The sequence below is a fragment of the Lampetra fluviatilis genome, chromosome 69 (assembly GCF_964198595.1).
Source record: "Lampetra fluviatilis chromosome 69, kcLamFluv1.1, whole genome shotgun sequence".
NCBI lineage: Eukaryota > Metazoa > Chordata > Hyperoartia > Petromyzontiformes > Petromyzontidae > Lampetra > Lampetra fluviatilis.
In genome coordinates this window covers 3,156,794-3,290,933 of record NC_136343.1, presented here as the reverse complement: position 1 = coordinate 3,290,933, position 134,140 = coordinate 3,156,794, and the positions used below count along the sequence as shown (strand labels likewise).

The 134,140-nt window shown below is 47.9% G+C and overlaps 5 protein-coding genes and 1 pseudogene across 14 annotated transcripts; all 6 read right to left on the bottom strand.

The window, feature by feature from the left end:
• Positions 1 to 3,231: 3,231 nt before the first annotated feature.
• LOC144952714 (uncharacterized) lies at positions 3,232 to 11,198 on the bottom strand. Its single transcript, XM_078883206.1, has 2 exons — positions 8,313 to 11,198; positions 3,232 to 4,517 (listed from the first exon to the last, which is right to left on the bottom strand). The coding sequence occupies exons 1-2, from the start codon at positions 9,558 to 9,560 to the stop codon at positions 4,389 to 4,391; spliced, it is 1,377 nt and encodes a 458-aa protein (XP_078739332.1). The 5' UTR covers positions 9,561 to 11,198; the 3' UTR covers positions 3,232 to 4,388.
• A 2,003-nt stretch (positions 11,199 to 13,201) lies between these two features.
• On the bottom strand, positions 13,202 to 48,610 carry LOC144952711 (uncharacterized). Of its 7 annotated transcripts, none has more exons than XR_013640674.1 (3): positions 34,869 to 35,201; positions 14,443 to 16,410; positions 13,202 to 14,405 (listed from the first exon to the last, which is right to left on the bottom strand). XR_013640674.1 is itself a non-coding variant. In XM_078883199.1 (3 exons), the coding sequence occupies exon 3, from the start codon at positions 16,369 to 16,371 to the stop codon at positions 14,956 to 14,958; it is 1,416 nt and encodes a 471-aa protein (XP_078739325.1). In that variant the 5' UTR covers positions 16,372 to 16,410; positions 18,262 to 18,342; positions 48,500 to 48,534; the 3' UTR covers positions 13,202 to 14,955. The 7 variants fall into 7 exon arrangements, 6 of the variants coding, with proteins under 6 accessions (XP_078739325.1, XP_078739327.1, XP_078739328.1 ...); XM_078883199.1 differs by lacking the exon at positions 34,869 to 35,201 and adding exons at positions 18,262 to 18,342; positions 48,500 to 48,534 and having other exon boundaries at positions 13,202 to 16,410; XM_078883201.1 differs by lacking the exon at positions 34,869 to 35,201 and adding an exon at positions 48,500 to 48,610 and having other exon boundaries at positions 13,202 to 16,410.
• A 4,302-nt stretch (positions 48,611 to 52,912) lies between these two features.
• LOC144952720 (uncharacterized) lies at positions 52,913 to 73,555 on the bottom strand (annotated as a pseudogene). The gene is made up of 3 exons (XR_013640675.1): positions 73,470 to 73,555; positions 66,772 to 66,861; positions 52,913 to 54,971 (listed from the first exon to the last, which is right to left on the bottom strand). The product of XR_013640675.1 is annotated as an uncharacterized LOC144952720 (transcript).
• LOC144952717 (uncharacterized) lies at positions 58,999 to 66,759 on the bottom strand. The gene is given in 2 exon segments (XM_078883209.1): positions 58,999 to 63,123; positions 63,126 to 66,759. Coding segments are annotated over 2 exon segments (1,101 nt in total). The 5' UTR covers positions 63,373 to 66,759; the 3' UTR covers positions 58,999 to 62,269.
• Positions 73,556 to 76,139: 2,584 nt separating the features above from the next.
• On the bottom strand, positions 76,140 to 98,726 carry LOC144952707 (uncharacterized). 3 transcript variants are annotated; one of them, XM_078883189.1, is made up of 2 exons: positions 98,682 to 98,726; positions 76,140 to 80,885 (listed from the first exon to the last, which is right to left on the bottom strand). In XM_078883189.1, exon 2 carries the CDS (start codon positions 80,842 to 80,844, stop codon positions 79,228 to 79,230), a length of 1,617 nt encoding a protein of 538 aa, XP_078739315.1. In that variant the 5' UTR covers positions 80,845 to 80,885; positions 98,682 to 98,726; the 3' UTR covers positions 76,140 to 79,227. The 3 variants fall into 3 exon arrangements, with proteins under 3 accessions (XP_078739315.1, XP_078739316.1, XP_078739317.1); XM_078883190.1 differs by lacking the exon at positions 98,682 to 98,726 and adding an exon at positions 94,683 to 96,005; XM_078883191.1 differs by lacking the exon at positions 98,682 to 98,726 and adding an exon at positions 85,303 to 85,512.
• On the bottom strand, positions 87,789 to 94,672 carry LOC144952716 (uncharacterized). The gene is made up of 2 exons (XM_078883208.1): positions 92,598 to 94,672; positions 87,789 to 88,783 (listed from the first exon to the last, which is right to left on the bottom strand). Exons 1-2 carry the CDS (start codon positions 93,870 to 93,872, stop codon positions 88,769 to 88,771), a joined length of 1,290 nt encoding a protein of 429 aa, XP_078739334.1. The 5' UTR covers positions 93,873 to 94,672; the 3' UTR covers positions 87,789 to 88,768.
• Positions 98,727 to 134,140: the final 35,414 nt, after the last annotated feature.

Genomic DNA, 134,140 nt, shown 5'->3' with positions numbered 1-134,140 from the left:
ACAATGACAACTGAGTGAGTTAAATAAAAATACCTTTGACCCTGTATCACAAGAACAACAGCAGTCACGTAAATGTTCCGCACAGGTTACGGTCAAAACAAACGCTCGTCTAGTTAGGAGATTAAATTTGTCACCATTTTATAACAAATGGTACTTACAGCTAAATTTTTGCCATCACGTACTTTACCATCCGGAATGCTCTATTAACCGGCATCTGTCAAATGACAATATAAACACGTTCCTTCGGAGTGGGCAGGTAGGAACTTGGTTGGACAGTGCATTCGTGCGATCCGTGTTGGATACCGTAGTCATGTTAGAAGTTGTAGCTGTTACTATTGCATCAGATGATGATTGTTGATTTATTGGTGTAGGTCTTTAAGTTCATGTAGCTGTTGCAGCAGGTCGCGCCTGTGCTGTGACGCCGCCTCCTGCGTGTACCACGCGCGCCAATCCACCTGACCTGGTCCTTGAACGGCCATGATGTTGTCGTAATGGCACACCAGGTGCATGATGTTGAGCAGGGCGTAGATGCCGCAGTCGTAGCCATACGGTTGCTGCGGCACAAGCACCGTGGTGATTGCCACGGTGGTGATCGCCACCGGCGTGCTCACCGATTCGGCGCGCACGACCCGGTCCACCACCGTGCTGGCGAAGGCCGCGATGTTTTTGGCGTTGCGCGACTGCCCGCACGCAGCCATTGAGTCTAACAGCATGGCAGTCGACCTTGGTGGGCACGTGGCGTTGACGATGACCAAGATCTGCCAGTGCGACTGGTCGTGAATCGGTATGATCCACACCGGCCTGGAAGACACGCCATCGAAGACGCAATTCAAGTCGTCGAGATGGCCCGCCAAGAACTTTGTGTACAGGAACGTGTTGAACAGATGGACGTATGCCGCTCGCGGCAGGCAGTAGAACTGCCAGAACAGGTTGATGATGGTGTCGTTCAACCACTGGCCAGGTTGTAAGCAGCGGAAGTAGTTCGGGAACAGCCTTCCGTACCCCGGAACGAAGACAACGTGTTCGAGACAGGGGGCGGACAACGTGGAGTGACGCCGGGCGGAGGCGGGCTTGGTCGCCGCTTCACCGCCACAGCAGACTCTTGCGGCGTCAGAGCTGGCTCCTCTGGCCGCGACCGTTTTCCGCGCAGGATGAGCGGATCGGGCGGAGGCGGGCTTGGTTTGGACCTCCGCCGCTTCACCGCCACAGTAGACTCTTGCGGCTTTGGCTCCTCCGGCCGCGACCGTTTCCCACGCGGGACAAGTGGCTTGCGAGCCTGTGGTCCCCACGTGGTTGCCACATGCCGTTTTTGGCAATGTCCATTCGCCATTTCGTCGAATGTATATTTGGCCGCAACGTCTTGAGGTGCGCCTTCCGGAACGAGAGCGCCAAAGGAAAACAACGAAATCGACACGCCTGCCATACGCGGCTGAACATCACGTACAGCAACTCGAATGACAGATTCGGGCTGGCGCGACTTGGATCCAGCAGGGCGATGATGTACGCAAACGTCGCGCCCTGGCATTTCCATGTGGTAATTGCGAATGACAGGTCGACCGCGTGCATGTCGTAGGCGACCATGACCTTGCCGTTCCGGATCGTCTTCGGCTTGCGTTTGATCAGTCCGATAGGGATGTGGACCGCGCCTACACCACCGTCAGCATCGCGCGGGGCGACGTTGAGATGACGCGGCCATGCGGCCACATCGACCCCATGCACGGAGACGATGATGTGGTCAGGCGGCATCGGCACGTCAATGACACGGTGGACGCCATCGTCGCCGCTGTCGCTTTGAGCACGTATGGCGGCGATGGTGGCGCGGCGTTCGTCCGCATTGTCCCACGCGACGGATACCAGCGTGCAGGGCGTGCCATTCGCGACATTGTAGACGACGTTGCCATTGCCATTGTCGAGGATCTGGGCAGGGCAGCCAGCGACGAAGTACCCGAACAGCTCGGGATTGTCTTTCTCCTGGTAGAGCAGTGACTGCAGCGAGACAGGAATGTCGCGCTTCAGGCGCCGACGCCACCGCAGAACGTGTCGACCCGTGGCGACGGCGACGTGTACAGCACGTGCATCATTGATGACGGCCCGATCGCGATTGCTTGTCATCAGGCACATGGATTCCGTGAGCCAGGCCGGATCTGCGGCGATCTCGGTCTTGGTAATCGGTGCCATCAGGCCATCGATTATGTCGTCGGTGATGGGGCGGAAGGCGCAGTCGGCATCCGTCCAGCTGGTCCCCATCGGGTAATGCCGCAGTAGCGCCCGCATCCCCTGGAGGCGCCGGCAATGATCCGGACAGCCAGCGGCCCGGAGCTGCTCAGTCATCTCGAATACATGGAATCGCTCGAATAGGGAGCGCGCCATCAGGTCTTCCGACGACATGGCGTCGTACATGACGCGATATAAATCGCGCCCGCATGTAACCGGCAGCTGTATGAAGTCGCCCACCAGGAGGATGGAGATGCCCCCGAAAACCACCGTGGATTGTACATTGAGCGCAGATGCTGGTCCAACAGCACGAGGAAGGCAGCCGGCAGCATGCTGACCTCGTTGATGACGACGAGGCGCAAACTGTCGCCGCCGATGACGTTGAAAATCAAGTCCACCAGCTGGCCGGCGTTCAGGTCCTTGACGAACGACTTCCACATGGTGGCAAAAGTCTGCCCCTGGGGCAGAGGGCAGGCGTCGCGGGTCCGTTAGGCCCACGCAGGCTCTCATCGTTGAAGACAAAGGCGTCAGGATGGTTTGCGCACAGGTGGAAGTACAGCAGCGCCAGACGCAGATCCTTCGCAAAATTTTGCGACTTCGCCAGGAACCTGACAGTCTCCTCACTAGGGTCCTGCTCAGCCAGAGCGATCTCGGCCAGAGACGCCAGCATGGTGTCCTCAGTATCGACGCTGACGCGTCGCTTCTCAGCCTTCGCGACGCGTGCGCGCTCCAGTCGGACAGCACGCTCTTCGGGCGTCTGGGGCGCGGCACGTCGGGCAGCCAACGAGACGCGCGCGCATCAGTCGGGCAGCACGCTCTTCGGGCGTCTCGTCCTTTATTGTGCGCCCGCCGCTGTACTGTGGCCAGACGTCGCCGATGGATGCGAACATCCCCACTATCTCCACACCGCCGATGGTTGCACTGAACGTCGGCGATCGCGCCAGAAAACTTTTGCAGTCAGGCAAACTGCAATATGCCAAGACAGTCACAGTCACTGAACTGCACAGAGTGCATGACAGACAAATATGCACGACAGACAGCCAAATAATCCCTGGTGGGCAGTGTGGAACCTGTTGTTCCTCCCTGTATAATATTCAAATACTGTCAATTATACCTGTGTAATAAAAGACTTGACCACGATCTCTGGCTCAGTGTCCTTTATTTGGTCCGTACTGTATTACCCACACGGCTGTCTCCTCTTTGCTCAGTCCCCACAGTGCTGACTCCGATGTCTCTCTCTTCTCCACCAGCAGCCCCTCTGTTGGCCTCTGTCGCTCCTGTAGCCCCCACAGCAGCTCCGCTGCTGTTACTCACTCTCAGCCCCCCTGGCTGTACCCGCTGCTGCTCTTCTCCCTCTTGCTTACTCCGCAGCGCTGACAGCCTCGTGCTGTCTCTCTCTCTCTCTCTTCGTCGCTCCTGCGACTCTCTGCAGCCACACCGCTGCCTCCGACACACAGCCTTCCTGCTCCTGCGACTCTCTGCAGCCACACCGCTGCCTCTAACACACAGCCTTCCTGCTCCTGCGACTCTCTGCAGCCACACCGCTGCCTCTAACACACAGCCTTCCTGGCTGTACTCTCCACAGCTTCTCACCACCCTTTAGCTCCCTGCTATTCTCCGGGGTTGGCTCCCGCTGGCCAACGGTGCCCCCTCCTCACGTTCGCCCGCGCGGCCCCACTCTTTTCCATTCACACCCCGACTGACTTCTCTTTCCGGTTTACCCACTTAAGGACCCCAACCTTTCACCCACGTCACCTGGCTCCGCCTCCCCGTGACGTCACATCCGGAAGGTCGCTCACGCCCGCATTACACCACCCTCCCCCGTAGAAAAAACCCAGCCGACCTCGGCTGAACAATACCAAAGCGTAATGCGGTGAACCGACCTTCCGCGCTAAAGGACACCAAGCATGCAATATAACAACAGAACAATAACAACAAGTAACATCACGGACGTACAGAAAGCATGCAATAAATACAAGGGTAAGAACAAGAACAACAACACAACATACAATCAACGAAACGTAAGTGATTTAGAGCGTGTGCGGGTCGCCGGCCCGTCCTGGATGGTCGGCGGCCCGCTCGCAGAACGGGAACGCGATGGAACTCGATGAATGACAGGGGGTAATTCTCCTGTTGCGGTTGGAAGTCCACCAACGTCCCGTGTTCCCGAAGAATCAGTCTTGGCCGTGTCCTTTGAATGTGCCTGCGGCGGGGTCGGAAGGGCTGCAGGGCTCGAAGGTCCCGCAGACCTGGCAGGCGCCCTCCGAGCAGGGCCCCTCGTCCCCCTCGGTGTCACGGCCGACCTGTCTGGCAGAGGTACGACAGGCGCTCGAGCAAGATCAGTGGACGCAGGCAGGGGAGAGTCGGCAGCAACAGACCCCGGCAAGGCAACATTGGGAGATGACGCATCACGTAGGGGAGCAACATATGGTTTCAACCGCGACGTATGAACAAACCAACGGCGAGAACCAATCTGAACGCGCGCCGACTGTGGATTGGGAACCTCAATGAGGCGCACAGGACCATGCCAAGGTTTGTGCAATTTAGGAGAGGTCCCCGGCCGCACCTGCGGGCAATGGAGCCAGGCCAGGTCACCAACCTTCCAGGGGCACTCCCCCTCGGACCGCCGAGCATACCGCTCGTTCCGGGCCTGGGCTTTGGCCGTAGCCACGCGGGCATTTTCCCGCGCCTCCGTGACCCGGCGAACCGTGTCCTGAATGTATTCAGGGAGTGGTTTACGAGGTCCCTTCACCCCAGTACCCAATTGCACATCCACCGGAGGCACGTTTTCCCGACCATACATAAGGTAAAACGGCGAATACCCTGTAGCCGCATGAGGCGTCATCCTGTACGCCGAAAGCACTCCGGGGATGTGCAGATCCCAATCTGATTGCTGTTCACTCACAGTATGGCAAAGCATGGCAGACAATGTCCTGTTCAGCCGCTCAACCATACCATCCGTCTGCGGATGGTATGGGGATGTCCGTATTTTCTTAGTCCCAAGGCCCGCGCACACTTCCGCCAATAATTTAGAAGAGAAATTTCGGCCCTGGTCCGTGAGGAGTCTCTCAGGCGCCCCCTTGTCCATAATATACCCAAACAAAAAGGCGTCGGTGATGGCTGCGGCCGACTGATCGGGCAACGGCCAGGCCATCGGCCAACGGGAGAGATACTCAACCCCTACCAGCAAATATTTATTTCCCCTCGCCGATGGTGGGAAGGGTCCTAATATGTCCAGTGCCACCAATTCATTGACTCGAGACACCTGAATCGACTGGAGAGGCGGCACGTAAGGATGTTTAGGCGGCTTACGTCGGGCGCACTCAGGGCACGCGCGCACGTGCCCTACGACATCTGTCGCCATGCCGTGCCAAAAATAATGACGTTGCAACGTCAACAAAGTCTTCTGCACCCCTAAATGTAAGAGTGTCTCACAATGGAGAGTCCTAATCAACTCGAATCGCAAGGACGTCGGTACCACCACACGCCAGCTTTCCTGGACCCCTTCTCGCCACATAAGCAGACCATCTCGGAGAGCGGTTCGCGGCCCCACAGCCGAACTCGGACTCCCATTGTCCCTCGTAGACCGCTTCCGCATGGACAACAACGACTCATCCATCATCTGTTCCCGAATCCAGACAGACCGCGGCAGATTCAAAACCCCGTCAGTCGGTCCCGGTTCCATCGGAGTATCCGACTTCTCGACGGCCAACGTAAGCGGCTGAGGGGGGTTCAGAATCGGCGAACACCTATGCGTCCCCGACTCACATTTGCAAGGGGCTCGCCGCGGTAATCTGGAAAGTGCGTCAGCGTTCGCATGGCGCACCCCCTTCCGATGTTGAATTTGGAAGGAAAATTCCTGTAGCGTGTCCAACCAACGTGCCCACTGTCCGGATGGCTGGTCCATTTTAAGTGCATATTGCAAGGCCGCATGATCCGTTCGCACAACAAAGGAACGACCGTAAAGGTACGGTCGAAATTGCCGTAGGAAAAAAACAACCGCCAAAAGTTCTCTACGAGTGACACAGTAGCGAGTTTCCGCAGGAGACAAGACTCGGCTACCATACGCCACGACGCGCTCTACACCCCCTTTAGACTGTGATAACACCGCCCCAATAGCTGTGTCACTCGCGTCCGTATCAAGAATGAATGGGCGATCAAAATCGGGATAATCCAATGTTGGGGCCGTTGCCAATAGATCACGCAGACTCCGAAAGGCCGCCTCTTCCGGCTGTCCCCAAACAAACTTCCGTCCTTTACCCGTAAGGAGATGCAAGGGCCTCGCAATCATCGCAAACCCCGGCACAAATCTTCGGTAATGAGGCAAATCCCAAAAACCGCCGAACATCCCCCACGGTGGCCGGAGTCGGCCAATCCCGGACACACGCCGTCTTTTCCGGATCCGTGGACACCCCCTCAGCACTCACAATGTGCCCCAGATAACGGACGGACCGTTGCAGTAGGTGGCATTTCTTTGGTTTAAATTTTAAATTCGCAGAGCGCATCCTCGTGAACACTGTCTCCAGCCGTGTTAAATGTTCGTCAAATGTGCGGCTGAAGACAATGATATCGTCCAAATATATAAGACACGTCTCCCACTGCAACCCCGTCAAAACGAGCTCCATCAATCTTTGAAATGTGGCAGGGGCCGCATTCAATCCCATCGGGAGGCAGTTAAATTGAAATAACCCCTGCGGCGTACGGAAAGCGGTTTTCTCCCGTGAGGACTCGTCAAGGGGAAGCTGCCAAAATCCCGAAGAGAGGTCCAGTGTGGAAAAGAACTTAGCCCCCGACAATGCGTCAAGGGAGTCGTCCATACGCGGCAGGGGGTACGCATCTGCCACCAATATCTTATTCAATTTCCGGAAATCAACACAAAATCGCAAGTTGCCATCCTTTTTCTTAACCAAGACCACAGGAGCGCCCCATGGGCTGTTAGATGGCGATATGATGTCCGCAGCCAACATGCCTTCTACTGCCCCCCGAATGTGTTCTCGCTCCGCAGGACTCATCCGATGCGAATTTAATCGAATAGGGGCAGCGTCGCCCGTCTCAATGTGATGGGAAAGCAACGATGTGCGGCCCAGATCCAAATCATCGGAGCTGAACACATCCGAATACATCAACAACAATTTACGCAGCGCATCACGTTGCTCCACGGACAGGGAAGAATTTTCGTCACATAAGTTAGCAATCCAACGATTATCGGAACCCCTCGGCTCGGAAACACCAGCGACCACTCCCCGGCTATGCGGACAATTGTGCGTCGCAAACGCCGTAGTGGCATGTGCCACAACCGTACCGGCCGGAACACGGATGTTTTCCACCCCCGCGTTAAGCACCTGTAAAAACGGTAATTGATCCGGCCGGACAATGGTCTGTGCCCCAACTAACGCCAATCCTGTTGTTATCGTGGCGGATGGCGACAACAAGACCCCTACTGCTCCCAGACGATTAGGCAGGGGCTTCCGATACCGCAAGGGTATAAACATCTGTGAACCAGGTGGGATGTCCACAGATGCTACGGACAGCGCCTGCACCTGTACGGCCGAAGCAGGTCGCCCCCAGGGCGACGGCAGAAACGATATTTGACGGCCACCCGGCAATTCAATACAATTCTCATTGATTTTGATCAAAATGGGCATTTTAGCCAAAAAATCGGTGCCTAATAAGCAAGGAACCGCCAAAGATCTTGATATTAACACAACACCCGAAGCCGACACATCCCCAATAGAAATCTTAGCATCCACCTGGCCCACGATACCCATGCTACCCCCGTTCGCAGCGACGCACGACCCATAAACTGGGCGCACAGCCCCCGGCGGGATGCCCAACAGATGGAAAATGACATCCGATATAATAGTCGCAGACGCTCCGGAGTCGACCAAAATGCGCACGTCCACCCCTTGTATAGACCCCGGTACAGTGGACGAACCCGTAGCGGCCGCGACAACTCTCCGTGCCAATTTGCGCCACTGCGTCACCGAGCGACAAGGCCCCGTCGATGGCCTATCATGAATAACAACAATAGGGTCGCGCAACGAAGGTGATGGGTGAGGTGCAAAGCCTTGCCGGGTGTCTGGTGTGTGCCGACATGCCTGTTTCGGAGGGTCTTTGGGCGGCTTGTCCGGTACTGAAACCTCCCACTGCGGCGGACCCGGGAAGCGGGCCCAGCAATCCTTGGCGTAATGGCCCCTACGGCCGCAGCGGAAGCAATCGGCATCGTTGCGCCGAAGCGCAGGCCTTGCATCCCGACGGCCCCGTTCCGATGGCGTAGCGCGCGGCCCCGGGCCTCCGCGTCCCGACCATGGAGAGGAGGCGGCCGTCAGCTCCCGAGGACCCCGCTCATCCGGCACATAGACCGCCTTTGTGGGGTCCCACCCCATCGCGCCTCCTTCCTTGACGGGCCCACCCGTCCATGCCGCCACTTGCTTCCAGCGACGGAGATTAAACTGCACATCCAGACACTTTGCTGCCGCCCGGGAAGTGAGCTTCTCATGCCCACACACAGGCATGGGGATCCCCAGATCCCGAGACAGCTCCAGCATTTTGCCTAATATGAGAGGCTCGAGCAGGTCCTGTGGCGTCTCGGGCGATTCCTCGGGTGCTCGTTGTCGTTGAGCGAATCGCCGATGCGCATCGTCAGGTGGCTCATAAGCGTCGGCCATTTCTTCAAAAACTCCGCATAAAGTCTTCTTCTTATCGGCCGTTATGGAACGGAAAAATCGAACCGATTCGTCGTCCAGTAGAGTCGGCAACACTTCCAAGGCCTCAGCATCGGTCCATCTTGCTGAACGTACCGCCGCCAAGAATCGGCAGGCGAAAGCGCTCCAATCGCCCCCGATGGAGAATTCCTTAACTGTGGTGAGGTGGCGACTCCGACTCCTCTTCACGTTCTCTTCAATTGTTGGTTGTTCTGGAGGCAAATTCAAAAAGGCGTCGGCCCGCGGCGTGTCCAAGATGGCGGTTTGGCGCCGCGGGACGCGCAAGATGGCGGCTTCTTGCCGCGTGGCTAATGGCGGCGGCAGGGCAGGCAACGTGGCGGCCCGTGGAGCACCTTCAGCTTCCTCCGTCGTCCTCGGCGTGACGAGTTGACATAGCTGCGCCAGGACGTCCTTGAGTGCCTCCAGTTGCACCGCCATCTGTTGCCATCTCTGATCAGCGTCCGATGATGTTGACGGCCCCGCCATCGCGCCGACATCTTCCACACCCGTCCCCATGCTCGCTTCAGCAGAGCTCTCCTCCACCACCCCAGCAGGATCCATGGTTGGAGGGAATTCGTCGTCGTCGGACGATGAAGCTGATGCTGGCGGCGGAGTAATCTTCTTCCTCACTTGCTTCGACATGCCGTTTCACTTCTGGCACCAGTGTAATAAAAGACTTGACCACGATCTCTGGCTCAGTGTCCTTTATTTGGTCCGTACTGTATTACCCACACGGCTGTCTCCTCTTTGCTCAGTCCCCACAGTGCTGACTCCGATGTCTCTCTCTTCTCCACCAGCAGCCCCTCTGTTGGCCTCTGTCGCTCCTGTAGCCCCCACAGCAGCTCCGCTGCTGTTACTCACTCTCAGCCCCCCTGGCTGTACCCGCTGCTGCTCTTCTCCCTCTTGCTTACTCCGCAGCGCTGACAGCCTCGTGCTGTCTCTCTCTCTCTCTCTTCGTCGCTCTTGCGACTCTCTGCAGCCACACCGCTGCCTCCGACACACAGCCTTCCTGCTCCTGCGACTCTCTGCAGCCACACCGCTGCCTCTAACACACAGCCTTCCTGCTCCTGCGACTCTCTGCAGCCACACCGCTGCCTCTAACACACAGCCTTCCTGGCTGTACTCTCCGCAGCTTCTCACCACCCTTTAGCTCCCTGCTATTCTCCGGGGTTGGCTCCCGCTGGCCAACGGTGCCCCCTCCTCACGTTCGCCCGCGCGGCCCCACTCTTTTCCATTCACACCCCGACTGACTTCTCTTTCCGGTTTACCCACTTAAGGACCCCAACCTTTCACCCACGTCACCTGGCTCCGCCTCCCCGTGACGTCACATCCGGAAGGTCGCTCACGCCCGCATTACACCTGTATAATAATCAAATACTGTCAATTATCCTTTTTCACACTCACGATGTATGTGTCATGTCAGAATTATTGATAATTAATAAATGCCAAACCTATTTTTTTCAAATTAATAAATGGCAACCTCGTGTCTTACCCACAAATCTAGCAACTACCCAAAGCGTTGAGTAGGCACGTAAAATATATTCATCAACTGAAATTTATTTTGCTCTTGACAAATAAACAATGCACGTCAGATTTGATTATTTACAATGCATGTACATTACATGCCAATGTTCAGCATCATCATCAGACATGCTCAATCGACTGCTGGGAGAAAAGGTTCCCCAATATTTTCCCCAATATTGTCACCATTACTCATGCGCATGAGATGATCTCATTGCTTCATCTCTGTGGTGGTTATTCTCTCAGGCGTGTTTTCTCCTTCGGTTGACATTCCATCCCAAGTTCTGTCCACTTGCTATTATCCCTTTTAGCCACGACGTGTCTTGCCCAAGCCTAATGAAAACTCAAATTGCATTTTCGCAATGTTGCATTGAGGATAAAGTAAAGTAACCAAAAATTCATATTCTCAGGTTTTTTCGGTAAAGTCACGTAGGTAAAAACATTAAAATTAATGAAAGTAAAATAAAACAAAACAAAATAAAATTCACGACGTTTCGGAGGCAACACAAGTCTCCGTCATCAGGTGGGACCGTCACAGCCGAATTAGCTGCATCAAGTGAAGCAATGATTCAAGATGTAATCCCTTATAAGCAAGTTGAAGGGAGGTGGAGAGGGGGGGGGGAGAGCTTATCAGGCTGTGGTAGCCAATGAATGGAAACGTATCGGGAGGGAGGAGGAGCGGTGATCAAAGACTGCACGCAGTGCTCAACACAATGAATGGAGACGTGTCGGGACGGAGGGCGAGCGGCGATCAAAGACTGCACGCAGTGCTCAACACAATGAATGGAGACGCGCCGGGACGGAGGGCGAGCGGTGATCAAAGACATCACGTAGTGCTCAACACAATGAATGGAAACGTGGCGAGCGGTGATCAAAGAACAATGAAGAGATTACTGTTAAACACTGTGGATGTTAACACTCGGTGAAGTAAATTAAAATAGTGCCTGTCAGATAAGATGGTCCAAAAAGTGTAATTAAGTCTTTTTTGCGTGGTTAATAACATCTTTCCAAAAAAAAAAGACTTAATTACACTTTTTGGACCATCTTATCTGACAGGCACTATTTTAATTTACTTCACCGAGTGTTAACATCCACAGTGTTTAACAGTAATCTCTTCATTGTTCTTTGATCACCGCTCGCCACGTTTCCATTCATTGTGTTGAGCACTACGTGATGTCTTTGATCACCGCTCGCCCTCCGTCCCGGCGCGTCTCCATTCATTGTGTTGAGCACTGCGTGCAGTCTTTGATCGCCGCTCGCCCTCCGTCCCGACACGTCTCCATTCATTGTGTTGAGCACTGCGTGCAGTCTTTGATCACCGCTCCTCCTCCCTCCCGATACGTTTCCATTCATTGGCTACCACAGCCTGATAAGCTCTCCCCCCCCCCTCTCCACCTCCCTTCAACTTGCTTATAAGGGATTACATCTTGAATCATTGCTTCACTTGATGCAGCTAATTCGGCTGTGACGGTCCCACCTGATGACGGAGACTTGTGTTGCCCCTGAAACGTCGTGAATTTTATTTTGTTTTATTTTACTTTCATTAATTTTAATGTTTTTACCTACGTGACTTTACCGAAAAAACCTGAGAATATGAATCATTGCAGTCACGAAAGCTTCAAATCTAGAATTAACCAAAAATTACTGTATGAATTAAAATAGAGATGGTCAAAATGAAATAAAAATAATGAAATCATGACTGTAAATCAATCACAATTAATGTAATCACTGGAAAGTGTGCTGGGAGTGGGGGGGGGACTCCAGTTTAATCGTAAACATGGCCACAGGCAGCCATTGCCAGCATGCACACATGCCCAGTTAGGGATGTTCATTGAATTTTTTAGGGTTTTACGATAATTGCATGCACAAAAGCCTATTAAAAAACCCATTACCAATGTTCACCACACCAACAATGACCGGAGTGAAGTATGGTCAAAACAAGCTCAATGACTGACATGGCGTGGTTAGGCCTTCATCTAGCAGTGGCTTGACAAAGTGGTGTACGTTTATTATATTGTTTATATTGTATCTATAATGATCTGAACAATGACATTGCAACATGCGTCTGTAAAAATGCGTCCCATGAGCCAAGTAGTTTGATCAAACACTCAAAAAGTAGAAAATTATAGATTCGATGACTTAGGAATCAATACAATATTCCATAAGCAAACGGTAGAAATCGATAATAAAAGTGCAGGAGATACAAAACACTGAGTACGCTTCGCCAGTACCCTAACTTACAATAAGATATTATATGTGCATAGGCAGCTTACTCTGCGTCAAGAGATACGAGAGAAAAGCTGATCAATATACTCATGGTGCTTTTAGTGATAAAGCAAATATCTGTGGAGTCACATACCGCCTTGAAGACTCTTAATAGAAGACTCTTAATATTTACGTTTAAGCCTATTCGCCATTGTTTGAAGCAGCATCGGCGGGGGAGGGAGAGAGCACAGAGGTGGTGGGGTGGGAAAGGACTGGCACCAAGATGCCCTCGAGTGGCATGGGAGAGTTAACGCAACGAATAATATGCACGACAGACAGACAAAAAATCCCTGTTGGGCAGTGTGGAACCTGTTGTTCCTACCTGTATAAAAGATAACTTGACTTTAGGTAGCCAGGCAGACAGCCCCCTTAACTATCGCCCCCCCTCCCTTAGGCCCCTCCCCTGACCCCCCTTCCCTTAGGCCCCTCCCCTGAGCACCCCCCCCCCCCATATCCTTAGGCCCCTCCCCTGACCCTCCTCCCTTAGGCACCTCCCCTCTCCGTACCTGGAAGTAGGTCTCCACCAATCAAAGAGCTGTTAATGTTATATATTTATTTATGTACGACAGACAGACAGCCAAATAATCCCTGGTGGGCAGTGTGGAACATTGTTCCTATCTGTAATATTCCTTCACGTATTGAGAAATATCCTGGCATCTTTCAACGTGCTTTGGAACGTTGCTGAGTGGTGGCACGAATGCAGTCACAATTGCAATCTGCAATCCGCCATTATCGTGTTGTGGGCTGCCAAACCTGTTTCACTGTACTTGTACATACTGCTTCTCTACAATCAACTTAGAATGCTATACAAATGACTGGTGAGTACCTCTGTAAAATAATTATTTCGAATATCACAGTTAAAATGTTTGCTTAATTTCTTCGTTGAAAAATGTTTTTATACTTGAGAAATTTGCTGACACATAAAGTATACCTCAGATAACTGGCACATTTGATGAACTGACACCCTCGATTCCCATGGATGCTGGATAAGAGCTTTTGCTGTATATGCTCAAAATCAGATCATACGCGTTAAAATTATAACTCTAAATAATCACACATCGCCAACATTGAATTATTGCATTGAAATATACTGCAACACATTACATGACATTTACTGTACACTGATCTCTGAATGTATGCCTACACCTGCATGCATGCTTAGAATGAGAGAAGCCAAGTGATAGCATGGTTGATGTTTGTTAAAAGAGGTTCACATCTGTCCGGCCGCCCACGTGATTACTGCAGCAATATTGACCAAAAATACGCACCATCTGCTTAACAGTGGGTGTTCAACATTCATGGTGTCAGGGTCAAAATTGGCCAAATTCGAAAGATTAGCCACAAACGACCAGACTGGGGTTACACATCAATCATCGCTCGACCCTACTGGCAGACTCATGTCCACGTGCAGGTCAGTATGAGTCACCTTGTACCACAAAGGGACAGCTGCCACTTGGGCTAGCTGTCGAACGATTGAGATGAAATATGATGCAAGCCGCTTTTAGTTGAAGCATTAGCAAGATTGGCTACATACAGTGAGAAAGAAATAAAATATTTATGCAAACTCCAATATTAATCTAAATATTATTATAACACGTCGAATGCTGTGGAGCTTGGCTCCAGCTCCTGCTTGCAGATCTACCCAACCTCCAAGTCCACACATGCTGGCCGTGCCTACTCTGCATCTTCCAACAAGTCCACCTCGACAAACTGATTGGTTTCATTTCACTCAGTCCACAGCCCCCTCCAGCTTCACGCTGCCTCTATTGACTACTTGGAGGTTAAACACTTTTAATGGGAAAGGCACAAATCTGGCTGTCACCTGATGAAGCTAGTTGTAATGACTGGTGAAACGTCGTACTCAAGATTATCAATGTTGTGGCTTGGCTCTCCAACACACCGATGTGCTGTACTAGTGACGAATTGGCATGGTTTGTTTACGTGACAACCCTTACTAGTTGGCTGTGTCGGGTGGTGGCAGGCTTTAACGACAAATCTATATTTACGCGATCTGACTAAAAAAACCTCTATTATGGGAAAGGCCTGTGAATGAAATGGAACTTACTAATAGGAGTTTTCCCCTTTTTTCTGGCAACAAAACTGACACCTTTTGCAAGGAATCATGTTAACATTAACCACAATACTTGCAGTCAAATGCAAACAAAAAACAATACTCTGGTAACTTCTATTAGTATATTTTGGTACTGGCAAAAGAGGCCCCATGATGAAATGGAACTTGTTTATTCTAAGCTCAATGATACACATCTACTTGGTCTCCATTTGAATCAGTTTTGCCTAAAAAATCCACCCACACCTCCACATCCACAAATTGCTGGGAGTTGCCTTGCTCTGCCTCAGAGTCCACAGTTTCCTCCAGCTTCACGCTGCCTCCATTGATGTGAAGGTCGGATTTTGGAGTTGAATCTTCATCCTCACATTTCACTATCACTTCTTCACTCTTTACCATCACTTCTTCGCTCTTCACCTTCACCGATTCAAATTTAATTTTCACTTCTTGACATTTTGCCGTCACTCCTGGCCATGTTTCATATCTCAAATGATTTTCTGTTTCTTGTTTCATGAGTGATGGACTCATTGCAGCACTTTGACTTTCACAAGCCGATTTGAGATTAATTCCCTGATGAATGGTTTGATGCTTGTTTCGATCCCCTAACTGTCGAAAACCCTTCCCATACACAGTGCACTTTAAGGGTTTGTCTCCTGTGTGTGTTCTCTGGTGTGTTTTAAGATGTGATGACTGTGCAAATGCCTTGTCACATAAAGCACACTTGAAGGGTTTCTCTCCCGTGTGTGTTCTCTGGTGGCCCTGAAGAGTTGATGACCGTGCAAATGCCTTGCCACACAAAGTGCACTTGAAGGATTTTTCTCCTGTATGTTTTCTCTGGTGTCTTTTAAGTTGTGATGAATGTGCAAACGCCTTTTCACACACAGTGCACTTGAAGGGTGCTTCTCCTGTGTGTATTCTCTGGTGTGTTTTAAGATGCGATGACATTGCAAACGCCTTCCCACACACAGTGCACTTGAAGGGTGTTTCTCCTGTGTGTATTCTCTGGTGTCTTTTAAGATGTGATGAATATACAAACGCCACCCCACACACGGTGCACTTGAAGGGTGTTTCTCCTGTGTGTATTCTCTGGTGTGTTTTAAGATTTGATGACTGTGCAAAGGCCTTCTGACACATAGTGCACTTGAAGGGTGTCTCTCCTGTGTGTGTTCTCCGGTGTCTTTTAAGATGTGATGAATGTCCAAACGCCTTCCCACACACAGTGCACTTGAAGGGTGTTTCTCCTGTGTGTATTCTCTGGTGTGTTTTAAGATGTGATGACATTGCAAATGCCTTCCCACACACAGTGCACTTGAAGGGTGTTTCTCCTGTATGTTTTCTCTGGTGTCTTTTAAGTTGTGATGAATGTGCAAACGCCTTTTCACACACAGTGCACTTGAAGGGTGCTTCTCCTGTGTGTATTCTCTGGTGTGTTTTAAGATGTGATGACATTGAAAATGCCTTCCCACACGCAGTACACTTGAAGGGTTTCTCTCCCGTGTGTGTTCTCTGGTGGACCTGAAGAATTGAAGAATGTGCAAACGCCTTCCCACACACAGTGCACTTGAATGGTTTCTCTTCCGCTGATTGTCTTCGCTCCATTTGACCAATTCTGTACAGCAGTGGCAGAGGAACTGGCAGCTGCAGACAGAAAACAGTAAAATCCACGCAATGTATGTCAGCATAGAGGCATATAAATGCATATATATACAGTCACACGTGGTATTCACGTATTACATAGACAAGAACACTCAATCATTAACGAGAAATAAAAAAAAAATTTCACCCCCAATTCATCACACAGGCTTGTTTTATGGCACTTGCAACTATTGACGATCAGCTCTTGGATTGGCATAGCAGGCAAGTGGTCAAATAATGCCTGGAGGCCCAAGTATACTTCATATCAATGACAACCCATAACTCTATGTACAGAATTTCGGTTGTATCTGGCTACTGAAGAAATGCTAACTATTGAAAAAGTGTCATAAAAATAGCAAATGGTGTTTAAAATAAAACTCTTCGCATTGGGGAGAAATATTATCAAATGGGCAAATGAATGTTCAATCGCAACTTGGAAGTCCGAAGCCAGGCTCAGATTTGCTTGAATGCTCGGATGGACAGATTTTATTTCAGCTTTATGTGCTGTGTTTTCCATGCTTATGAAACGTTCCATGTGTCGGGGACTGTACAAGAGAAGGTTCTAGAAGGCGCGCGTTGTGATGATTTGAAACAGGTGACCGGAAGGCACTGTAAGCATTATTCAATTAAGGACACACATCTTCTTGGTTCTTTCGCTAAAGTCACGTTGAAGGGCGATAATAAAACATAATAAATTAAACTTCTCACGACGTTTCGGCCACAACACAAGCAGCCATCCTCAGGTGAACACAGCTGTCTGAAAGACAGCGCTCAAATGAACACTGCTAAGCTTGGCAGCGTATTTTAAGCTGGGTGGGAGAAGAGCACCTTGACAAAGGAGTTTACATATCAACAGAAGAATTTAGCATTGAATAAGCTGTGTTAATGTGAGAGAATTAGCAGGATGTTAAAGTCAGAAATTAGCATGTAACTGGGAGATTACCATGATGATAATGTGAGGAATTAGCATGTAACTGGTCACCAAAGTCACTATGTTAAAGTCAGAGTTTACATATCAACAGAGGCATTTAGTATATTGACGCTAAATAACTGCAACCACCCACTATCATACAATAAACCGATGTTATAGTAAAGTGGGGGGGGGGGGGGCGGGGCCAAGTGAGTATATAAGGGGGAGCGAGTATATAAGGGGGAGCGAGTATATAAGGGGGAGCGAGGCCCATGGTCGGGGCGCTTACTCGGGGACTAATTGACGACCAGAGATGGACGACAATGGGGCCGACCGTGGAAACCATCGGGGTTGACTGTTTAGGTATCAACTTGGTGGAAACCATCGGGGCTGAAGATAGCCATAGCAATTACGAGTGTGGCAGTCATTACACTTGGACTGTATATACGTTCAGAGAAACACATCTCTACTACCCTGAAAATTGATGTCTCAAGGAGCTTCATTACACGTGTAATAGAAAAAAAACTATTGCTTTGATTAAACCTAGGTGTTTAAAATGGCTAGAACCATGCCTGGTTGCCTTCATCTGCTCAGTACAGATGCTTATACTCTTCACCAAGTACTTAACCTAGGAACAATCAACCAAGCAGAGGCCTACAATAAGTCAATCTATCACTTGTCAATCTTGTCTGCTGTCTTACCTATTGTCATTTTTTGTGTTTGTGTGTCTGTGTGTGTGTGGCCGAAACTTGCGAAGGATTTGGCTCGCGAACCATGGGGTTTACTTTTTTAAAAGTACCCAGGTAACACGCCATAAGCCTCGTGCTGAGCCAGCGCTATTCCGATTTCGCGTGCGTCACCTTTAAAGTAGTTTAATTAGCGATTTAGTGCTATTTTGGGTTATTTATTTCTTACATTGTGCATGCTCGACCATACCAACTCACACACGTTCGGTGGGGGGAGAGGGCCCCTACCAAGTCACACGCGTTCGATGGGGGTGAGGGGGCAATTCTCTTGTGTGGACACTGCACAAAGAAATACACACAGATTTACAGCTCCCTTCAAACATTTATTACCATTACTTTTTACTCATTACAAATTGCCTTTTATAGTTTAGATTTCATGACAGGGATTAACCAATGTTTCATGACAGTTACCATAAGTAACACGATTTTTCTCCCTGACTACTAAGTGCTACTTTTAAATTGTTATATACAAAATGGCTATTATTCCCCACTATCTTTGCTTTAGCAACCACGTCTTTACGTGAGGGCATGACACATATGCACACGTTTTCTCTTTGAAAATAGGTACATTTCTAAATATCACTGTCCTGCTCACAAAAACAGGTTTGAGGGGAAAAATAGCCTTTTTCTGTACTCTTGAGGCATAAGCAGCCATATCACTTACTGCACAGGGGAAAATCAATAAATATACTCATTGCTATTACATCTTCATACCTACTATAATCACCCAGGAATGTCCTTAATGCTTGTGACGTCACTTCACATCGACACTTGCCCCCTCAGTACGGGGGTTGAGCAGTGACGTTATGTCAATTACGCTTGATTGGTGTGCATCTGCTCATAGTTACAGGTAGGTTAGGTCCATTTTGTATTCGTTGACTTTCATACATTTTCCGCTCTTGCTCGTGGCAAATTTTGCAGCCAAAATGGCAGAACACCCTCGTAGTCGCTCCAAATTACTTATACACGCGTGCATTTCCCCTCTTCCTTGCTTCTTTCACTAAAGTCACGTACAAAGAAAACTATTATTTACAAACTTATTTAGTCTATATAAAAGTGTGTACGTCCATGTGTGCATGTGAGTACATATATGTGTGTGCGTTGTGTCTGTGCGAGTCCATGTGTGTGTGCGTCAATGTGTGTGTGAGTCAATGTGTGTGACAGTCGCTGTGTTTGTGTATGTCCACGTGTATGTGCGGTGTGTGTTTGAGTCGATGTCTGTGTATCAGTCGATATATGTGTGTGTAAGTCCATATGTGTGTGCATTGTTCCATGTGCATGTGAGTCTAAGGATGTGTAATAAACCCACTCCGGACGATATCGTATCTCTTGTCTTGTCTTTATTCATTCTTCATATATTCAGCTTTCTCCCACCGCTGGGTTCCTTTTTCTCGTTACTCCCATTACTCGAGCGTGGCGTTCGCTCGCTTTCCTCGCTCCCTTACACCGCTGGCTAACGGCGTCCGGGAGACAGCCTCCGGCCTGCCACGTGGCCGCTGGCATGCTGGAGGCGCAGACGTGGTCTCTCCTCGAAACTCTCCACACTGACCACGAGCTGTCTCTCTCCACCCCTTATATCACCTGGCTCACGTGATGCCACGCAGCCAATCATAAGCCTCACCCCTGGAACCTTCGAGATGTTGCTATACAGTCCCAGGGTTACGCCCCTGGCTCGACGCCCCATTGGCTGCGGGCTGAGGCCGGCAGAGCCTATCACCATCGCCCAATTACCCGCGGGTGCATCCTCATATTACATCACCGCCCCGCTCACGGTGTGAAAAGTTAGCCGTCTCGGCTGGGAAAAGGGCGATGCACAGTAACAAACCACCGAGATGTGTAAGCCCACGAATGAACATTAGGGCGCCGAACAATGCACGACTTAAGAGAACATAAGGAACACCAATGCAGCATTGGAAAGGAAGGCTCAACGTGACAACAACATTAATGGAACAGAAGTGATTTAGAGGGCGTGCGCGACGCTGGTTCGTCCTCCGCGGCAGAACGGGGTCATCTTGATGACTGCCAAGCAGGAGGCGGCAGCGGTGTCGGGGCAGGCCCAGCATCCTTCGTGGAAGGAACAGGTCCGGCTGGAGGGCGCTCGTCAGGAGGTGCGGTGTCCTTCAAGGCCTATGTGTCTGTGGGAGGCAGAACAGGTCTCCCCTGGGGATCAACCGGCAAGCCAGGTAGCACGTCGGGCATATCAGACCCTGGAAAGTCAGCAAGTGGGGATGAAGGGCTAGTGCATGGTGCGAAATAAGGTTTCAACCGTGGCGAGTGTACATACCAGCTAACGCATTGGGGATTACGAACCTCTATCAATTTAACGGGCCCTGGCCAAGGCCTGTGCAGTTTAGGAGATGTTCTCACAGGTACCTGCGAATAATGTAGCCAAGCCGCGTCACCCACAGTCCATGGCATGTCGCAACGCGACCAACGAGCATATCGCTCGTTCCGGGCCTGCGTCCGGGCCGTAGCGAGCCTGGCGGCCTCCCGTGCCTCCGTGATGCGGCGAAGCGACTCGCGGACGTGTTCCGGCAAGGACAGGGGAAGTTCCTTCGCGGCCGTAGCCAGTTGCACTTAAATTGGAGGCACGTTCTCCCGCCCGTACATAAGGAAAAATGGCGAGTATCCCGTAGAAGCGTGCGGGACCATGCAGTAGGCAGACAGAACGCCAGGAATATGCAAGTCCCAGTCGGTTTGCTTTTCACTCACAATGTGACAAAGCATGGCCGATAGGGTACGGTTAAACCGTTCCACCATTCCATCCGTCTGCGGGTGGTAAGGGGAAGTACGCATTTTCTTTGTGCCCAAAGCTGCGCACACATCCCGGAGCAATTTAGAGGAGAAGTTACGGCCCTGGTCCGTGAGTAACCTCTCCGGAGCACCTTTGTCCATCAAGTAACCATTGAGGAATGCTTCGGTGATGGACGAAGCCGATTGTTCGGGCGGGGGCCAGGCCATCGGCCAGCGAAATAAATATTTAACTCGAACCAAGAGGAATTTGTTACCCCTAGCGGAAGGGGGGAACGGCCCAAGGATATCCAGAGCAACTAGCTCATTTATCCGCGACACTTCAATCGATTTCAAGGGCGGAATATATTTATCACGCGGCGGTTTCCGCCTCGCACATTCCTGGCATGCCTGGATAGCCTTGACGACATCCGCCGTCATGCCAGGCCAAAATAAATCCCTCTGCATTGTGAGCAAGGTTTTCTGCACACAGAGATGCATCAACTTGTCGGCATGCAGCGCGCGGATAAGATCATGACGGAGTGATGTCGGCACGACAAGCCGCGATCGGCCTAACAAGCCTTTTCTGCACATAAGCAACCCATCCTGGGTAGTAATCAGCTGCGAGTTCCCGCAGGACGTGTGAGACCCTGACCCTTCTGCCCGATCTCGCAGAGGAGCCAACGATGCGTCGGCCATCTGCTCACACTGCCACACCGACCGCGACAGGTGCAGCATGCTGTCGGCCACAACCGGCGCGGCCTGTTCGTCAACCTCCGGCACCGCGCTCATAATAGGGCGGGGTGGGGAAGGCGGTGCCGTGCAGCTATGTGTGCCCGACGAACAGGCACAGGGAGGGCCATGAGGCAACCTGGAAAGCGCGTCTGCATTCCCATGGCGGGTACCCTTACGGTAGGTTATGTCAAAACAAAATTCCTGCAACATCTCCAACCATCGTGACAGCTGTCCAGATGGTTGCTCCAATTTCAATGAGTATTGCAGGGATGCATGGTCAGTGCGCATGAGGAATTTTCTACCGTAAAGATAGGGCCGGTATTGGCGAACGAAATGAACAATTGGCAGCAACTCCCGGCGAGTGACACAATAACGCGTTTCAGCCGGGGATAAAACCCTGCTGCCGTACGCCACAACTCGTTCAATGCCGTTTTTTCGTTGAGACAGAACAGTACCGATGCCGGTGTCGCTAGCGTCTGCGTCAAGGATGAAAGGCTGCGAAAAATCCGGGTAGTCAAGCGTCGGTGCGGTAGCCAATCGATCCCGGAGGGACTGGAAGGCCAGTTCCTCCTCCGATCCCCATTTGAACCTCTGATTCTTGCCCATCAAGACATGCAGAGGCCATGCCAGCGTGGCGAAATGTCGCACGTCACCTACGGAAGTGGGCGTCGGCCATTCATGGACACAAGAAGTCTTGTCCAGGTCAGTGGAGACACCGCCAGAGCTGATGATATGGCCGAGGTAACGAACAAAATGCTGTAATAAATGACACTTCTTGGGCTTAAATTTGAGATCGGTGGAACGCATTCTTTGAAAAACAGCCTTCAACCATTCAAGGTGTTCTTCGAAAGTGCGACTAAAGACGATAACGTCGTCCAAGTATATGAGGCACGTGCCCCACTGCAGTTCTGCCAATACCAACTCCATCAAACGTTGGAACGTTGCGGACGCTGCATTCAGGCCCATGGGGAGGCGGTTAAATTCGAACAAGCCTAGAGGCGTGCAAAACGCCGTTTTTGGCTTCGACGTATCATCGAAGGGAAGCTGCCAAAATCCCGACAAGAGGTCCAGGGTAGAGAAGAATTTAGCCCCTGACAAGGCGTCTAGAGAATCTCGTCCATCCGCGGCAGAGGGTAAGCATCTGCCACGGATATTTTGTTCAATCGGCGAAAGTCAACGCAGAACCGAAGTACGCCGTCCTTTTTAAATAACACAACCAGGGCGCCCCAAGGGCTGTTGGACTGTGAGATAATGTTAGCCGCGAGCATGTCATCTACTGCGCCACGCACATGCTCCCTTTCCGCAGGACTCATGCGGTGTAGGTTCATACGTATCGGGCTTGCCGCACCAGTGTCAATGTGGTGTGACAAGAGCGAGGTACGACCCAAATCAAAATCATCTTTGCTGAAGACGTCCGAGTATTGCGACAACAGCAAACGCAGCGCGTCACGCTGCTGAAAGGACAAGGCCGAATTCTCCTGGCACAATCTGGCGATCCATCTATCGTCCGAATCAGCGGTACGAGATACGCTAGTAACCAACCCACATGGGCAGCCCCCATCGAGGCCAGTAAAGGCAGTAGTGGCATGGGCCAAAACCACACCTGCCGGAACGACTACCTGTTCCAGGCCCCCATTCAAGGCTTGCAAGAATGGGGCTTGTCCGGCCCGAACAATGGTTTGAGCCGCGACAAGACAAAGCCTTAGCCAAGGAGTTTGACGGGGATAGCAAAACACCTGCCACCGCATCCACAACCTCCAACCGTTTACGGTGACGCAATAGGATGAGCATCTGCGTACCAGGAGGGATCTCTACCGCGACATCGGCAAGTGCGTGAACAGCGTGTTCTGGAGGTAGGCAGCCCAACAAGAACGGTAGCAAAAACAGTTTACGTCCTTCAGGCATTTCCAAACAGCCCTGATCCACAAGGATCTTAACAGGCATCCGACGAAGAAAATCGGTGCCCAACAGACAGGGACCCGCCAATGACCGCGAGATAAGGACCGAACCTGATGTGGCAACGTTCCCTATGGCAATATGGACCTCCACCAGTCCGATGATACCCATGCTACCCCCATTAGCGGCAATACATGCGCCAAAAGTCGGCTGAACCCGCGAAGCAGGGATGGACAGCAGGTGAAATATAACATCGGAAATGATGGTGGCCGACGCTCCGGTATCCATCAAAATACGGACGTCCACCCCTTGAATGGTGCCTGGCACCGTAGAAGACCCGCGGTGCCAAATCTACGTGTCCACAATTTTCATCAGATGGACCCCCCCGGGGTGTGAAGGGAACCATGAGGTGTCGGATTATGCCGGGTGTCTGATGCATGCCGACTTGCCCGAGCAGAATGGCGATCCGTCTCCGGGGGAGAGGATGATTGGAGAGTCGACGGAGGCGGCGGAGGACGGGGATGGCGCCGATAATCTTGAGAGAAGTGGCCCAAGCGGCCACACTTGAAGCACGTTGCTGCCGCCCAACGGCCGGCTGCCTCGGCACCGGCCCGCGGCATCCCGGCCCCATTGCGTCGCATCCCCGGCCGGCACTGCGGCATGTCAGCGGTCCATGGCCGTACACGGGCATCGAGGTGCCAATTTCTTTCGACAGTTTGACCATCCTCGTAAGAATGAGAGGATGAGAGGATCGAGAAGGTCGGCGGAGGAATCGGGGTAGGCGGCCACCGCGAGCGCCAACAGCGCGCCGCGATACGCAAGAGGCGTTTCGTCGAGGTCCCGACGATGCTGCATGAATTTCCTGTGAGCGGCCGATGGCGGCTCGTAAACCTCCGCCATCTCAGCGAACGCGTCCTTCAGCGTCTTCTTTTTGTCGGCAGGGATGGAGCGGAACACTGCCAACGACACATCGTCCAGCAGTTTAGGCAAAGCGTCCAACGCCTCGGCCTCCGTCCACCGTACGGATCGAAAAGCAGACTTGAACCGCCAAGTAAAAGTGCTCCAGTCACCACCGGCGACAAATTCCTTGATGTTGGGGAGGCGATGGCTGCGGCCACCGTTGTCGCCTTTGGGCGCGGCCGCTCCCACCAACCCCGCAGCACGCGGCTCCACCAAAATGGCGTCCACAGGCGATGCGGCCGCGACCGCGCCCAAGATGGCGGGTCCGCTCCACGTGGCAGGTGTAATTGCGGCCGTCTCCTCCGAGACCCCCCGAAGGAGGCCCTGGTCATCCGTGCTTGGCATCACATCTTGAGGCCATACCGGGGCTGCAGACAATGCGACCAACGTGATGAGGCTCAGCAGCACCGCGCGGAGAGATTCAATCTGCTCTGCCACCCGCCACCAACCCTCGTCCGCAGCCGGAGTCGCATCTACGCCGGCATCTCCGCGCAGCGTGGCGCCTGGCGCAGCAGTGGTCGCCGCAAGCGGGGCCAACGCCCCCTGATGCAGCAAGCTCTGGTCGAGGGAGTCGTCGTCGTCATCCGAAGGCGGGTCCGGTGGGTTATTTTTCTTGAGGTGCCTGAACATCGTTGTTCTCGGCCCAAGCGGTCTCAAAAGTCACTTCTGACACCAGTGTAAAAAAAACCCACTCCGGACGATATCGTATCTCTTGTCTTGTCTTTATTTGTTCTTCATTTACACAGCTCTCTCACACCGCTGGGTTCCTTTTTCCCGTTACTCCCATTACTCGAGCGTGGCGTTCGCTCTCTTTTCTCGCTCCCTCACACCGCTGGCTAATGGCGTACGGGAGACAGCCTCCAGCCTGCCACGTGGCCGCTGGCATGCCGGAGACGCAGACGTGGTCTCTCCTCGAAACTCTCCACACTGACCACGAGCTGTCTTTCTCCACCCCTTATATCACCTGGCTCACGTGATGCCACGCAGTCAATCATAAGCCTCACCCCTGGAACCTTCTAGATGTTGCTATATAGCCCCAGAGCTACGCCCCTAGCTCGACGTCCCATTGGCTGCGGGCTGAGGCCGGCAGAGCCTATCACCATCAGCCAGTTACCCCTGGGTGCATCTTTATATTACACTTGTGTGTAAGTCGATGTGTGTGTTAGACAATGTGTGTGTACGTCGAAGTGTCTGTCTGCGTGAGTCCATGTGCATTTGAAAGTAAACGTGTGTGTAAGTCGATGTGTTTGTGTGTGGGTCGATGTGTCAGTCGATATGTGAGTGTGTGTACATTCATGTGTGTGTGGGAGTCCATGTGTGTTAGTCGATATGTATTCTTGTGTAAGTCCATGTGTGTGTCGGTCAATGTGTGTTACTTTATGTGTGTTTAAGTCCATGTCTGTGTGTGAGTCGCTGTGTCTGTGCGTCGATATGTGCATGTGTCAGTCGATGTGTGTCTGTCAATGTGTGTCTTTGAGTCCATATGCGTGTCTGAGTCGATGTGTGTGTGTACGTCCATGTCTGTGTGTGTGAGTCCATGTGTGTGTAAGTCCATATGTTTGTGTGTGTAGTTCCATGTGTGTGTGAGTCTATGTGTGTGTATGTGTCGATATGTAAGTCGATGTGTGTGTGAGTTGATAAGTCAATGTGTCTGTGTACGTTTATGTGTGTGTATGCGAAAGTCGATGTGTTTGTGTGCGTCGATATATGTGTGTGGGTCGATATGTGTGTGTTAGTCAATGTCCATGTGTGTATGTTATGTGTGTGTCTTTTTCGCCCGGGCAACGCCGGGTACTTTCCGCTAGTCAGCAATAATACAACTCTGAATGTTTGCTTTATAATGCAGTGGATGAACAAATGTTCCTCAGCTCCCCATGAAGATACACTCTTACATACATATATGTTTCACATGGATCATTAACATACATAAAGAAAACTGCCACCATTCACCACTAATTAGTAGTAACATCATCGGTGGTCATGCTATGATAGGTGTGAATTGAGGCCATTTAAGTGTGGAGCACTTGCCAGTAGGTCATAGGAATGATCCAGGTGTCAAGGGATGACTGAGATGACTGGCAGATGCACCACCTGTGCTACCCACTGTGCCAACTTGCTGCATTTTAGCCACCCAGCGCTCCACCCATTGATGTGAGTGTCGCTCCTCTGACCTCGTTGTTGCAGGACGAATGCCTCCAACTACCACTCTCACATTGACATATTTCGTTGCTTCCTCTTAATATCTTTCACGCGACGGTCAATGGTATAGTGTATAACAGATTGTATAAATAGTATAAAATTGTAATGTTTAATACAATGTATAAGGTATTATACAGTATCGTAATTGTATAGTGAATATACAGCAGTGTGGTATACATTAGGGTGGGTAGAATAATACTTAGGGTAATATTATAGTCGAAGGTATAGAGTGGTGTATAGTAATACAGTAAATAATTTAATGTTGGGTTTGTCTATAGTAGTATATAGTACGGGGTAGACCCATGTGATGTAAGAGAAAAAAGTTGAGCTGGAAGCATATTATATTTTTTGCGACATAGAATTGGAATGTATTACTTACTGTTCGTAGCTCAGCTTATTGGAGAGTATATTTAGTATACTGATGATACTATGTAGTTTATACTTTAGTTTTTTACGTGGTTGTTTAGTAACTGCAGCTACATACTATTAACATTCCTTCCCTTTGTTAATGCTACCCCCATCCCCCTCCCTTTGATGCTGCTAATCCTGCATAATGCACGGGCATAATATGACTTTGAAACCCCCCCCCGCCCACCTCCTACGCATTTCCCATAAATATGCAAAATTCCTCTTGATATGCAAATTATTTTGTCAAGGCGCTCTTCTTCCCACCTCCCCCCCTCCAAACCAGCTTAAATATACGCTTCAAGCTTGGTGGTGTTTCATTCTTCACCTGAGGACGGCTGCTTGCGTTGTGGCCGAAACGTCGTGAGAATTATTTTATTATGTTTGATTTTTATTATTTTATTACTTCCCTTCTAAGTGACTTTACCGAAAGAACCAAGAACATTCAAAACATGGTTGACCAGTAGGAAACGATCCTTTAACTATAACCAGCCATCGATTAGCCTCTCATTGTAACTGTACCAAATGCACTTTTGTAGGGCCATTGTAAAGTTCTCAAAACTACGTAACTATTGAAGATACTATATTAATGTACAGACAGTCCTCGGGTTATGGAAGGGTTAGGTTCCCGGGAACGATCCGTAACCCGAATATCTCATGTCGGAAACTGAACACTTTTCCCCCGAAATCAAGATGAAATCCCATAGCTGGAAATAGTTGTGCTGCCCCTACCCAATTACTCGTTCATTTTCTCTCAGTACTGTATCGCGCTATAGTCCGTTTTATATCGCGACCTGTATCATATTGCTATACAGATGTAATGCGAGCGTAAGCGAGGTTTCACCGCTCAGCTCTGGGCCAATCGGACGGCCTGGAGTACTGGGGGCAGGGCCCAGTAAGGTGGGCGTATGGGGAGGTCCGCCGCCCACCTCCGGTCCAATCGGATGCCCGGATGATCAGGGGCGGAGCCTAGGGGCGGAGCCTAGGGGCGGAGCCTAGGGGCGGAGCCGGGGGGGGGGCGCTAAGTGAAGGGAGTGATCTGGAAGGTTCGGAAAGGGCGTGGTGGAAGGTAGAAACGGGATGATGAGAGAGGGGAATATAAAGGAGATCCTTAAGAGGCTCGAGGCAGTTGGGATAGACTCGGAGTGGGACCACTTCGAGCCGTGGGAGGTCTCCAGCGCCATCGGCCACGTGGCTGGAGACGGCTACAAGTACACCGTCAGCCAGCGGTGTGTGGGAATGCAACTGACGGAAAGAGTGCGCAGGGCGCGCCAGTGGAACAGCCAGTCCAGTCAGGACTGGCAGAGTGTGAGCGGCATAAGAATAAAGACAGAGACGGAGACCAAGCTGTGCACTTCCTTTGATTCTTTCATTTAATCGAATATCAACCTAACACTACCCATAATTAAACTAATGGAATATGTAATTATCTAATAATTATTGAACACCACACTTCCGAATATTAGTTTACCAGGAAATAGGCAAGGCCTAGAACTCTCAGATCGCTGTTGGCTGAGACCATAAGCAATCGAAGTGTAATTGTGTTAAAGTACATAACGTAAATAACTTATTAAATAAGTTATTTACGTTAACACTGAAAGTTACGAGACGATGTGGCGGGTAGAGTATACGCACGGAACAATGTAACAGCATGACTGAGAGTGCAGAGCGGCTATACACCACCGCCTTGGGGAAGATGCTGCCTGTCTTATGCCTCGCTCTTCGGTATTCATCTACAACCTCACTGTGCTGGACTACTTGTGATTAAGTAACTAAAGCAAACATTTCCACATTTTGTTTCTTTACTTGCATAACTTATGGGAGCATTTCCGTAAGGCTGGATTTCCATAAGTCGGGTCTTTCGCTACCCGGAGACTAACCGTAATGTATGTGGGCCAGAGTGAATTCCTGTCACATGCCAAATGTGAGCAGAGGGGCACCAATATCGAAAACAAAGAACAACCAAACGCCGAAGCCTCTTCCTGGTACTTAGGCTTTGATTAAATCAAGAAAGCAGAGATCTAGTTTCTGATTTAAAAAAAAATCGATACATCTGTGCTGTAGCACATGAACAAAAAATACAGGAGACCTTTGAATATCACGGGGGTTACATTCTTGAAACATGCCAAGAAAGACAAAACGGCGATATTCAATACATAAGCCTTACCTAAACAATGGTGTTAGTTAAACGGCAACCAAAAATACGCATCACAATTTAAATAAGTACTGTACAGCATGCCAACTAAACTAAAAACAAAACAATTGAAATAAACAAGTAGCAACTCTATAGAAAAAATATTCCAAGACAATAAATAGGATTATAAATACTGAATACTCAACTTACAATGATGACGATGTGTGTGCGTGAGTGGAGAGTGGTAGTGCTTCGGTTAGCGTGCTGCAATATGAACCCAGCAATCCGAGTTAAATTTCCGCTCACGCCCAAAACCATGACGATTATCTGAATTGGCCCTGGGCCTTCCCAGGTCGACTCAGCCTCAAATAAGTACCTGGTGTGTTGTGTAAACATCGCCACTGGGGAGACAAAGGCGGCCAGGAATAGTGCTGGTAACCTACCTCTTTGCGTGCCGTGCCGACCTTTATAGGTGCTACTTGCGAACAGCACTTGTCCTAACAGTCTGTTAAGGCTAAATGCTTGCATGGCAAAGGTTGAGGTGCCACTGATTTTCTCGCGTTCCTCGCCCTCCTTCCCAGAACAGTATACTCACGAAAGTGTTAATTGGTATGCAAAGAGGTTGCCCGTGATAGGTCAAAACCGCAAAAAATAAACCGCAAAAAATATTCAAGGGTCTACTGTATGGCATTTGTGCAGAACTGCCCTGGCCTGAAACCACAAAGGATCTTTGCAAGCTTCTTCTCTGAAGGTATGGCAAGCTGACTATTCATTATCTGGCAATCAGTGTGGTCGAACGTGAGATCTTTGTCCAATCTAGCAGAGATCATCGCTTAGTCCATGTTGTTGTAATAATGTTCTGTATTGCAACCTGTGTAAAATCACCACACTCCCTCAGCACCTTCCTTTGGATGTCCATTATACCTCACCACTAAAACTGTTCTTAGAACTCTGGGTTAACCAAGCCGTGCAAATGTCACCAATCACAATATTCTGGATTCACACTTTGTCACCAGATGGTGCACCAGCCAACTACTAACAGATTGTGGTTACTTCCTGGAATTTTTAAGGCACAGCAAAAGCAACAAGTACATATACACGAACACACATTAAAATACACAAACCTGTGTTAGCTACCCAGCACGTTAACACACTCCCAAAACACTCTCTACAAAACCAGTAATACAGAGGCTACAAATAAAAAAAACAAGGCAAAGTGTTAACTTACACTCGCAGTCAAATAAAATACATTAACACACATGAGCATATTACAATGCACATACACACAGTGACCTGCAACAAAGAACCCCAATATAACCTTAACAATAAGTCAGGAGTGGATGTACGGCCAGCACCACACCTGACCGCTTTTGTTTCCCGAGTGGGGACGTTTACACACTGCACCAGGCACTAATTTGAGGCTGAGTCGATCTAGGGAGGCATATTATACACGCCAACATGCACCATATGCTTCTATATAGATGTTCAAGTAATTTTTTGTCACGTTATTTTTCATGAGTAGGCAATTGTGTACTGGAGTCATGGTTGAAATGTATCTAACCTATATAATTCATTTTTTGTCCGTCCGTCCGTCCATCCGTCTGCGTACGCTCCCTACCGGGGGATTTAGCTCTCGGACCGTGGGGTTCGGCGAGATTAAATTTTGCAGGTGGGCACGCCCCCGCCCCGCGGTAAACTTAGGCATTTCCGATTTTTCGTCTCTAAACTTTAAATCGGACCGATTATCGATTTAGTGCGATTTATCTTTATTTATTTATTTAACGCTTTATTTATTTATTTACTCTCGCCGGCCGGCGCGGACCACGGCGGTTGCCCCTGGCAACGGGTAGCAACGCGTTCGCTGCGGGGTGGACGCCATTTTGAATTCCCGTTAAAAATATGCGCACGCATTAACACGCGATTCTGAGGTAAATTCATCAAAGTTTCACGTCCTCTTCACTCCCCCCCCACCCCAATGTGTGCAATTACTATTATAGGGTCGGAAGATAATAAAATTATAGCGATTAGACAGTATTATTGTAGCGCGGGGGGGGGGGGGGTTAACGGCCCCAGTACCCAGCCTCAGCCGGGTGGGCAATCTAGGCGAGGCCGGAGGCTCTGCACGGTACTAGGCCTCGACACGCAACTCTGTCAGGCGACGACTTTGTGCTATAAACTCGATATACCCAGCATTGCCCGGGGGGAAAATACATTTAAAATCTTCTGAAAACTTTAAAACATAACATACCAATGAAAATACAACTGTGTAAATAAAAACTCTAAACCCGACCGCGCCAAGAATCGATTCTCTGAATTGCGAAAAGGAATCGAAGGTTGTAGATTCATTTAGAATCGCCTTATTTCCGTTTAATATTAGTTGGTTATAGAGTTGATATAAACTGCTACGAATGGGAAATATCCGGCGTTGACCGGGGCTAAAATATAATTAAAAACTCCTGAAAACTTTAAAACATAACATACGAATGCAAATAAAACTCTGTTATTAAAAATAGAAACCTCCTATGCGCCAGGAATCGATTCTTTGAATCGCGCAAAGGAATCATCGAAGGTTGTAGATTCCTTTAGGATTGCCCTTAACATGTGGTGAGGGGGAGAGTGGTGAGTGAGGGAGAGTGGTGAGTGAGGGAGAGTGGTGAGTGAGGGAGAGTGGTGAGTGAGGGAGAGTTGTGAGTGAGGGAGAGTGGTGAGTGAGGGAGAGTGGTGAGTGAGGGAGAGTGGTGAGTGAGGGAGAGTGGTGAGTGAGGGAGAGTGGTGAGTGAGGGAGAGTGGTGAGTGAGGGAGAGTGGTGAGTGAGGGAGAGTGGTGAGTGAGGGAGAGTGGTGAGTGAGGGAGAGTGGTGAGGGGGAGAGTGGTGAGGGGGAGAGTGGTGAGGGAGAGCAGTTATAAAAGAAATAGCAACAAAAATCTAACCAGAAAACTATAGACATACATTTGGTAAAAAATGTTTTTAATATTTACATTTTTGATATTTGACACACACACTCTCAGACTCACTCTCACACTCTCAGACTCACACACACACATACACTCACTCTCTCACACACACATACACTCACTCTCACACTCACACACAAACTCACTCTCGCACTCTCAGACTCACACACACAGACTCACACACACAGACTCACTCTAACACTCAGACTCACACATACACTCGCTCTCACACTTTCAGACTCACACACACTCAGACAGACTCACACTGTCAGACTCGCACACACTCGCGGCGTTGCTCGGTGTTCGGTGGGGGGGATGTCATAAGTGGGTGTGTTTACCTTCCCCCCACCCTCCCCGATATCTTCAAACAATCGCAGAGATTCTTATCTCCGTCGAAAAGCTATGAGGTTAGTCACGCAACTTCACAGCTCAGTTAAAACATTTAAATATGTATGTTTACTATTTTGTATCACTCTTACATATTAAAAGATTACTATTTTGTATCACTCTTATATATTTAAAGATGTTAGGGATTAAGTTATGTTTGATGATAGTAAATATACACTATGCACCACGATTTTTCCCTGGGTAAAAAGTGTTATTTTTATATTGCTTATAAGCCTCCTAAGTATATAAGATGGCTATTATTCCCCATACATGTTGCTTTTGTGACCAGAACTTCATATAAAGGAAAGAATTACACAAATGCACACGTTTTCTCCTAGCAAAATAGGTCCATTTGTAAATATCACTGTCCGTGTCAAAAAAAAAAGTTTGAGGGGTAGTTTTCTCCCATTTGTAACTTTTGAGATGTCACCGTATAGAAAATAACACTTACTACCCAGGGACTAACACATGTGTAGTTTTTGGTAATATATACACAGAGACAATTTTAACCGAGAAGATGGATTCTGGCTTAGCAATCACTGGAAGGACGTAATAAACCATTTCGATACACATTAGGGTGGGTAGAATAATACATAGTGTTATATTAAAATGTATAAGGTATAGGGTGGTTTATAGCAATACAGTATGTAATTTAATGTTGGGTTTGTCTATGGCAGTATATAGTACGGTATAGACGCGTGTGATGTAAGAGAATAAAGTTTAGATGGAAGCATATTATATAATTTTTTACAACGTAGAATTTTTTATGTATTACTTACTGTTAGTAACTCAGCTTATTGTAGAGTATAGTAAGTATACTGATGATGCTATGTAGTTAATACTTTAGTTTGTTATGCAGTTTATACTTTAGTTTTTTTTTACGTGGTTGTTTAGTAACTGCAGCTACATACTATTAACATTCCTTTCCTTTGTTAATGCTACCCCCCTCCCCCCCCCCCTTTGATGCTGCTAATCCTGCATAATGCACGGGCATAGTATTGATTTGGAACCCCCCCCCGCCCACCTCCTACGCATTTTCCATATGCTGAATTCCTCTTGATATGCAAATTATTTTGTCTAGGCGCTCTTCTTCCCACCTCCCCCCCTCTAACCCAGCTTAAATATACGCTCCAAGCTTGGTGGTGTTTCATTCTTCGCCTGAGGACGGCTGCTTGCGTTGTGGCCGAAACGTCGTGAGAATTGTTTTATTATGTTTTATTTTTATTATTTTATTACTTCCCTTCTACGTGACTTTACCGAAAGAACCAAGAAGATGAATCCCTGCAGTCACGAAAGCTTTAAATCGAAATTTAACCGCCTCTACGGGGAGGGTTTCCACGTAACTTTGAGATCCTTCAACAAGCTCCGTGATAAGAAGGCTCAGCTAATCGAGTCTCTCACCTTTCTGAAGAGATGCCGCGACTCTAAGGTAATACCAAACGCATTTACACTAACATCTGCTGCTGTAACTTCTTCTAATGCGAAACGAATTCTGTCTAGAACTAGCTTAGCTCTTATCTCAGAGAAAATCAGACTTACGCGCACCGAACTAGATCAGTTAGACAAGACACTCTACAAATCACACTTATCTTTGAGTGCAACAATGTCCACATCGGATTGGGAACATGTGGAAAAAATGACTGCCTCTTCAGCTGCCGCTATGTCGACTAAATGTAAGGACAACTTGATTTCCAAATTCAACCGCCTCTCAAACAAGAAACCGGACCCACACATTGAAAAGCTAGATGTTAACAAAGTCGTAATTAATCGCAGTAACAGTCCTATTTCTGAAGGTCTGAAATCCGTTTTAGCTAAAGGACTAAACTTTGCAGTCACACCTAGACACATACCAGTTAATGATATAATTGCTCGAGTAGATGTAGCTCTCAAGGGCTTGAGTCAAATCGCTGCAGACGTAGCAAGATCTGAAATCTCTGCAACCCTCAAAAACGCTAAGATGCCAGCTAGCAACATCAGCAAAGATGAGCGTTTTGAATTAGCTCAATTAAAAAAGAGGGATGACATTGTCATCCTCTCAGCCGACAAAGGCAATGCCACTGTCATCATGGACAAAATAGAATACAACAAAATTCAAGAACTACTCAACGATGGCAGCTATACAAAAATAAAAAGAGACCCCACCAACAGCCTCGTATCCAAAACCAACAACATCATTGCTGCTTCAACCGCATTAATTGATCAGACCAAACAGTTCTCGTTGAAACCTTCTGCAGCCAGGCCACCAAGATTGTACGGCTTGCCAAAGATACATAAAGAAGATACACCTCTTCGTCCCATTGTCTCTACTATCAACTCCCCCACTTACAAACTGGCTCGTTTTTTGTCCGAAATCCTACGGCCTTTCACTGGAAAAAACACCTCTGCAGTACTAAACTCTACTGACCTGGTATCGACAATCAAGGGGATTGCCCTGTCCCCAGACGACTTGCTTGTCAGTTTTGATGTGGTTTCCTTGTTCACCAAGGTGCCTGTGCCTGACACCATCGCAATCATTGAAGACTTGGTTCATCAAGGACTGAATGCTGGGATACCCCCCCTGGTGAGACACTGCTTAACCAATACATACTTCACCTGGAATGGAACCTTCTACAAGCAAATTGAGGGCACCCCAATGGGCTCCCCCCTATCTCCGGTTGTAGCCAACATCTTCATGGAGAAATTTGAGACGGACGCCATCCAGACTGCCACTCTACGCCCGACCTTATGGAAGAGGTACGTAGACGACACTTTTGTCATCTGGCCACATGGCCGGCCTATTTCTCGACCACATCAATTCCATACACCCAGCCATCAGATTCACCATGGAAGTCGAAAATGATGGCAAGCTACCCTTTTTGGATGTCCTAATCAAAAGGAGACCTGATGGTTCAATGAGCCACTCTGTCTACAGGAAAGCCACCCATACGGATGCTTATCTAAAACCGGATTCCCACCACCATCCATCCCAGAAGAATTCCCTCATCAAGACTCTATATCATAGAGCCCAATGCATCTCCGACCATGAACACATTTCCAGTGAACTCAAACACGTACGCCAAGCTCTTAAGGCTAATGGTTACTCCGACTACACAATCCGCAAAGCCATCACTCCAACCATCAAGAAGGATCCTGTTGAGGAGCCTTTCAAGACCATCACCTTACCCTACATTGCTGGGGTCACAAAAAAGATCTCCAAAATCCTGATTAAACACAAGATCCAGGTCCGATTCAACACAGTACATAAAATCCGTGATCTGGTACCATCTGTAAAAGATGTGGTTCCAGACATACAGTACCCTGGTGTCTACAAACTAAGTTGCCTCTGTGGTAGCAGTTACATTGGGGAAACCAAACGACATGTCTCGGACCGCATCCGTGAACATAAAGCTGACCTGAAACACGGTAGGACAAACACCTCAGCCGTGGCAGATCACTGTTACAACTCAGTGGGCTCACATGACATTGACTTCTCCAAGACAGAGGTTCTCTGCAAGCCATCTGGCTATCATGAGAGATTCGTTCATGAGGCGATCCACATATACAAACACAGAGACAATTTTAACCGAGAAGATGGATTCTGGCTTAGCAATCACTGGAAGGACGTAATAAACCATTTCGATACACATTAGGGTGGGTAGAATAATACATAGTGTTATATTAAAATGTATAAGGTATAGGGTGGTTTATAGCAATACAGTATGTAATTTAATGTTGGGTTTGTCTATGGCAGTATATAGTACGGTATAGACACGTGTGATGTAAGAGAATAAAGTTTAGATGGAAGCATATTATATAATTTTTTACAACGTAGAATTTTTTATGTATTACTTACTGTTAGTAACTCAGCTTATTGTAGAGTATAGTAAGTATACTGATGATGCTATGTAGTTTATACTTTAGTTTGTTATGCAGTTTATACTTTAATTTTTTTACGTGGTTGTTTAGTAACTGCAGCTACATACTATTAACATTCCTTTCCTTTGTTAATGCTACCCCCCTCCCCCCCCCCCTTTGATGCTGCTAATCCTGCATAATGCACGGGCATAGTATTGATTTGGAACCCCCCCCGCCCACCTCCTACGCATTTTCCATATGCTGAATTCCTCTTGATATGCAAATTATTTTGTCTAGGCGCTCTTCTTCCCACCTCCCCCCCTCTAACCCAGCTTAAATATACGCTCCAAGCTTGGTGGTGTTTCATTCTTCGCCTGAGGACGGCTGCTTGCGTTGTGGCCGAAACGTCGTGAGAATTGTTTTATTATGTTTTATTTTTATTATTTTATTACTTCCCTTCTACGTGACTTTACCGAAAGAACCAAGAAGAAAAAATATATTTTTACGATTAAAATTTTGGTCACTGTCTGTGTCTCAAAAACTAAGTTTGAGGGGAATTTTCTCCCATTTGTAACTTTTGAGATGTCTGCGTATAGAAAATAACACTTACTACCCAGAGACTAACACATATGTAGTTTTGGTAAAAAAAAATGTTTACGATTAAAAGTGGTGAGTGAGGGAGAGTGGTGAGTGAGGGAGAGTGGTGAGTGAGGGAGAGTGGTGAGTGAGGGAGAGTGGTGAGTGAGGGAGAGTGGTGAGTGAGGGAGAGAGTGAGTGGTGAGAGTGAGTGGTGAGGGTGAGTGGTGAGTGGTGAGGGTGAGTGGTGAGGGTGAGTGGTGAGGGTGAGGTTGAGTGGTGAGGGTGAGTGGCGGTTGTTAGTGGTGATTAGTGAGGGGTGAGTGGTGAGGGTGAGCGTGAGTGGTGAGGGTGAGGTTGAGTGGTGAGCAGTGAGGGTGAGTGGTGATTGGTGAGGGTGTAATTGGTGAGGATGAGTGGTGAGGGTGAGTAGTGAGGGTGAGTGGTTGTTGTGAGGGTGAGTGGTTGTTGTGAGGGTGAGTGGTGAGGGTGAGTGGTAAGAGTGAGTGGTGAGGGTGAGTGACGGTTGTGAGAGGTGATTAGTGAGTGGTGAGGGTGAGTGGTGAGGGTTAGTGGTGAGCATGAGTGGTGAGGGTGAGTGTTGAGCGTGAGTGGTGAGGGTGAGTGGTGATTGTTGAGGGTGTGATTGGTGAGGATGAGTGGTGAGTAGTGAGGGTGAGTGGTGAGGGTGAGTGGTGAGTGGTGAGGGTGAGTGGCGGTTGTGAGTGGTGATTAGTGAGAGGTGAGTGGTGAGGGTGAGCGTGAGTGGTTAGGGTGAGTGGTGAGGGTGAGCGGTGAGGGTGAGCAGTGAGGGTGAGTGGTGATTGGTGAGGGTGTGATTGGTGAGGATGATTGGTGAGTGGTCAGGGTGAGTGGTGAGGGTGAGTGGTGAGCGGTGAGGGTGAGTGTTGAGGGTGAGTGGTGAGTGGTTAGGGTGAGTAGTGAGGGTGAGTGGTGAGCGTGAGTGGTGAGTGGTGAGGGAGAGTGGTGAGGGAGAGTGGTGAGGGAGAGTGGTGAGGGAGAGTAGTGAGTGGTGAGGGTGAGTGGTGAGGGTGAGTGGTGATTGGTGAGGGAGAGTGGTGAGGGAGAGTGGTGAGGGAGAGTAGTGAGGGAGAGTGGTGAGGGAGAGTGGTGAGGGAGAGTGGTGAGGGTGAGTAGCGAGTGGTGAGGGTGAGTGGTAAGTGGTGAGGGTGAGTGGTAATTGGTGAGGGTGAGTGGTGAGGGTGAGTGGGGAGGGTGAGTGGCGGTTGTTAGTGGTGATTAGTGAGGGGTGAGTGGTGAGGGTGAGCGTGAGTGGTGAGGTTGAGTGGTGAGCAGTGAGGGTGAGTGGTGATTGGTGAGGATGAGTGGTGAGGGTGAGTAGTGAGGGTGAGTGGTTGTTGTGAGGGTGAGTGGTTGTTGTGAGGGTGCGTGGTGAGGGTGAGTGGTAAGAGTGAGTGGTGAGGGTGAGTGACGGTTGTGAGAGGTGATTAGTGAGTGGTGAGGGTTAGTGGTGAGCATGAGTGGTGAGGGTGAGTGTTGAGCGTGAGTGGTGAGGGTGAGTGGTGATTGTTGAGGGTGTGATTGGTGAGGATGAGTGGTGAGTAGTGAGGGTGAGGGTGAGTGGTGAGTGGTGAGGGTGAGTGGCGGTTGTGAGTGGTGATTAGTGAGGGGTGAGTGGTGAGGGTGAGCGTGAGTGGTTAGGGTGAGTGGTGAGGGTGAGCGGTGAGGGTGAGCAGTGAGGGTGAGTGGTGATTGGTGAGGGTGTGATTGGTGAGGATGATTGATGAGTGGTCAGGGTGAGTGGTGAGGGTGAGTGGTGAGCGGTGAGAGTGAGTGTTGAGGGTGAGTGGTGAGTGGTTAGGGTGAGTAGTGAGGGTGAGTGGTGAGCGTGAGTGGTGAGTGGTGAGGGAGAGTGGTGAGGGAGAGTGGTGAGGGAGAGTGGTGAGGGAGAGTAGTGAGTGGTGAGGGGTGAGGGTGAGTGGTGATTGGTGAGGGAGAGTGGTGAGGGAGAGTGGTGAGGGAGAGTAGTGAGGGAGAGTGGTGAGGGAGAGTGGTGAGGGAGAGTGGTGAGGGTGAGTAGCGAGTGGTGAGGGTGAGTGGTAAGTGGTGAGGGTGAGTGGTAATTGGTGAGGGTGAGTGGTGAGGGTGAGTGGGGAGGGTGAGTGGCGGTTGTTAGTGGTGATTAGTGAGGGGTGAGTGGTGAGGGTGAGCGTGAGTGGTGAGGTTGAGTGGTGAGCAGTGAGGGTGAGTGGTGATTGGTGAGGATGAGTGGTGAGGGTGAGTAGTGAGGGTGAGTGGTTGTTGTGAGGGTGAGTGGTTGTTGTGAGGGTGCGTGGTGAGGGTGAGTGGTAAGAGTGAGTGGTGAGGGTGAGTGACGGTTGTGAGAGGTGATTAGTGAGTGGTGAGGGTGAGTGGTGAGGGTTAGTGGTGAGGGTTAGTGGTGAGGGTGAGTGGCGGTTGTGAGTGGTGATTAGTGAGGGGTGAGTGGTGAGGGTGAGCGTGAGTGGTGAGGGTGAGTGGTGAGGGTGAGCGGTGAGGGTGAGCAGTGAGTGTGGGTGGTGATTGGTGAGGATGTGATTGGTGATGAGTGGTGAGTGGTCAGGGTGAGTGGTGAGCGGTGAGGGTGAGTGTTGAGGGTGAGTGGTGAGCGGTGAGGGTGAGTGTTGAGGGTGAGTGGTGAGTGGTGAGGGTGAGTGGTGAGCATGAGTGGTGAGGGTGAGTGTTGAGCGTGAGTGGTGAGGGTGAGTGGTGATTGTTGAGGGTGTGAATGGTGAGGATGAGTGGTGAGTGGTCAGGGTGAGTGGTGAGGGTGAGTGGTGAGGGTGAGTGGTGAGAGGTGAGTGTTGAGGGTGAGTGGTGAGTAGTGAGTGTGAGTGGTGAGCGTGACTGGTGAGTGGTGAGGGAGAGTGGTGAGGGAGAGTGGTGAGGGTGAATGGTGAGGGTGAGTGGTGAGTGGTGAGGGTGAGTGGCAAGTGGTGAGGGTGAGTGGTGATTGGTGAGGGTGTGATTGGTGAGGATTAGTGGTGAGGGTGAGTAGTGAGGGTGAGTGCTGAGCGGTGAGTGTGAGTGGTTGTTGTGAGGGTGAGTGGTGAGAGTGAGTGGTGAGGGTGAGTGGTGAGGGTGAGTGGTGATTGTTGAGGGTGTGATTGGTGAGGATGAGTGGTGAGTAGTGAGGGTGAGTGGTGACGGTGAGTGGTGAGGGTGAGTGTTGAGGGTGAGTGGTGAGTGGTGAGGGTGAGTTGAGTTGCGGTTGTGAGTGGTGATGGGTGAGTGGTGAGCGGTGAGGGGTGAGTGGTGAGGCTGAGTGGTGAGGGTGAGTGGTGAGGGTGAGTGGTGAGAGAGTGGTTAGTTTTGAGGGTGAGTGGTGAGGTTGAGTGGTGAGGGTTAGTGGAGAGTGGTGAGTGGTGATTGGTCAGTGGTGATTGGTGAGGATGAATGGTGAGTAGTGAGGGTGAAGTTGAGTGGTGAGGGTGAGTGGTGGTTGTGACGGTGAGTGGTGAGGGTGAGTGGTGAGGGTGAGTGGTGAGGCTGAATGGTGAGGGTGAATGGTGAGAGTGAGTGGTGAGTGGTGAGGGAGAGTGGTGAGTGAGAGTGGTGAGGGTTAGTGGTGAGGGTTAGTGGTGAGAGTGAGTGGTGAGGGTGAGTGGTGATTGGTGAGTGGTGAGGGTGAGTGGTGAGGGTGAGTGGTGAGGGTTAGTGGTGAGGGAGATTGGTGAGGGAGGTTGGTGAGTGGTGAGTTGTGAGGGTGAATGGTCAATAGTGAGTGGGAGTGGTGAGTAGTGAGGATGAGTGGTAAGGGTGAGTTGTGAGTGGTGAATGGTGAGGGTGAATGATGAGTACAGTCAATATGCACTGCTGTTATCATACCAGGTACCACCACCACAATATGTACTCCTCTCATCATAGCAGATACCATCACAGCAGTATGCACTGCTGTAATCATAGCAGGTTCCACCACAATATGCACTGCTGTCATCATAACAGGTACCAACACAGCAGTATGCACTGCTGTAGTGATAGCAGGTACGACCTCAGTCGGTATACACTGCTGTAGCGATAGTAGATACTACTATCGAGTTGGTAGATACCGCTATAGTAAATACTAAAACAGTCGGTATATACCGCTACAGTCAGTCAATACTGCTACAGTCAGTATATACTACTATACAGTCAGTACATACTACCACGGTGAGTAGCTACTAGAGTCAGTAGATACTATTATAGAGTGAGTAGATACTGCTATAGATTTTGTAGTTACTACTATAGTCAGTGGATACAACTATAGAGTCAGCAGATACTATACAGTTAGTCGTTACGAGTATATAGTCGGTAGATACTACTGTAGGCCCAGTAAATACTACTATGGTCAGTAGTTATTACAGTCACTAAATACTACTACACAGTCAGTAGCTACTACTGGCTCAGTAGATACTACGGTACAGTCAGTAGATACTACTACAGAGTCAATAGATACCACTTCCTCTGTTGTATGTAAGGTGTTGTTAGTATATATACCTACGAGGGGTAAAGATATGTTTTGAGGGGAGGGGGGGAGACCGCAATTTTCGGAAACCTTTTGACATCAACTATTTACCCCACACTTTCTACAACTTTTTGGACTTGTGAAAGCCTCTTATATATTTGTTGGTGGAGAAATGTACAAACAGCCAACCGGGCTTTGACAATACCTTAGTATCTGTGTATATATATGTAAGGTTTTTAAGAAATATATTTTTCACCCGGGCAAAGCCGGGTACTTCCGCTAGTCTTATATATAAAAGTCTCCGCGTGCTTGCTATTGCGGGGGATTTGGCTCTCGGACGGTGGGGTTTAAGACCGAAATAATTTGGCAGCCGGCATGCCCTAAGCCCCATGGTGGGAATAGGCTATTCCGTTTTCACGTCCGTAAATTTAAAAGTCGTTTAATTAACGAATTAGTGCCATTCTGATTTTAATTATTTACTTATTGCGCGACATCGACCGTACCAACTCACAATTGCGTGGGGGGGGGGGGCGGACCCTGCCAAGTGAAGCGCGTTCGCTCCAGCTCACGGGGACATTTTATTTTACGTGTTTAACATGGAATAAATATACAAATCACGCTGCCCATTTCTCTTCACAGTGTGATGTCCTCTTCCCTACCCCACCCCAATGCGTGCAGTCACTACTATAAAGTCCTTAGATATGAATTTAATATTATTAAAGCGCATACATAGTATTATTCTGGCGAGGGCGGGGGGATGGTGGGGGGGGGCGGGAGTAGCGGCCCAGCCCGCAGCCTGGCAATGTCTCACCTCCTCCGGCTTGCCAATCTAGGCGAGGCCGCGGGCTCTGCACGGGACGACGCGTCACCACGCCAATGTCAAGTACAATTTTATTGCATCTTTCGCTAAGAACTGAAGGTTTATTGTTTACTATTATTAAACAAATACGTTTACAAATATTACAATGATAATGTTTGTGTGCATGTGAGTCGATGGGTTTCTATGTGTGTGGCTCCATGTCTGTGTGTAAGTCCATGTGTGTCTGTCTTTTTCAAACGGACAACGCCCCATGTGTGCGTACGTACAAGTGTTTGTGTGTGTGTGTGTCAGTCCATTTGTGCGCGTATCAGTCACTGTGTGTGTCTAAGTGAATCCGTGTGCATGAGTCGATGTGCGTGCAAGTCAATGTGCGTTTTTGTGGCTGTGTGTCAGTCGATGTGTGTGTTAATCCACGTGTGTGTATCTAAAGTAGATGTCTGTGTGTCACAGTCCATATGTCTGTGTGTGTGTAGGGCAATGTGTGTGTCAGTCCACGTATGTCTGTGTGTGAGTCGATGTGTGTGTGTGAGTCGCTGTATGTGTGTACATCGATATATGTGTATGCAACTCCATGTGTGTGTATCTAAAGTGCATGTCTATGCGTGTGTGAGTCCATATGTGTGTGTGTAAGTCCATGTGTGTGTGGCTCCATGTCAGTCAGTGTAAGTCCATTTATTTGCATGTCTGTAGGTCCATGTGTGCGTGTGACTGAATGTGCTTTATTGACCTGCTCAAGGCCTATGATACCATCAGTAGGCTTGGCCTCTGGGTTGTTCTTCATGCTTTCGGAGTCCCTGACCAGCTGCGCATGATCATCAAAGATCTTCATGATGGTGAACGGACACGGGTAAAACTACCTGCCTAGGAGTCAAGAGCCATTCCCTGTACACCTTGGGGTGTGACAGGGATGTTCTCTGGCTCCCTCATTATTTAACATATCACGTAGTTCGTCAAGCCTTCAATGGCTGTACCTGAGGAATTACCATATGGTACAGAAACAATGGGAGGCTGATCAATGCCCGGGTGCGGTCAAGGGATGACTCCCTATTGCTCAACCATGTTAGGTATGCCGATTCTCTGGTCATTGCTGCTCACTCAGAAGAGGAGTTGGAGGCACTGCTGCTGAACTTGGAGCTTGCCACTAAGAGGTGGGGCCTTACCATCAGCCCCACCAAAACTAAGCACCTGCCTGGGTATTTTGTACCATCGAACAATCCACCCCCACAACTCACAATTGGTGATGCGGCAGTTGTGGAGAGATTGCCGGGATTCCCATACCTGCCCAGTGTGCTCATGACTGGCTCCGGTTTAACAGCAGAGGTCTCACTCCAAATCAGTCGAGCACCATTATCTTTTCATCGGTTGCGTTACGCTGTGTGGAACATACCTGGTCTGTTACTCCGCACGAAGCTTTAGGTCTTCTCGGCCACGGTAATTCCCTCCCTTCTCTACGCTTGCAAAACGTGCACCCCCCTAATGGAACATCTTCGCCGGTTAGAAACATTTAGGCTGGCCTGCTAACGATCCATCTTGGGTTTAACCTTATATGTGTGTATGTCTAAGTCAATGTGTTTCTATGTGTGTGGGTCAATGTCTGTGTGTAAGTCCATGTGTGTGTCTGCCTTTTTCGCCCGAGCAACGCCGGGTACTTACCGCTAGTCTTGTATATAAAAGTCTCCGCGCGCTTGCGATTGCGGGGGATTTGGCTCTCGGACGGTGGGGTTTAAGACCGAAATAATTTGGCAGCCGGCACGCCCTAAGCCCCATGGTGGGAATAGGCTATTCCGTTTTCACGTCCGTAAATTTAAAAGTCGTTTAATTAACGAATTAGTGCCATTCTTATTTTAATTATTTACTTATTGCGCGACATCGACCGTACCAACTCACAATTGCGTGGGGGGGGGGGGGCGGACCCTGCCAAGTGAAGCGCGTTCGCTCCAGCTCACGGGGACATTTTATTTTACGTGTTTAACATGGAATAAATATACAAATCACGCTGCCCATTTCTCTTCACAGTGTGATGTCCTCTTCCCTACCCCACCCCAATGCGTGCAGTCACTACTATAAAGTCCTTAGATATGAATTTAATATTATTAAAGCGCATACATAGTATTATTCTGGCGAGGGCGGGGGGATGGTAGGGGGGGGGGCGGGAGTAGCGGCCCAGCCCGCAGCCTGGCAATGTCTCACCTCCTCCGGCTTGCCAATCTAGGCGAGGCAGCGGGCTCTGCACAGGACGACGCGTCACCACGCCAATGTCAAGTACAATTTTATTGCATCTTTCGCTAAGAACTGAAGGTTTATTGTTTACTATTATTAAACAAATAAGTTTACAAATATTACAATGATAATGTTTGTGTGCATGTGAGTCGATGGGTTTCTATGTGTGTGGCTCCATGTCTGTGTGTAAGTCCATGTGTGTGTCTGTCTTTTTCAAACGGACAACGCCCCATGTGTGCGTACGTACAAGTGTTTGTGTGTGTGTGTGTCAGTCCATTTGTGCGCGTATCAGTCGCTGTGTGTGTGTGTGTCTAAGTGAATCCGTGTGTATGAGTCGATGTGCGTGCAAGTCAATGTGCGTTTGTGTGGCTGTGTGTCAGTCGATGTGTGTGTGTTAATCCACGTGTGTGTATCTAAAGTAGATGTCTGTGTGTCACAGTCCATATGTCTATGTGTGTGTAGGGCAATGTGTGTGTCAGTCCACGTATGTCTGTGTGTGAGTCGCTGTGTGTGTGTGTGAGTCGCTGTGTGTGTGTGTGAGTCGCTGTATGTGTGTACATCGATATATGTGTATGTAACTCCATGTGTGTGTATCTAAAGTGCATGTCTATGCGTGTGTGAGTCCATATGTGTGTGTGTAAGTCCATGTGTGTGTGGCTCCATGTCAGTCAGTGTTAAGTCCATTTATTTGCGTGTCTGTAGGTCCATGTGTGCGTGTGACTGAATGTGCTTTATTGACCTGCTCAAGGCCTATGATACCATCAGTAGGAGTGGCCTCTGGGTTGTTCTTCATGCTTTCGGAGTCCCTGACCAGCTGCTCATGATCATCAAAGATCTTCATGATGGTGAACGGACACAGGTAAAACTACCTGCCTAGGAGTCAGAGCCATTCCCTGTACACCTTGGGGTGTGACAGGGATGTTCTCTGGCTCCCTCATTATTTAGCATATCTTTTGACCACGTAGTTCGTCAAGCCTTCAATGGCTGTACCTGAGGAATTACCATATGGTACAGAAACAATGGGAGGCTGATCAATGCCCGGGTGCGGTCAAGGGATGACTCCCTATTGCTCAACCATGTTAGGTATGCCGATTCTCTGGTCATTGCTGCTCACTCAGAAGAGGAGTTGGAGGCACTGCTGCTGAACTTGGAGCTTGCCACTAAGAGGTGGGGCCTTACCATCAGCCCCACCAAAACTAAGCACCTGCCTGGGTATTTTGTACCATCGAACAATCCACCCCCACAACTCACAATTGGTGATGCGGCAGTTGTGGAGAGATTGCCGAGATTCCCATACCTGCCCAGTGTGCTCATGACTGGCTCCGGTTTAACAGCAGAGGTCTCACTCCAAATCAGTCGAGCACCATTATCTTTTCATCGGTTGCGTTACGCTGTGTGGAACATACCTGGTCTGTTACTCCGCACGAAGCTTTAGGTCTTCTCGGCCACGGTAATTCCCTCCCTTCTCTACGCTTGCAAAACGTGCACCCCCCTAATGGAACATCTTCGCCGGTTAGAAACATTTAGGCTGGCCTGCTAACGATCCATCTTGGGATTAACCATATATGTGTGTATGTCTAAGTCAATGTGTTTCTATGTGTGTGGGTCAATGTCTGTGTGTAAGTCCATGTGTGTGTCTGCCTTTTTCGCCCGAGCAACGCCGGGTACTTACCTCTAGTATGATAATAAAACTATTTTGATTAAAGAAGAAAAGACTTCGGCAATAAGACAGGTGTTAAGATCAGAATCTTTAAAATTAGTCTGCTGGAGGAATGTCACAGATGTCCAGTCGAAGCGGGTCAGAAAAAACAAACATGGTTGGCTACGTACAGTGTGAAAAAAGTTCAACTAACATACAAAAAATCATAGGAGTGCAAAATAGATGAAAGGTAAGCAATTCACAAAAAATGTATAGAAATGAATAAATAACATAGTCCAATTTTCAAAGAGATACAATTGCAAGGCAGAATTAAGTCTCATGATATTGTCTTTTCTGACATCAAGGTACTCTGCAAACCTTCTGGCTACCTTTTTTTCTTCTTCTTGGTTCTTTCGGTAAAGTCACGTAGAAGGGAAATAATTAAATAATAAAAATACAACATAATAAAATCATTCTCACGACGTTTCGGCCACAACGCAAGCAGCCGTCCTCTGCCTACCATCAAAGGTTTGTACACGAAGCCATCTAGATATACAAACACAGACATAACTTCAACCGTGATGATGGGTACAAACTGAGTAATCATTGGAAAGATGTTATTAACCACGTAAAAATATTCAACTACACATATTTGTACCATGTTATTTGACAGGTACTTTTCTACTTTACCGAGTGTTGACATCCCCAGCGTTTAACAGTACTGCTTTTTTGTATTTGGATTCTCAACCAACACCGGTTTAGGTCAAGGTACACCGATTGTTCTCTTGCACAGGACGACGTTCGCCAATTTCTCTTGTAACCCCGCCCACCACCCCCACGCTCCACCACCCCCACGCTCAATTCCCTGGTTACCACATTCAGATAAGCCCCTCCCCCCTTAACTTACATTTAAAAGGCTGGTCCTTTGGAATTTTGACTCACTTGATGCAGTAAATTTAGCTGTGACGGTCCCACCTGATGGCGGAGACTTGTGTTGCCTCCGAAACGTCGTTATTTATTATTTATTTCTATTATTTCTTCTATTAATTTTATTTTTTTATCTACGTGACTTTACCGAAAAAGCCTAAGAGTATAGCATTAAGTCTGCATTAACCACACATTCTTGTGGTATATTTTAACTCAAACATAAAGTCTGTATCATCCACATGATATTTTTATTTACAAGGACATTTTGTACGTATATTTGCTCTTTATTTGACTTGTTATTAAACCATTGGACAATCCGAAAAATCTGCGACGTTCAGCTGATTGTCGATGTGAGTATGTGGGTCTCTGTGCGAGTCTAGGGGTTTCCGAGATGTCACTGCCCAAAGGTTTGGAACCACGTATCGTCTTTTGGCATCTCAATGCTGCCATTTGTAACCTCATTTAAACTGGCTATTATTAAAACTACTAAAGTTTGAGTGGGAATGTAATTTTACAAAAGAATTGCTATTAAGTTTGTTTTGTAAACCTGTAATTTTGGAATGCGTTGATGTATGCCCGCCAAGTCGCCCTTAAAAAATGCGTCTAAGCTCAATGGGTGTTACTCGTGAAATTAACTTCTGATTGTGAGTGGGCCAGTGAGTGTGGGTGAGTGGGAAGGCGAGTGAGCGGGCGAGTGAGTGTGTGAAGAGGTGTGTGAGGAGGTGAGTGTGCTTGTGTGGGCGAATGGATGGATGAGTGAGTGGGAGAGTGGATGGATGAGTAGATGAGTGGACAGATAAGTGAGTGGGCCAGTGAGTGAGCTTAATTATTATTACGGTAAATCATTTTATGTCTGTCGGCTCAGTCGCACTTGAAAATAAGCTACTTAGTTCAATGGACTTCACTTGGGAAATACACTTCTGGACTGGTATCGTTCAAATATTGCAATGCTGAACAAATGCCTTCCAGTTTACTCAATACGCAAATAAGCTTCGCCCCTCCCCCCGAGACTGCCAAACCAACTCGGCAGGACGCTCCTGAACTGAAGTATAGAGACTCAGTGTGATAAAGCACTCGAGTGTGCACCACCCTGGCGAGATTTTCACTACATCGCCCGGTATACAAGAGGTCGTGGGTTGGATCCCGACGCTTGTTTATTTGGAGTCTGCTTGTCTCTCTTTCTGCGTGGTCGCATTTAGAGCATTTGGCTGCTGTAAATTTCCACACAAGCCACTTCGATGTGGGCAGGTCACTTCTGAAAGAGATATATAGCTCAAAATAGTAGAAATATATTTTTTAAGAACATGGTTTTAAAGTAGTCAGCCAGGTGAGGACAAATACAAATAAACAAAACTTAAAGCAAATACAATCAGGCGATGGCAGGAGGCAAGGCCAGCATGGCTAGGCCGCACTCTGTAACGTTCCAACCTGGACATCGATCTCATACTCGCTGCTACACTCAGTGATATCCCGAGAACAATAGAAGCGAGGCTGTACCTACATAGACAACACCACCATCAAAAGACCACGACCACCACGACGTGAGCGTCTCACCTCAGATCTCAGTTGAGTTGCGAGTAGCTTTGCGGGATTTTGTGACGTCACGCGGAATCACGCGGCGGTGGAGATGACATGACGTCACTTAGCAAGTTAACCACCTCCCACTGAATCAGTTATGTTAATGAGCCAGGCCCTGACATTGAGTGATTGGGCGTGGCTACTTAACCGGACACAATGGATATATGCCATTTATTAAGCAGGCCCTTATGGGGAGTGATTGCGCGTGGCTTTGCTTGATTTTTATTTTACTGGTGACATGACGTTGATAGCGAGGTACACACCCCTTGGCGTCTCGCGATGATGACGTCACGTGGAGTGGTAAAGTGAGAGGGCGAGCACGGTGAGGAGTGGGATTAGAGTTTAAGTTTATTTAGATTCCTTTTAAATGTCTTCCTCTGTTGCACAGGTATCCCTTGGGTGGGTAAGATCAGCTACAACAAGAACGTGAGCATTATTGCGTGTGTGTACACTGTGTGTGACACCACTATCCTCATAAGCATCAACATCGGAGCCATCATCATCCTAAGTGTAGGGCTTGAGTTAGCGCGCCACGCATCCCCCGCCTCTGTTGCTATGTAGGAAAGCACAGTACAGTGGGGTGAAGTGAGGTAATGCTTGTTGTTGTGGTCTTGGGCGAAGTGGGTCGTTGGGTGTTGAGACACTCACCCTTACTATTCACCACTCACCCTCACCACTCACCCTCAACATCAACACTCACCATCACCACAAATCCTAACCACTCACCCTCACTACTCACCACTCATCCTCACCAATCACACCCTCAACAATCACCACTCACCCTCACCACTCACCATCACTACTCATCCTCACCACTCATCCTCACCAATCACACCCTCACCAATCACCACTCACCCTCACTGCTCACCCTCAACACTCACCCTCACCACTCAACCTCACTAATCACCACTCACAACCGCCACGCACCCTCCCCACTCACTACTCACCACTCATCCTCACCAATCACACCCTCACCAATCACCACTCACCCTCACCACTCACTACTCACCCTCACCACTCACCCTCACCACTCTCCCTCACCATTCTCCCTCACCACTCTCCCTCACCACTCACCACTCACGCTCACTACTCACCCTAACCACTCACCCTCAATACTCACCCTCACCGCTCACCACTCACCATCACCATCACCCTGACCACTCACCACTCATCCTCACCAATCACCACTCACTGCTCACCCTCACCACTCACGCTCACCCTCACCACTCACCCTCACCACTCACTACTCACCCTCACCACTCTCCCTCACCATTCATCAGTCACGCTCACCACTCACGCTCACTACTCACCCTAACCACTCACCCTCACTACTCACCCTCACCACTCACCCTCATCATTCACCCTCAAAACTAACCACTCTCACCACTCACCACTCATGCTCACCACTCACCCCTCACCGCTCACCACTCACCCATCACAACTGCCACTCACCCTCACCACTCACCCTCACCGCTCACCACTCACCCTGACCACTCACCACTCATCCTCACCAATCACACCCTCACTGCTCACCCTCATCACTTATGCTCACCCTCACCACTCACCCCTCACTAATCACCACTCACCCACCCCACTCACCCTTACTACTCACCACTCACCCTCACCATCTCCACTCACCCTCACCACTCACCGTCACAACCACCCCTCACCACTCAACCTCACTACTCACCATTCATCTTGACCAATCACCACTGACCAATCACCACTCTCCACTAACCCTCACCACTCAACCTCACCACTCACCCTCAAAACTAACCACTCTCTCACCACTCAGCACTCACCCTCACCACTCATGCTCACCACTCACCCCTCACCGCTCACCACTCACCCATCACAACTCACAACTGCCACTCACCCTCACCACTCACCACTCACGCTCACCACTCAGCACTCACCGCTCACAACTGCCACTCACCCTCACCACTCACCCTTACAACAACCACTCACCTTCACCGCTCACCACTCACCCTGACCACTCACCACTCATCCTCACCAATCACACCCTTACCCTCACTGCTTACCCTCACCACTCACGATCACCACTCACCCCTCTCTAATCACCACTCACAACCGCCACTCACCCTCACCACTCACCCTCAACACTCACCCTCACGACTCACCCTCACTACTCACCACTCATCCTCACCAATCACCACTCACCACTTTCCACTCACCCTCACCACTCACTACTCACCCTCACCCTCACCATTCACCCTCACCACTCTCCCTCACCATTCACCAGTCACGCTCACCACTCACCCTAACCACTCACCCTCACTACTCACCCTCATCACTCACCCTCATCATTCACCCTCAAAACTAACCACTCTCACCACTCAGCACTCACCCTCACCACTCACCCCTCACCGCTCACCACTCACCCATCACAACTCACAACTGCCACTCACTCTCACCACTCACCCTCACCACTCACCCTTACAACAACCACTCGCCCTCACCGCTCACCACTCACCCTGACCACTCACCACTCATCCTCACCAATCACACCCTCACTGCTCACCCTCATCACTTATGCTCACCCTCATCACTCACCCCTCACTAATCACCACTCACAACCGCCACTCACCCTCACCACTCACCCTCACCACTCACCCTCACCACAAACCTTAACCACTCACCCTCACCACTAACCCTCACCACTCACCCTTACTACTCACCCTCACCACTAACCCTCACCACTACTACTCACCACTCTTCCTCACCACTCACCTCTCACCACTCACCCTCACTACTGACCACTCACCCTCACCACTAACCCTGACCCCTCCCCAATGACTACTCACCCTCCCCACTCACCACTCACCCTTCCTACTCACCACTCAACCTCACCACTCACCCTCACCATTCACCCTCACCACTCTCCCTCACCATTCACGCTCACTACTCACCCTAACCACTCACCCTCACTACTCACCCTCACCACTCACCCTCAAAACTAACCACTCTCTCACCACTCAGCACTCACCCTCACCACTCATGCTCACCACTCACCCCTCACCGCTCACCACTCACCCATCACAACTGCCACTCACCCTCACCACTCAACCTCACCACTCACCCTTACAACAACCACTCACCCTCACCGCTCATCCTCACCAATCACACCCTCACTGCTCACCCTCATCACTTACGCTCACCCTCACCACTCACCCCTCACTAATCACCACTCACAACCGCCACTCACCCACCCCACTCACCCTCACTACTCACCACTCATCCTCACGCTGACTACTCACCACTCATCCTCACCAATCACCACTCACCCTCACTGCTCACCCTCACCACTCACTACTCACCCTCACCACTCACGCTCACCCCTCACCACTCACAACCGCCACTCACCCTCACAACCGCCACTCACCCTCACCACTCACCCTCACCACTCACTACTCACCCTCACCACTCACCATCACCACAAACCCTAACCACTCACCCTCACCACTCACCCTCACCGCTAACCCTCACCACTACTACTCACCACTCTTCCTCACCACTCACCCTTACCACTCACCACTCACCCCTCACCCTCACTACTGACCACTCACCCTCACCATCACCACTCACCCTCACCACTAACCCTGACCCCTCACCAATGACTACTCACCCTCCCCACTCACCCTTCCTACTCACCACTGACCCTTACCCTCACCACTCACCCCTAACCACTCACCCTCACTACTCACCATCACCACTTACCCTCACCACTCACCCTACCTACTAAGCCTCACCACTCACCCTTACTATTCACCACTCACCCTCACCACTCACCCTCAACATCAACACTCACCACTCACGCTCACCAGAGAATCGATTCTTGGCGCGGTCGGGTTTAAACTTAATTACACAGTTGTATTTTAAATGTATTTTTCCCCCGGGCAACGCTGGGTATATCGAGTTTATAGCTCAAAGTCCTCGCCTGACACGTGAGGGGTGTCGAGGCCTAGTACCATGCAGAGCCTCCGGCCTCGCCTAGATTGCCCACCCGGCCGAGGCTGGGTGCTGGGCCCGCTACCCCCCCCCTCCGCGCTAGAATACTGTCTAATCGCTATAATTTTATTATCTACCGACCCTATAATAGTAATTGCGCACACTGGAGTGGGGGGGGAGTGAAGAGGACGTGAAACTTTGATTAATTTACCTCAGCGTTGCGTGTTAACGCGTGTGCATATTTTTAACGGGAATTAAAAATTGCGTCCACCCCGCAGCGACGGCGTTGCTGCCCGTTGTACGGGACGTGCCTCCCGGCAAATTTTTTTCGTCCTAAACCCCACGGCCCGAGCGCCAAATCCCTTGCAAGCGAGCGTACGCAGACAGACGGACAGACAAAAAGTGACGTTTATAGGTAAGATGGCACGTACAGCAAAATCTCTATCGCGTACTTTACCATCCGGAATGCTCTATTAACCGGCATCTGTAATACGGGAATATAAATATTCCTTCAAGTATAAAGAAAAATGCTGGCATCTTGCCAGCATTGTGATCGTGTTGTGGGCTGCCTAATTGTTGCACTGTTCTTGGAAGACAGTACTGCACTACTGTATACTGTAATCTAAACAGCACCATTGCTTCTCTACAATTAACTTAGAATGCTATACAAATGACTGGTGAGTACCTCTATAAAAGAGTTAATTATTTTGAATATCATAGTTAAAATGTATGCTTAATTTCTTCGTTGAAAAATGTTTTTATACTTGAAATAATTTGCTAAAACATTAAGTATACCTTTCAGATAACCGGTAAATTTGATGAACTGGCATCCTCGATTCCCCATAGATGGTGGATAAGAGCTTTTGCTGTATATGCTCTAAATCAGATCATACGTGTTAAAAATTATCACTAAATTATCAAGAGACACATTGCCAACATTGCACTATTGCATTAAAATATACTGCATCACATTACAGCAGATTTACTGTACTCTGTTCTCTGAATGGATGCCTACATCTGCATGCATTCGTAGAATGAGAGAATCCAAGTGATAGCACGGTTGATATTTGTTTAAAGAGGTTCACAGTTCGTGGTGGGTTTTAACGACAAATTTATATATTTATGCGATCTAACTAAAAAAAACTTTATCATGCGAAAGGCCCATGAATGAAATGGAACTTTTTTTATCCTAAGCTCAATGATAAACATCTACTTGGTCTCCATTTGACTCAGTATTGCCTAAAAAATCCACCCACACCTCCACATCCACAAATTGCTGGGAGTTGCCTCGCTCTGCCTCAGAGTCCACAGTCTCCTCCAGCTTAAAGCTGCCTCGATCGACGTGAAGGTCGGATTTTGGAGTTGAATCTTCATCCTCACATTTTACTAACACTTCTTCACTCTTGACCGTTACTTCACTTTTCACCTTCGCCAATTCAAATTTCATTTTCACTTCTTGACATTTCACCTTCACTCCTGGCCACGTTTCGTATCTCAAATGTTTTTCTGATTCTTGTTTCATGAGGGATGAACTCATTGCAACACTTTGACTTCCACAAGCCGATTTCAGATTAATTTCCTGATTAATGGTTTGATGCTTGTTTCGATCCCCTAACTGTCGAAAACCCTTCCCATACACAGTGCACTTGAAGGGTTATTCTCCTGTGTGTGTTTGCTGGTGTTTTTTAAGATACGATAACCGTGAAAATTCCTTCTCACATGCAGTGCACTTGAATGGCTTCTCTCCTGTGTGTATTCTCTGGTGTCTTTTAAGATGTGATGAATGTGCAAATGCCTTCCTACACACAGTGCATTTGAAGGGTCTTTCTCCTGTGTGTGTTCTATGGTGTGTTTTAAGATGTGATGAACGTGCAAACACCTTCCCACACATAGTGCACTTGAAGGGTGTTTCTCCTGTGTGTATTCTCTGGTGTATTTTAAGAAGTGGTGACTCTGCAAATGCCTTCCCACACACTGCACTTTAAGGGTTCTTCTCTTGTGTGTGTTTGCTGGTGTTTTTTAAGACATGATGACCATGAAAATTCCTTCTCACATGCAGTGCACTTGAATGGTTTCTCTCCTGTGTGTGTTCTCTGGTGTATTTTAAGATATGATGAATATGCAAACGCCTTCCCACACACAGTGCACTTGAAGGGTCTTTCTCCTGTGTGTATTCTCTGGTGTGTTTTAAGATGCGATGCACGTGCAAACACATTCCCACACACAGTGCACTTGAAGGGTGTTTCTCCTGTGTGTATTCTCTGGTGAGTTTTAAGATTTGGTGAATGTGCAAATGCCTTCCCACACACAGTGCACTTGAAGGGTGTTTCTCCTGTGTGTATTCTCTGGCGTCTTTTAAGATTTGATGATTGTGCAAAGACCTTCACACACACAGTGCACTTGAATGGTTTCTCTCCTGCTGATTGTCTTCGCTCCATCTGACCAATTCTGTACAGCAAAGTGGCAGAGGAACTGGCAGCTGCAGACAGAAAACAGTAATATCCACACATTGTATGTCAGCATAGAAGCATAGAAATGTATATATATAGTCACATGTGATTTTTTTTACTTAACTTTCGTGACTGCAGGAATTCATATTCTTTGGTTCTTTCGGTAAAGTCACGTAGATATAACAATATAAATAAAGTGAATAAAAATATCACGATGTTTCGATCGCAACTCAAGCGGTTGTCATCAGGCAGAGGAGTTAGCCTCTAAAAGCAAAATGTTTAAAGGTTTGGGGATATTGCATATATATAAACAGTCACACATGATATTCACGTATTACATAGACAAGAACACTCAAACATGAACGAGAAATAAAAAAAATCACCCCCAATGCAACACACAGGCTGTTTTAAGGCACTATCTACAATTGACGATCAGCTCTTGGCCTAGCATAGCAAGCAAGTGGTCAGTATAATGCCTGGAGGCGCTAGTACAGTAAAACCTTGGATTGCGAGTAACTTGGTCTGCAAGTGTTTTGCAAGATGAGCAAAAATTTTAAATAAAAATTAAGTTTATAAACGAGCGAGGTCTTGCAATACGAGTAGTATGTATACGCTTTGTCTGCCGAGCGTCACGTGATCACAACTGATATACGAGTGGTTTGATATACGAGTGCTTTGGATTACAAACACGTTTCCGGAACGAATTATGCTCGCAATCCAAGGTTTTACTGTATATTTAATATCAATGATAACCGTAAGTCTACCTACAGAATTTCGGTTGTATCTGGCTACTGAAGAAATGTTAACTATTGAAAAGTCTGATAAAAAGAGCAAATGGTGTTAAAAATAAAACTATTCGCATTGGGCAGAAATATTATAAAATGGACAAATTAATGTTCAATTGCAACTTGGAAGTCCGAAGCCAGGCTCAAATTTGCTTGAATACTCGGATGGACAGATGTAATTTCAGGTTCATGTGCTATGTTTTCCATGTTTATGAAACGTTCCATGTGTCGGGGCCTGTACAAAGGAAGGTTCTAAAAGGCGTGCATTGTGATGATTGGAAACAGGTGACCAGTAGGCACTGTAAGAATTATTCAATTCAGGACACACATGTTATAGTAAAGTGGGGGGGGCATTGTCTGATAGGGGCGGGGCCGAGCGAGTATATAAAGTGGAGTGAGGCCCGCGGTCGGGGAGCTTACTAATTGACGACCAGAGGTGGATGACATTGGGGCCGACTGTGGAAACCATCGGGGTTGACTGTTCAGGTATCAACTTGGTGGAAACCATCGGGGCTGAAGATAGCCATAGAAATTACGAGTGTGAAAGTCGTTACACTTGGGACCTCCTTTGCCAGTACCAAAATATAAGAATAGGTTTTTCATATTCTCAGGTTTTTTCGGTAAAGTCACGTAGGCAAAACATTAAAAGCAATGAAAGCAAAACAAAACAAAACAAAAATAAAAATAAAATTCACGACGTTTCGGAGGCAACACAAGTCTCCGTCATCAGGTGGGACCGTCACAGCCAGATTAGCTGCATCAAGTGAAGCAATGATTCAAAATGTAATCCCTTATAAGCAAGTTGAAGGGGGGGAGGAGAGGGGGGGGGAGTTCATCAGAATGTGGTAGCCAATGAATGGAACGTATCGGGAGGGAGGGGGGTGGGAGGGGGAGGGAGCCAACAAAACATTTGGCGACGGCTTGGACGCGGCTGCTGCGCACGCCAACACAATGGGCAGAAAGGGGGGAGGGGAGGTCTGATACACATGATAGAACAAAGGAACGAAAATGCCCATGTTTATACCAATGCAGGCTGAAAAATGAAGAGAGTACTGTTAAAAATAACTGGGGATGTTAACACTCGGTGAAGTAAATTAAAATAGTGCCTGTCAGATAAGATGGTCCAAAAAGTGTAATTAAGTCCACGCAAAAAAGACTTAATTACACTTTTTGGACCATCTTATCTGACAGGCACTATTTTAATTTACTTCACCGAGTGTTAACATCCCCAGTTATTTTTAACAGTACTCTCTTCATTTTTCAGCCTGCATTGGTATAAACATGGGCATTTTCGTTCCTTTGTTCTATCATGTGTATCAGACCTCCCCTCCCCCCTTTCTGCCCATTGTGTTGGCGTGCGCAGCAGCCGCGTCCAAGCCGTCGCCAAATGTTTTGTTGGCTCCCTCCCCCTCCCACCCCCCTCCCACCCGATACGTTCCATTCATTGGCTACCACATTCTGATGAACTCCCCCCCCCTCTCCTCCCCCCCTTCAACTTGCTTATAAGGGATTACATTTTGAATCATTGCTTCACTTGATGCAGCTAATCTGGCTGTGACGGTCCCACCTGATGACGGAGACTTGTGTTGCCTCCGAAACGTCGTGAATTTTATTTTTATTTTTGTTTTGTTTTGTTTTGCTTTCATTGCTTTTAATGTTTTGCCTACGTGACTTTACCGAAAAAACCTGAGAATATGAATCATTGCAGTCACGAAAGCTTCAAATCTAGAATAGGTTTTTCCCCTTTTTTTTGGCAACAAAATTGAAACCTTTTTCTGAGGTCATAGCTGTGGACAAGAGCAACGGTCCAGGCAGCTTCCTCACCATGTTAGACAGTCTAATTAAAGAATTCTGCTCGACTAATTTGAATTGTGACTTTAGCTGCTAAACCAGACCTGTTCGTGAACACATTAACCAAATATGGGAGCTCCTCCACCACCTGTAGAACTGCCTGGTTACTCAATAAGAGGCGAGCAGGTGGAATCTTGGATGACATGAATACACAGGCAGGTGCTTTATTTTTTTGGAACATATGTAAGGCTCCCCCTCATGATGAAATTATCCAGGTACAGAACAAAAGTCCCAAACTCCATCGCATTTAGTAGCCATGATCAGATCATGAGCATACATAACATGCTTGACCAGCAGGAAACGATCCCTTAAATATAACCAGCCATCGATTAGCCTCTCATTGTAACTGTACCAAATGCATTTTTGTAGGGCCATTGTGAGGTTCTCAAAACTATGTAAGTATTGAAGATGCTATCTTAATGTACAGACAGTCCCCGGGTTATCGAAGGGTTAGGTTCCCAGGAACGCTCCGTAACCAAAAATCAAGACGAAATCCCATAGCAGGAAATAGTTGTGCCGCCTTGTTGTATATATAGGCCTTTTTCCAAAATTTATATTAAGAATACAGTGATACCTCGGTTCACGAACGCTTCTGTTCACGAACAACTCGGTTCACGAACAGAAAAGTTCATAAAAATATGCTCCGGTTCACGAACTCCGCTTCGGTTCACGAACAGGAGCCGCGGCCATTTTAATGCTATTTCCAGGCTGTCACATGGTCGTGACTTCCTATAGGAAGATCGTGGAGAGAAGAAGAGACACAGAAAGAAGTACTGCGAGTACTGTGAAGACACTTTCAGTGACTTTTTGCTTTTTTGGTGTGCTTTTTAGCACATACAGTACTGTACTGTAGTACTGTACTGTACAATACTGTACTTACTGTATTGTACAGTTCACCCGTTTGAGTGCTTACTGAAGTCATCTCAAGCAAGGTTAGTGTTCTCTCTTTATACATTACTATACTGTACAGTACTAATGTGTATTGTAATTTGTTTCATATTTTTGTGCTTCAAAAACCAAAAAAAAAGGTCAGAATGGATTAACCGGATTTACATTGAACCTTATGGGAAAATGTGCCTCGGTTCACGACCAATTCGGTTCGCGACCAGAGTCAGTTCACGAATTAAGTTCGTGAACCGAGGTATCACTGTAATTCTGCCAATATTTTTTGTAATAATAATCGATAAAAAATGAAACAAACACCCTCAACCCCACTACCTCCCACAAGCCACACCAAGCATCTGGAGGTCATAAAGAGCCATTCAATAATAAACTCCAGGGCAAAGAGAGGGGTTAACGGCGATCTGGGAAATCTCCACATTGTCAAAGGACCGCATGACATGACCTCCACGGACGTTTTGGACAGTTCACAAACAAATATCCAGATTCACTGGCACAGACGCAGAGCACAGGGCAAACGGACATTACAAGTAGAGTTTTTTTTTAATACGGTAAAAGTTTGAAGCTTGGCTATAACAATAAGTCGACATTATAGACTGCAGTATTACTTATTTTATTTCTTATTGTATCTTTCTATCTACATGACTTTACCAAGAGAACCAAGTAATATGAATTCCTGTAGTCAAGAAAGCGTTTGTGGAAACTTAGATACATCTCCAACCTCAGGATATCAAAATATAACTCAAGAATAAAAAGCACGTATCCCTGGATACAGACAGGGAGCAAAGGTTAATAAAACCCTTGAAATACCGGAGATGACAACTAATGGTACATTAGAAATCTTTCGATTTAAAGCTTTCGTGACTGCAGGGATTCATCTTCTTGGTTCTTTCGGTAAAGTCACGTAGAAGGGAAGTAATAAAATAATAAAAATAAAACATAATAAAATCAAATAATTCTCACGACGTTTCGGCTACAACGCAAGCAGCCGTCTTCAGGTGAAGAATGAGACTGCCAAGCTAGGAGCTTATATATAAGCTGAGTTGGAGGTGGAAGAAGAAGAGAGCCTTAACAAAAGAATGTGCATATCAAGAGGAATTTAGCATATTCATGGGAAATGCGTAGGAGGTGGGCGGGGGGGTTTCAAAGTCATATTATGCCCATGCATTATGCAGGATCAGCAGCACCAAAGGGAGGGGGGTAGCATTAACAAAGGGAGGGCATGTTAATAGTATGTAGAAGCAATGAAACATGTGAATGGGAAAACGGTGGCAGGAGATCCGCCAGGTTACGATCAAAACAAAAGTTCGTCTATTTAGGACTTTCCATTTTTGACCGTTAAATACCAAATGGTACTTACAGCAAAATCTCTGCTATCACGTACTTTACCATCCGGAATGCTCTATCAACCGGCATCTGTCAAGCTGCAAAATAAATATTACTTCACGTATCGAGAAAAATTCTGCAATCTTGCAGCGTGCTTTATGACGTTGCCGAGTGGTAGCACTAAATGGAATCGCAAATGCAATCTGCAATCGGCCATTGTGATCGTGTTGTGGGCTGCCTAACCTAATTGTTTCACTGGACTTGTACATACAATACTGCACTACTGTACACTGTAATCTAAACAGCACCACTGCTTCTCTAGAATAAAATAAAAATGCTGTACAAATGACTGGTGAGTACCTCTGTAAAATAGTAAATTATTTTCAATATCATAATACAAATGTATGCTTCCTTATTTTTTTTTACATTTGAGAATTTTGCTGAACCATAAAGTATACCTCAGATAACCGGCACATTTGATGAACTGGCACCCTTGATTCCCCATGGATGCTGGATAAGAGTTGTTGCTGTATATGCTCAGAATCAGATGTGTTAAAATTATAACTCTAAATTATCAAGTGACACATCGCCAACATTTAATTATTGCATTGAAATATACTGCATCACGTTACATCGCACTTATTGTACAATGATCTCTGAAATGATGCCTACACCTGCATGCATTCTTAGAATGCGAGAAGCCAAGGGATAGCACGGTTGATTTGTTTAAAGAGGTTCACAGTTCACATCTGTCCGGCAGCCCTCATGATTACTGCAGCAATATTGACCAAAAATACGCACCATCTGCTGAACAGTGGATGTTCAACATTCATCGTGTCAGGGTAAAAATTTGCCAGATTCGAAATAGGAGCCACGAACGACCCGACTGGGGTTACACATCAATCATCGCTCCACCCTACTGGCAGACTCATGTCCACGTGCAGGTCCGTACTGAATCACCTTGTACCACAAAGGGACAGCTGCCACTTGGGCTAGTTGTCGAACGATTGAGATGAAATATGATACAAGCTGCTTGTAGTTGCTGAAGCATTTCACCTTTGATTAGCAAGATTGGCTACGTACAGTGAGAAAGAAATAAAACATTTATGCAATCGCCAATATTAATGTAAATATTATTATAACACGTTGAATGCTATGGAGCTTTTTTGTCTCCCGCTCCTGCTTAGGGGCCATCCATTTAGTACGTACGCATGAAGGGGGAGGGTTAACCCAAATGCGTACGCTTGCGTATGGGGGGTCTACTGACAATGTACGTACGCATAGGAAACGGAGGGTGGGAGGTGGAGCCTTGATGTCTACATTGTCCTTCAAATGAGTTAGATAGTCCAGCGGTGGACTTTGCTTAAACACGTTAATATTATTAATCCTTGATCATTACTGCGTGGATTAAATATCGGCCGTTCTATAGGATTTTGGGGGGTCGGGGGGGGGGGTGCGTCAAGCGTACGTACACAAGTAGGGGGGGTGTAAAAAGTATGCGTGCGTACAGGGAGGGGTCAAGTTGACAGATTTTTGTGTACGTACTAAATGGATGGCCCCTTACAGATCTACCCAACCTCCAAATCCACACATGCTGGCTGCTCCTACTCTGCATCCTCCAACAAGCCCACCTCCACAAACTGCTGGGTTTCATTTCACTCTCAGTCCGCAGCCTCCTCCCGCTTCATGCTGCCTCTATTGACTACGTGGAGGTTAAACACTTGTAATGGGAAAGGCACAAATCTGGATATCGCCTGATGAAGCTAGTTGTATTGACTGGCAAAACGTCGTACTCAGATTATAAATGTTGTGGCTTGGCTCTCCAACACACCGGTGTGCTGTAGTAGTGACGAATTGGCATGTTCGGTCTAAATTTGAGGTTTTCGTGACTGCAGGGATCCATACTCTTCGGTTCTTAAGTTAAAGTCATGTAGGTATAAAATAAAATACGTTTCGATTGCAACACAATCATCACCTGATGATTGTGTTGCAATCATCACCGGATGATGCTTGCTTGTGTTGCAATCGAAACGTCGTGATTTAATTCATTTTATACCTATGTGACTTTACCGAAAGAACCAGAGAATGGCATGTTCTGTTTATGTGACAACCCTTACTAGTCAGCTGTGTCATGTGGTGGTGGGTTTTATCGACAAATTTATATATTTGCGCGATCTAACCCAAAAAGCATCTATTATGGGAAATGCCTGTGAATGAAATGGAACTTCTTTATCCTAAGCTCAATGATACACATCTACTTGGTCTCCATTTGAATCAGCATTGCCTAAAAAATCCACCCACACCTCCACATCCACAAATTGCTGGGCATTGCCTCGCTCTGCCTCAGAGTTGACAGTCTCCTCCAGTTTCACGCTGCCTCCATCAACGTGAAGGTCGGATTTTGGATTTGAATGTTCATCCTCACATTTCACGATAACTTCACTCTTTACCATCACTTCTTCGTTCTATACCTTCACTGATTCAAATTTTATTTTCACTTCTTGACATTTCGACTTCACGCCTGGCCACGTTTCATATCTCAAATGTTTTTCTGGTTCTTGTTTCATGATGGATGGACTCATTACAGCGCTTTGACTTTCACAAGCCGACTTCCGATTAATTGCCTGATGAATGTTTTGATGTTTGTTTCGATCCCCTAACTGTTGAAAACCCTTCCCATACACAGTGCACTTTAAGGGTTTGACTCCTTTATGTGTTCTCTGGTGTTTTTTAAGAGATGATGAATGTGCAAACGCCTTCCCACACACAGTGCACTTGAAGGGTGTCTCTCCTGTGTGTATTCTCTGGTGTCTTTTAAGATGTGATGACCATGCAAATGCCTTCCCACACACAGTGCAATTGAAGGGTGTTTCTCCTGTGTGTATTCTCTGGTGTGTTTTAAGATGTGATGAATGTGCAAACGCCTTCCCACACACAGTGCACTTGAAGGATGTTTCTCCTGTGTGTATTCTCTGGTGTGTTTTAAGATGTGATGACCATGCAAATGCCTTCCCACATACAGTGCACTTGAAGGGTGTTTCTCCTGTGTGTATTCTCTGGTGAGCCTGAAGAATTGATGAATGTGCAAATGCCTTCCCACACACAGTGCACTTGAAGGGTCTTTCTCCTGTGTGTATTCTCTGGTGTGTTTTAAGATACGATGCACGTGCAAACACATTCCCACACACAGTGCACTTGAAGGGTGTTTCTCCTGTGTGTATTCTCTGGTGAGTTTTAAGACTTGGTGAATGTGCAAATGCCTTCCCACACACAGTGCACTTGAAGGGTGTTTCTCCTGTGTGTATTCTCTGGTGTCTTTAAGATTTGATGAGTGTGTAAAGGCTTTCCCACACACAGTGCACATGAAGAGTGTTTCTCCTGTGTGACTTCTCTGGTGTATTATAAGATGTGATGACATTGCAAATGCCTTCCCACACACAGTGCACTTGAAGGGTGTTTCCCCTGTGTGTATTCTCTGGTGTCTTTTAAGATTTGATGACTGTGTAAAGACCTTCCCACACACAGCGCACTTGAATGGTTTCTCTCCTGCTGATTGTCTTCGCTCCATCTGACCAATTCTGTACAGCAAAGTGGCAGAGGAACTAGCAGCTGCAGACAGAAAACAGTAATATCCACACAATGTAAATCAGCATAGAAATATATATACAGTCACACGTGAAATTCACATATTACAAAGACAAGAACACTCAAACATTCATGAGAAATATAAAAAAATTCAACCCCAATGCAACACACAGGCTGTTTTAAGGCACTTGCTACTATTGACAATCAGCTCTTGGATTGGCATAGCAGGCAAGTGGTCAGTATAATGCCTGGAGGCCCTAGTATATTTAATATCAATGATAACCCATAACTCTACATACAGAATTCAGTTGTATCTGTCTATTGAAGAAATGTTAACTATTGCAAAAGTGTGATAAAGATAGCAAATGGTGTTAAAAATATAAATATTCGCATTGGGCAGATATATGATAAAATGGACAAATTAATATTCAATCGCAACTTGTAAGTCCTAAGCCAGGTTCAGATTTGCTTGAATGCTCGGAGGGACAGATGTAATTTCAGCTTCATGTGCTGTGTTTTCCATGCTTATGAAATGTTCCATGTGTCGGAGACTGTACAAGAGAAGGTTCTAAAAGGCGTGCATTGTGATGATTGGAAACAGGTGACCAGAAGGCACTGTAAGAATTATTCAATTAAGGACACACATGTTATACTAAAGTAGGGGGGGGGGGCGGGGCCGAGTGAGCTTACTCGGGGACTTATTGACAACCAGAGGTGGACGACATTGAGGCCGACTGTGGAAACCATCGGGGTTGACTGTTCAGGTATCAACATGGTGGAAACAATCGGGGCCTGAAGATAGCCATAGCAATTACGAGTGTGGAAGTCGTTACACTTGGACTGTATATACGTTCGGAGAAATAAAGCTCTACTCCCCTGAAAATGGATGTCTGCGAGGAGCTTCTTTACACCTGTAATAAAAAAACCCAATTGCTTTGATTAAACTTAGGTGTTTAATATGGTCAATATACTTTACAGCAAAAATAAAAACTTTACACTCTCACGCATTGGAACGGCGAAGAAAGTGGTTTTGTGGCTAGAACCATGCCTGGCTAGATGCTTACACTCTTCGCCAAGTACTTAACCAATGAACAATCAACCCAGCAGAGGCCGACAATAAGTTAAGCTATCACTTGTCAATCATGTCTGCTGTCAGCAATAATACAACTCTGAATATTGGCTCCAGAATGCAGTGGACGAACAAATGTGCCTCCGCTCCCCATATAGATACACTCTTACGTACAGATATGTTTCACATGGATCATTAACAGATTATATCAAGAAAACAGCCACCATTCACCACAAATTGGCAGTAACATCATGACAGTGTTCATGCCATGATTGGTGCAAATTGAGGCCATGTAAGTGTGGAGCACTTGCCAGTAGGTCATGGAAATGATCCAGGTGTCAAGGGATGACTGAGATGACTGGCAGATGCACCACCTGTGCTACCCACTGTGCCAACTTGCTGCATTTTAGCCACCCAGCGCTCCACCCATTGATGTGTCACTCCTCTGACCTCGTTGTTGTAGGACGAATGCCTCCAACTACCCTGCAGCATCCTTCAAGGGGCTCCACCACAGAGGCCAATCTTCACACTCCTGGTACCAGTCATTAGCAAGTCCGATCACCTCCACATCTTCCAATATCTTCTCTAGCCCATGCCATACCCGTTTATTCCTCGTATCCGAACTAACTTACGCTGCTTGAGCATGTGGGATTCGTGACCAACGAATGCAGCCTCGCCTGCCAAATAGGCTCATTGATTATATTCTGTATGGATATCTCAGGGATTTGTAAGCTTTTAAAACTATAAAATCTGGCTAAATAAAGGATGAATCATAGGCAGGCCAGCCTTAATTGTATAAGTCAGCACAGATGGTTCTTTAAAGGAGTCCATATTTCACATCCAAAGAGAAAGGGGTCATAGCTGTGGGCAAGAAGATTCAGTGATTTGTATGGAGTAACGGTCCAGGCAGCTTCCTCACCATGTTAGACAGTCTAATTAAAGAATGCTGCTCGACTAATTTGAATTGAGACTTAGCTGCCAAACCAGAGCTGGCCGTGAACACATTAACAAAGTATGGGAGCTCCTCCACCACCTGTAGAACTGCCTGATTACTCATTAAGAGGCTAACAGGCGGAATGTTGGATGACATGAAATACCCAAGCAGGTGCTTTATTTTTTTGGAACATATGTAAGGCTCCTCCTCATGATGAAATTCTCCAGGTACCCTAACTAAATCGCATTGAGTAGCCATTACCAGATCATCAGCATACATAACATGGTTGAACAGCAGGAAACAATCCCTTAACTATAACCAGCCATCGATGAGCCTCTCATTGTAACTGTAACAAATGCATTTTTGTAGGGCCATTGTGAGGTTATCAAAACTATGTAAATATTGAATATGCTATCTTAATGTACACAGTCCACGGGTCATGGAAGGGTTAGGTTCCCGAGAACGATCCGTAACCAAAATTTCCCATGTCGGAAACTGAACAATATTCCACCAAAATCAAGACAAAATCCCATAGCCGGAAATAGTTGTGCCGCCCGTACCCAATTACTCGGTCATTTTCTCTCAGTACTGTATCGCGCTATAGTCCGTTTTCTATTGTGGCCTGTATCATATTGCTGTACATACGTTCTGCACTTCCTATGATTTTTTCATTTCATCGAATATCTACCCTAACACTACCCATAATTAAACTAATGGAAGAAAAACGTATCCAAATATTTATGAACACCATAAAACATTCTAATAGTAATTGTTAAAAGAAAACAGTCACTTCCGAATATTAATTTACCGGGCATAGACTAGGCCGAGACCTCTCCAATCGCTGTTGGCCGAGACCATAAGCAATCGAAGTGTAATTGTGTTAAATAAAGTACATAACGTAAATAACTAATGAAACAAACTTCAAATCAAAACTATAAAGAGAAACATGGGAAAAACAAGATAGTTCTAAGCACAGAAAACCAAAATTACATAATGCTACAAAAGAAAAATAATTAGGCAATGCTACAAAACAATTTCATTGACTTTATTCTTTTCCAGCCATTATTGCAATGCAATTAAGGGTGATATTACACTGAAAGTTACGAGACGATGTGACAGATCCAGTATACGCACGGGAACAATGTAACAGCATGACTGAGAGTGCAGAGCGGCTATACACCACCGCCTTGGGGAAGATGCTGCCTGCCTGCCTTATGCCTTGCTCCGCGGTATTCATCCACCTCACTGCGCTGGACTACTTGCGCTTAAGTAACTAAAGCAAACATTTCGGCATGTTGATTATTTTTACATGATTTATGGGAGCATGTCCATAAGGTTGGATTTCCGTAAGTCGGGTCTTCCGCTACCCGGGAACTTACCGTAATGTATGTGGCCAGAGGGAATTCCTGTCACACGCCAACTTGAACAGGCAACGGCCCTGAATCCTTGTCACGCAGCATTTGCCGGGCCTGCCCAAAATCATAAAAATCCTTAACGAATGTGAGCAGAGGGGCAGGGATATCGAAAACAAGAAACAACCAAAAGCTGAAGCCTCTTCATGGTATATAGGCCTTGATAACATCAAGAAACGTGCCAAGAAAGTCAAAACAGTGATATTCAATACTTAAGCCTTACCGAAACAAAGGGGTTAGATAAACGGCAACCAAAAATACGCATCACAATTGAAATAAGTACTGTACAGCATGCCAACTAGACTAAAAACAAAACAATTGAAATAAACAAAGATAAACTCTATAGAAAAAAAACATTCCAAGAGAATAAATAGGATTCTAAATACTGACTACTCTGCTAACAATGATGACGATGTGTGTGCGCGAGTGGAGAGTGGTAGTGCTTCGGTTAGCGTGCTGCGCTATGAACCCAGCGACCCGAGTACAATTTCCGCTCAAGCCCCGCTATGGCTGTTACTACGCCCAGTAAGCGGGCTACACATAATGCCAACACATTATCCGCCGTGGCTTCGTAAGCCCGGCCCCACACTGACATTCAGTCACTACAAATACTTAAGCCTTACCTAAACAATGGGGTTAGGTAAACGGCAACCAAAAAAACACATCACAATTGAAGTACAGTATTGCATGCCAACTAAACTAAAAGCAAAACAATTGAAATAAACACGTAGAAACTCAATCGAAAAAACATTCGAAGACAATAAATAAGATTATAAATACTCTACCTACAATGATGACGATGTGTGTGCGTGAGTGGAGAGTGGTAGTGCTTCGGTTAGCGTGCTGAGCTATGAACACAGCAACCCGAGTTCAATTTCCGCTCACGCCCAAAACCATGACGATTATCTGAATTGGCCCTGGGCCTTCCCAGGTCGACTCGGCCTCAAATAAGTAGCTGGTGTGTTGTGTAAACATCGCCACTGGGGAGACAAAGGCGGCCGGGAATGGTGCTGGTAACCTACCCCTTTGTGTGCCGTGCCGAACTTTATAGGTGCTACTTGCCCTAACAGTCTGTTAAGGCTAAATGCCTGCATGGCAAAGGTTGAGGTGCCACCGATTTCCTCGCGTTCCTCACCCACCCCGCCCTCCTTCCCAGAACAGGCTTCCCAGGAAAGTGTAAAATGGTATTTTTTGTAATTTTCTTTGAACCTATCTACGTGACTTTACCGAAAGACCTAATAATATGTAAATTGGTATGCAAAGAGGTTGCCCGTGATAGGTTGAAACCGCAAAAAATAAACCCGTGATATACAAGGGTCTACTGTATAACATTTGCACAGAACTGCCCTGGACTGAAACTACAATTGGGCTTTGCAAGCTTATCTGGCAATCAGTGTGGTCGAACGTTAGATCTTCGTCCAATCCAGCAGAGATCATCGTTTTGTCCATGTTGTTGTAATAATGTTCTGTATTGCAACTTGTATAAAATCACCACCCTCCGTCAGGACGTTCCTTTGGAAGTCCATAATACCCGGCACTAAAACTGCTCTTAGACTCTGGGTTGCCCAAGCCGTACAAATGCCACCAATCACAATATTCTGGGTTCACACTTAGTCACCAGATGGTGCACCAGCCAACCACTGACTGTGTGGTTACTTCCTGGAATATTTAGCGCATAGCAAAAAGCAACAAGTACATATCTACAAACACACACATTAAAATACACAAACCCGTGTGTTAGCTCCCCAGCACGTTAACACTCCCAAAACACGCTCTACAAAACCAGTAATACGAGGCTAAAAATACAATTAAAAAAACAAGGTTAAGTGTTAACTTACACTCGCATCATGGGACCTCCTTTGCCAGTACCAAAATATGAGAATAGGCAACAAAACATGTGTTAAGACGATGTTAAAACAGAAAACTGAAACCTTTTACAAGGAATCATGTCTGCATTAACCACAATACTTGTGGTCAGAATGCAAACAAAAAACATACTCTGAAAATATATGCACTGTCTTTGAAACTGTTTGGTCCACACCAGAGACAGCTTTCTTTTGAGCCTAGTCTCAAAACGGTGTTAGACCAGAAGACGCCAAAAGGCGCAAAAAGGCGTACGGTGAGTGGGAATTGAACTCATGTTGCCTGGTTCGTAGCGCAGCACGCTGTAGGTTACATTACCGCACACAACAACAGCCGCCATTCGCCACTAAGTGAGCTCTACCAGTATGAGTGCAAAGGAACAAACACCGACTGACTGCAGAAGCTACCGGTCTAACTGTCTCCTCTCCCAGTTCCAGAGAAGGTTTTGCCCCCGCATTGCAAATGTCACCAATCACAATATTCCGGGTCCACCACTCTGGTAAAATGAAGCGGCCACTCTGATTAGTAAGACAATCAGATATATATATTTAAGTCTATCTTTAAAACTCACCTCTGTAAATTAGTCTTCATCCCCTGCCTAGCTTTGCCGTTTAACTGAACGAGTGGGTGAGTGATTGGGTCACGAAATGGGTGAGTAGTTGACTGATTGAGTAGGGATTGAGTGGGTCATCCAGTGAGTGAGTGATTGAGTTAGTGGGTAAATGAAGCTTTGCCTGCCCTTGAGTTCTGGCTGTTTACCCTGCAGAATGTGTATATTTCGTACTTTTTATACACGGCACGGATTGGTGAGATCCACGGATGAAATGCAGCACTTCACAAATGTTAATAATTGTATTATGAATATTGCAAGCATATTATACACACCAGCATGTACCATATGCTTCCATATAGATGCTGAAGTAATTATTTATCGCGTTATTTTTCATGAGTAGGCCATTTTGTACTGGTGTCATGGTTAAAATGTATGATGATAGAACTATTTTGATGAAAGAAGAACCTTTTCGGCAATAAGACTGGTGTTAAGATCAGAATCTTTAAAATCAGAATCTATCTTCTGGAGGAATGTCACAGATGTCCAGTCGAGGCGGGTCAGAAAGTTACAAAAACAAACATGGTTGGCTATGTACGGTGTGAAAGAAGTTCAACTAACATACAATAAACGATAGGAGTGCAAAATAGATGAAAGGTAAGCAATTCACGAAAAATAAATAGAAATGGATAAAGTACATCGTCCAATTTGCAAACAGATACCTATTGCAAGGCAGAATTAAGTCTGCATTAACCACACATTCTTGTGGTATATTTTACCACAAACATCAAGTCTGTATTAACCACATGATATTTTTTATTGTTTTATTTACAAGGCTATTATTTCTATATATTTGCTCTTTATTTGACTTGTTATTAAACCATTGGACAATCCGAAAAATCTGCGACGTGCATCCAATTGTCTATGTGAGTCTCTGTGCGAGTGTGTGGGTCTCTGTGCGAGTCTGTGGGTCTCTGTGCGAGTCTGTAAGTCTCTGTGCGAGTCTGTAGGTCTCTGTGCGAGTATGTGGGCTTCTGTGCGAGTCTGTGGTCTCTGTGCAAGTCTAGGGGTTCCTGTATGACTGATTGTCTGTTAACAGTTTCCCAGATGTCACTGCCCAAAGGTTGGGAACCACGTATCGTCCTTTGGCATCTCAATTCTGCAATCTACAACCTCATTTAAACTGACTCTATTATTATAATCATTAAAGTTTGAGTGGCAATGAATTTTTACAACAGAATTGCTATTAAGTTTGTTTTGTCAACCTCTAATTTTGTAATGCGTTGATGTCTGCCCGCTATGTCGCCCTTTAAAAGGTCAATAGGTTTTAGACGCTATAAGCGGAAAACCGCTTGGTTGGTTCGATCAAAGATGTCGAATCAGTGATTATATTGTTGGTTCGACATCTTTGATAGAACCAACCAAGCAGTTTTCCTTAAACCCTCTGCTGCTAGACCACCCAGATTGTATGGCTGACCAAAAATCCATAAAGTAGAGATATCCCTTCGTCCTATTGTCTCCATCATTGACTCACCCTCTTACAAACTGTCCTGATTTCTGTCTGAGACCTTACAACCATTCACTGGTAAGACCACTTCAGCTGTACTCAACTCAGCTCACTTGGTATTGTTAATTAAGGACATCTCACCATCTCCAGGTGATTGACTCGTTCGTTTCGATGTAGTCTTTTTGTTAACCAACGTTCCTGCGCTTGACACCATTACAATCATTGAAGATTTGGTCCAACAAGGACTGAATGTTGATGTACTGGCCCTGGTGAGACACTGCCTCACCAACACTTACTTCACCTGGAATGGAACATTCTACAAACAAGTTGAAGGTACTCCAATGGGTTCTCCCTCATCATCTCCGGTTGTAGCCAATGTTTTCATGGAAAATTTTGAGACAGATGCCATCCAGGAAACCACTCTACCGTCCGTCCTTGTGGAAGAGGTACGTCGATGACACGTTCATCATCTGGCCACATGGCTGACCAGCTCTCAACCAATGCCTCAACCACATCAGTTCCATACACCCAGCCATCAAATTCACCATGGAGGTGGAAAAGGATGGCAAGTTACCATTCTTGGATATTTTAATTGAAAAGAGACCAGATGGCTCAATGGGACAGTCTACAGGAAAGCCACCCATACGGATGCCTACCTAAAACCCGACTCCCACCATCCATCCCAGAAGAATTCCCTCATCAAAACTCTACACCATAGAGCTCGATGTATTTTCGACCGTCATCACCTAGCCAGTGAACTGGAACACGTACACCAAGCTCTCAAGATGAATTCATATTCAGACCACACAATCCGTAAAGCTATCACCCCAACCGTTGGGAAAGGACCATCTGAGGACCCAATCAAAACCATCACCTTGCCATACATAGCAGGGGTCACTAAAAAAGACTTCCAATATCATGAGCAAACACAAGATCCAGGTTCGATTTAACACAGTACATAAAATTAGTGATCTGATCCTATCTGTGAAGGATGTGATCCCTGACATGCAATAACCCAGTATCTACAAACTAAGCTGTGTCTGCGGCAGTAGTTACATTGGTGAAACTAAGCGACATGTCTCGGACCGTGTTCGTGAGCATAAGGCAGATCTGAAACACGGCACGACCAATACCTCGGCCGTGGCTGATCATTGTTTTCATGCGGTGGGCTCACACAAAATGTATTTATCTAAGACGAAGGTACTGTGCAAGCCCACTAGCTATCAACAAATATTCGTTCATGAAGCCATCCATATATGTAGACACAGACACAATTTCAACCGAGAAGATTGGTACACCTGAGCAATCATTAGAAGGACATTATTAACCAGTTTAAGTCATAACTGGCTGTGATGTTTACATCCTACCTTCCTATGTTAGTTATTTTCGACTATCTGGTTTTACATTAACAAGTTAAATGTTTCACACCAACACAGCCACCATCGCTCGTGTCCTCGATGTGGCGGTGGCTCTGCGATCTTACATTGACATGCTAATCTCTCACAATACAATGGCCACCTCCGCACCGACGTCGTGGAGGTAGCTCTCTGACCTGACATTTACATGCAAATTTCTCACTTTAACATCACATGCCCCGCCCACTTCGTTTATGACCCTTGGGCTACACCTATTTCAAACCTTTAAAAACAGCCTGCCTCAGCAGCTTTCCCACTTTTTTCTCCTGATGACGATCGCTTGTGTTGCGATCGAAACGTCGTAGATTTGTATTATTTTCTTTGAACCTATCTACGTGACTTTACTGAAAGACCCAAGAATATCAATGGGTGTTCCTCGTGAAATTCACTTCTGATTGTGAGTGGGTGGGTGAGTGGGCCAGCGAGTGTGGGTGAGTGGGAGGGCGAGTGGGAGAGTGTGTGAGTAGGTGAGTGTGTGAGGAGGTGAGTGTGCTTGTGTGGGCGAGTGGATGGATGAGTGAGTGAGCGAGTGATAGAGTGTGTGGGTGGGAGGGTGGAAGAGTAGATAAGTGAGTGGGCCAGTGAGTGAGCTAATTATGAAATTATTTTATGTCTGCCGGGTGAGTCGCCCTTAAAAATATGCTTCTTAATTCAATGAACTTCACTCGGGAAATAAACTTATTCTGACTCTGAAATAAACTGCTGGACTGGTATCGTCCAAATATTGCAATTCTGAACAAATGCCTCCAGTTTACTCAATCGGGAATACGCGAATAAGCATCGCCCCTCCCCCCGACTGCCAAACCAACTCGGCAGGACGCTTCTGAACTTAAGTAAAGAGACTCCGTGTGATAAAGCGCTCGAGTGGGCACCACGCTGGCGAGATTTTCACGACATCGCCCGTTGTGGGTTGGATCCCGACGCTGACGCTTGTTCATTTGGAGTTTGCGTGTCTCTCTTTCTGCGTGGTCGCATTTAGAGCATTTGGCTGCTGTAAATTTCCACACGATGACAAGCCACTTCGTTGTGGGCAGGTCGCTTCTGAAAGAGATATATAGCTCAAAATAGTAGAAATTAAAAACAGAACATGGTTTTAAAGTAGACAGCCAGGTGAGGACAAATAAAAATAAACAAAAATCAAAGCAAATACAATCAGGCGATGGCAGGAGGCAAGGCCAGCATGGCTAGGCCACACTTTGTAACGTTCCAACCTGGACATCGATTCCATACTCGCTGCTACACTCAGTGATATCCCGAGGAGAACAATAGAAGAAGCGAGGCTACACCTAAATAAACAAAAACCACCACCACCACGACGTGAACTTTTCACCTTGGATCTCAGTTGAGTGGCGATCAGCTTTCCGGGATTTCGTGACGTCACGCAGAAACGCGAGACGGGGGAGATGACATGACGTCACTAACTAGTTTACCCCCTCCCATTTAAACCTTATGTTAATGAGTCAGGCGCTGACATTGAGTGAATGCGCGTGGCTTTGCCCAAATTATGATTTTACCCGTGACATGACGACACTAGTGGGGTACACACCCCTGGCGTCTCGCAAAAATGTCGCCACGTGGAGTGGTAAAGTGAGAGCGAGCACGGTGAGGAGTGGTATTAGAGTGTAAGTTGATTTAGATTCCTTTTACATGTGTTGAGGAATGGAATGCTGACGTCAGGTTACACTCGCCTCGGGGGGAATGCCGTCAAGGTTAAGTGACGTCATGCCCCCCCGGGGTATTTGACGGAAGACCCGTGACGTAGACGGGGTCTTCGCCGGGAGTCAGAGGAGTGAGCGTTAGGAGAGTAGGGGGCTCCGGGATAGAGGGTTGAGAGCCAGGCTAAAGGGCTACTTTACCCGGCTGGCCGAGTTGGCTGAACCCTCGGTCAGTGCTGTGGGAAGAGCCCGATAGCCTGGTAGGGTATAGGGAACTCCCAGTACCCTTCCCCTGGGGAGATAAGTTAAGAACTATTGTGTTAGCCCCTTCCCCCGAGTTAGGCGTAAGCCCTGAATAAATAGTTTGGCGTCAGCCCCTACACGACCGGCTTCAGCGTCCTTTCTACCACACAACACATTTCTTCCTCTGTTGCACAGGGATCCCTTGGGTGGGTAAGCTCAGCTACAACAAGAACGTGAACATTATTGCGTGTGTGTACACTGTGTGACACCACTATCATCATAAGCATCAACATCATCGACATCATCATCAATCCCGTTATCATCACCACCATCATCAGTATCAGCACCAACAACAACCGCAATTCGTCACTATGTGGTGCTTGTTTCAGGCTAAGGCCACGTGAAATATCAAACTCCCGCGTGCAAGAGGTCACGGGACAGACACAGGTGTCATTGGTTGACTGAGATGAGTGGCCGATGCACCACCTGTGCCCCCTACTGTGCCAACTGTCTGTGCTTTAGCCACTCGGTGCTCCGCTCGTTGTGAGCGTCGCTCCTCTGCCCTCCGTTGTTGATGGAGGGCGACTGCCTCCAACTGCCAAGTAGTATTCTTCACGAGCCTCCTCCAGAGGTCGATCTTGACACTGTTGTTACCAGTCATCTGTAAGTCCACTCAGCTCCACATCCTCTATGAGCAGTGTTGAATCTATGGGCAGCGTTGAGTGTATGGGAAGCATTTAGTATATGGGTAGTGTTGAGTCTATGGACAGTCTTGACTTAAAGCTTTCGTGACTGCAGGAATTCATATTTTATAGTGAATTGTCTTTCTTATAGTGCATTGTTTTTGAGCTGGACGCCTTTTGGCGTCCTCTAATCTAACACCGTTTGAGACGAGGCTCAAAAGAAAGCTGTCTCTGGTGTGGACCAATCCGTTTCAAGGATAATGCATTTATTATCAGTGTTTTTTTTGCATTATGACCACAACTATTGTGGTTAATGGGGACATGATTCCTCGTAAAAAGGGTTCAGTTTTGTTGTCAGAAAAATTGGAGAAAACCCTATTCTTATATTTTGGTACTGGTGTAGTGACTGCTTGTCACTGTATGGTGCCGGAGTTTGCGAAGTCACGGCCGGTAATGTTGTCATTATGGACAGCCGGGTTACGGGATGCAGTACCAACACTAGCGGTGGTTGGGTGAGCGCTGGTTCGCGCGGAGGCACCGCTAGCAATGGGCGGTGCGGGCTCCCTGTGAGGGAGCGAGAGGGAGCGTCAGCCAGCCAGGGTTACCTCAGGGCATCATGCGCTGGTTGACCTGCTGTCACGTGACCGAATGATATTGGAGGGGGGGGGGCACCGGTGGACGGGGAAGGTTTGCATAGTACCTTGGTCTCGGAATACACAATATCATGTGAGCCCACAGCGTTATAATGGTCAGCTACGGCAAAGGTCCTCCCTTCCCTCAGCCACGGGATTGAAAATGGGTCGTGGATGAGTATTCCAGCATGACCGATCCACAACACACGGCCAAGGCAACAAAGGAGTGGCTCAAGAAAAAGCACATCAAGGTCCTGGAGTGGCCTAGCCAGTCTCCAGACCTTAATCACATAGAAAATCTGTGGAGGGAGCTGAAGGTTCGAGTTGCCAAACGTCAGCCTCGAAACCTTAATGACTTGGAGAAAATCTGCAAAGAAGAGTGGGACAAAATCCCTCCTGAGATGTGTGCAAATCTGGTGGCCAACTACAAGAAACGTCTGACCTCTGTGATTGCCAACAAGGGTTTTGCCACCAAGTACTAAGTCATGTTTTGCAGAGGGGTCAAATACTTATTTCCGTCATTAAAATGCAAATCAATTTATAACATTTTTGACACGCGTTTTTCTGCATTTTTGTATGATTGTCTCTCATTGTTCAAATAAACCTACCATTTAAATTATAGACTGATCATTTCTTTGTCAGTGGGCAAACGTACAAAATCAGCAGGGGATAAAATACGTTATCCCCTCACTGTATCTGTGTACTTTGTTGAAACGCAAACCCAACAGTTTGTGTGTTGAAAGCGTTACGAGGATATGCGTATGCAGACAGGCAGTCAAAAAAATACGTTTATTAGGTAAGATAAGACATAATTAGCATTGTGGAGAAAATATCTCCTTTATGTTACATTTCAGTGTTTTCTCTTGTATATACTATATTCGTGATTTCGAAGACAATGAGTTGAGGGGTATGGTTCCTAGGCTACAAAAAATACCTTTGACCCTGTATCACATGATCAACAGCAGCCACGTAAATGTTCTGCACAGGTTACTGTTAAAACAAACGTTCATCTAGTTAGGACATTCCATTTTTGACCATTTAATACAAAATGGTATGTACAGCAAAATCTCTATCAAGTACTTTACCATCCGGAATGCTCTATTAACCGGAGGCATATGTCAAACGGCAATATAAATATTCCTTCAAGTATCAAGAAAAATTCTGGCATCTTGCAGCATGCTTTAGGACGTTGCTGAGTGGTGGCACTAATGGAGTCGCAATTGCAATCATCTGCAATCCGCCATTGTGATTGTGTTGCAGGCTGCCTAACCTAATTGTTTCACTGTACTTGTACATACAGTACCACACTGTCATCTAAACAGCACCACTGCTTCTCTACAATAAACTTAGAATGCTATACAAATGGCTGGAGAGTAACCCTGTATAAGAGTTAATTATTTTGAATATCATAGTCAAAATGTATGCTCAATTTCTTCATTGAAAAATGTTTTTATACTTGAGAAATTTTCTGAACCATTAAGTATACCTCTCAGATAACCGGCACATTTGATGAACTCGCACCCTCGATTCCCCATATATGCTGGATAAGAGCTTTTGCTGGTTATGCTCAAAATCAGATCATGCGTGTTAAAATTATAACTCTAAATTATCAAGAGACACATTGCCAACATTGAACTATTGCATTGAAATATACTGCATCACATTACATCACATTTACTGTACACATTTACTTTTCTCTGGATGCCGAAAACTGCATGCATTCTTCGAATGAGAGAAGCCAAGTGATAGCACGGTTGATATTTGTTAAAAAAATGTTCACAGTTCATATCTTTCCAGCAGCCCTCATGATTACTGCAGCAATATTGACCAAAAATATGCACCATCAGCCGAACAGTGGATGTTCAACATTCATGGTGTCAGGGTCAAAATTTGCCAGATTCGAAAGATTAGCCACATCCATCATCGCTCCACCCTACTGGCAGACTCATGTCCACGTGTAGGTCGGTACTGAGTCACCTTGTACCACAAAGGGAAAGCTGCCACTTGGGCTCGTCGTCGAAGGATTGAGATGAAATATGATACACGCCGCTTTTAGTTGAAGCATTTCACCTTTGATTAGCAAGATTGGCTACGTACAGTGAGAAAGAAATACAACATTTATGCACGCGTCAATTATTAATCCAAATATTATTATAACACGTTGAATGCTATAGAGCTTTTTAAATCCTTTATATTAAGTTCGCTTGCTTGCTTAGGACCGTGCAAATCTTTCGGTCGTTTTTTAACCCACTTCCCGTGATCCAATCGAGCTGACATTTTGCACACAGACTCGTTGTGCGAGACAATTAATGTTCGTGAATTTTTTTTCCAAAATGTTACACTTTTTAGGCAAAAAAATGTATTTTACATTTATTCAAATAGAACTCATTCATGGCTTTGGCTGAACGTCACAGTGTAGGAGCCCAGGGCGTGACACCTCCACAGGCCGTGGCAGAGTAGCGCAGTTGGTAGCGCCCTCGCTTCCCATGCCAAAGGTCGCGGGATCGATCCCCGCGTCCTCCACAGGCGAATATTTTTTTTTACATTTATTCAAATAGAACTCATTCATGGCTTTGGCTGAACGTCACAGTGTAGGAGCCCAGAGCGTGACACCTCCACAGGCCCTGGCGGAGTAGCGCAGTTGGTAGCGCCCTCGCTTCCCATGCCAAAGGTCGCGAGATCGATCCCCGCGTCCTCCACAGGCGAATATATTTTTAAATCCTTTATATTAAGTTCGCTTGCTTGCTTGCGTGCTTGCTTGCGTGCTTGCTTGCGTGCTTACGGCCGTGCAAACAATTCGGTCGTTTTTTAACCCACTTCCCGTGATCCAATCGAGCTGACATTTTGCACACAGACTCGTTGTGCGAGACAATTAACGTTCGTGAAAATTTTTTTCCTAAATTTTACACTGTTTAGGGAAAACAAATTAAATATTTAATTACCAATTGTTTAATACTGCAGCCAATCATCTGACCCATAGGTGGCAGCCATCTCAAGCCAGAGGACGAGAGGACTCTCGCCGCCACGCATATAAAGGATTTAGAGTGAAAAACTTTGTTTTTACGGGTTTATTAAATCCTCTATTAAATCATTTATATTAAGTTCGCTTGCTTGCTTAGGACCGTGCAAATCTTTCGGTCGTTTTTTTAACCCACTTCCCGTGATCCAATCGAGCTGACATTTTCCACACAGACTCGTTGTGCGTGACAATTAATGTTCGTGAAATTTTTTTTCCAAAATGTTATACTTTTTAGGACAAAAATATTATATTTAATTACCAATTGCTGAATGGTGAAATGCAATCATCTGACCCATAGGTGGCAGCCATCTCAAGCCAGAGGACGAGAGGACTCTAGCCGCCATGCATATAAAGGATTTATAGTGAAAAACTTTGTTTTTACTGGTTATACTTATTTGTCTCCCGCTCCTGCTTACAGATCTATCCAACCTCCAAGTCCACACATGCTGACCGCTCCTACTCTGTATCCTCCAAAAAGTCCACCTCCACAAACTGCTGGGTTTCATTTCACTTTCAGTCCACAGCCTCCGCCAGCTTCATGCTGTCTCTATTGACTACTTGGAGGTTAAACCCTTGTAATGGGAAAGGTACACATCTGGCTGTCGCCTGATGAAGCTAGTTGTACTGAAGCGTCGTAATCAGATTGTAAATGTTGTGGCTTGGCTCTCCAACACACCGGTGTGCTGTACGAGTGACGAATTGGAATGTTCTGTTAACGTGACAACCCTTACTAGTTGGCTGTGTCGGGTAGTGGTGGGTTTTAACGACAAATTCATATATTTATGTAATCTAACCCAAAAAAACTCTATTATGGGAAAGGCCTGTGAATGAAATGGAACTTTTTTTTATCCTTAGCTCAATGATACACATCTACTTGATCTCCATTTGACTCAGCATTGCCTAAAAAATCCACCCACACCTCCACATCCACAAATTGCTGGGAGTTGCCTTGCTCTACCTCAAAGTCCACAGTCTCCTCCAGCTTCACGCTGCTTCCATCGACGTGAAGGTCAGATTTTGGAGTTGAATCTTCATCCTCACATTTCACTATCACTTCACTCTTTGCCATCACTTCACTCTTTGCCATCACTTCACTCTTTACCATCACTTCTTCGCTCTTCACCTTCACTGATTCAAATTTCATTTTCACTTCTTGACATTTCGCCTTCACTCCTGGCCACGATTCATATCTCAAATGTTTTTCTGGTTCTTGTTTCATGAGGGATGGACTCATTGCAGCACTTTGACTTCCACAAGCCGATTTCAGATTAATTTCCTGATGAATGTTTTGATGCTCATTTCGATCACCTAACTGTCTAAATGTCTTCCCATACACAGTGCATTTTAAGGGTTTGTCTCCTGTGTGTGTTTGCTGGTGTTCTTTAAGATATGATGACCGTGAAAATTCCTTCTCACACACAGTGCACTTGAATGGTTTCTCTCCTGTGTGTGTTCTCTGGTGTCTTTTAAGATTTCCTACCTGTGCAAATGCCTTCCCACACATAGTGCATTTGAAGGGTTTCTCTCCCGTGTGTGTTCTCTGGTGGCCCTGAAGAATTGATGAATCTGCAAACGCCTTCCCACACACAGTGCACTTGAAGGGTGTTTCTCCTGTGTGACTTATCTGGTGTATTTTAAGATGTGATGACTGTGCAAATGCCTTGCCACACAAAGTACACTTGAAGGGTTTTTCTCCCGTGTGTTTTCTCTGGTGTCTTTTAAGACGTGATGAATGTGCAAACGCCTTCCCACACACAGTGCACTTGAAGGGTGTTTCTCCTGTGTGTATTCTCTGGTGTCTTTTAAGAAGTGATGACTGTGCAAAGGCCTTCCCACACACAGTGCACTTGAAGGCTGTTTCTAATGTGTGTATTCTCTGGTGTGTTTTCATATTTGATGACTGTGCAAAGGCCTTCCCACACACAGTGCACTTGAAGGGTGTTTCTCCTGTGTGTATTCTCTGGTGTCTTTTTAGATGTGATGAATGTGCAAACGCCTTCCCACACACACTGCACTTGAAGGGTGTTTCTCCTGTGTGTATTCTCTGGTGTGTTTTAAGATGTGATGACATTGCAAATGCCATCCCACACACAGTGCACTTGAAGGGTGTTTCTCCTGTGTGTATTCTCTGGTGTCTTTTAAGAAGTGATGAATGTGCAAATGCCTTCCCACACACAGTGCACTTGAAGGGTGTTTCTCCTGTGTGTATTCTCTGGTGTGTTTTAAGATGTGATGACTGTGCAAAGGCCTTCTCACACATAGTGCACTTGAAGGGTGTTTCTCCTGTGTGTATTCTCTGGTGTCTTTTAAGATGTGATGACATTGCAAATGCCTTCCCACACACAGTGCACTTGAAGGGTTTCTCTCCCGTGTGTGTTCTCTGGTGGACCTGAAGACTTGATGAATGTGCAAACGCCTTCCCACACACAATGCACTTGAATGATTTCTCTCCTGCTGATTGTCTTCGATCCATCTGACCACTTATGTACAGCAAAGTGGCAGAGGAACTGGCAGCTGAAAACAGAAAACAGTAATATCCATGCAATGTATGCAGCATAGAGACATATAAATGTATATATATACAGTCACACGTGATATTCACAGATTACATAGACAAAAACACTCAAACATTAACGATAAATAAAAAAAAATCACCCCCAATTCATCACACAGGCTGTTTTAAGACACTTACTCCTATTGACGATCACCTCTTGGCCTGGCATAGCAGGTAAGTGGTCAGTATAATGCCTGGAGGCCCTAGTATATTTAATATAAATTATAACCTATAACTCTACGTACAGAATTTCGGTTGTATCTGGCTACTGAATAAATGTTAACTATTGCAAAAGTCTCGTAAACAAAGCAAATGGTGTTAAAAATAAAACTATTCGCATTGGGCAGAAATATTATAAAATGGACAAATTAATGTTCAATCGCAACTTGGAAGTCCGAAGCCAGGCTCAGATTTGCTTGAATGCTCGGATGGACAGATGTAATTTGAGCTTTATGTGCTGTGTTTTCCATGCTTATGAAACGTTCCATGTGTCGGGGACTGTACAAGAGAAGGTTCTAGAAGGCGTGCATTGTACTGATTGTAAACTGATGACCGGAAGGCACTGTAAGCATTATTCAATTAAGGACAAGCAAGTTAAAGTAAAGTGGGGGGAGGGGCGCGGGGCCGAGCGAGTATATAAGTGGGAGCGAGGCACGTTGTCGGGGCGCTTACTCGGAGACTAATTGACGACCAGAGATGGACGACATTGGGGCCGACCGTGGAAACCACCGGGGTTGACTGTTTAGGTATCAACTTGGTGGAAACCATCGGGGCTGAAGATAGCCAGAGCAATTACAAGTGTGGCAGTCGTTATACTTGGACTGTATATACGTTCGGATAAATAAAGCTCTACTCCCCTGAAAGTGAATGTCCCCAAAGAGCTTCTTTACACATGTAATAGAAAAACCCCATTGCTTTGATTAAACCTAGGTGTATAATATGGTCAATATAAACTTTATTTGAAGCTTTCGTGACTGTAGGAATTACTCTTTGGTTCTTTCGGTAAAGTCACGTAGAAATAAAATAAAATAATAGAATACGTTTTGATTGCAACACAAGCAATCGTCATCACGTATGAATGAATGAAAAAAAAATACCTAGTAAACTTAGAAATGTAATGCAATGCAACACAGAGAGTCGGCTAACATAACAGTTAACACTTTACCTGGTTGATTACGTTCTTCCAAAGATTGCTAAATTTGAAGTTCAGTATGAGTTGTGAGGAAATCCTCCCCGTAGAGGTAGTTCAAACTTGATTTGAAGCTTTCTTGACTGCAGGAATTACTCTCTCAAATTTAGCAATCTTTGGAAGAATGTAATCAACCGGGTAAAGTGTTAACTGTTGTGTTAGCCGACTCTCTGTGTTGCATTGCATTACATTTCTAAGTTTACTAGGTTAGTTTTCTCATTCATTCATACCTGATGACGGTTGCTTGTGTTGCAAATGAAACGTGTATTCTATTATTTATTACATTTTCTTTCTACGTGACTTTACCGAAAGAACCAAAGAGTATGGTCAATATACTTTCCAGCAAATAAAAACTTTACATTCTCACGCACTGGAACGGTGAAGAATCTGGTGTTGTTGCTAGAACCATGCCTCTGGCTGCCTTCATCTGCTCAGTACAGATGCTTATACTCTTCACCAAGTACTTAACCGAGGAACAATCAACCCAGCAGAGGCCTACAATAAGTTAAGCTATCACTTGCCAATCATGTCTGCTGTCAGCAATAATACAACTGTGAATGTTGGCTCCATAATGCAGTGGACGAACAAATGTGCCTCCACTTCCCATGTAGATTTCATTCTTACATACAGATGTTTCACATGGATCATGAACAGATTATATAAAGAAAATAGGCACCATTCACCACTAATTGGTAGTAACATCATCACAATGGTCATGCCATGATGTGCTAATTGAGGCCATGTAAATCTAGAGACGTAAATGGCGTCTCTACGGCGTAAAAGCCCGATACTGCATGACTGCTATGGGGAGGCGCACATACCTTACCTTCACTTACCTGTCGATGGGGGCTCGAAGGGCCCTGTCACGCTGACTCGGGTTCCGTCGGAAGAGTCAGAGGAAGTGGCGTGGCAAGAGGCCGAGTGGGGCCACGCCCGAAAAGGGGTCAGGGAAAAGGCGGAGCCATCGGGCAGTCGAGTGGGAGAACTGGCGGTGTGTGGTCACGTCGGGGGAAGCGGGAGACCGACGGTAGTAGGGACTCAGTGGGGTAGGGACCCTCTCCCTTGTTGGGGCCTAGAATAGCCAGAGTATGTTGTAATTTATAACTCCGTTAATGGTAATATATTGTGGTACCTCCAATCTCAGTGTGTGCCTTGTCAGACACGCACTACATAAGTGTGGAGAACTTGCCAGTCTGTCATGGGAATGATCCAGGTATCAAGGGATGACTGATATGACTGGCAGATGCACCACCTGTGCTACCCACTGTGCCAACTTACTGCATTTTAGCCACCCAGCTGCTCCACCCATTGATGTGTCACTCATCTGACCTTATTATTGCTGGACGAATGCCTCCAACTACCCTGCAGCATCCTTCACGGGCCTCCTCCACAGAGGCCGATATTCACACTCCTGGTACCAGTCATCGGCAAGTCCGATCACCTCCACATCTTCCAATCGCTTCTCTAGCCCATGCCATACCCGTTTAGTCCCTCATATCTGAACTAACTTACGCTGCTTGAGCATGTAGTTTCTGAGCATGCGGGATTCATGACCAACGAATGCAGCCTTGCCTGCCAAAGAGGCTCACTGATTATATTCTGTACGGATATGTCAGGGATATGTCAGGGATATGTAAGCTTCGAATACCATCAAGGAAGGCTCAATAAAGGATGAATCATAGGCAGGCCAGCCTTAATTGTATAAGCCAGCACAGATGGTTCTTTAAAGGAGTCCATATTTCACATCCACAAAGAAAGGGGTCATAGCTGTGGGCAAGAAGATTCAGTGATTTGTATGGAGAAACGATCCAGGCAGCTTCCTCACCATGTTAGACAGTCCATTTAAAGAATGCTGCTCGACTAATTTGAATTGAGACTTTAGCTGCCAAACCAGAGCTGGTTGTGAACACATTAACCAAGTATGGGAGCTCCTCCACCACCTGTAGAACTGCCTGATTACTCATTAAGAGGGGAGCAGGTGGAATGTTGGGATTACGTGAAATACCCAGGCAGGTGCTTTATTATTTTGGAACAAATGTAAGGCTCCTCCTCACGATTAGATTCTCCAGGTACAAAACAAGAGTCCCTTACTCCATCGCAGTGAGTAGTCATTACCAGATCATCAGCATACGTAACATGGTTGACCAGCAGGAAACGATCCCTTAACAATAACCAGCCATCGATTAGTCTCTTATTTCAACTGTACCAAATGCATTTTTTTAGGGCCATTGTGAGGTTCTCAAAACTATGTAACTATTGAAGATACAGTCACTGGGTTATGGAAGGGTTAGGTTCCCAGAAACGATACATAACCTGAATTTTCCACGTCGGAAACTGAACAATTTCCCCCCAAAATCAAGACGAAATCCCATAGCCGGAAATAGTTGTGCCGCCCCTACCCAATTACTCGTTCGTTTTCTTACAGTACTGTATCACGCTATAGTCCGTTTTCTACCGCAACCTGTATCGCATTGCTGTACATACGTTCTGCACTTCCTATGATTCTTTCATTTCATAGAATATCTACCCTAACACTACCCAAAATGAAACTATTGGAAAATATACTTATCCAATTATTTATGAACACTATGAGACATTATAATAATTGTTAACAGAAAACAGTCACTTCCGAATATTCGTTTACCGGGCAATAGGCTAGGTCTAGACCTCTCCGATCGCTGTTGGCTGAGACCATAAGCAATCGAAGTGTAATTGTGTTAAATAAAGCACATAACCTAACTTATGAAATAAACTTCAAATGAAAACGATAAAGAGAAACATGGAAAAAACAAGATAGTTCTAAGCACAGAAAACCCAAATTAAGTAATGCTACAAAAGAAAAACAATTCGGTAACGATACAAAACAATTCCATTTACCCTCTTTTCCAGTCATTATTGCAATGCAATCAAGGGTGATATTACACTGAAAGTTACCAGACAATTTGGCGGGTACAGGATAATTATGGTAACAATGTAACAGCATGACTGAGTGCAGAGCGGCTATACACAACTGCCTTGGGGAAGATGCTGCCTGCCTTATGCCTCGCTCCGCGGTATTCATCCACAACCTCACCGTGCTGAACTAAGACAAACATTTCTGCATGTTGATTTTTTTTACATGATTTATGGGAGCATTTCCGTAAGGTTGGATTTCCGTAAGTCGGGTCTTCCGCTACCCAGGGACTTACTGTTATGTATGTGGCCAGGGAGAATTGCTGTCACACGCCAACGTGAACAGGAAACGGCTCCAAATCCTTGTCACGCAGCATTTGCCAGGCCTGTCCAAAATCATAAAAATCTCGATTTAAAGCTTTCGTGACTGCAGGGATTCATCTTCTTGGTTCTTTCGGTAAAGTCACGTAGAAGGGAAGTAATAAAATAATAAAAATAAAACATAATAAAACAATTCTCACGTCGCCTGAGGACGGCTGCTTGCGTTGTGGCCGAAACGTCGTGAGAATTGTTTTATTATGTTTTATTTTTATTATTTTATTACTTCCCTTCTACGTGACTTTACCGAAAGAACCAAGAAGATCATAAAAATCCTTAACAAATGTGAGCAGAGGGGCAGGGATATCGAAAACAAGGAACAACAAAAAGCCTAAGCCTCTTCATGGTACTTAGGCCTTGATTACATCAAGAAAGTAGAGATCTAATTTCTGATAAAAAAAATCGATATCTGTGCTGTAGCATATGAACAGAAAATACAGGAGACCTTTGAATATCGTGGGGGTTACGTTCTTGGAATGTGCCGAGAAAGCCAAAACGGCGATATTCAATACTTAAGCCTTACCTAAACAATGGGGTTTGGTAAACGGTAAGCAAAAATAGGCATCACAATTGAAATAAGTACTGTACTGCATGCCAACTAAACTAAAAATAAACAATTGAAATGAACAAGTAGAAATTCTACAGAAAAAACACTCCAAGACATTACATAGGATTATAAATAATGAATAAATACTCTACATACAATGATGACGATGTCTGTGCGTGAGTGGAGAGTGGTCGTGCCTTAGTTAGCATGCTGCGCTATTAACCCAGCGACCCGAGTTCAATTTCTGCTCACGCCCAAAACCAAACTAGTATCTGATTTGGAGCGCAGAAGGGTGGTAAACACATCTACGCATCTATATAAGGAACGAAACAGTAAGACTTCTCCACAAATCTGGCTGTCACCTGATGAAGCTAGTTGTAATTAGTGGCGAAACGTCGTACTCAGTTTGTAAATGTTGTGGCTTGGCTCTCTAACACATCAGTGTGCTGTACTAGTGGCGAATTGGCATGTTCTGTTTACGAGACAACCCTTACTAAGTGTCGGGTGGTGGCGGGTTTTAACGACACATTTATATCTTCTTGGTTCTTTCGGTAAAGTCACGTAGAAGGGAAGTAATAAAATAATAAAAATAAAACAAAATAAAATAATTCTCACGACGTTTCGGCCACAACACAAGCAGCCATCCTCAGGTGGAGAACAGAACGGGTCCGTCAAGTAGACAGTCAGACTCTGTCTACTTGACGGACCTGTTCTCCACCTGAGGACGGCTGCTTGTGTTGTGGCCGAAACGTCATGAGAATTATTTTATGTTTTATTTTTATTATTTTATTACTTCCCTTTTACGTGACTTTACCGAAATAACCAAGAAGAATCCCTGCAGTCACGAAAGCTTTAAATCTACACATTTATATATTTACGCGATCTAATCCAAAAAACTCTATTATGGATGATATTGGTCGTGAAACCTACGTGTTAAACTGAGAATTCATTATCTGGCAATCAGTGGTCGAACGTTAGATATTTGTCCAAACAAGCAAAGATCATCGTTTAGTCCATGTTGTTGTGATAATGTTCTGTATTGCAACCTGTGTAATATCACCACCCTCCCTCAGCACCTTCCTTTGGAAGTCCATTATGCCCGGCACTAAAACTGCTCTTAGACTCTGGGTTGCCCAAGCTGTACAAATGTCACCAATCACAATATTCTGGGTTCACACTTTGTCACCAAATGGTGCACCAGCCAACCACTGACATTGTGGTTACTTCTTGGAATATTTAAGGCATAGCAAAAGCAACAAATACATTTCCACAAACACACATTAAAATACAGAAACCCGTGTGTTAGCTACCCAGCACGTTAACAAACTCCCAAAACACGATCTACAAAACCAGTAATACAAAAGGCTAAAAATGCAAATAAAAAAACAAGGTTAAGTGTTAACTTACACTCGCAGTCAAATAAAATACATTAACACACGAGAATATTCCAATGCGCACACACATACACAGTTACCCGCAACAAAGACCCCCAATATAGCCTTAACAATAAGTTCAGGAGTGGGTGTATGGCCAGCACCACACCAGACTGCTTTTGTTTCCCCAGTGGCGATGTTTACACGGGCACTCATTTGAGGCCGAGTCGATCTAGGGAAGCCCAAGTCTGGTTCAGATAGTCACTGGTGTTGGTGGCGGTGAGTGCGAATCGAACTCGTGTTGCCTGGTTCGTAGCGCAGCGCGCTATAGGTTACATTACCGCACACAACAGCCGCCATTCACCACAAAGTGAGCCCTACCAGTGTAGTAACGCTCACGACTCGTTCACACCGGAGTTGGAGGCACACTTGTTTATTTAACACCAACGTTGTGACATACACATTTGAGGGGGTATCGGCCCCCTCACCCGTCTATCTGAGGACACACCTCTCTAGCTAACCCTAGCCTGCCTCTGAGTCCTCCACTAATGGGCTAGGGGAGGCTATCTTGGCCCGACACTGGTCAGTCGGGCCCGGTACCCAGAGTCCAGACCAGCACTGGCTCTGGCTCTGGTACCACGCCACTGGCTCGAGCCTGCGCGGTCCTGATAAGGACGGCGTACCAGGGGGAGTCCAGGGCTCTATCTCAGACGTCTTCCGCCTCCTCTTCTTTAGCTAAACATCACTCCCGAGCCCTTCGATACAATCCCCTTTTATACCCAACCCCTCCCTGAGGGGTGGGGCCCCGGGGGATCATAACGACCGAATCGACCCCCCAGGGTGTCTGGCGCGGACGTCGCAGAGGGCACCTGCTTGTGCACACATGTAGCCCCGCCTACTGTGTTTGTTTACCATAGGCTGCCATGCATAACGGGCTCTCTCTCTAACACCCCTACATCACTCCCCCCCGCATAGCATGCAGCCGTCCCGGCTGCCAACATACAAAAATTTGACAATAAAGGTGCCTTCGCCCCCTGACCGCGCGTGTGCCTCACTATTTTTTGAACAATAACAGGAACCAGAACAAGAACGCAACAACAAGATGAGAAACAACCCGACGCACCCCCCCGAATAAATACGAATTCCGTAAAAAAAACAGCTTATATACAACCAGCAGGGAACCCACCCCGCACACACAACAAACGGTGAACCCAGCATATGTACATTCGAGGAGCGGGAAACACACCATCCACACAACACCCAATAAACACAACAGCTATGTACACATTTTCCGGCCTCACAACAGTTTGCGCATTTTAGCGCGCGTCCTTGCAGCGGGCCCCTCACACGGGGTAACCCCGCGTGGCGGACAATCAGGTGGCGACTGTCCGTCTTGAGGTGAGCATTCCTCTGACTCCGCGTGACCCTCGGCATCCGCAGGAGGGGTGATCGGGCGTGAGCCCGTCACTCCTGATGCTCCTGAAGGTGGCACAGCCGGCAAGGCATTTGGTGAGAGCGACGGAGACGGACCCAGCAAGTCGGCCGACCCCCCACATGTTTGGCCACGCGCGTGTGAAGTGGGGTTGTGAACCGCAGCGAAGGGTTTTAATCTGGAGGGGTGCACGAACCATCGCCGCTTCCCCCACTTGATGCGCACGCACTGCGGACGTAACACCTCCACCACTTCCACAGGGCCCCGCCACGGCCGCACAAGTTTAGAGGAGGTTGCCAGTGGCACCTGGGGGCAGTGCAACCATGCCTTGTCCCCCGGCTTCCACTGCAGCATGTGCGCTCGACTCAATCTGAGGCGCTCATTTGCCTTCTGACGGAGGTCAGAGTTTTGCATTGCAGCATCCCGTGCCTCGGTCAATTTGTCCAGATTAAATTTAACGTGGTCAGCCAGATTAGTTTTTCCCTGCGGCACGGGGATCCGCAACTGGGCACGAACAGGCGGGTCTGGTTCTCGGCCGTACATAAGGTAAAAGGGAGAAAACCCCGTAGCCGCATGGGGTGCCATCCGGTACGCCGCCAAGACCCCCTGAATTTGTAGGTCCCAATCCGTTTGCGAGTCCGAAACTTGTTGTGATAACATGGACGAGATGGTGCGATGCAAACGTTCGACCATCCCGTCAGTTTGTGGGTGATATGGGGAGGTCCGAATTTTCTTTGTGCCCAGGAGATCGCAGACTTGTTTGAGTAGTTTACCGGAAAAATTTCTGCCCTGGTCGGTCAGCAGCCTCTCCGGAGCACCTTTGTCCAGGACATAACCCTGAACAAAGGCCTCCACGATGGCTGCTGCCGACTGGTTGGCCAAAGGCCAGGCCATAGGCCAACGTGTAAAATACTCGACACCCGTCAACAAATATCTATTCCCTCTGGGGGTGGCGGGGAATGGTCCCAAAATGTCCAGAGCGACCAGCTCGTTTATCCTGGACACTTTGATCGATTGCAAGGGCGGGTTAGACTCCCGTGCCGGCGGTTTGCGTTGTGCACATTGAGGGCACGATCCCAACAAATCCCCCACATCCCTCGTCATGCCAGGCCAGTAAAAATCAAGTTGCAGCAAGGCGAGAGTCTTTTGGGTCCCCAGGTGTAGGAGGCGCTCATGAGCGGCCCATACCACCCTACCCCGCAACCCAGTAGGGACAACCAGCCGATGTCGACGTGACTTCCCGTCCCAATGCATTAGCAGACCTTGGCACATTTCCCATGCGTCGGAACCACCACTTTTTCCCCCCGCCGCACCGCCAACGCGACGTCGCCACCCGAGGAGGGAGACATCCTCCATCTGGAGGCGCCCCCATTCAATGACGGGCAACCCCAACAGGGAATCTTTGCCCTGCTGTTCGATCGAATTAGGAACCATTGCATCGTCGTCGTTGGCGGCCGCCAAGACAGGTACCGATGTGTCCCCTGGAGGCCTGCAACGTCCAGACCCCAGGAGGCATGCACACTCGGAGGTGGTTGGCAAGCGTGACAGAGCGTCCGCGTTGGTGTGGCGAACGCCCTTACGGTATGTGGTTTGGAAATCGTAATCCTGGAGGACCTCCAACCATCGGGACAATTGTCCCGATGGCTGTTGAACCCTCAGGGCGTACTGCAGTGCCGCATGATCTGTGCGGACGGTGAAATGCCGACCGTACAGATATGGGCGATACTGTTGGACGAAATGGACAATTGCCAACAGTTCCCTACGGGTGACACAATACCGTTGCTCCGCTGGAGACAACACCCGACTGCCGTACGCAACCACATGTTCCACGCCGTCAACCACCTGGGAGAGCACGCCCCCAATACCCGTGTTGCTCGCATCGGTGTCGAGCAAGAACGGTTTTGAAAAATCAGGGTAAATCAGGGGAGGAGCGTTTACCAAAGCATCCCGAAGGGAGCAAAAAGCAGCCTCCTCCTCCTGACCCCAGCAAAACCGAACCCCTTTAGATGTTAAAGCATGTAGGGGTTTGGCGATAGTCGCAAAATTAGCGACGAAGCGTCTATAATACGACGCAAACCCAATAAAACTCCTAACCTCTCCCACTGAGGTGGGAGTCGGCCAGGAGCTTACACACTGCGTTTTGGCGGGATCGGTAGAAATACCTGAGCGCCCCACGATGTGCCCCAAATAACGCACCGACTCGCGTAACAAATGGCATTTTTGGGGCTTAAATTTCAAATTAGCAGCCCGCATCTTTAGGAAAACCGCCCGCAACCTCTGGAGATGTTCCTCAAAAGTTTTGCCAAAGACAATGACGTCATCCAAATAAATCAGGCACGACTCCCATTGCAATCCAGCCAAAACCAATTCCATCAACCGCTGGAAAGTTGCCGGCGCTGAGTGTAAGCCCATCGGCAACCGGTTGAATTGAAACAGGCCGTGCGGAGTACGGAAAGCAGTTTTAGGCTTTGAATCATCGTCCAGAGGAAGCTGCCAGAATCCCGAAAGTAAGTCCAATGTGGAGAAGAATCGCGCTCCCGCCAAGGCGTCAAGCGATTCGTCCATCCGTGGGAGCGGGTATGCGTCGGCAACCGTAATTTTATTAAGGCGCCGAAAGTCAACGCAAAACCGCAACGAACCGTCCTGCTTCTTAACCAGGACGATCGGCGCTCCCCAAGGGCTGTTGGAGGGAGAAATTATGTCGGCGGCTAGCATGTCATCAACAGCCGATTTGACATGGTCCTTTTCGGCGGGACTCAACCGAAAAGGATTTTGGCGTATTGGCGCGCTGTCACCCGTATCAATATGGTGACGCAGCAGATGAGTGCAGCCCAAATCGTATTTATCCCGACTGAAAACGTCGGAAAATTCCCTCAGTAGTGTCTTAAGACGTTGGCGCTCTAAATTTGACAGGTCCGTCGATCCCGCGCAAAGCGCCTCGAGCCACCCTTCATCGCTGTCTGAATGTGGTCGCGGTGCAGGGGCAGCGCCGACATGACTCGCGACGGGTTCCTCACAGGGCACCGGCGTTGCGTGAGCAAGCACGGTCCCCTGTGGGACCACCACCGTCTGCGAGCCCACATTGAGGACCGCGATGAAGGGTTCTCCATCCCCTCTCACTATGGTCTGGGCCGGGAGTAAATTAGGTCCACTGACCCCGGCCCTAGACGGTCCCAGCAAAACCCCTTGAGCCCCAATGCCCTTAGCGAAGGGCCGCCGAAGTCTCAAAGGAATTAACATTTGCGCCCCCGGAGGAACGCGCACCGTTCTATCTACGAACGCCGGCACCGTCGCGAACGCCGTCCGGCTCGTAGCGGGGGATGGCAAAAACGCCATGCGTCGGCCCGATGGGAGCTCAATGCATCCCTGGTCGATTAATATCCTAATCGGCATTTTGGCCAGGAAATCCGTCCCCAGCAGGCACGGAACCGCCAGCGAGGAGGAAACAAAAATCGGCCCAGATAATTTAATATCCCCGACACAAATTTGGGCTCGAATTTGTCCGATGATGCCAAGTGAACCCCCGTTAGCAGCAAAGAATGGCACATTAACAGGCATCAAAGGACGGCTCTGGGCAGGGAGAATGTTATAAATCAACTCCGAAATAATGGTCGCCGATGCTCCTGTATCGACCAGGATTCGCACCTCGACCCCATCGATGTGACCCACAACGGCCGACGACCCCGATGACGCGGCTACAACCCGATGGGCCAACACGGACCACTGGCTGGGTTCAATGTGAGTACCCAGAGCGGTGCGTGTTGGTGCCATGGTACGCGATATTTGCCCCCCCTTCGCTGCGGTGTTCGAGTGTGTGACGGGCGTGTGCGTGGGCCAAACATGAGGGGTGCCGCGACTCGCCGGATTATGATGGTGGAGCTTGTGACGAGGGCCGGCGTCCCGTTGAGGTGTCGTTCCGCGCTGCCGAGGAGAGCGGCACCCCGAGGCGACGTGGCCCCGGATGCCGCAGTTATAACAGCGTGGAAGCGCTGGTGGCGACGATGGACGTTGTAGACGGCTTGAACCGGCCCGGTCCTCCCGCGCTCCCGCTCCGTGCTGCCGTTGATGGTTGATGGCGCAAACCTCTTCCGCCGGGAGGGTGGCCGCAGCGACGGCGCGCCCGCTCGCCGCCTTGCTGGCCTTCCGTCGTTGAGAGGACAGGTTTGCGTGGAGGAGACGGGCCGCTTGGAGGGAGCACATCTCTGCATCGTCCTGTGCGACAATGACGATGTCTAAGTCGTCCGCCAGCAAAAGTATCTTCTCTGTCACCATGGCGTCGACACCCTCGTCATCCATTCGTGGAAAGGCCTCCTTCGCCAGTGCCAGGAGGCTTGTGCGGTACGCCAGGGGCGACTCCTTCGTCCCCCGCTGGCGATCGTAAAAGAGTTGGCGACAGTCCGATGGTGGACCATATACCGCCGACAGCACCTGCATCGCCTTCCGCAGCGTGGAGCGCCTCTCCTTTGAAGCCGATGTTAGAGTGGCGAGGGCGTCGCTGTCGAGAAGTGCTGGCAGCGCGCGGAGAGCCTCGGCGTCTGTCCACTGTGCCATCTCCTGGTGAGCGAGGAAGCGCCGCTGGAAGCCGCCCCAGTCGCCATCCTCGCCCACAAATTCCTTGAGTGGAGGTAGCCGCTGATGTAAGGCAGCGGCTGCAGAGGAAGAACGCACTCCCTCGTCCGCCTCACTCAACTCAGCGTCGGCACGAACCAGCGATGGCATCGCCGGTCGCACCCGTGGTGACGCGGCAGGCACTGTACTCCCGCCGTTGGACGCGATGCTTAGAGCGGCCACGCCCTCAACAGCAGCTGCGGCGATGGCGGGAGTTTCAAAATGTTGCTCCGTTGAAATGGCGGGAAGGCGCTGTGGTCGTTGGCTGCTGTCGCCTCGTGGCGGTCCCGCAGCCCCCAGCCGCGTGATGTTGTCGAGCATGGCGGCTGCGGCGTACAGCAGCTCGGCCAGCTTCGCGTGCGCCTGCCTCAGCCCCTCCGTCGACGGCTCCCCTTCCTCCAGCTGCTGTGGCGTGGATGCACCCAGCCCCGGCTGCTCGATGGCATCTTCAGCCATCTCGGGCCCTCCGACTGCAGCGGTGTCCTCCGCCCCTGGTACTCCGACTCGAGTCGTCCGGCGTGTATCCATGTTCGTACTTTGTTTCACTTCTGACGCCAGATGTAGTAACGCTCACGACTCGTTCACACCGGAGTTGGAGGCACACTTGTTTATTTAACACCAACGTTGTGACATACACATTTGAGGGGGTATCGGCCCCCTCACCCGTCTATCTGAGGACACACCTCTCTAGCTAACCCTAGCCTGCCTCTGAGTCCTCCACTAATGGGCTAGGGGAGGCTATCTTGGCCCGACACTGGTCAGTCGGGCCCGGTACCCAGAGTCCAGACCAGCACTGGCTCTGGCTCTGGTACCACGCCACTGGCTCGAGCCTGCGCGGTCCTGATAAGGACGGCGTACCAGGGGGAGTCCAGGGCTCTATCTCAGACGTCTTCCGCCTCCTCTTCTTTAGCTAAACATCACTCCCGAGCCCTTCGATACAATCCCCTTTTATACCCAACCCCTCCCTGAGGGGTGGGGCCCCGGGGGATCATAACGACCGAATCGACCCCCCAGGGTGTCTGGCGCGGACGTCGCAGAGGGCACCTGCTTGTGCACACATGTAGCCCCGCCTACTGTGTTTGTTTACCATAGGCTGCCATGCATAACGGGCTCTCTCTCTAACACCCCTACACCAGTATGAGTGCAAGGGAACCCACACCGACTGCAGAAGCTACTCGTCAAACTGCCTCCTCTCCCAGTTTCAGAGAAGGTTTTGCCCACGCATTGCAAATGTCACCAATCACAATATTCCGGGTTCAACACTGGTAAAATGTAGCGGCCACTCTGATTAGTAAGACAGAGTTGTTAGATATATTTAAGTCTGTATTTAAAACTCACCTCTGTAAACTGGTCTTCATCGCCCACCTAGTTTCGCCGCTTACCTGAGCGAGTGGGTGAGAAGGTGACTGATTGAGTATGGAGTGAGTGAGTGGGTCATCCAGTGAGTGAGTGATTGAGTTAGTGGGTAAATTAAGCTTTATCCACCCTTGAGTTCTGGCTGTTTACCCTGGAGGATGTGTATATTTCATATTTTTCATACAAGGGATCTATATAATACCTCGTTACAGAGGCGTTGTTTCTTTGTGTCTCTCTCTGCTTGTGTCTATGTGTATCTCCTCTATGTGTCTCTGTTTTTCTCTCTCTGTGTATGTATCTCTCTGCGTGTCTGTGTTTATCTCTCTGTGTATGTGTCTCTCTCCGAGCTTGCATTTACATACAGTTCTCACCTGATGACGGTTGCTTGTGTTGCAATCGAAACGTCGTAATCTATATTTTTTCATACGTGACTTTACCAAAATAACCAAAGAGTAATTCCTGCAGTCATGAAAGCTTCAAATCAAGATTGAAATGCAGTACTTTACAAATGTTAATTATAATAGTATTATTAATATTGCAGGCATATTATACACACCAACATGCACCATATGCTTTCATATAGATGTTAAAGTATTTTTTTCTCGCGTTATTTTTCATGAGTAGGCCATTGTGTACTGGCGTCATGGTTGAAATGTATGATGATACAGTGATACCTCGGTTCACGAACTTAATTCGTGAAATGACTCTGGTCGTGAACCGAATTGGTCGTGAACCGAGGCACATTTTCCCATAGGGTTCAATGTAAATCCGGTTAATCCGTTCTGACCTTTTTTTTTGAGAGACCACATTATCATTCATGAGATTTAACACTCTGTTCATGACAGCTATGTTGGGGTTGGTGCTTTTCAAAAAAGTCATGGCACTCATTCCATTTTTGCATAATGGATTTTTCAAGGAGAGATCGTTTCGGGGGGCTGTGGTCAACGCTGACGAAAATACGTGGAAAAAAATCCATCGCTCGGGGTTTTTTTATTTTTAGGTGAAGAGGGATGACTGTCACAGCTGGCGCATGTGTGCCTCTCCGCTCATTCCGGGGTGCGCGCGCGTGCATGCGCGTGCGTGCGTGCGTCCGTGCGCTTGCGTGCGTGCGCGCGTGTAGCCTGCGCGTGAAGGGCAGAAGAGGCGGGCGCACCACGTGTCGCGAGCCCCCGAGGAGGAGGAGGCGGGTACTCCCTCGGCTGATTTTGCATTGCTCGCTCCCGTTACAATAAATCACGACCATGTGACAGCCTGGAATTAGCATAAAAATGGGCGCGGCTCCTGTTCGTGAACCGAAGCGGAGTTCGTGAACCGAAGCGGAGTTCGTGAACCGAAGCATATTTTTATGAAATTTTCTGGTCGTGAACCGAGTTGTTTGTGAACCGAAGCGTTCGTGAACCGAGGTATCACTGTACAACTATTTTGATGAAAGAAGAAAAGGCTTTAACATTTTCGGCAATAAGACAGGTGTTAAGATCAGAATCTTTAAAATCAGAATCTGTCTTCTGGAGGATTGTCACAGATGTCCAGTTGCGGCGGGTCAGAAAGATACAAAATCAAACATGGTTGGCTACGTACGGTGTTAAAGAAGTTCAACTAACATACAAAAAACGACAAGAGTGCAAAATAGATTAAAGGGAATCAATTCACGACAAATAAGTAGAAATGAATAAAGTACATAGTTCAAATCTTGACTTAAAGTTTTCTTGACTGCAGGAATTCATATTCTTTGGGTCTTTCGGTAAAGTAGATAACAAAAAAAAACGACGTTTCGATCGCTTGTGTTGCCATCGAAACGTTGTAGTTTTTTATTTTCTTTGAACCTATCTATGTGACTTTGCCGTAAGACCCAAAAATATACATAGTCCAATTTGCAAACAGATACCGATTGCAAGGCAGAATTAAGTCTGCATTAACCACACATGCTTGTGGTATTTTACCACAAACATCAAGTCTGTATCAATCACATTATATTTCTATTTACAAGGCTATTATTTCCGTAGATTTGCTCTTTATTTTACTTGTTATTAATCCATTGGACAATCCGAAAAATCCACGATGTGCATCCGATTGTCTATGTGAATCTGTGGGTCTGTGTGCGAGTCTGGGGGTCTCTGCGGATCTTTGGGTCTCTGTGCGGGTCTGTGGGTCTCTGTGCGAGTCGAGGGGTTCCTGTATGACTGATTGTTAACAGTTTCCCAGATTTCACTGCCCAAAGGTTTTTGGAACGACGTATCGTCTTTTGGCATCTCAATTCTGCCATCTATAACCTCATTTAAACTGACTCTATTTTTTAAGTCACTAAAGTTTGAGTGGGAATGTAATTTTACAACAGAATTGCTATTAAGTTTGTTTTGTAAACCTGTAATTCAGTGGCAGCTCCTGCAAAATCTCTCAGGGGGGGCAAATGTCTGGATGATTGATAAGGTCCACCCATGCAATGAATAAATTAACAGCTTAAGCATGTAAAGGCAACTTCACTTCTTTAATATTAATTAAAAATAAAGTGACTCTTACAATACATCTTGTTTGTTTATATACTCACTATTAAAACAAACCACTCAAGTTTATTTTATTAAAGATTCCACTAGGTGGCGATAAATTATATTGTTGGATGAAACGTGTTGACGTATGATGACGTTAGCACGTATGATGACGTAAGCACGTTAGTGCATGCCCTCCCGGAAGCCATAGAGAATGCATTGCAGCGCCCCCGTTCGAAAAAAAACATCTTTGAATGTAAGTCTATGGGGCCACTCGGGGCGATTCTCAGCCGTAGTGAAATCTCCCAAAAAGAGGCGGTACTCCACAGAACGTGACATGACGCTAATTGGACTATATCCAGAGGCTTATAGTGACGGCTAGCGTGACTCTGTGGTTGAATGACATTGGTGGTGCGTCGCCCAATCGCCCTAATGAAGAAACCGCCCCTGCTGTAATTTTGGAATGCGTTGATGTCTGCCCGCCAAGTCGCCCTTAAGAAATTGCGTCTAAGCTCAATGGGTGTTACTCGTGAAATGAACTTCTGATTGTGAGTGTGGGCGAGTGGGAGTTGGTGAGTGTGCTTGTGTGGGCAAATGGGAGAGTGGATGGATGAGTGAGTGGGAGAGTGGATGGATGAGTGGGAAAGTCGATGGATGAGTTAGTTATAGAGTGGGTGGGTGGACGAACAAGAGAGAGAAGAGAGGGTGGATGAGTAGATGAGTGAGTGGACGGATTAGTGAGTGGGCCAGTGAGTGAGCTTAATTATTATTACGGTAAATCATTTATAATATGTCGGCTCAGTCGCCCTTGAAAATAAGCTTCTTAGTTAATTGGACTTCACTCGGGAAGTAAACTTCTGGACTGGTATCGTCCAAATATTGCAATGCTGAACAAAGGCCTCCAGTTTACTCAAACCGGGAATACGCGAATAAGCATCGCCCCTCCCCCCCGACTGCCAAACAAACTCGGCAGGACGCTCCTAAAGAGACTCGGTGTGATAAAGCACTCGAGTGTGCACCACGCTGGCGAGATTTTCACGACATCGCCCGGTATACAAGAGGTCGTGGGTTGGATCCCGACGCTGACGCGTGTTTATTTGGAGTTTGCGTGTTTCTCTTTCTGCGTGGTCGCATTTAGAGCATTTGGCTGCTGTAAATGTCCACACAAGCCACTTCGTTGTGGGCAGGTCGCTTCTGAAAGATATATATAGCTCAAAATATGAGAAATATAAAAAATGGTTTTAAAGTAGTCAGCCAGGTGAGGACAAATAAAAATTAACAAAACTTAAAGCAAATACAATCAGGCGATGGCAGGAGGCAAGCCCAGCATGGCTAGGCCACACTTTGTAACGTTCCAACCTGGACATCGATTCCATTCTCGCTGCTACACTCAATGTATATCCCGAGGAGAACAATAGAAGAAGCGATACTGCACCTAAATAAACAAAAACCACCACCAAAAACCACGACCACCACCATCACGATGTGAACTTCTCACCTCGGATCTCAGTTGAGAGGCGACCAGCTTTCGGGGATTTCGTGACGTCACGATGAACCGCGCGGTGGAGATGACATGACGTCACTAGCGAGTTTACCCCCTCCCACTGAATAAATTATGTTAATTTTAGATTTGAAGCTTTCGTGACTGCAAGGATTCATATTATTAGGTTTTTTAGGTAAAGTGACGTAGGTAAAAATTTGAAATTAAAATTTATAAAAGTAAAATAAAATAAAAATAAAAATCACGTCGTTTCGGAGGCAACACAAGCTTCCGTCTTCAGGTAGAACCGTCACAGCCATGACAGCTGTATCAAGTAAATGAGAGATTACAAGAGCTACCACTCCGTAAATATAATGGTTGAGGGGGGAAGGGCCCGGAAAGGTACACTTTTATTAATATGGTAAGGTGAGGCTTAAGACTAAGAATAGACTGCATAACAAAAGACTGAGCCTTTGTTATGGAGAGGTGCGGTTTGTGACTAACGCCTAGCCTACATAACAAAAGTGTGAAAAAAGAAAAAACTAAACCTGGTAAAACAAAACTGGCTGTCTATCAGTAACCTGTAATAGTTGTCTGTCAAATAAGATGGTCCAAATAAGTGTAGTTAAATATTTTTTGCATGGTTAATCACATCTTTCCAATGATTACTCAGTTTGTAACCATCATCACGGTTGAAATTATGTCTGTGTTTGTATATTTGTATGGCTTCGTGTACAAACCTTTGATGGTAGCCAGAAGGTTTGCAGAGCACCTTGGTCTCGGAAAATACAATTTCATGAGAGCCCACAGAGTTGTAGCAATGATCGGCAACGGCCGAAGAATCAGTTCTGCCGTGTTTCAGATCTGACTTGTGCTCGCGGACACAAGCAGAAATATGACGTTTCGTTTCTCCAATGTAGCCATCACCACAACTGCAACTCAGTTTGTAGACTCCAGGATACTGTAAGTCAGGAACGACATCCTTCACAGATGGAATCAGATCACAGATTTTATGCACTGTACTGAATCGGACTTGGATCTTATGTTTGTTTAGAATTTTGGAGATCTTTTTGGTCACGCCTGCTATATATGGTAACGTGATAGTTTTGGTCGGAGTTTCATGTGGCTGTTTCTGCATGGTGGGAGAAACAGCTTGGCGGATGGTGCGGTCAGAGTATCCGTTCATCCTGAGGGCCCGATGTACGTGTCTTAATTCACCGGCCAGGTGGTGTTGGTCAGAAATGCCATGGGCTCTGTGGTTTAGCGTTTTGATGAGAGAAATCTTTTGAGATGGGTGGTGGTGGGAATCCGGTTTCAAGTAGGAATCTGTGTGGGTGGCTTTCCTGTAAACAGAATGTCCCAAGGATCCGTCAGGTCTCCTCTCAAACAGAATATCCAAGAATGGTAGTTTACCATCTTTCTCCACTTCCATGGTGAATCTGATGGATGGGTGTCTGGAATTTATGTGGTCCAAGAAGTGATTGAATGCTGGGAGGCCATGTGGCCAGATGACGAAAGTGTCATCCACATAACTCTTCCAGGCAGAGAAAGAGAACAAAACACCCAGGTCGATTACGTATTTCAAAGATTGCTAAGTTAGAATTTAAGTGTGAAAATTCCAAAGAAAGACAAAACATAAAAACAAGAGGAATGGAGACACACAGACAGAGCAGAACCTAAGAACGACAAAAAAACGAGTGTAGACAGAAAAAATTACACTCAATATACAGGCAGAGAGAGAGAGAACAAAAAACCCAGAGAGAGAAAAAAAGGTAAACTTGGAACTTCCCCGTAGAAGTGGTTCAATCTTAATTTTGGAGCTTTCGTGACTGCAGGAATTATTCTTTGGTTCTTTCGGTAAAGTCACGTATAAAGATAAAATAATAAATTAAATAATAGCATACGACGTTTCGATTGCAACACAAGCAATCATCATCAGGTATAATGAAATAGCGACATAAAATCTAACCAGAAAACTATAGACAGACATATAAGCAGACAGATATCACCAAGATACATAGAGCGAGCAACACAGGTACAGAGAGGGGTGATCGTCTCTGGGGTGGCCTTAAATAGACAGAGGGGGGCGGAGGCAGCGAGAGGGAGGGGTTAGAGACAAAATTTACATGTCAATGAGTACGAGGAGACGCGTAGAGAAGTACGCAGGCTTAGAGGGAGAAAGAAACACACTAAAATTAAACAACCTAGCAAAGTATCGAAATGTTATGTAAAACGACACAGAGAGTCGGTCAACACACAATTAACGCATAGCCTGGTCGATTACGTATTTCAAAGATTGCTAAGTTAGAATTTAAGTGTGAAAATTCCAAAGAAAGACAAAACATAAAAACAAGAGGAACGGAGACACACAGACAGAGCAGAACCTAAGAACGACAAAAAACGAGTGTAGACAGAAAAAAGTACACTAAATATACAGGCAGAGAGAGAGAACAAAAAACCCAGAGAGAGAGAAAAAAGGTAAACTTGGAACTTCCCCGTAGAAGTGGTTCAATCTTAATTTTTGAGCTTTCGTGACTGCAGGAATTATTCTTTGGTTCTTTCGGTAAAGTCACGTATAAAGATAAAATAATAAATTAAATAATAGCATACGACGTTTCGATTGCAACACAAGCAATCATCATCAGGTATAATGAAATAGCGACATAAAATCTAACCAGAAAACTATAGACAGACATATAAGCAGACAGATATCACCAAGATACATAGAGCGAGCAACACAGGTACAGAGAGGGGTGATCGTCTCTGTGGGGTGGCCTTAAATAGACAGAGGGGGGCGGAGGCAGCGAGAGGGAGGGGTTAGAGACAAAATTTACATGTCAATGAGTACGAGGAGACGCGTAGAGAAGTACGCAGGCTTAGAGGGAGAAAGAAACACACTAAAATTAAACAACCTAGCAAAGTATCGAAATGTTATGTAAAACGACACAGAGAGTCGGTCAACACACAATTAACGCATAGCCTGGTCGATTACGTATTTCAAAGATTGATAAGTTAGAATTTAAGTGTGAAAATTCCAAAGAAAGACAAAACATAAAAACAAGAGGAACGGAGACACACAGACAGAGCAGAACCTAAGAACGACAAAAAACGAGTGTAGACAGAAAAAAGTACACTAAATATACAGGCAGAGAGAGAGAACAAAAAACCCAGAGAGAGAGAAAAAAGGTAAACTTGGAACTTCCCCGTAGAAGTGGTTCAATCTTAATTTTGGAGCTTTCGTGACTGCAGGAATTATTCTTTGGTTCTTTCGGTAAAGTCACGTATAAAGATAAAATAATAAATTAAATAATAGCATACGACGTTTCGATTGCAACACAAGCAATCATCATCAGGTATAATGAAATAGCGACATAAAATCTAACCAGAAAACTATAGACAGACATATAAGCAGACAGATATCACCAAGATACATAGAGCGAGCAACACAGGTACAGAGAGGGGTGATCGTCTCTGTGGGGTGGCCTTAAATAGACAGGGGGGGGCGGAGGCAGCGAGAGGGAGGGGTTAGAGACAAAATTTACATGTCAATGAGTACGAGGAGACGCGTAGAGAAGTACGCAGGCTTAGAGGGAGAAAGAAACACACTAAAATTAAATAGCCTAGCAAAGTATCGAAATGTTATGTAAAACGACACAGAGAGTCGGTCAGCACACAATTAACGCATAGCCTGGTCGATTACGTATTTCAAAGATTGCTAAGTTAGAATTTAAGTGTGAAAATTCCAAAGAAAGACAAAACATAAAAACAAGAGGAATGGAGACACACAGACAGAGCAGAACCTAAGAACGACAAAAAAAACGAGTGTAGACAGAAAAAATTACACTCAATATACAGGCAGAGAGAGAGAACAAAAAACCCAGAGAGAGAAAAAAAAGGTAAACTTGGAACTTCCCCGTAGAAGTGGTTCAATCTTAATTTTGGAGCTTTCGTGACTGCAGGAATTATTCTTTGGTTCTTTCGGTAAAGTCACGTATAAAGATAAAATAATAAATTAAATAATAGCATACGACGTTCATCAGGTATAATGAAATAGCGACATAAAATCATCATCAGGTATAATGAAATAGCGACATAAAATCTAACCAGAAAACTATAGACAGACATATAAGCAGACAGATATCACCAAGATACATAGAGCGAGCAACACAGGTACAGAGAGGGATGATCGTCTCTGTGGGGTGGCCTTAAATAGACAGAGGGGGGCGGAGGCAGCGAGAGGGAGGGGTTAGAGACAAAATTTACATGTCAATGAGTACGAGGAGACGCGTAGAGAAGTACGCAGGCTTAGAGGGAGAAAGAAACACACTCAAATTAAATAACCTAGACAGACATATAAGCAGACAGATACAAGATGCCCCAAAGTCAGGACACAGGGATATTACTATACAGTGTGGCCCAAAAGGCAGAGCACACATAATTATTATGCAGGGTGGCACAACAGAAAATACACACAGGATTTAGTAGTAGGTTTTTACCCTTTTAAACTGGTACAAAACTGACACCTTTATTCAAGGCATCATGTTTGCAATAACCAAAACACAAGTAGTAAAAAAAAGCAAACAAAAAGAAGCAACTCTGATAATGATAATAATATGCACTGTCCTTGAAGTGGATTGGTCCACACCCGAGACGTCTTTCTTTAGAGCCTAGTCCCCATTGGTGTTGGACCAGATGACACCAGAAGGCGTACAACTCAAACACAGTGCAATATCAGAGTATTGAGAGCTCGGGGTAAGCATTTACACTATGAGAGCTCTTTTACCAGTGGCAAAATATAGTAGTAGGTTTTACCCTTTTAAACTGGTACAAAACTGACACCTTTATTCAAGGCATCATGTTTGCAATAACCACAACACAAGTAGTCAAAAAAGCAAACAAAAAGAAGCAACTCTGATAATGATAATAATATATTATCAGAGTTGCTTATTTTTGTTTGCTTTTTTGACTACTTGTGTTATGGTTATTGCAAACATGATGCCTTGAATAATGATAATAATATATTATCAGAGTTGCTTCTTTTTGTTTGCTTTTTTGACTACTTGTGTTGTGGTTATTGCAAACATGATGCCTTGAATTAAGGTGTCAGTTTTGTACCAGTTTAAAAGGGCAAAAACCTACTACTATATTTTGCCACTGGTAAAAGAGATCTCCATAGTGTACACACAGTATTATTATACAGGGTGGCCTAAAAGTCAGGACACATAACGTTATTATGATACAGTTTGGTCAAATCGTCATGGCACGTAAGGTTATTATTATAAAGGACTATTGGGAAGTCCCCGGCGTTGCCCGGGCGAAAAAGACACACACATCGACTTAGATACACACACATAGACTCACACACATATCGACTTACACACTCACACACATGGCGACTGACACACACATCCACTTGCATACACACATGGACTTACACACACAGACATCGACTTACACGTACATTTGAATTTTTCTATTTACTAACTCCGTTTTTAAAGATTAATTTTCTATGTACGTCATGTTAGGGAAAGAACCAAGGAAGAGAAAAAAGCAAACAATTGTTAATGCACCTTTGAATCAGTGCACTGTAATCAAAGATGAAGGTCATACTTGTATGATATGCCTTTGTCTTGTATTGAATCCCATGAGTCATAAGTATCTGGTTAATAGTATAAAAAGACGTATGTACTGGAGTCTTTATTACTGTCGTTTTTTTATAGTGCTGTAGTAAAGTTCTTGAGGAAACGCAGACAGTCATGGAGGCAGACAGGAGACTTGGGGATGGAGCGATGAGATGTGGGACAGCGAAGAAGTCGCGCTGCAAGAGCACTGGCACGAACAGTCACCGGCAGCCAGGCCACCGAAATGGTGGCCAGCAGGCGCGGGTGCAGGCAGGAGACCCGGGAAGGAAGCGATGTGAAGGCCGCACAGGGCAGGGAGGTGTGGGCGCGGCTCAGCGAGCACCCGCCGACAGCCGAAATTACCCTCAGCAGGCGTGGGTTCAAGTAGCACATGTGCCAGGGGAGTAGCGCTGTTGTAAATGTCGGGTCTTGAACATTTTTATAAAAATAATAAAGATTAAATGACAATGGGAAAATGTGTAATTATCCGAAATTATGCAAATTTACGTAGATACACACATAATCTATGTTAATCAGGGAGGTGTAATTGTATTAAGTTATGCTAATAAATTATGTTATGCTAATGTATGTGGTTATGATAATTGGGTTCGCTTTCGCTGTCGAGGGTTGTGTTATCAATCGGGATAATACAATGATTCTTGCTTTAACTTTTACTGATTATGTTTTAGTGTGTTTATGTCAGGTCTCCAAATTCAAATCTCACCGCAGGATACAGTTCTCATGACCAAGATTATTATGCATGAACTTAGGAAGGCACCACTCAGACACTTCTGTGTTAAGCAATTTTAATTTCTAACCAAAAACATAACACTCTAATATGCGAACTCTTATGCTTGGAATTGTCAACACAGTACTCCTGGAGATGTTCTCCTCATTGATCCGTACATTTAACCCTCAGTGATTACATTTGTTAAACTGGGTAACAGAACAATCGATTAATTCCTCAGAGTAACGCGAGCATATATACGGCGATTGGAAAAAGTCCTTAAAAATTAATGTGACGATATTCATACGAACGGAAATAAATAAACATGTCCCGAAGGCAAAAGTAGACCTCAATGAATTATTTTTAAGATTATGCAATTAACGAAATGTCTTGGAACAATGGTGTGCGGCAGTGTGCCTGCTTCAGTAAATTCTTATCAATTGGCTAAGGCTTCAATACATTCGCGGGCAAGATTCTGTGATCAAAAGAAAGATTTCAACACAATAGTCTCCCTGTGAGTGTGTGGATTCGTAACGTAGGTTTCTAAACATTTAGTTGAATCAAGTAATTCATTGGTACAGTTATGCAATTAGAAAAAAATAACTACAAAAATACTTCTAAACGATCATATCCACGTAACTCAATGGGCGGCAATGTTCTCAATGATTAGCTGATAGTTGACGCACTCTTATCATTAGTCTTCTTATTATTAGTCCCGATGTGCTTTATGTGTGTGTTGGTGGTTTTGTCTCCTTGATCAATTATTTGCGTTAAGTAGACGCGGGCGATGCGTTGTGGGTGTGTGAGTGTGGGGGCGGGTCATACACACGGCGTCCTCGCTCTCTCTTGCTCGGCGGCAGTCTCTTTTCACTGCTGGATGAGCTGAGTCGGCACGATGCTCGTCTTTGAAGGTGCTCGTAGCGCTCGCCGCTCGTCCGCTGGCAGCTGACATCCTTCCTCAGTGGCGCTGGTGGCGCTGCTGCGCGCTCTCTCCTGCTCCGCGCTCTCTGGCGATGCACGAATGCGCGTGCAGCTGGTTCTCTGCGATGCTGGCTTGGTCGATGCTTGGCGCTTTCCGCCCTTTCTCCCGGTTGATTGCTTGTCGTTGCTCGTCACTCTCTCTCCTTGATCGTGCAGCTGCCGGGTGGGAGCTGGCACTCAGTGTAGAATAACTTTGAGCGATACTTTTTCTGTCAGCGCCGAACTCGTACTCGGTGACACATCGCTACTCGGTAAGCCTCGCCATCATTGGTCGATTGCAGGACCCACCCCAGAGCTTGCCGCTTGCAGTATTCTTCTGTCGCTTGCAGTAGTGGCTCTTTGCGTTGACTTCGTAGACTCGTGGCTTCTGCTGATGCAGCTCGTTGACGATGTGCCAGTCACGGGGGCAGGTTCCTGGAGCCTGCCGATCGCAGCACTGTTGGCTTGGTCGATGCTTGGCGCTTTCCACCCTTCCTCGAGGTTGATTGCTTGACGTTGCTCGTCACTCTCTCGGGCTGCAGCTGCTCGTGGGAGCTGGCACTCACTCTCAAAACTTATAAATTGTATTCGCACACCTCTTACACAACTGTGAAAGCTTAGTACAATACAACTTATCGCAATCCTAGACTCGGCAAGCGACTCAAAACATCAGGATTAATGTAGAATAAAACTTTCAGCGATACTCTGTCGGTCCATGCTGAACTCAGCACCGAGCATCACCTCACCCCTCTTCTCTGCGAGACACAACACCCAGTATTGATCTCAAGGCCATGCCCCGGAGTCTGCCCATCGCAGTACTCTCTTGCATGATCTGTGTCTTTGGTTATATGTGAAATTCTCTCCCCTCTCTGCACGTCTCTTGCGAGAGTGAAAAAAAACAGATGCCCTCTGTTAGTCCTCCTCCTGTGGCCGCCTGGTAGCCCCCCCCCCACCTTTTGACCTTTGACTGACTTTTTTCCATCACAGTTTATGTTTTTGTTTGCATTCCTCCCCTCTCTTCGTGGTGTCTGCTAAACGGGAGGGGAGGCACTCTCCCTTCATACGTGTTTATGGCTACCATGTGTTGTGTCAAATTGTTGGAAGACAAAGGTGGCTGGGGACGCTCTGATTCCATGGAATGCATATTATCTGGTCTTGTGTGTTTGACCTATTTTCTTGTATCTCTTTTGAGTTACCTCTGGTCTAATCTCTTGTGATAATGATTTGGTTTATGTTTAACTAAGATTTGTAATGTACCATTAGATGTTCCCTCCGGTATTTTCTAGGGTTTTATTAACCTTTGCTCCCTGTCTGTATCCAGGGATCCGTGCTTTTTATTCTCGAGTTATATTTTGATATCCTGAGGTTGGAGATGTAACTAAGTTTCCACTTACGCTTTCTTGACTGCCGGAATTCATATTCCTTGGTTCTCTTGGTAAAGTCACGTAGATAAAAATATACAATACGAAATAAAATAAGGAAGACTGTAGTCTATAATGTCGACTTATTCGTATAGTCAAGCTTCGAACTTTTACCGTATTTTTTTTTATCAGTTATAATGTCCGTTTGCCCTGTGCTCTGTGTCCATGCCAGTGAGTCTGGCTATTTGTTTGTGAACTGTCCAAAACGTCAGGGGAGGTCATGTCACGCGATCTTTTGACAATCTGGAGATTTCCCAGATTGTCGTGAACCTCCCTTTTCCCCGGAGTTTATTATTTAATGTTCTTTTATGGCCTCCTCCCTCAAGTTGCTTTTAATGCGGTAAGGCAGCTGGGTGTGAGGGGTGGGGTGTGCCTCATCCTTTTATGCCCCATGCTCGCCCCTATCAATTATAAAAAATAATATTGGCAGAATTATTCTTAATATTAATTTTTGGAAAAAGGCCTATATATACAACAGCGCTCCAAACCAAAGCAAGAGCCTCTCCAAAATAATGAAAATGCCACTTTATGCTGACCCGCACTCACCTATCAAAGACCCTTTTTGTCAACAATGTTTATGGTCTTGCCTGCTGGTGCAAAGTAATGTAAATATTTGTGATTGCCTACACGAGAGCATCCAACATAAAGTTGGCCATGAGAAAAGCACGGAGTTGACAAATTCAGTCCTACCACTTTTAAAGATTGTCCTTGCGCCTTATTAATGGAAATCGCAAAGCTGAGCTGGATGGGGAATTGAAGCCGCCTAAATTCAAAGACGGTGTCGTTTGGGATTATAGGTAATCGAGGGAGAAAGACGTCTTCACCTTTAGAATTGCCTGTAATGATTGTAGCTTTGATAACATTTAAATGTAAATCTTTACCAATTAACCTTGTGCCATTGCACAGTCTAGGTGGGTGCAAGTTTCTCAATAGCAAGACAGGTGCCCCAATTTTTAGTAGTAAGTTTTGTGGTGGAACACCCGGGAGCTGCAGAGAATTCAAGAATTCAACTGGATAGTGAACAATTTGATCATGGCCCAACACTGAGTCAATAGATTTGTAGGACTTGCTCTATCCAAGTAATTTGTGCAACAACATGCAAATGATTCTGTGAACAGCATCATTTCTTGGAGCCAAAATGGCCCTCTCCCGTAGCCAGATAACATCTTCAAAGTGTTGTTGCATGTTTGGGTAGACTTTTTCCTCCAGTTTCTGTTCCGAAGTGGAAAGGATGCCTTTAGACATAGTCCTAAGTCCATCTGTGCCGTCAGAAAAAATACTGCCATTTCCAATATCAAGAAGAGCTTTAGCAAAGTGGCCTGCCTCTTGGTCTCCATGGAGATATACACTCATGTTTGTAGTTAGTCTCAGTTTCATCACGTGCCTCAAGAGGAATGATGACTTGATGCGGGCATTTGACTCATCAGCTTTGGTTCCTCGAAGTACAACAGGTAAAGTTTGTCAGAAGTCACCAGCCATGAGAAAAGTTACACCACCCATAATGCTGGAATTGTCGCGGAGGTCCTGCAAAGTTCTGTTGACAGCCTCAAATGCTCCCTTGTGGGACATGGTGCATTCATCCCACACTATGAATTCACAATTAAGCAGGACTTGTGCAAAGGCAGTCCCTTTGAAATATTGCAAACAGGGTTTTCTTGTCGGGAAATATCCAATGGAAGCTTAAATGTGGAATGGGAAGTTCTTCCTCCAGTAAGCAGAGTTGCCGCAATCCCCGATGATGCCACAGCCAGATACATTTTCTCCCTCTGGCGAACCTTAGCCAGGAGCAGGTTGAGAACAAAGGTCTTCCCAGTACCACCAGGTGCATCAAGGAAAAATATGCCTCAATTTTTAGACTCAATTTCTTCCAAGATTTTTCTGTAGGCTTCTGTTTGTGCATCCATCAGCTTTGGTTCATTTTCCTCAATACATTTGAAGTATTGAATGACGGCAGGAAACTCCTTGACGGGTAACACACTTTTTATCAAATCTTGACTTGTCACTATACAACGAGTGGTCTCTATTCCTCAGACTACACACACTTCACTTGACTCGTGTAGCATCTATTCCTCCGGCTACACACACTTCACTTGACTCGTGTAGCATCTATTCCTCCTGCTACACACACTGCACTTGACTCGTGTAGCTTCTATTCCTCCGGCTACACACACTGCACTTGACTCGTGTAGCTTCTATTCCTCCGGCTACACACACTGCACTTGACTCGTGTAGCTTCTGTGAAGCCTACAGGCCCACCCCGGCTTGGGCGTGGGCCACAACCTCCAAGTCCCCGGGTTCCGCCTCTTCCTCCGTCCTCCGTCTTCGCTGGTCCTCTCCTCCCCGTGCGCCTGTGCGCATCCCCTTATATAGTCCCCGCTCACGGGAGACGGAGTGTATGCGGACCTCGACGTGAGCATCGCTCCTTAGTTGACCAATCACGCCGCGCTGTTCCTACGATCCGTTTTCCCCAGCGCGTGTCATCACTCCACAACCAATCACGCCACGCTGCCACACGATCACTCCCTCTCAAGCGCGTCACCGGCACACAGCCAATCACCACCACACAACCCATGACCCCGCGCTGACCCCTGATCCCCCACCGTCAGCGCGCGTCACCTACGCACACAGCCAATCCCCACGCGCTGGCACACGATCCCTACCCCAGCGCGTATGACCACTACATCACCCCCTCCCACATAGCTCGCAGCCGGCCCGGCTGCTAAACAACAACACACCACAACGTCAACACAAGAAAACCCCACCCCCCAGTGTGCCCCGTAACACAACAACAACAACTCAACAACAAAAACTTATGTACAAATCGACAACCAACGCAATAAAAGTCAACAACAACAACAACTAGATAAGAAGCTATGTACAGCCCGACGAACAACACAATAAAAGCGAGTTCCAGAAAATGAACGCGTCCAGTGTCTCTGCGACCACATGCAGTGACGAGGCGCTCCGGCCGCCTCTTCTCCTCAATCGGTAGATCATAACAAGTAGCGTGACCTAGCGCGAGTCCGCCTGGCCGGTCCGTCGTATGGAACGGGACGCTGACGACCGTCCGGTGGCTCCGGCAGCTCTGGACGGCGCGGATCGGGCCTGGAAGGACCGGTCGCGCCGTGAAGATCCGGCCGCCGGTGGTCGGCAGCTGTCAGTTCCGAGACACCTGGGAGCGGATCAGGCGGAGACACGTGAGGATCAGGCAGAGACATTTCCCCCCTAGGGTCGTCGGTCACGTCACATGCTCGGCCCTCACGACACAAAGGGAGGCCATATGGAGGCGAGAACGGTTTCAGTCGGGAGGGGTGGACGTACCAACGACGCTTTCCCCATTTTATCTGAACGCACTGGGGGCGTGCAACCCGCACGACCTCCACGGGTCCCCGCCATGGCTTCAACAATTTAGGCGACGTAGCTAAAGGTGCCTGAGGGCAATGCAGCCAGGCCCTATCACCAGGTTTCCAGTCGTGCACGGACACCTTCCGTGCACGCAACCGCTCGTTTGCAATTTGGCGAGCCCGCGAATTAAGCCGTGCGGCCTCCCTTGCCTCTGTCAGCTTATGGATATTAAATTTAATATGTTCAGCCAATTTCGAGTTTGTTCGTGGTGCGGGCAGGCCCAGCTGCGTTTCCATGGGCGGGTCGGCTTCCCGACCGTACATCAGATAGAATGGGGAAAATCCCGTTGCTGAATGGAGGGCCATTCTATACGCGGCGAGGACCCCCGGGACCTGCAGGTCCCAATCAACATGTGCCTCACACACCTGCTAGCACAGCATAGAAGTCAAAGTCCTGTGGAGTCTCTCCACCATCCCATCCGTCTGTGGGTGGTACGGGGAGGTACGCACCTTCTTAGTACCCAATAGGTCGCACACCTCTTGCAGCAATTTACTTGAAAATGTTTTCCCTTGGTCGGTCAGCAAGCGTTCGGGAGCACCCTTGTCCAGGACGTAGCCCTGGACAAAGGCGTTCGTCACAGCCGCCGCCGACTGGTTGGTGCATGGCCACGCCATACGCCACCGGGTAAAATATTCGACACCCACCAACAGGTATCTATTTCCCCTAGGCGTGATTGGAAAAGGCCCCAAAATATCGAGCGCAACGAGTTCGTTAGTGCGCGAGACCTGAATAGATTGCAGCGGTGGATTAGATGCCACGGGCGGTGGTTTCCGTCTGGCGCAATCAACACACCCCTTTAGAATATTTACCACGTCACTCCCCATCCCCGGCCAATAATAGTCACGCTGAAGCAGAGCAAGCGTTTTGTTTACTCCCAAATGCAAGAGGCGTTCATGTGCGGCCAGGACAACCTTCCCCCTCACAGTGGAAGGCACCACAAGTGCGTGCCGCCGAGACAAACTACCCAGGAGCCAGTTCGCTCCCGGCCCTCCTCGGGACCTCCCACCCTGCGGCGCAATGCTAGCAGGGAGCTGTCTTCCATTTGGAGACGGCCCCACTCAATCAGCGACAGTGAGAGTAGCGAGTCCTCACCCTCAGGGGTAGCGGGAACATCCCCGATTGGTGCACCCGCGGTCACAGCCAACGCCCCCATACCTTCCCCAACTGTCGGTTTACAGCGCGCCGATCCTGATAAGCACGCACATTTGTGACAAGGCGACAATCGCGACAGGGCATCGGCGTTTGTGTGGCGCAACCACTTACGGTATGTAGTCGTGAACTGATAGTCCTGGAGGACTTCCAACTACCTTGACAATTGGCCCGAGGGTTTGGGCGACCCTCAATGAATACTGAAGCGCCGCGTGGTCCGTCCGGACCGTAAAGTGACGGCCATATAGATACGGTCTAAACTGTTGTACAAAAAAAACAATAGCAAGCAGCTCGCGACGGGTGACGCAGTAGCGCTGCTCCGCCGGTGACAATACCCTGCTCCCATAGGCGACCACCCTCTCGACCCCTCCAACGACTTGCGAGAGCACCCCCCCCAATGCCCGTGTTGCTAGCATCCGTGTCTAGCAAGAAGGGACTCGCAAAGTCAGGATAACGCAAGGGTGGGGCACCCACCAAGGCGTCCCGGAGGGAGCAGAACGCAGCCTCCTCCTCCGGTCCCCATCGGAACTTGGTTCCTTTTGCCGTTAGAGCGTGCAAGGGTTTTGCAATGGTGGCGAAATGCTCAACGAATCGGCGGTAATAAGAAGCAAACCCGATGAAACTGCGCACGTCAGAAACTGACGTGGGCGTTGGCCATGAACTGACACAGTCCGTCTTCGCGGGATCGGTAGAGATCCCCGAAGAGTCGACAATGTGGCCCAAGTATCTAACGGACTTACGAAGAAGGTGGCATTTGGCCGGTTTAAACTTTAAATTAGCCGATCGCATTCTCAAGAACACCCCTCTCAATCGCTGGAGGTGTTCCTCAAACGTCTTACTGAAAACAATGACATCGTCAAGGTAAATCAAGCACGTGTACCATTGCGAGCCCGACAAAACCAACTCCATAAGGCGCTGAAACGTCGCGGGAGCGGAATGAAGTCCCATGGGTAACCGGTTAAACTGGAACAGGCCCCCTGGAGTCCGAAACGCTGTCTTAGGTTTAGACTCGTCGTCGAGTGGCAACTGCCATAATCCCGATAATAAATCAAGAGCCGAAAAATATCGCGCACTGGACAATGCATCGAGGGACTCGTCCATTCTGGGGAGCGGATACGCGTCAGCCACAGAGATTTTATTCAGGCAACGGAAATTGAAGCAAAATCGCAAGGACCCTTCCTGCTTTTTAACCAGCACAATAGGTGCTCCCCAAGGACTGGAAGAAGGCGAAATAATGTCGGCTTCAAGCATATCGTTGACGGCCGACTGAACGTGTTCCTTCTCAGTAGGACTCAGTCGGAAGGGATTTTGCCTGACCGGTGCCGCATCGCCCGTTTCAATATGGTGGCGTAACAGGTTCGTGCACCCAATGTCATACTTATGCTTACTAAACACATCAGAAAACTCTATCAGCAACGCCCGCAGCGCACCCAACTGTACCGTTGACAAATCGTTCGAGTCCGCGCACAGCGAATCGACCCATACAAGGTCCTCCCTCTCTGTAATGTTCCCCGTGGGGCTCGGATCAACCTGCGCAACCAGCCGCTCTTCCGCAGGGATCCGTGCCGCGTGAGCTAGCACGGTGCCCTGCTGAATAACGGCCGGCCGCGACCCAGCGTTTAAAACCATCACAAACGGGTCCTTGTCAGCCCGAACCAAAGTGTGAGCCACCGACAAATCGAGACCCCCGACAGCCCTATTTGAAGGACCCAACAGCATGCCTTGTTCCGAGGTCTCCCCCACCCACAGTTTCTGCAACCGGAGGGGAATTAACATCTGTGAACCCGGGGGCACGTGCACGGTCTGTGTCGCTAACGCTTGTATCGTAGCGCACGCCGTCCGAATTTCAGTAGGGTTCGTCAAAAATGAAATACGGCGACCCGATGGTAGTTCAATGCAACGCTGATCGATGAGAATTTTAACGGGCATTTTAGCCAAAAAATCAGTGCCCAATAGACAAGGAACCGCCAAGGAAGAAGAAACGAAAACGGGTCCCGACAATTTTATATCTCCAATGCAAATGGACGCCCTAATCTGACCGATAATGCCCAACGATCCCCCATTAGTGGCGTAAAATGGCACATCCACTGGGAGCAGCGGCCGACATTGGACGGGGAGAATGTTGTAAATGAGGTCCGATATAATAGTCGCCGACGCCCCCGTGTCCACTAACACCCTGACCTCGACCCCATCAATGAATCCTGTAACGACGGATGATCCCGCCGACGCAGCCACTATCCTGTGCCCCAACTCCGACCATTTAATGTCCCCTCGGCCCGCACGAACCCCCCTCGCCGAACCGAATCCCCGATCCCTAACCGGCTCTCCTCCGCCGCAACGCGACGGCCCATGTGTGTCATGCATGTGAGCCGAGCATGTGAAGCGCCGCGACTCGCCGGGGTTAGTAGGGATGACTTGGGGCCTTGGTCGTCGTCCAACCGAGGTCCCATGGTGCGCTGACGTGGAGCGCGGCAACCGGACGCCACGTGGCCCCGGAGGCCACAGTTGTAACACGTGATGAGGGTCGTCGGAGATCTCGGTTGCTCCAGCTTGCGGGCCGATCGCAGAGGCGAACGACCCCCTGACCTCCAGTCCCCCGGTCGTCCCGTGGTGAACGCCTCCTCTCGTGGGCTGACAACCTGGGGTTCGGTGACCACCGGGCCCGGAGCTGAGGCCACGGCAGCGTTGCAGACGACCCCCTGTTTACGTTGAAGGACCTCGTGCGCCTGTATACTTGTTGCGACCTGCAAGGAAGAAATATCGATCTCGTCGGCCGTGTTGATGGGGACCCCCAGGTCCTGCGCCAACTTGAGCAGTTGCTCCAAGACCATCGCGTCCTGGCCCTCCTCGTCCATACGAGGGAACGCGGCGTCGGCGAGAGCCAGCAAGGCCGTCCGGTAGGCGAGCACGGTCTCCGTGTCCGCCTTCCGCCTTGCGTAGAAATGATGGCGACACGCCGAGGGAGGTCCGTAGAACTTGGCCATGAGACCCAACGCGGCCTTAAGCGTGGAGCGGTCCGACCTCCGTGCTGACGTGAAGGCCGCGAGCGCGTTGTCGTCCAACATGGCAGGCAGTGCCCGCAGCGCCGTAGCGTTTGACCAGGCGGACATCTCCTGATGTGCCAGAAATCTGCGCTGGAATTGGGCCCAGTCCCCGCCATCCACCTTGAAGGCTGACAATGTTGGAAGGCGCTGTTGAAAGATGAAGGCGTCCTCTGCCTCGTGGTTCCTCTCCGCCGCTCCGTCGGTGTGCGAGATGGCGGCCCCAAAGGCGGGTGTCTGATGGCGGTCCGCAGCGCGCGTCGATGACGTAAGCGGGCGCGCTTGGAGAACCGCCGCCACGTGGTGCTCGCCGTTCCCGCCAAAAGATGGCCGCGCAGTAGAAAGGGCGGGAATCCCCCCGTCATTTTGGCGGGAATCCCCAGGGCGGCCCTGTTGAAAGTCCGCCGACGTCCCCGCTCCTCCCGACGTGCTGATCTCCGCCAGGATGGACGCGGCGGCGAGCAGTAGCTCCGCCAGACGGGAGTGCGCCTCGCGGAGCACGGCTTCGGTCCCCAATCGCTCGTCCGGCGCCCTCGGCGGATCCTGCGGCGTCGGCATTTCTTCTTCCTCACCCCCCGATGCCAGCTGGCCCGAGTCATCAAGGTTATCCTCGCGGTCAACCTCGTGAGTCCGACGGGTCTTTCTTGTATCCATGCTTGGAAGACTGTTTCACTTCTGACGCCAGTTGAAGTATTGAATGATGGCAGGAAACTCCTTGACGGGTAACACACTTTTTATTAAATCTTGACTTGTCACTATACAACGAGTGGTCTCTATTCCTCAGACTACACACACTTCACTTGACTCGTGTAGCATCTATTCCTCCGGCTACACACACTTCACTTGACTCGTGTAGCATCTATTCCTCCTGCTACACACACTGCACTTGACTCGTGTAGCTTCTATTCCTCCGGCTACACACACTGCACTTGACTCGTGTAGCTTCTATTCCTCCGGCTACACACACTGCACTTGACTCGTGTAGCTTCTGTGAAGCCTACAGGCCCACCCCGGCTTGGGCGTGGGCCACAACCTCCGAGTCCCCGGGTTCCGCCTCTTCCTCCGTCCTCCGTCTTCGCTGGTCCTCTCCTCCCCGTGCGCCTGTGCGCATCCCCTTATATAGTCCCCGCTCACGGGAGACGGAGTGTATGCGGACCTCGACGTGAGCATCGCTCCTTAGTTGACCAATCACGCCGCGCTGTTCCTACGATCCGTTTTCCCCAGCGCGTGTTATCACTCCACAACCAATCACGCCGCGCTGCCACACGATCACTCCCTCTCAAGCGCGTCACCGGCACACAGCCAATCACCACCACACAACCCATGACCCCGCGCTGACCCCTGATCCCCCACCGTCAGCGCGCGTCACCTACGCACACAGCCAATCCCCACGCGCTGGCACATGATCCCTACCCCAGCGCGTATCACCACTACACATTGAAGAAGGTCTAAACCATCATAGGATATTTCACGTAGGATTTCTTGAGCAAGGGCATGCAGGTTGTCCCTGTAGGGTGTTGGTATACGGTCACCAGCCTAAAAATCAGGCAACAGGCCACATTACAGACTGCCAGTAAACTGCCCCATCTTCATGAAAAGGTGTACAGTCTACATGAGAGACTGCCAGTAGACTCACCTAACTTAATAACCAGGCAACAGTGGCCAGTATAGACTGCCAATACACTGAATGCGATCAAGTAGCAGGCTGCAGTGTACATAAGTGGAAGTTTTGTAGTTTAAAATTGTTATTGTATTTATAATAATTTAAAAAGTAGTCACATTAAAGATTTCATGACATTTGGTCTATGTACGTGACGGTAACGAAAGTAGCAATGTATGTGACATACTCTTAGTTCTTTCGGTAAAGTCACGTAGGTAAAAAATGAAATTAAAAGAAAAAACTAAGAGTATGAATCCTTGCAGTCACGAAAGCTTCAAATCTAGAATTAATGTATGTGACGTTAGCGAAAGTAGCAAAGAAAAAGTTAAATGAATGCGTTAAGAAAGTAAATTAATCAAGTACGTTGACGATGTTGTTGCTGGCATGTTGTTTTGTAATTTGGCCAACGAAGGCAAAATGGAGAGAGTTATTTAATTAATACTGATGCATTGCAATATAATTTACAGAAGTTGTAATAAACACATTTTAGTGCCTGGTGACGATGTTTACTGGACATCGCAGCAGGTTATCATTTGAAGCTGAGACGACCTAGGGGATGCTCACGACCGTTTCAGATAATCGTCATCGGTGTTGGGCGTGAGGGGGAATGGAACTGGGGTCGGCGGGTTCGTGGTGCAGTGCGCTTACTGCTAGACTATCGACACACACACATAGACTGACACACACACACTTGGACTTACACTGACACAAGTGTAAATGAAACAAAGTAAAACTAGTTCTTGACAGAAAGTTTTGCTCACAAGAGGAAAGTTTGTGAGGCAAAGGACACAATGGCGATACTTTGTTGTCTTAAGAAAATGAAATATAACAGTTAGTACCCAGGGGAAAAAGCGTGTTACATAGTGTATATTTACTATACTCTTTGGTTCTAACGGTAAAGTCACGTAGTTATAAATAAAATAATACAAATCACGACGTTTCGATTGCAACACAAGCAATCTTCATCAGGTGGGATAACCACAGCAAGAAAAAAATTACTGTCCCCCTTTCTTACCTATATAACCTCTTGCCACGGCATTGGCATTGTTGCTGCATTGGCATTGCTGCTACATTGGCATTGTTGCTGCATTGGCATTGTTGCTGCATTGGCATTGTTGCTGCATTGGCATTGTTGCTGTATTGGCATTGCTGCTGCATTGGCACTCGTGCACCGCCCATGCTCCTGGTGCTGCTGATACACTTGGGTTACGCCCATCCCCAAACCTTTATAAACAGTTTGCCTTTAGAGGCTGACTCCTTTTCCTGATGACGACTGCTTGTATTGTGATCGAAACGTCGGGATTTATTTTATTTCTAACAACGTGACTTTACCGAAAGAACCAAAGAGGATGGATTACTGCAGCTACGAAAGCTTAAAATGTATATTTACTGTAAAAAAAACATTGATTAATGTCTATGATATTCTTAGGTTTTTTCGGTAAAGTCACGTAGGTAAAAAATTTAAATTAATAAAAGTAAAATAAAAAAGTAAAATAAAAATCACGACGTTTCAGAGGCAACACAAGCTTCCGTCTTCAGGTGGAACCCTCACAGCACGATAGCTGTATCAAGTGAGAGAAATTCCAAGAACACAGTATTTCTATATATACTGGTTGAGGGTGGGAGGAGCCAAGGTAGACCCTGAATATTATTTTTGTGAGGTTCGGTGCGGCTGAAACACGCTGTTAGGAATGGGCCTTTGTTGTGTAAACTAGGTGCGGATGATGTAAAGGTGCGTGTAAAAGGGACTGAGCCTTTTTGTTATGTAGAGATGATGCGGCTGAAATCGCTACCAGGAAATGAGTCTTTGTTGTGTAGAATGGTTGACTGAGCCTATTATTATGTAGAGGTGGTGCGGCTTAAATCACTGTCAGGAAATGAGTCTTTGTTGTGTAGAATGGTTTACTGAGCCTATTATTATGTAGAGGTGGTGCGGCTTAAATCGCTGTCAGGAAATGAGTCTTTGTTGTGTAGAATGGTTTACTGAGCCTATTATTATGTAGAGGTGGTGCGGCTTAATTCGCTGTCAGGAAATGAGTCTTTGTTGTGTAGAATGGTTGACTGAGCCTATTATTATGTAGGGGTGGTGCGGCTTAACTCGCTGTCAGGAAATGAATCTTTGTTGTGTAGAATGGTTGACTGAGCCTATTATTATGTAGAGGTGGTGCGGCTTAACTCGTTGCCAAGAAATGAGTCTTTGTTGTGTAGAATGGTTGACTGAGCCTATTATTATGTAGGGGTGGTGCGGCTGAAATCGCTGCCAGGAATGCTCCAAATATGTGTAGTTAAATCTTTTTTGCATGATGAATAACATCTTTCCAATGATTACTAAGTTTGTACCCATCATCACGGTTGAAATTATGTCTGTGTTTGTATATTTGGATGGCCTCGTGTACAAACCTTTGATGGTAGCCAGGAGGCTTGCAGAGCAATTGCCTTTTCCGAGACTAAGGTGCTCTGCAAGCCTCCTGGCTACAATTGTCTTTTTCGAGACTAAGGTGCTCTGCAAGCCTCCTGGCTACCATCATTGGAAAGATGTTATTAATCATGCAAAAAAGATTTAACTACACATATTTGGAGCATTCCTGGCAGCGATTTCAGCCGCACCACCCCTACATAATAATAGGCTCAGTCAACCATTCTACACAACAAAGACTCATTTCCTGGCAGCGATTTTTGCCGCATCATCTCTACATAACAAAAAGGCTCAGTCCCTTTTACACGCACCTTTACATCATCCGCACCTAGTTTACACAACAAAGGCCCATTCCTAACAGCGTGTTTCAGCCGCACCGAACCTCACAAAAATAATATTCAGGGCCTACCTTGGCTCCTCCCACCCTCAACCAGTATATGTACAAATACTGTGTTCTTGGAATTTATCTCACTTTATATAGCTATCGTACTGTGACGGTTCCACCTGAAGACGGATGCTTGTGTTGCCTCCGAAACGTTGTGATTTTTTTTATTTTACTTTTATTAATTAAAAAATGTTACCTACATGACTTTACCGAAAAAACCTAAGAATATGAATCATTGCAGTCACGAAAGCTTCAAATCTAGAATGTCTATGATGTATTATGAAAAAGCAGTAATAGAAATGAGAGAAATAAGATAGATGTATGTTTGAAGGGAGCTGTAATTCCGTGTGTTACCTTGCGCAGTGTCCACACGAAAGATAAATGCCCCCTCACCCCCACTCAACACGTGTGACTTGGTAGGGGCCCTCCCCCCACCGAATGCGTGTGAGTTGGTATGGTCGAGCACGCGCTATGTAATAAATTAGTAATGGAAAACAGCACTAAATCGCTAAATAAACTACTTTACAGGTGTCGGACGCGAAATCGGAATATCGCTGGCTCAGCACGGGGCTGATAGTGTGGTGCCTGGCTACTTTTTAAAAGTAAACCCCATGGTTTGCGAGCCAAATCCTTCGCAAGTTTCGACCGCACACAACAACCGCCATTCGCCACTAAGTGGCGGTGACATCACCACGACGCTTGTGCCAGGCCATGTGCATTTTGAGACCACGTGAAGTGTCAAACGCCTGCTGGCAGGAGGTCAAGGGGCAGACCCAGGTGTCACGGGTCGACTGACTGACATGACCGAGATGACTGGCTGATGCATCACCTGTGCCGCTATTGTGTCAACTTGCTGTGCTTTAGCCACCCGGCACTCCGCTCGTTGTTGTGAGCGTCGCTCCCCCGCCCTCTGTTGTTGTTAGAGGGCGACTGCCTCCAACTGCAGAGTAGCATCCTTCACGAGCCTTCTCCACAGATGCCGATCTTGACACCGCTGGTACCAGTCATCGGCAAGTCTACTCAGCTCCACATCTTCCTGTACCACGTCACTCTATCTCTTCTCTAGCCCGTGCCTTGTCCGTTTAGCCCCCTAGATCCGGCCGAACAAAAGCTGTTTGGGCATGCGGTGATTGGGCATGCGGGCTACATGGCCCAGCCAACGCAGCCTTGCCTGCTGGAGGAGCTTCCCGATGGGACTTTGCCTAGATCTTTCGAGGCTTTGTGAGCTCCTCACACAATCCAGCCTGGTTAAACCCAGAATTGATCGTAGGCAGGTCAGCCTAAATGTTTCTAACTGGCGAAGATGTTCCATTAGGGGGGTCAGAGAAGGGAGGGTATGACTGTGGCTGAGAAGACCTGAAGCTTCGTGCGGAGCGACAAACCAGGTAGCTTCCACACAGCGTTACGCAACCGATGAAAAGATAATACCGCTCGACTGATTCGGAGTGAGACCTCTGCTGTTAAACTGGAGCCGGTCATGAGCACACTGCCCAGGTATGGGAAACTCTCCATTATCTACACAACTGCCCCATCACCGATTGGGAGTTGTGGGGGTGAAGTGCTCGATGGTAAAAATACCCAGGCAGGTGCTTCGTTTTGGTGGGGCTGATGGTAAGGCCCCACCTCTTAGTGGCACAATCCAGTTTCAGCAGCAGTGCCTCCAACTCCTCCTCTGAGTGAGCTGCAATTACCAGGTCGTCGGCATACATAATGTGGTTGACCAATAGGGATCCATCCCTTGACCGCACCCGGGCATCGATCAGCCTCCCATTGTATCTGTACCAGATGGAAATTCCTCCGATACAGCTACTGAAGGCTTCACGAACTACGTGGTCGAAATATTTGTTAAATAATGTTGGAGCCAGAGGACATCCCTGTCGCACCCCAAGGTGTGCAGGGAATGGCTCAGACTCCCGGCCACATAGTTTTACCCGGGCCTGCTCACCATCATGAGGGTCCTTAATGAGCGTGAGCAGAGGGTCAAGGACTCCGAAAGCATGATGAACAACCCAGATCCCAGGCCTACTGATGGTAGCATAGGCCTTGACCAGGTCAATGAAGCAGAGATGTAGGTCTTGTTGGAATTCCCTACACCTCTGCTGTAGCAGACGTACAGAAAATATGGCATCTGTGAGGGCCGCCCTTTCCTGAAACCGCATTGGGGCTCCGCCAGCCTCTCCTTAGCGTGCCTAGTAAGGCGATGTTGAATAATCCTTGCCAGGACCTTTCCCGGCACACTGAGGAGTGAGATGCCCCTATAGTTGTTACATTCTGTGTGGCCCCCCTTAAAGAGGTGGACCACCAGGGCATCCTTCCAATCCTGCGGAACCCATCCAGTGGCCCAGACTGTTGTTTTAATGTCATGTAGGGCAGTCTGCGCACAAACGCCACCCTCCCTCAGCATTTCACTTGGGAGATCATCTCTGCCCGGTGCCTTTCCTGGTCTCAGAATCTGGATGGCCTTCAGTACTTCCTCAAAGGATGGCACCTCAGCCAGCCACTCACAGGGGGTGACTTCCTCCTCCAATATTTGAGGCACCGCAGCCTCAGCAGGGTCATCTCCACTTTGTCCCATGATGTTTTCCAGGCTGAGGGATTCTCCTTCCCCTAGGACCTCACATAAATGCTCAGCAAATCTGCAAACCTGTTCCTGGGGGTCGGAGATTGGATCACCGTTCTTTCCCCTAATGATTGTAATAGGTGTGGTGCTGCAGGTTACTTTTTTGATTGAGGCAGACTCCATCTCCTCAGCAACCCGCGACCACCACCCATCCTTGCAGCGCCTCAGGGCTCTCCGAACCTCCGAACGAAGGCTGCGGTAAGCCTCACACACTGACAGACAAACAATGACATTTATAGGTAAGACTAGCGGTAAGTACCCGGCGTTGCCCGGGCGAAAAAGACAGACACACACATCGACCTACACACACACATTGACCCACACACACAAAGACATCGACTTACACACACACACATATGGACTCACACACACAGAGACATCGACTTTAGATACACACACATGGAGTTACACACACATATCGACTAAGACACACACACATCCACTCACACACATACATAGACTGACACACACATTGGCTTACACACACATACACATATGGACTCACACACACAGACATGGACTTTAGATACACACACATAGACTTACACACACATATGGACTAACACACACACATATGGACTCACACACACATACACATCGACGTACACACACACATCGACTGACACACATAGACACCCTCCCAGTGACTTACACACTCATATGGAGCCATGCACACACATCGACTAACACACACACAGCGACTGACACACACACTCATCTGGCATTAGCCGGGCAAACAAGGCACAGACACACATCGACTTACACACACACATGGACCTAAACGCACACACATATGGACTCAAACACATACACATGGTCTCACACACACACATTGACTTACACAGCAATCCCCGATGATGCCACAGCTAGAGTAATTTTCTCTCTCTGGTGAGCCTTAGCGAGGAGCAGTTTGAAAACAAAGGTCTTCCTAGTACTGGCAGGTGCATCAAGGAAAAAAAGATACTCGATTTGTAGTCTCAATGTCTTCCAAGATTTTCGTGTAGGCTTCTATTTGTGCATCCATAAGCTTTGGTTAATTTCCCAAAATATATTTATGAAGCTTTAAAGCATCATAGCATATTTAACGTAGGATTTCTTGAGCAAGGGTATGCAGGATGTCCCTGTAGGGCAGGCATGTTGAAAGTCCGGCCCGCGGGCCAATCATGGCCCACGGTCAGATTTCATACGGCCCGCAGCTTCGGTCTTATAATGTGTTATTTATGGCTCGATAGCTCTGTCAGAATAAATAAGTCATAAAACTTTAAAGATGTAATTCCTCCTTTCATCACACGGTGGCAGCACCATTCTAATGCTCACTGGCTCTGCATCCGTGCCGCGAACCCTTCTCGAATGATTTCTGCTTTCCTTAGAGCCTAGTCTCACATGGGTTGGACCAGATGACGCCAAAAGGCGCACAACTCAAAGACAATGCACCATCAGAGTATGAGAGCTCGGGGTAAGCAAATGTTGACAGTGAGGGCCGCCGCTTTCAGGAGCGGTGGGAATTACAATACTTCTTCACTGAAAATCGAGGCAATTGTGTTTGTTTAATTTGTAAAGAGACGGTTGCCTTGTTTAAGGATTTCAACGTAAAGAGACACTACGAGACTAATCATGCTACAACATACGACAAGCTAACAGGGGGTGACCGCGCTGAAAAAGGGAAGCAACTCCAAGCTGCTCTGGCATCGCAACAGCGATTCTTCACGCGGGCCTGTGGGTCAAAGAAAAACATCACCAAAGCCAGCTACGAAGTGGCCATGTTAATAGCTAAACATGGCAAACCTTTTACTGAAGGTGCGTTTATCAAAGACTGTGTCATGAAAATGGTGGAGAACATTTGCCCCGAGAAGAAGCAAAAATTTATGAATGTGTAGTGACATAGGACGTCACTACTGTGTCGGCCCGTACGAGGGCTGGGGGCCCCAAGGGGTGCCTGGGTGGGTCACGTGGTGGAGGGACCCGGACCTTCCCAGAGGTGGGGGAAGGGAGGCGTGGCCTGGGAAGAGAGGCGTGGCCTGGGCAGAGCCAGCGACGCCTGGGCGGAACCGGCCACGCCGGAGTGGATATAAGCGGGGTGTGAACGCAGAGCGGGGCTGTTTAACTCCGAAGTGAAGACGATATCATCGGTCCTTAAGTCCCGGGTCGTTGTCCTGGACCAGGCAGCCCGTCGTCTGCATGGTCCACTCTGTCTCGTGTTCCAGAGTGTTAGTGAGTTGAGGAAGGTGGTCACCACCTCATGTACAGTGTTATATTACTTACCGTTTAATAAATAGTGTTGCCTCCAAGCTGTGTGTGTGTGTGCACCTGACTCGAACCCACTACAAATGTTTGCCTGGCACGCAACACTGGCACGGAGAGTTGATTACATATCGTCAGATATTCAGAGACAACTGGGGGACAGGGGAGTGGCTTTTGATTATTTCTCATTAGCCTGCGATGAAAGCACCGATGCATCTGACACTGCACAACTACTTATTTTTTAAAGAGGAGTTGATGACAACATTAACGTGACAGAGGAGCTGCTTGACCTCAAAAGCCTTAAAGGGCAAACCAGAGGAACAGATTTATTCGTTTCTGTTTGTGAAGCTGTTGATGATATGAAACTACCATGGAGTAAAGTTTCTGGGATCATTACCGATGGTGCGCCTGCCATGGCTGGTGAGCGAAGTGGATTGTCCACACTGATCTGCAATAAAGTCAGCGAAGAAGCAGGTAACGCTATTAAACTTCACGGTATCATTCACCAGCAGGCTCTCTGCGCCAACATCTCAAATTTGACGCTGTTATGAAACCAGTGGCAAATGCAGTCAATTCTATTCGCTCTAAAGCTCTATACCACCGACAGTTTCAGCATTTGCCAGTTCATTTGCCAGTGAAAAATATGATAATTGGTTTTTTAACCTTCTATCTGGCAACAAAACTGACACCTTTTTTTAGGAGGAGTCATGGTTGCATACACCACAATACCTGCAGTCATAATGCAAACAAAAAACATAACTCTGATATTGTATGCACTGTCCTTGAAGTTGATTGGTCCACACCCGAGACAGCTTTCCTTAGAGCCTAGTCTCACATGGGTTGGACCAGATGACGCCAAAAGGCGCACAACTCAAAGACAATGCACCATCAGAGTATGAGAGCTCGGGGAAAGCATTTATACCATTGGAACCTCATTTGCCAGTTAAAAATGTGATAATTGGTTTTTTACCCTTCTATCTGGCAACAAAACTGACACCTTTTTTAGGAGGAGTCATGTTTGCATAGACCACAATACCTGCAGTCATAATGCAAACAAAAACATAACTCTTCTTGGTTCTTTCGGTAAAGTCACGTAGAATGGAAATAATAAAATAATAAATGTATTTCCATTCTACGTGACCTTACCAAAAGAACCAAGAAGATGAATCCCTGCAGTCACGAAAGCTTTAAATCGAAAAATAAAACCATAACTCTGATAATGTATGCACTGTCCTTGAAGTTGATTGGTCCACACCCGAGACAGCTTTCCTTAGGCCGGCAAAATCCCATCACCACCTCCACGCGGTGCCAGCTGCATTCCAACCAACGGTGAGGGTCTTTGGCGTCAGATGGAGCGACCCACCGGCCAAAGTATTTCTGTGTCGCATCTATGGCAACTTCAAATCAACTTGGAACAAGCTAGGGCGCCCCCCGGCGGAAACGCGCCCCGTCTTCGCCCAAACGATGCGAGAAGTGGACGAGGGCTACCTGCTCATGGACGGGGCAGGCTAAAGAAGTTAGTCCGACTACGGCTGGGAACACTCAACATCGGAACATTGACAGGGAGAAGTCGAGAATTGTCAGCTGCCCTAAAGGCCCGTCGTATCGATATCGTATGCATCCAAGAAACGAAGTGGAGTGGAACAAAGGCCAGGGAGATTGGAGAAGGATACAAACTGTTTTACAACGGTGAAAGAAACACCAAGAACGGCGTTGGAATCGCAGTCAGCCAAAATCTACGAGACAACGTCGTGGCCGTCCACCGTGTTTCCGACCGCCTCATGTCCATCGAAATCGACTCAAACGACCTACGCCTACGGGTGGTATCTTGTTATGCACCGCAGCCTGGCTGCCCAACAGATACCAAGGAGGAATTTTGGGAACAATTTGATGGACACATGCAATCGATAAACGGAGAAGAGCAGTTAGTAATTGGTGGAGACCTAAATGGACACGTTGGAAACGCCCGGGATGGATACCCTCAAAACCATGGTGGCCAATGATATGGTACCCGAAACGATGAGGGAAACCGAGCCCTGGACTTGTCCTCGCCAACACCTTCTTCAAGAAGAGACCGTCCCATCTCATTACGTACGCCAGTGGTGGGAGATCAACTCAAATTGATTACTGGCTTGTCAAGCGGGATAAGCTGAAAACGGTGACAAACACTAAAGTCATACCATCGGACAACATCGCCTCACAACATCGCATCCTGGTCATGGACATGAAAATGGACATTGGCCAGCGACATCGCCCACCAACAACGGGACAGCAGCGAATTAAGTGGTGGCGGATGAAGGAAAGCAAGGATCAGCTGAGAGTCGCCCTCAATCAGATTGACGTGAACACCAACCGATCAGCGAATGCAGCAACGGAAGCACTGGGGCTAACTAAGCCGGGAAAACGCTTCATTGATAAGCAAATATGGTGGTGGAATGAACAAGTGCAGTTAGCAGTGAAAGAGAAGAAGCTAGCTTTCAAGAAGTGGCGCCAAACGCTCGCAGATCTGGATTACCAACACTACAGAAACTGCAAATCGGCAGCGAAGCGAGTAGTAGCAGCGGTGAAATTAGCTCAATACGACAAACTGTATGTCGAACTGGACACCCCAGAAGGTGCAAATAAGATATATCGACTGGCAGAGGCGCGCCATCGTTCGACTCAGGATATTGGTCAGGTTAAATGCATAAAGGATGAGAATCACAGCGCTCTCAGAGATCCGCCTGCCATCCTTCAACGCTGGAGGGACTACTTCTCTGGAATCCAGGAATTTCCCCACCCACCGATTATTAGCGCTGAACACGTCCTCGGTCCCGTTTTGCCTATCACCATCATCGAAGTGGAACAAGCTATCAAGAGAATGAAGAATGGGAAAGCGACTGGCCCGGACGATATCCCTGCTGAGGCCTGGAAGATCCTTGGCAGGCAGGGTGCTGCCCTCCTTACCCAGCTCTTCAGTACCATCACGAGCACCGGTGAGGTCCCAGAAGCCTGGTCGACCAGCACGACGGTTCCAATTTGGAAGGGTAAAGGGGACGTGGCAGATTGCTCGAATTACAGGCCAATCCGGCTCCTGTTTCATGCGATGAAGATCTTTGAGCGAGTTTTGGACACGAGGATTAGAAACATCATCACCCTATCACCCAACCAATGCGGTATTCGTCAAAGAATGTGGCACTATGGACGCCATATTCGCGGCGAAACTCCTGCTGGAGAGGCACAGAGAGAAGAACAAAGCTGTGCACGTGTCGTTCCTCGACCTTGAAAAGGCATTTGGCAGGGTCCCCCACGACCTCATCTGGCACTCGCTTCGATCCCATGGAGTCCCTGAAACCTACGTGCTTTAGGTGCAACTCCTATACAAGAACGTCACCAGTGCAGTCAGGTGCACAGTGGGCATATCACCGCCATTTCCCATCAGCGTTGGAGTGCACCAAGGATCGGCCCTGTCACCACTCCTGTTTATCCTGTGCATGGACACGATCACTGCCGACCTGCACACGCCCCTGCCATGGTCAATTCTCTATGCGGATGACGTCCTCCTCTCAGATGAAGAGAGAGGAGATGTGGAAAGACAAACGCGCCTGTGGAAGGAACGTTTGGACGAAAACGGGATGAGGTTCAACATCAAAAAGACGGAGTATATGGAGTGTGGCTGCCCCCGAACACGTCGTGATCTATTTTATTTTATTTTATACCTACGTGACTTTACTGAAATAACCAAAGAGTAAATTACTGCTTGTCTATTCAAAGACGCTGCCTTCGTTGGTCATAATAAGCATCATGAGGTCATGAACTTTGAGTTTTAAGACCCTTGCTAAGATGTCATGTCTGTCTGGTGGCTTTTGGTTTGGATAAAAGTAAACCTGGATCTCCTTTCATTTGGGATAGCAAGTGAAGGTGATGAAGAGTTGGGGCGTGGCATATTGGCTGATGTACGTCATGGCATCTTGAGTCTTCTCATGCATGTGTAATGCGAGTGTAAACGGGGTTCGCTGCTGGGCTCTGGCCCAATTACACGGCCCGGGGTATTGGGGGGCGGAGCCCAGTATGGGGGGCATGTGGGAGGGGCCGCCCGTCACCTCGGGTCCAATTGGAAGCGAGGTGAATGGGGGTAGAGCCTGCAGGGCAGTATGGGATGGCCGGATCTGACGATCCGGAAGGGGAGGAGTCAGGGACACGTGGTAAAGAGGATATAGGTGAGAGCCTGGAAGGGATTGGGGTCAGTTGCGGGAGTAAAGAGGCTGAGCCACGTTGGGTGGCCGGAGGGGATCCGCGCCATCGGCCAGGTGGCTGAAGGATCTTCGGCACGCCGTCGGCCAGCAGTGTGCGGAGTGGGGGAGCGGAGAAGCTGTTGGAGGAGCACGCGTGGAGACGCTGGTCCGCTGTCAGGACCAGTGGGGTGCGAGGAAGAGCGGAGGAGCTCGAGGGGGAGCGCGTGCGAGGCGCGCGCGAGGAGAGGAGCTGACGAGGGAGTGCGTGCGGGGCGCGTGCGAGGAGACGCTGATCCGCGGTCAGGACCAGCGGGGTGCAAGGAGGAAACTAAATAAAAGACCAACGGAGACCAGCATTGCCTGACGAAGTTTTTTATTACATTGGGGTCAAAAGTGCTTCGAGATGTCAAAATATCTCAAGAAGAAGAATCTGCCTACGCCTTCTTCAGAGGACGAAGAGGACCTTCCTCTGGCAGTGGCGGTCCCGACCACGGAGGGCACAGGCGAAGCGGCGGCGAGCGACACGACAGGGGTACAAAATGTCGTCGCGGCAGCCGGGCCGTCTGAGTCGACGGGCGACGAGGACGGCTGGCGGCTTGTGGTGGAGCAAATTGATTCGCTACGGGCCGTTTTGCTGGATTTGGTCACCCTGGTCGCACCAGCGACGAGGCTGGGACAGCCACGCATCGGGCCTCTACGGGGGGAAACTTCGGGTGGGGCCGAGCCATCTGCCATTGCGGCCTCTGCGAGGCTTCCCGCCTTTCCCGACACGCAGCAGGTCGCCGCCATCTTGGGCGTGGCCACGACTGAATGGCGGGAAGCCGCCATCTTGTCACCGCCACGTGGGGCGCCCGCTTCGGATGACAGCAGCTCGGGGACTCACAGCCACCGTCTTGTGACTATTAAAGAATTTACAGTCGGAGGGGATTGGAGTGCATTCGCTTGGCGTTTTGAGTCGGCTGTCCGATCCGCCAAGTGGACGGATGCGGAAACCTTGGAGGTTCTGCCGACGCTCCTGGATGACAAGTCCTTGAAATTTTTCCGCTCCATCGCCACTGTGAAAAAGGTGACGCTGAAAGGGGCGTTCGACGAGATGGCGGAAGCATACGAGCCTCCAGACGACGCACACCGTAGATTTGTCCAGAGACAATGGGCGCTGGAGGAATCACCTGTGGCCTTCTGAGGCGCTGTGGTTGAGCTGGCCATGGCCGCGTATCCCGAGACCGAGCCCGACTTGTTGGAGCCCTTGATACTGGGTAAGATGTTGGAGCTGCCCAAGGACCTGGGCATTCCGCTGCCTGTGTGCGGCCACAAGCAGCTGACCTCCCGGTTGGCTGCCAAGTGCCTCGACGCGCAGTTCAACTTGCGCCGTTGGGTGCAAATGGCCGCCTGGACAGGGGGTCTGACCGTGGAGGGAGACGCCGTCGGTTGGACACCGTTGAAGGCCGTCTTCGTCCCAGACGTGAGGGGGCCTGGCGATCTCACTGTGGCGGCGGCCTAGTGGGTTCCTCGAGGGGGAGTGGTGTCGCGCTCGGGGCCCTCGTCGATGGATCGCCGGGACGCCGGGGGAGCCGGTCGGTGGGCTAACTTGGCTAGTTACCGCTGCGGACGTCTTGGACCTTTCACCCGTGAATGCCGGAGTCGCCCTCGTCCACCTCTTCGCCCGGAGTCCCCGACCAGGGACGCGCCATCCACGTCGGAGAGTCACCCATGTCAGGCAAGTCGGTACGCATCAGACACCCGGCAAGGCCTGTCATCTCATTCATCACCATCGGAGTGCGTTCCGGGGGCCTGTTCTAACGGGGGGACTCTAAGGGATCCGCATCGGATGATGACACAGTGGCGGAAACTTGCTCGCAGGGTGGTCGCAGCCGCAACTGGGTCTTCGACCGTGCCGGGCTTGATACAGGGGATTGACGTGCGGATTTTGGTCGATTCGGGCGCGTCCGCCACAATCATCTTGGACGTTATATTTCATCTCCTATCCATTCCGCTGTCGCAGGTACGACCGGTTTTCGATTCATGTGTTGCTGCTAATGGGGGGAGTATGGGCATCGTGGGTCAGGTGGAGGCACGCATTTCTGTTGGGGATGTGTCGGCTTCGGGGACGGTGTTGATTTCCAGGTCCCTCGCTTTACCTTGCTTATTGGGGACCGATTTCCTGACGAAGATGAGGGTCGATCAGGGTTGTATTGAGTTACCGACGGGCCGGAAGATTTTCTTTTTTCCATCGCCTTTGGGCCGGTCCACCCTGTCCGACGTTTCGGTCGACATTCCGCCGGGCTCGCATATGTTCATTCTTCTGCGCTATCGGAAGCCCGTGCCTGGGGTTGAGGGGGCGGCGGGTGTGTTATTGTCGCCGTCCAATGCTGTTACGGGTGGCCTGGCACTGGTCGCAGCCCGGACGATTGTTCAGCCGGGTCAGCCTCCTTTTTTGCCAGCTTTAAACGGAGGCACGGACAATGTTGTGGTGCCGGCCGGTACAGTCCTGGCCCATGCCACGACCGCCTTCACGGCCCATGATGATCCTGGTCACCAGGGCCTCGTGGCGGGGGTTTCGGCCTCGACATCGCAGGACGATCGATGGATCGCCGGGTTGTGTCAGGAAAACGCATCCCTGACTACGTACCAGCGGTCCGCACTTCGCGCGCTGCTGTACAAATATTCTGACGTCTTTAGCAAAGATGATTTCGATCTGGGACGCACCTCGTTGCTCTCCCATCACATTGATACCGGGGATGCTAGTCTCATTCGGATGAATCCGCATCGGTTGAGCCCAGCAGAGAGGGATCATGTCCGCGGCGCAGTAGATGATATGCTGGCCGCCGACATTATCTCTCCATCCAACAGAACATGGGGCGCTCAGGTGGTCCTGGTAAAGAAAAAGGATGGTAGCCTGCGGTTTTGTGTTGCTTTTCGGAGGTTAAACAAAGTGTCGGTTGCAGACGCTTACCCCCTGCCGCGTATGGATGATTCCCTCGATGCCTCGTCTGGGGCGAAAATTTTTTCGACTCTTGATCTCTGTTCGGGGTTCTGGCAGCTCCCCCTGGACGAATCGTCGAGGGAAAAGGTGGCTTTCCGTACGCCGCAGGGCCTGTTTCAGTCTAATTGTCTCCCCATGGGTTTGAACACTGCCCCTGCTACGTTCCAAAGGTTGATGGAACTCATGTTGACCGGCCTGCAGTGGGACACGTGCCTGATATATTTGGACGACGTTATTGTTTTCAGCCGCACGTTTGAGAAGCATCTTCAGAGATTGGATGCTGTTTTTGCTAGGGTGCGTTCCACCAATTTGAAGTTTAAGCCCAAGAAGTGTCACCTTTTGCAATGCTCCGTGCGTTATTTGGGTCACATTGTCAGCCCTGATGGTGTGGCCACGGACCCGGACAAAACGGCGTGCATTTGGGACTGGCCGACTCTGGCCATGGTGGGAGACGTACGTCGATTTGTTGTGTTCGCTTCCTATTACCGCAGATTCGTTCCAAATTTTGCTACGATCGCGAGGCCGCTGCACCTCCTTACGGCAAAGAACCAGAGGTTCAGATGGGGGCCGGCGGAGGAGGCGGCATTTCACGGCCTACGCGATCGCTTGGCGTCAGCGCCGACGCTGGATTACCCTGATTTCGCTCTGCCTTTTATTTTGGATAACGACGCTAGTGACACGGGTATTGGCGCTGTCCTATCGCAGTTTAAGGGTGGCGTCGAGCGCGTTGTGGCTTATGGGAGCCGCGTTCTCTCTCCGGCGGAGACCCGCTATTGCGTCACCTGGCGGGAATTGTTGGCTATTGTGCATTTTGTCCGTCAATACCGCCCATATTTGTATGGCCGCAAATTCATTGTGCGCACGGACCATGTGGCTTTGCAATATTCCCTGAAAGTTGCCCAGCTATCTGACCAGCTGACACGATGGCTGGAAACTTTGCAAGAGTTCTCGTTTGATGTTCAATACCGTAAGGGCTCGCGTCATGCTAATGCGGACGCGCTCTCCAGATTGCCGTGGGGATCCACCTTGCCACGTTCTGTGTGGGTTCGTGAGCAATTGCTCGATGACTCGCTTGGGGCCTTACGGAGTCAGGCTGCGAAGTCGAAGGGGTATCCGTCGTCTGATAGGATGCCGGATTCACGTGATGATCGGCTTTGCCGGTCCCGCTTTACAGCCAATGGGGGGAGAGCCTGGGAGCATGGCCTCGGCGTGATCACGGGATGTCAGCTAGGTGATTGGTTACGCTGGTCTTGGCCTCAGCCAATGGGAAGACAAGTCAGGGGCGTGGTCCTGGGAGTTGATGGGGGATCTGGAACATTCGGCGCAGGCTGTTGAGGATTGGCTGGAGTGTACCACGTGACCCAGGCATTAAATAAGGGGAGAGAGGAGAGACACGGGGTCAGACACGGAACGAAGAGAGAGAGGGACCACGCGCGAGTGGGGCTCCGGGTGCCACATGGCGGTGTGTCTCTGGTGGCTGTCTGCCCGCTTCCCGTTGCCTGCCAGCAACGGGGAGTGTTTGTGAACTGCAAGAAGTGAAATAAAAGGAACGATTCCACAAGCCGTCTCCAGCGTGTTATTACATTGGTGTCAGAAGTTCTTCTGGGACCGTTTGGACGATCTTCAAGATGTCCAAGCACCTCAGAAAGAAGAACCCACCCGACCCTCCATCGGAGGAAGTTGTGGAGACGGACGACGACGAGCTGCTAGGAGCTACGGCTCCTCTGCCTCCGACTGCTGCTCTCCTCGACGCCGCTCATCGCCCATGGGAGGAAGAGGCAACCACCTCAAGGGCGGACGAAGGATGGCGGCTGATGGCAGAGCAAATCGAGTCGCTCCGCACGATTCTGCTCAATCTGATGACGGTGGTCGCGTCCTTTACGGGCCTGGGTCGGCCGCCTGCGGTTCAGCTAAATGCCGAGGACCAGGATCTTCGGCGGGAAACGACGTCCGCCATTGCTCCTGCCACGCGGGGGGAAGCCTCCATCTTGGGCGGGGCAGCGGCGACGGAGCCTTGCGACGCCCTCTTGCGTGAGGCTGACATCACGCGGCCGCCGGACGCCATTTTGTTGGAGACGCGCAGAACGCGGGAAGCGCAAGTGGAGATGCTCGAGGCCTCTGCCTGCCACCGCGGACATCGGCTTCCACAGATTAAGGAATTTATCGCCGGGGGCGATTGGAGTGCTTTTACGTGGTGCTTTGAGTTGGCCTTCAGATCAGTGCGATGGACGGAGGCGGAGGCGCTGGGAGCGCTGCCCACGCTGCTGGACGATGTTTCCCTGGCGGTCTTCCGATCCATCACGGCGTCCAAGAAGAAGACACTTCGTCATGCTTTTGCAGATATGGCGGAGTTTTACGACCCACCGACGGCAACCACGAGAAGATTTATGTCACGTCGTCGAGGATCAGAGGAGTCGCCTTTGGCTTATCGGGGGGCGTTGGTGGCGTTGGCCATAGCCGCTTACCCCGACGCGACGGCTGATCACTTTGATCCTCTCATCCTTTCCCGTATGCTGGAGCTGTCCCAGGAACTCAACATCTCGCTGCCGGTATGCGGCCACGAACCGCTTACATCGCGATGGGTGGCGCGCTGCTTGGATGCTAAATTTAACATCAAGCGCTGGGATCAGATGG

What these genes read in the sequence shown, in the direction of transcription:
- LOC144952714 (XM_078883206.1), bottom strand. Translation starts at nt 9,560, where the DNA reads ATGTCGAAGCAAGTGAGGAAGAAGATTACTCCGCCGCCAGCATCAGCT. An exon ending in CCAAAGACCCTCCGAAACAG is followed by an intron (nt 4,518 to 8,312) that starts GCATGTCGGCAC and finishes TCTGCCAGACAG; the next exon opens with GTCGGCCGTGACACCGAGGG.
- LOC144952707 (XM_078883189.1), bottom strand. Translation starts at nt 80,844, where the DNA reads ATGGATCGAAGACAATCAGCAGGAGAGAAATCATTCAAGTGCATTGTG.
- LOC144952716 (XM_078883208.1), bottom strand. Translation starts at nt 93,872, where the DNA reads ATGGATACACGCCGGACGACTCGAGTCGGAGTACCAGGGGCGGAGGAC.
- LOC144952711 (XM_078883197.1), bottom strand. Translation starts at nt 34,994, where the DNA reads ATGAACCAAGTCTTCAATGATTGCGATGGTGTCAGGCACAGGCACCTT. An exon ending in CCCTTGATTGTCGATACCAG is followed by an intron (nt 16,411 to 34,868) that starts GTCAGTAGAGTT and finishes TTCTGTCTGCAG; the next exon opens with CTGCCAGTTCCTCTGCCACT.